Genomic DNA, 141,864 nt, shown 5'->3' on the forward strand with positions numbered 1-141,864 from the left:
GAGGCTTGCCCAGTGACTGAGCAAAACTAAAACTTATTATAAGCCACAGACAAAGAAGAAGTTCCTCTTCTTCCTCCCAGGGCAGCTCAAAACCCTGAACAAAGCACATAAGATAAATGTAAGGAGACCGGAAGGAAGAGACAGAAAAGAGGCCACGATGAGGGCCCTGGGAATCTGGGTTTTTGTTTTCTAAGTTTTTTTGAAAAAGGGTCTCAGTACATAGCCCTGACTGGCCAGAACTCGCTATGTAGACCAGGCTGGCCCCAGACTCAGAGATCCACCTGCCTCTGCCTCTGCCTCACAGATGCTGGGATTAAAGGCGTGTGTTATCATGCCCAGCTCTCTGGGCTTTTCTTTTTGCCGCATGTATTCCAGAACAGGTGTCTGAGGAGGCTACAGTCAGCAAACGCAAACAAACAGGTGCACTAAGAAGGGAGGGAGAAGGGAAGAAGAAGAGGAAGGGGAAGAAAGAAGACAGGGGAGAAGGGGAAGAAGGGGATGGGGACACGGTCCCTCTAGCCAAACGACTAGAGGAAAAGTCTCACAAGAACATTTGGGGAATAAAGTATACAAATCACCCAATCTGAAAAAGAAAGAAAATAGACCTTTAAAAAAAAAAAAAGGGAAAAAGACCAAGCTAAAAGTCTCAGGGACCCATGGGACTGTGATCAAAGAGCTGGCATCCACCCCACTGGAGTCCCAGGAAAGTATGAGAGGTTGAAACTGAAAAGCAGCTGAAAAAATATGGCTACATTTTTTTTCTCAGTATGGTTGAAAAAAAAAAAAGCTGAAAGCATACAGCTTACAGCTCTGTGTGCTGCAGTTAAGAGCATATAACTAACTGCTCTATCGGAAGACAAGAGTTCACCTCCTAGCATCCACACCCAGCTACACCAACTGCCTGTGACTCCGGCTCCGGGGGAATCCAACACCTCTAGCCTCAGATGGCACCAGAACTCGCAAGCAACACACACACACACACACACACACACACACACACACACACACACACACACACATGCGCTTAAAAATAAAATCTTTTTAAAAAAGAAACTCTGTGAACTGGATAAACCCAACGAAATCCATGAGACACAAGATAGTAAAACTTCTAAAAAACTAAGGATCAAAATACTAATAATAGTGACAATAGTAAGGTTGAAAGACAATCTGGAAGAGGGCACATTTCTTACCAGGAACTCAGGATGCCAAAAGGAAGTAGTCTTTGTCAAGCATTTAAAAGAACTATCAACCTAGAGTCCCGTGAGCATGAAACTTTCCTACAGAACTGAAGTCAGGGCGCTCACAGATGCAGGAAACAGCAATTTGTTACCAGCAGACCTGGACTGGAAGAGCGGTTAAAGGAAAAATTCTAAAGGAAAGAAATCGATCAAAGAAGGCGCCTTGGAGCGTCAGGAAGAGGTAAAAACACCTCAAGCAGAACGCATTTGAAGAAACACAATGGACCCTATTTCCTCTCCTAAATTATGTCTGACACTTGAGGACGTTTCCTGCTTAAAGACTACACTTGCCACGAAGACGCCAGAAGCCATTTCCGCCCCTGTAAGCTGTTGCATCCCATCTTCTTCTGTAGACATTTTGGGCATCCGTACACGTGGGTGACAAAAGTGCCCTCTTGCAATGAATAAACGTGGTCCAGCCTAAGGTCAGCCTGAGCCTCTGACCTTCCTTCTCTCTACAGCTGCTTGCAAATCATCTAACCGACAAACCCTGGCTCCTGTGTGTGGAGTAAGGTGTGCGAAGTACAGAAACTGCTGGAATGGCCGCTCTGTGGGTGGAAGAAAAAAGTTTATTTCAAATTGCCAAGGCTATCTCTCAAGGGAAAAGCCGAGAGAAGCGGGATAGGGAAACATCTTGAGGGCTGTAAAGAGAAGGGTATCCGGGAGGGGAGACGGTCAACGAGAAGAGCCTGGGAACCAGCATGGGGCTCTGATCTGTTGGAGACTTGTTGACAGGCAACTAGATGCCCTCTCCGGAGGTTGGGGGCTGTCGGAACAGATAAGAAAGTAATGGCTTTTCCTGACAAACAGAAACCCATTTTACAAGGTTTCTGACGAATGCTGAGTGTTTACTGGGTCAGAGTCTAGCCTGAGCCTTGTCATTTGGGGGTGGAGGACCTGACGGTAACTATTTAATACAACCATGGTACAGAGAAGGGGTAAGGGAACTAATTAGCCTTTAGTAACTTACATATCCACTGCAACTAGAGCAACATGGGAAAAGGCTTGCAAAGAGGTACATTCAAAACCAGAAACAGATCTCTTTAAATAAACAAATAATACCAAGGAAATATTATGTATCACTGGACATGTATGAATCTGATAACTTCGATGAGATGTGTGGCGTGTAATTCAGCCTTTCATCCCTGTAACGATTTCTCAGGCATTTTCTTTCCCCAGAATTTCAGAGGTTCCAGTCATGGTCAGCTGGACTGATGCTTTGAGCCTGAGGCTAAGCTAAAGATCGCAGCAACAGGATAGTATGACAGAAAACGCTCAGTCCATGGCAGCCAGGAAACACAATGCACCTGTGCTCCATGGCTTCTTCCAGCCTTTATTCCACATACTGCCTACCTTCAGGGTGATTGACTCGGGAAGTGACCTCACAGATACTCCCAAGGGTGTGATTTATTCATCTCCTAGGTTTCTCTCCATCCAGTCAAGAGACTACCAAGATCAGCTATCACAGAGTGGGGCACAGTGGTACACACCCACAGAGCCCACATTTGGGAGATGGAGGCAAGAGAATTGGGAGTTCAAGGCTAGTCTGACCTACATAGTGAAATCAGGTCTCAAAATAAAACGTTGGTACACATCTTTCATCCTGGCATTCTTCAGGCAGAGGCAGGTGGATCTCTGTGCACTGAGGCCAGCATGATCTACATACCCAGCCAGGGCTATACAATGAGAGCCTGTTAAAAGTGTTTTTCTTTTGATACAGAGTCTCATGAGTAGCTCAGATTAGCCTCAAACTCGTTAACTTCTTGCCTCAGCCTTTGGAGTGCTGGTTTTATAGTTGCTAACCAACAAACCTGGCTTTTAAATTTAAATTAAAAAGAACACCCATCATAGATGGAGTCCTCAAAAAACACAAAATATCATGTTCTATTTGTGATGATTAATCTTCAAAGTCAAAATTAAATGGACTTAGAATTATCACAGAGGGCTGGAGCGCTTGCTGTGAAATCATAAGGACCAGTTTGGATCTCAGCACCCACATATCAAGCTGAATGCCCTGCTCACACTTGTAACCCCAGCTCTAAGAGGTTTAGAGACAGGAGAATTGCTGTACTTGCAGGTTACAGCCCGAGAAAATTCAAGCCCTAGTTTCATGGAGAGACCCTACCTCACAGGAAAAGGTGGAAAGCATTTGAGGCAGACACCTAACATCCTCTCTGGTTTCAGCACATGCATAGGCATGCATATTCCCACACACAAATAAGTCTTGTTTAAACATTATGTTAATATACTCTGGTTTCTCTTCAGATCGTATAAATCTTTCGCCTTTTACAAAATGGATACTATAACTAGTAAGTAAAGACCCGAGCTTGACATCTGGGACCCACATGATACAAAAAGAACCAGCTCTATAGATTGTCCTCTGGCCTCCACATGTGTGCTGTAGTACATATGTGTGTACACACATAAATAATGCAACAAAAATTTTTTTCAAAGAAAGTTTCTAAAGAAATGGAGAGGCAGAATATGTTCACGGATCAGATAATCCCACACATGGTCAGTTCTCCACAAACTGACTGAGAGGTTAAAGCCATTGCTATCAGAATTCCAGCCAGGATTTTATTGATGTGAACAAGATTATTTTAAATTGTATATGCAATGAGAAAAGAAGAAGAGTAAATAATTCCAAGAAAGACAAAGTTGGAGACACTGACACAATGGACTGGTTTGAGGATCTACACCAGTGTTGGAGAGGGGACAGACAGACAGATCAGTGGACAGACAGATCAGCAGAGCACAGTAGAGAACCAGATGCTCATGATTCAGCCAGCTGCCTGTTCAGAGTGGCCCAGAAGTCACAGTGAGAAGACACTGGAGAAAAACGGGCACTCACAAGTCAAACCTGACACAAGACTCACCGTGGACTACTGCAGAGCCAGAGTGGCAGAACACAACAGTAATCACACTTGGGAGGATTTGGAGGAGGATCCTGACGTTCAGGGCTAGCCTGGCCTGCATAGTGAGACCCGTGTAAGAAATGAATTAAAAAATGGGTTACCAACTTACATGCAAAATGTAAAGCATAATCCTTCAGAGATGTTGCAGAACGGCTCTGGAGCTCCACACTTGAGCTTTATATGAAAGTTACAATCCACAGCGGCCAAACTGGACCTCATTGAAATTAACAGGGTTATCTCTGTGAAAGACCTTGTTAAAGGGATGGGACGACAAGCCACAGGGTGTGAGATAATGTTTCAAACCGCTTAGCCGTCAAAGAACAGAATTCACAAAGCTCTGTAGTATGACAACAAGTAATTCAATTAGAAAAATAGATTTAAAAAAAACAATAGACATTTCTCTGAAGAGGATATCCAGACAGAAAACAGGTACATCAAAACATGTTCTGCACTATCAGCCACCAGGGAAATGCAAATTGAAACCACTGAGACACCAGTGAATGCTGCTCCTCTGTATGACTGTAAAATGAACAGCCACCCTGGAGAACAGGTAGCAATCTCTAAAGAATTCGAGTGTCCCCACTCAACAAGAGGAAAATCGTGCCTAGTACTGGAAACCTAGTCAGCCACCCAGGGCTAGTGAAGTCATGAATTTGGAGGAGAGTCTACAGTTGACGCTTTGCTAAACCAGCATCACCCCTGACTAACGACATTCTAAACATGTGTCCTTAGACCCACAGATAACATAGTCCTCACCCCTCATCAAGGAAACCTCTCTTTGCAACAGACAGAGACCATTACAGAAAACCACAACCAATCAAAATGCAGAGTTATGGAGCTCAGTCCCAACGGATACATCTACAAAACACTCCCACTCCTAAGGCTCAGAGCACATTGCAGAAGTGGGGGGAGGAGGGGGGGGGCGGCGGCACAGAAAGATTGTAAGAGCCAGAGGAGCAGGGAGTTTGCTGTGAGACTGAGCTTCCTAGAAATGTCAGAAGCTCCACACATGAAGTCTCACCAACATGGCTGCCTACGCATGACCTGAACAAGGAAGACAGCAACAGACATGCCATGTGGATGGTGGAAAGCCCATGAGACCTCAGGCTTACACAAAGAACTGCTGGCAACTAAGGAATGCTGAGAGCAGAAGTCTTCTCCAGGCCAGAGCACACAATTAGTTATCCAGCACCAAGTGGTCAGACCTGAATATACGCTTAGAAGTAACATTATACAGACTGAGCAGGCTGTATTCATGTATTTAAGAATTTATATGTGCCGGGTGGTGGTGGCGCACGCCTTTAATCCCAGCACTCGGGAGGCAGAGGCAGGCGGATCTTTGTGAGTTCAAGGCCAGCCTGGTCTCCAAAGCGAGTTCCAGGAAAGGCGCAAAGCTACACAGAGAAACCCTGTCTCGAAAAACCAAAAAAAAACAACAAAAGAAAAGAATTTATATGTATATACACCTTTAATCTCAGCACTTGGGAGGAAGAGGCAGGTGGATCTTTGTGAGTTCAAGGCCAGCCTGGTTTACATAGTAAGTTTCAGGACAGCAAGAGCTACATAGAGATCCTGACTCAATAAATAAATAAATATTTTAAAAAATTTAAAAATTAGGCCGGGCGGTGGTGGCGCACGCCTTTAATCCCAGCACTCGGGAGGCAGAGCCAGGCGGATCTCTGTGAGTTTGAGGCCAGCCTGGGCTACCAAGTGAGTTCCAGGAAAGGCACAAAGCTACACAGAGAAACCCTGTCTCGAAAAACCAAAAAAAAAATTTTTACAGGAGTCCACAGTTGAGAGACTTTGAACTTTTTTTTTTTTTTCTTTTCGAGACAGGGTTTCTCTATCTGGGCCCTGGCTGTCCTGGAACTCGCTCTGTAGACCAGGCTAGTCTCGATCTGCCTGCCTCTGCCTCCTGAGTGCTGGAATTAAAGGCGTGTGCCACCACTGCCTGGCACCATTTCTTTAAAAAGAAAAAAGAAAATGTTACCACTTCAGGAAGGAATACATAGGTCCACTGTGTATTGTTTCTTAGAACTAAATGTAAATCAAGTTTATCTATGTCAAAATAAAAATGTCAATTGAAAAAAAATCAAATGGAAGCATTAGAAACTAAAGAATATTTTTCAAAAGTAGGTCTTCATGGAACTGGGGACCTGGCTCTAGGATTAAGCGCACATACTGCTCTTACAGAGGACCTGAGCTTGTTTCCCAGCACCCACTTGGGGCAGCTCACAGTTGTCTGTAACTCCAGCTCCAGGGAGATCTCATGTCGCTGGCCTCCATGAGCACTGCACTCATGTACACACATAATTAAAAATAAAATAAGTATTTTTCAAAAAGTTACTAATAAAATTAATTTTTTTAAGTAGAACATCAACAAAAACTATTTTTAAACAGCTCAGAAAGAAAATATAAGCAGCCACGATGTACTGGCACATGACTTTAATCCCAGCACTCAGGAGGCAGAGGCAGGTAGAGCACTGAGTTCAAGGCCAGCCTAATCTACAATTCCAGGACAGCCTGGGCTACACAGAGAGCCCCCGTCTCAAAAATAAAAATAAAAATAATTAAAAAAAAGCAAGATCCGACATTAACCTAGGTGTTCTGACCTCCTGAGAATCCTCATTACATGTCAGACTCACTGAGTGTGAACTGCCCAGACAGCTGCAGTCAGAACATAATTTCTTGGTGTTTCTGTATGTGATTAGCATTTACAAGTGGATTGGGGAAAGAGGTCACCTTCATCAATGCAGGTAGATGGACAAGGGATAAATTCACTGTCTATGTGTAAGGCAAGACATTCAGTATCTGACCTTGGACACAAGAGAGGGGCCAGGAGAAATAAAGGGTGCAAAGGAGACTATTTCAGAACTTGGCAGAGACCAAGAGTCATCTAACCCAATTTTTACCCAAATCCGTAGGTTTGAGAAAAGCTCCATCCTATTTCTAGATCGTGGGAGAAGTCTTTTAGCTTGTCAGCGCTTTACTTTCTTAGTTTGCAAAATGGGTGTGTCTGTAGTGGAACCATCAGTGCCTCCCAGCATGCTGCAGACCCTTCCCAGCCTGTGCACAACTTTGCCTTCATGCTCACAGGAAGGAAAGATTCAGCATGCTCCAGAGCAGCACCCACCAGGGACCAAGAGGAACTATGAAATAGACTCCTGGGGCTGGAGAGATGGCTCAATGGTTAAGAACAGTGGCTGCTCTTCTAGAGGACCCAGGTTCAATTCCCAGCACCCACATGGCAGCTCACAACTGTCTGTAACTCCAGTTCCAGGGGATCCAACACCCTTATACTGATACACATGCAGGCAAAACATCAATGCACATAAAATTTAAAAAATAAAAAAGAAATAAACTCCTGGACTCCCAAGGTCAGGCAGGTCAGAAGCGCTGTCCACATGTCTCCCAGAGTTGGACAGTGAGCTTTAACTCCCATTGCCCATAGTGATAATGCATTTGATCACACATTCTCATCAGCTGCCCTCTGTCATGTTTCAATTCCCCATGAACCCCTTCCCCTTCCATATTAAGTACTTGTGCATGTATTCTTGTCACAGGGTCAACTTCTGGGATATCCCAAACCAAGAGACTTCCCTATGTTCTCAGAGTTTGGTTGAAATCTTGGCACTGTTCTGTATGCAGGCAGAAGGAGCCACTGTTCTATTTGAGTGGGTATTCGGGAGCTTTTCCATCTATGATGCTTATGTAGAGACTTAGTAAGAGGGACATACGCAATAAAACATGGAGACTGGGCACGTAACTCAGAGGTGGAGCCCTGGCTCCTGACTAGTTTAATGGCTCCCAACAGATCCATAAATTCAGCCTCTGACTTTCAAAGGCCCAGCCCAGTATACCAAAGCAGCAAACGGATGTGCTGAGCAGCACTGAGGCAGAGCACCACATTCCCTGTCAAGTGAGTGATATGATCTGTAGCCTGGAGAGAATTATCTAAAAATGAACTAAGCAACATTGTAGCAAATCCTGGGGCATTGCGTGGAATCAGGAAAAGATGGAGTTTCTTGAAAGGATGCAGAAGCTCCAGGAGAAGGTTCCCCATGGCTGGGGCTGAAGGAATATGAACAAGAAGATAAATGACAGCATCACACTGTGACCCATAGGATAAAATACATATCCATGAGTTCACACTGAGATACATTAATATTTGGTTAAATAAATTGCTGGTGAAGTGACAGCTCTTCTTTGGGACGGAAATTCAATCAGTCAATATGGAAGGATGGAGGGGAAGGGAAAATCGACATTAGGCAAATCACAGTGACTGGAAACAGGAAGGCTCGAGAAGAAAAGTGATTTGCAAAGCCTCAGGTTACCTCTTCTAGGAGATTGCTGACAACAGCGGCCAGGGCAAAGGGGAAGTAGAAACCCCAGCACAGAAGAAGCCCCTAAGAGACTCCCTTGGCCAGGAAACAAGGCTGTCCTTACAGAAGTGTGACCCCAATGCCTTGTGGCACAGCGCACATCTGCAGTGCATGACCAGGATGCACGACCTAATGAGAGACCCCAGCAGAGGGTATTTAGCAAAGCAGCCTGTCACTTCTCTCCAGGGTCAGGTCCTAAAGGTACCAAACGACAAAGGAAAGGCTGCAGGTGTTGGACACTAAAGACAAAAAAAGTAACTGTATTGCAAAGGTCGACTCTTGCATGGACTCTGGCGAAGGAAAAGGACAGTAGCGAGGAAACTGGTCCAAGCTTGACTAAGGGTGCTGTGCCACGCGTCATTTCCCGGATCTGACCATATTCCTGTGGTTTTGTGAGGTTAGGGGCAAAAGAAGGAATGTGGTGAAACATTGTACTGTTCTTGTAACTTTTATTTTCTTTTGGTTTTTCAAGACAGGTTTTCTCTATGTTAACAGCCCTGGATGTCTCGATTTGTAGACTAGGCTAGTCTTGAATTCCACCTGCCTCTGCCTCCCGAGTGCTGGGACTAAAGGTGTGCACCGCCACACCTGGTTATTTTCTTTCTTTAAAAAAAAAAGATTTGGGGTTGGGGATTTAGCTCAGTGGTAGAGTGCTTGCCTAGCAAGCACAAGGCCCTGGGTTCGGTCCTCAGCTCCGGGAAAAAAAAAAAAAAAAAAAAAGATTTGTGTGTGTGTGTGTGTGTGTGTGTGTGTGTGTGTGTGTGTGTGTGTGTACAATTTATGTTCCAGTGCCTCGGAGGCCAGAAGAAGGCATCTGATCCCTGAGCTAGAGTTACAGGCAGTTGTGAACCACCATGTAGGTGCTGGAAATAGACCCCAGGTTCCTGCAAGGACGGTAAGCACTCCCAACCTCAGAACCATCCTCTAGCACCAAATTCTTGCAACTTTTCATTTCTTGTTTTGTTTTCTGTGTACCAGGGTTAGACCCTAGGGTATTGTGCATGTCAGGCCAGGGTTCTACAACTGAGCTCATTCTCCAGCCTTCCTGTTACTTCTTCTACTACTATTTTTTTTTTACCCCGAAGTACAAATTTAATAGAATGAAAAGGGAGAACAACCCAGCATCAGTGGCCCAGCTTTCCAGCAGCGTCCCACTGTTTGTGTTGAACAGCGCTTGACACCAGGGCAACAGAGCTCAAAATATTTTGATGTGGGAGAGACGAGGTCGGCTCAAGCATTTTCTCTTTAAACTCACTCCCTGAGCTTTGGAAGAGACAAACTCACAAAATCCCCACTGACTAGCTGGGGCAGGAAAGACGCTGGGGTTTAGTCTGGGACCTGTCACTCACTCCTCAACAGCATCCAGTGATGCCACATTCCGGGGTCAGGCTGTGACTCCCCGGAAGGTGATGTGCCCATCTGCTGTAAAGTGCAGGTCCCTCCCTGGCCGCAGCCTCTTTGCAGCTTGTTCAAATTTGGATCCAGATCTTGTGCCGAAGCCAGCGGCGTCTCTGGGGCTGTGAGGCATATTCTGAGAACCTCTATTCTAGACCGTATGACTGGAGCTGAGCTTCTCAAGCTTTTTCCACTCACAACCCCTTTGGCTTGGGAAAAAAAAAATTTATATGACCCTGGGTATATAAATATATATATTTTATATGTGTTTATAAAATAGGTATAAGTGGGGGTAGAGAGATGGCTCAGAGGTTAAGAGGGAGTACTGCTTTTTTAGAGGACCCGAGTTTAGTTCCCAGCACCCACATCAGGTAGCTCACAACCACTTGTAACTCCAGCTCCAGGGGAATCTGACGCCCTCTTTTGGCCTCCACGGACACTGCACTCATGTACATAAATCATGTACCAACACACACATACATATAAAATTAAAAAAAATAAAATCTTTAAAATAGGTTTGCAAATCAAACATTTGCCGATAGGCATGGTGGTACACACCTTTAATCTTGGCTCTGAGGAGACACACACAAGTGGATCTGGGAGTTCAAGGCCAGCATAGCTTATATAATAAGACCCTGTCTCAAAATAAAAAGGCAGGGGTTGGGGTGGGGCTGGAGAGCTGGCTCAGCAGTTAAGATGCTTTCTGTGACCTCCAGAATTCTCGAATGCCTATGGTACACAGACACACACACACTCGGGCACCCACATAAAATTAATAAATATTTTAAAAACAATTTTATTTAAGAATTTTATTTTATTTTTTTTTTAAATCCAGTAGCAGGTAAGCTCTATGAGTTTGACGCTAACCTGGTGCCAGTCAAGACTACATGGTGAGACCCTGCACAAAAAAATAAAATAAAATAAGCTCTCCCAAGGCATCCAGTCCTAGTGGAAAGACAGGCTTGTTTGAAGCCTCCCTGCAGAGGATAGATAGCTCCTGCCCCACCCTAAAATGCCCAGCAGAAAGGAGTTGCAAGATAAGAAGGAAGGGCAGCCATGTCTGCCCCTGCCCTTTACACAAATATCATGCTGTTTGAGGCCAGAAGAGAAATAAATATTGACAAAAGGAGAAATAGCCTGCCGGGAGGGACTGGATCCTGTAAAGGACATCCCAGGAGAGCCCAGGAGAAACTGGAGGCCCGAGCTGTCTTCCCCAGGGACCTCTCTCTTAACTGAGGCCTTCAGTGCCTTTGGATGAGTCTATAGTCCCTGAGGATTTTGAGTCAGGCCTCCAGGTGCTTGGCTGCTACTGCTGGGCAAGGCTGTGGGCTCCAGAATCTCTGGGGAGTGCCGTGGTGAGAAGGCCCTGGACTAAACGTGTCCTGCAACACAGCAGCGAGTGTGCCCCTCTATCCACAGACCCTGGCTCTCGAGGATGCCTGGGCTCAGTGCTCTCATCAGAGGCTCTGAGTTGCTGGGTTAGAAGGTCCCCACCCAATCCCTATGCTCAACCTTGGGATGCACTCCAGAAGCAGTTTTTCAAACACCTTCTTAAATTGGAAGCTTCGAGGCCTAGAAAAGGAAGCCAGGGTACAGAGAGAGGACAGAACTTTCTATAGTTCCCCAAGCTCTGGGAGGCTCAGGTCTAATGTCCCAACTTCCATGTGGCCTCACACAACCAGGACTACGGGAAGCAGGCAGGGCTGGGGAGCAAGCATGGGTACCCCAATCACGTGGGAGAAGTCTCCTTCCAGAGCAGGGAATGTGTCTTATCCATCCACAGGGTCTGAAGCCCCAGCTTCCTGCTCACCTAAGTGTGACTATCCACCAAGTCTGTCCCACCCTAGCACAGTGGCCAGCACACAGTGGCCACCACATGACACAGAAGATTGAGGCAGGCCTACAGGTTCTCTCTGGGATGTCAGGCCTGCCTTCCCCACTCTGGCCCACCCTGCTCTGCAGCCCTGACAGCAGGAACACATGCCCACAGTCCCAGCACAGGCTGCCTCTTCACCGCCTGACGGGTGACATACCTTTCCAAGGAAAAATGCTTTGGGTCAGGCCAAGTGCTCTGACCACAGCTGTGTGCAGAGGATGAAATCAGAACCAGAAAGACAGGGACTGGGAATAGAGGAGAGATAGCCTGTGGGAGAATCGGGGCGGGGGGGGGGGGGTTATCCCCTCATACAGGACCACGCCTGAGTCAGCTAACCCAGCCTTCAGGCCTCACACCTCTGCCCACCTCATAAGCCGGCCACTCTCATAACCAGAAAACTCTCTGGAACCCATTCAAAGCTCGCCCTCTGCCCCATCTGCTGGGTTGTTGTAACTCTGCCTCATTGCTCACCAGCTAACACTGAAGGTTTGCTGGCTGGTCTCACGCCCCCCATCCTGTTGGTGTGTAACTGGTCCTGCACTCTCCTTTCTTCATAGATAACGTATTTACACCATAGGTTCCACAGAAACTCGTACCCCACGCCAGCTGCCTACCCAGCTGCAGGCACCTGGCCTTCCCCACATATGGAACATTCTCTACTTGATTCCCCAATACATCACCATTACCTATCATTCAAAACAATAGGCTGGGCTTGGTGGTGCCCGCCTTTAATCCCAGCACTCAGGAGGTACAGGCAAGTGGATCTTTGTGAGTTTGAAGCCAGCCTGGTCTATATCGCAAGATCCAGGACACCCAGGGAGGGCTACACAGAGAACAAGACAGCAAATGAAAGAAACTGTGATACACCTCCCCAAGCACTGATTCACAGAAGGCAAGCTGCAGGTCAGGTCTCTGTCTTCCTCCGTGACCTTCAAGGGAGGAGAGGTTTATTTTGGCTCTCGCTTTTGGAGGGCTCAGTCCCACCTCCTAGTCCCTCCCCTTCCCCATCTACAGACAGGGATTTTACAGTGTATCTTACAGTACCTTTCCAACTCCCCAGGAGGGTCCACTCTGAGGTTTTTCTTCTGAAACTTTGCAATGAGGCCTGACATGTCCCTAAGGTGAGGAGACACAAAGCCCTCCCCAGAATCAGAAGCCTCCGATGATCCTAGCTCCTGAGCACACTGACTTTTATGTTGTTTTATGTACAGCAGCCACAAGGAAAGAAAAGAAAGGACGAGGCCTTGGGCCTTAGCCTCAGGCTGCCTCCACTCAGACACGTGAGACCAAGGATGAGGCACAAGGAAGAGGATCTGGCCGGGCGGTGGTGGTGCACGCCTTTAATCCCAGCACTTGGGAGGCAGAGCCAGGCAGATCTCTGTGAGTTCGAGGCCAGCCTGGGCTACCAAGTGAGTTCCAGGAAAGGCGCAAAACTACACAGAGAAACCCTGTCTCAAACGCCCCCCCCCAAAAAAAAAAGAGGCTCTGGATGTGAGGAAGACCGGAGTTAAGCTAATCTCACTCCCTTCCAGTGACCTCTCATCACAGCGTCAGTGGTTGCCTGGTTGGCAGTATACGCCGTCAGCCATCACTCTTGCTAACACCTCAGCTGTATGGCCGCCCTGGAAACCACCGCTGACACTGTCATCTGGAATTGGGAGGTAGCCTTGTACAGCCAACACAGTTGGAACCACCTACCTTTAGGGGTGTGCACAAGTCTAGCAAGTGAGATTTTGACCTCAGAGGCCCCAAACTCCACCCCAAAAGACTTCTCCAGCCTCTTATTTTCTGAACACACTCGCTATGAAGAGTCGTGACGTCTGCCTTTACACACACACACACACACACACACACACACAAGCACAGCCACTTTGCTTCCGCCTTCCTTGCCTTCAGGCACTTTCGCCGGCCTCAGACCACCCTACTTTGTGTGTCACCAGAGGCTGAGCCTAGGCCTCTGCAAGCTAAGCAAGCGCTCTACCACCACTTTATCCTCCACCCTCAGATCCACATCATCAGATATTAATTATACAAGATACTGCATTTTAATGCATTATGGGGTTTTCATACATACATTTAAAAAACAAAAAAAAACATACTTTGACCAGATTCTCCCTCCATTACCGTTTCTTGAGAGAAAACATGTAGTATTTGTCTTTCTGAGTCTGGTTTATTTTGCTTAATGCAATGATCTCCAGTTCTTAGCTTATTTATTTGGGTTCTGGGGACCGAACTCGGGTCCTCTTGTTACAAGGCACTTTACAAACTAAAGTATCTTCCTAGTCCCCCATCTTAACCTTTTAAAATTATGCTCCATAACCCTGAGTCACACACATTTTCTCTCTCTCACACATACACACAAAGGTTAAGATGGTCAGCTTGTCTAAAAATGTTTTATTATCCATCCTTCTGAAATTATGTCCTTAAATGGAGCATGTTCATAAATGGGCCCAACGTCACATGACTATATAGAGGCTCCCTGAAGAAAACCTCCACTTCCTCTATTGGAGGGCACTACATTGAACTAACTCCTCCACTTTCACATCTTGGCTGTACATGTTCTGGCTTTGTACTCACCAAGATGCAGTCCAGCGCATTCAATAATGACCTAATACTAAAATCTCCATCACTAAGCGTTGCTGGGGTGGCAGCCACAGCTGCTGCTTGTGCACTAGTGTTCTGCCTGCGTGTGTGTCTGTGCTCCATGTGTGCTTGGTGCCTGGTGTCCACAGGGGCCAGAAAAGGGTGTTGGGTCCCCTGGATCTGTAGGTGCTGGGACTCCAAACCCAAGTCCTCTGGAAGAATAGACAGTGCTCTTAACGACTGAGCCATCTCTCCAGCCCCTGCTGGGGCTTCTTATGGATTACTCTCCTTTGAAGTTCACAGCTCCTTCAGTGAGACAGAGATACCTATCCTCTCACCTGAGACAGGACCAATGGCCCAAGTGCCTCTCAGCAAGTAGAGACCAGACCCTTCACATCCTGACACTCTTTATACTTAGAACATGGAAAGGGACAAATTCCACATGGCTCACTGGTGTCAGAGAGAGAGGCAGTGAGTGACAGGACCATAGGAAGTCTGGATGGTATGAACACTGAGTACTTCCTGGAACCCTATTCTGCAGGAGCTACCACACAGGCACAGGGAACACCTTGAGGAAAAGAAGTTAGTGTTAAACCCCAATGTGAAGGCAGCAAGACAAGAAAGGGCAAAACCTAGGGCCAGCAATTCCACACACAACTGGGGAGGCCATTTCCTTCTGCTCCCTTCTAGAAAGACCCTGCTGTCCATTCCTTTTATGTCTCTGTAGTTCAAGGAGTAACTAAAAAAATGTACTTAAAGGGGCTGGGGATATGGCTTGGTGGCAGAGTACTTGCCAAGCGTTGTGTGAGGGCTTGGGTTTCATGTCCAACATGGGGTGGAGGTACTTAAAACAGCATTTCGTGGGAACAGACAGTTGTCTCCTGCTCTTACCAATCTTACTTACTTTTTTGGGCAGCCAGCAGCAGGAAAGCTGGCCCTTCCTCGAGCCAGAGAGCAGCTTCCCAGGGATAAGAGACAGCCGAGGAGGCAATGAAATTAGAGACTAGCACTGAGTAGATTACAGAAATGAAGCTGCAGGCCAGAGAGCCTGTCATTACCTCAACGTGCTGGAAAGAGGCCTGGCTGGGGAAGAAAACCAAGGAAAAGGTTGTTATATACATGGGATAGAGCGGAGGTTACTGGGAGTCCCTCCAAAGCCTAGGGGGTCCATAACCTTCAGGTCAGCTCCTGTCCCTTCACTGTTGGAACTGGAGTCCCAGATACATCTGGGGTCTTGGGTACCTGGCCTAGTCCCCACACCTCATCTTCCTCAGCTGTAAAATGGAGCTGACAAATCCCAACGCACAGCAGATGATGACATCGAACGTGCCAAGTGGTCCCAGCCCTGGCCTTGGCTCACAAGAGCATGCATACCAATCCATTAGCCATACTGGTGTCTATCTGTAATCCCAGCACTCAGACGAGGAGGTGAAAGCCTGCGTGGGCTGCAAAGTGAAACTGTCTCAAAAACACCAAATTAAACAACAAACTACAGTCGGGCGGTGGTGGTGCACGCCTTTAATCCCAGCACTCGGGAGGCAGAGTTAGGCGGATCTCTGTGAGTTCGAGGCCAGCCTGGGCTACCAAGTGAGTTCCAGGAAAGGCGCAAAGCTACACAGAGAAATCCTGTCTCGAAAAACCAAAAAAAAAAAACAAAACAACAACAACAACAACAACAACAACAAAACTACAGTGGTAGAGGCGGTCTCCTCTACCACTGAAATCTAGATCTTTAAGGGTCGGAAGGATTGGAGTGGGGGCTCTGATGTATGAGGGGTCTTAGGAACCTGAGACTGTGGCTAAATGGGAGTGTGGGTGGAGCAAACAGAGTGTTGAGCACTTCCAATTATACTTGCTAAGAAGCCCTGAGCACCAGGTGCATGAAACCAGCACCGTTTCATTATGACAAGACCTTCTGGATGGAGGCCAGACAGGGCTGAGCAGAATGGTTTGTCCATGTTACTCAATGTTGGGGGCTTCAGTTAGGAAAATATGAGCATCACAGGATTTAAGTGTGCCTGGATCTGGGGCTGGCAATCTATCTCAATGGTGGGGCATATGCTCCACAAGCATGAGGTCCTGGGTTTCTAATCCCTGATACACACATGTGAATATATGTGTGCATGCTCATCAATGTGCATGTGCACACAATGCTTGAGCAATGTACGTGCCCCTAAATTAAAATGCAAGTAAATTTAAAATGAAATTTAAGCTTTTGCTCATTTGCACTAGCTATAATTCCTTAGTATAGAATTGCCACTCATCAAATAAAAAAAAATACATATTTCCCAGTAAAAATTTACATCTCAGAACAAAAAATGTCAAATACTACATGCGATATATTACACTAAATACTTTGTGTATTACCTGAAATTCAAATCTGACAGGGTGTTCTGTATTTTACCTAAAGCCCAGCATTCCCTCTCACAGCAAGAGACTCTTGCTATGGAGACCTCATCACTCACTCAGGATGACCTGAAAGCCAGGACTCAGCAGGAGACAGGCCTTACCCACATGTGGTTGGCTCCTCGCTGGGTTCTAAGAGGAAATAGCCCCAAACGATTTTCTCTGCTCTGGACTTGGGAGTTGCCCCCCAGCATCCCTTCATGGCTTGCATTCATGTCCCCAGAGCAGACTCAGATTCTAGAGTAGGCAACAGTGGGGTCTGGAAGGTTACTTAGACTGAACCCAGCCCTAGGCTAGGCTGAAGTAAGACTCCAGTCAAGTTGTTGGTGATGGAGAAGTTGGTATGATCCCACTTCCCCTTGAGCTCACCCTAACAAGGACCCTTCCAAGTAGCAAAGTGTCCTCAGCCCTCACCCCTAACTCTGAGACAAGTGGCTGGCAGTTTCAATCCTCCTGCTGCCTCTGACATTTTTCAGACTATGTGCAAGGAGCCAAAGACACCACGCACTTTGGACAGATACAGAGGCCTTCTGGAATTCACTGCAAACTTGCATTCTTCTCCAGCATTCAAGGAACAGGCCAAACTCTGCTTCACCTGACCATGTGGTCTTTTCACACAGCCTGTGCACACTCTCATTGGCCTCCTCCCCATCTCTATGGGGTACTTTGCAGACACCCTTTCCATTCTCGCCAGATTTTCTGTCAGTCTCCCACTTCCCAGCCTGGTATCATCAAATCCAAGAAGCCTGGAGACCTGTGGTGGCTGTAGCTGGATCCAGCTGGACTTGCAAAAGCTGGCTCTAGCTTGGTGTCCCCACTCTCCAGTAAAGCACTAAACCACTTTGCATGACCTCCCTGAGCTAATAAGCAGGGCAAGGCAGATATGAAGTAGGTCTTATAAGAACTATGCCGGCGGCCGGGCGGTGGTGGCGCACGCCTTTAATCCCAGCACTCGGGAGGCAGAGCCAGGCGGATCTCTGTGAGTTCGAGGCCAGCCTGGTCTCCAAAGCGAGTTCCAGGAAAGGCGCAAAGCTACACAGAGAAACCCTGTCTCGAAAAACCAAAAAAAAAAAAAAAAAAAAAAAAGAACTATGCCGGCGAGAATTACCATGAGCTTTGGGCCTGGGTCACTGACACGCAACCTGACCAGGAAGCAGTTCGCATTTGCTGCTTTGGACTTTGTTTTCGGGTTATCCATTAAGAGGGCAAATTGTTTCCTCTTATGGTTTTGCCAACATGAAGGACCCAGGCCAACCAGAAAACACACAGCCCTAGGCCATTTCTAATCCCACCTAAATTATAGGAAAGACCTGAGACAAGTTGAGGTCAACAGTCCCAACAAGCAGCCATGCACTCACATTACCTTCACAGCATGTTAGGCGGAAGCCTGAACTCTCTAACCCGCCCCCCCCCACTATAAACCCCTCAAAAAGGTGCTTTGTTCTATTCACCAGATGAATTACTGCACGTGGGCAGGAACTGGAAACCCAACACCAGGACTACATAGGGACCTTTTCGCAAAAACTAAAATTATCCGATAAACTAACAAACTTTTCCTTTGTAAATCAGGCTGGTCTCAAACTTAAGAGATCCACCTGCTTCTTAAAGGTGTGTGCTACCACTGCCCAGGAAACAAACTTTAAAGGAGGGTTGAGTAAGGGGAGTAGAGGAGCTGCTAAGAGTGCTTTTGGGACAAGCCTGGCAACTTCCCTTCAGTTTCCCAGAAAGGAAGGACATCTGACATCCTAAGAGTTGTCTTTTGACTTGTGACATGTGCCCAGGTCCAAACAATAACTTTCAAATAGTTTCCTAGGCCTTTGGAGACATTCTGGGGATTACTCTAAGGCGAGAGGGGCTGGGACAGAGCTCAGTGGTAGACCTAGTTTATATAACACCCTGGGTTTGATCCCCACCCTTCTCCCCAAAATGCCCTCAATTCCATACTGAGAATAGCTGGAAACATCCAGAAACTATGCTGGTATCATGGACCATTTCTGCCCATGGTGTGTATATGGACAGAAAAGAAATCTGGAAATAGTTGACTGCAGTCCAACAGGTCTTTTTCATTGTTTTGTACTGTCCCAATCAAATATGTACTTTTGCGGTTGACCTTTGGTCAACCAAATCTGCAGTAAACACTGGACAACCCACCCATACACAACTCAATACAAGTGCATTGAGGTATACTGGGTAAGAGGTGAGAATGTCCCTGGACCTATCATTTCCAGCTGTGCTTCTCCCAGACAGGTCACATGGCCTGGCTTTGAATCCCTATTACCTCACAGCTGCTTGATGAGTTCCAGAACATAAGGGCCTTAGCCAGGAAGGCTCTTGACTAGGAACCTCAGGCTCACTAGCCTAGTTAGACAGTATACCCTGTACTAGTGGAGGTGTCAGGTGATTGGGCATTTCCTTTCCTGTTATGATTGACATTTTAGTTACATGAGCTGAAAAGCTTTGGAGACCAAGACCACCCAGCCCTGAACTGGTGGCTGAACTAGGCTTTGCCTGCCGCCTATAGGCAGAAAATTGAACATGGAAGGCTTGCTTAACTCTGCTGGAAATACTCCAATGAATATCACCCTTTACAGAAGAGTGGGACAGGTAACTCAAATTAATCTCCAATGCACAGCAAGATAAGAAAGACTAATATAGAACTCAAGCTCAATTGAGTGCAGCAAGGCAAAACTCACCCTTTTAAAGGTGTGTGTATAAAAGCTTCATGTATCACAAGCAGGCAGTTGCCAGTCTAATTCAGAACTGGGATACAGGCAGTGTTCAAGCTGCCTGATGCACTGTACTTTTTTCCCTTTGGTTTTTTGAGACAGGGTTTCTCTGTGTAGTTGGTACTTTTCCTGGAACTCACTCTAGACCAGGCTGGCAACGAACTCAGAGATCAAAGGTGTGCGCCACCACTGCCCTGCTTCACTCCCTCAACTTCCTGATGGCATTTGAGCCCTGTAATGTTTGTACAACTTGAGCATTCTGGGAATTTCCACAACATTCTAGATTGGACTCCCAAGTGGCCAACCTCCAAAATCACTTCCCGTCACTACTTTGGGAGGAGTTTTAGTTAGTCTATAATCCCAGCACTCAGCGGGTAGAAAGGATTAAGACCACCACCTTACTCTAATTAAAAAAAAAAAAAAGACCCCTCACATGTATGCCCATGAGGGAGCAGTTCTCAAGGTATGCCCAAAGCCCACCTGTACTCTTGGCTTGCTTCAGGATACTAAATCTTTTCTGCTTCTTCACTTAGTTCCCAAGCACCTTGAGAACCCACCCAATGGTAGCCTTAGTGGCATACATGTCTCAGGTCTACTTAAGGTTTCCATTCAATCTATTCCTGCCAGGATCAACCAAAAGGGCACTGAATAAGTACACAAGGCTTCAACTGACTTACAACAACTCTAGTTTATCTAACATCCAGGTAGCTTGGCAGTGGCTGCATACCAGGCAGGAAGCAGAACTAGGACTATCATACATGCATCTTAGTCGTCATGTCTGAGGAAAATATATGATCACATAGCTACTACTCATGTAGCTGTGGTCTAGTACCCACTACCACCCACAATAGAGAATTCCTTAGTAAAGCTCTGAAGTTATCAGTTACAGCAAACAGCCAAGCTGCACAGTACTCAAAACTGAGACTAAGCCAGGCTTGCTTGGTACACCATAATGGCAGAACTCTGGAACAAAAACCTGGAGGCTGAAACATTGCTCATGGTAAGGCAGCACACAGCTTGCTTGAAGCCCTGGGCTCAGTCCGCAGAGAAGACAGGTAAAGATTACAGGATTGAGCAGACAATAAAGCCTTCCCACCTGTGGAAATGCCAACAGCATGCTCGAGACGCACTCTAGTCTTGTGTTTTGCAAAAACACTCCATATGGCAACATGATTATTTTATTATACTTTATATAAAAACATCCAAAGTCCAAACACACATGCCCCACCAGAGAGTGTCAGAACCCTAGATTCTCCTTTTCCCTCAACCATTTATATCCCAGTCACAAAAATGGTGCTGTAAAGGGTGTATAAAGACAAATGAGATCTTGCTTGTTACTGTACAAGCATCTGAAGTGACCTTGACAGGAGAAGCAAAATCTACCTAGTTAAAGAACAAACAGTGCCTGCAACCTGCCCACAAGCAGTTACCATTTCTTGTAATTGGCACCTGACATGTCTGTAGGGCACAGGAAATGTTGAGACAGACATGAGCCAGGCTATTGCTTCTCAGAAGGCACACATCTCCATACCATTTATTAGTAATTCCTGACAATCTATAGGAGAATCTGTGAGATTCTACCTACTTTGAGGTATTAAATGCATAAGAAAGGATTAATTATGTCCAAGTAACATGCAATGAAATTTTTAAACCAACATGGTTAAATGTTAAGATTTTTAGAAATCAAAATATTTATTCACATGATTTTTAGACTAGTCAAAGCTATTCTTCTGCAGTAATGGTTTAAGTGCAAGTGATGCTGGCTTTCACATTGGCGTTCTTCAGAGTAGAGACACGTCAGTTGTTCTTGAATAAGTCAATGCAGCTCTGCAAGAGGGAGACATTGTTCTAGGGGGAAAAAAAGTGTGTGTAAGTGAATGAAATAAACCCAGACAGTTTTCCTCCTGAATTCTGAATCTGAAGTAGCCAAAACAGCTGACCCTTTCCTCCAGGACAGGTTGCCCCAGGCTAACCACAGTATCCTGAAAAGTCCAGTAAGGATTGCTGTTGTTAGTGGAGACCAAATCTATGCCCTTCATTAATGCTAGGGCACTGATCTGCCTGCCACTGAGCCCAAGCCAAACCCAATTGTTTATTAAATACAGGTGTCAAAATTCTTTAACCCATAATTCAAGTAGGACCCCAGGATTAAAAACATGCCATTCTTTGTTTCTCTGCTGAGTTACCAAGTACACGACAGGCCAATGACTTTTTAGTGAATCTCTGTGAGCTCCACACCAGCTGCCAAGGCTACAAACAAAGCAAGTTCCAAACCATAGCTATAGTTCAAAGTCTCAAACAGAAAAAGAAACTCAAGATACTAAAATGCCCCTTTTTGGTATGTGTGATTGTGTGGCATTATTTCACTACATAGTCCAAGTTGTCCTCAAACTTGAAATTCTCTTGCTGTTATCACCTCTTAACTACTCAATAGACTTTAAGGTCTGTGCTACCACACATGGTTCAGAAAGAGCTTACTAATAAAAATCATGGCGAGAACCGACAAAGTGGCCTGTCAGGTATGTGAGAGGGAGGCAAGAAAGAATACTCTAAACCTCAATTCAACCCATCTCCACAGCAGTGGGACCATCAGCTGGCAAATGAGCAAGTCCCTAAAATGTTGGGTTAACAAAGGAACTCACTCTGGCATGCTTTATTTCCAGTTCAGACATTTCAATTAGGTTCTTTCTAAATGCTGCCACTCTCTTCCGTTTGAAGTTTATCAGTTCTGTGGGAATAAAGAGTTAAAATTACCAAACTATAAGAAAGCTCAATTTCCCCACTCATTATAGCTCCCAAATAGCCCCTTTCACAAATGACCTCCAGCACTTCCTTACACAGCCATTCAAGATACACTAAACACCACATAGCACATTGCCTGCATGTGGGCCAGCACTTGATCACTAAGCACGCCTTGGTTAAATAACTGGTAGCCCAGGATTGCCCAAATTTGGGATAATCCTTTCCTCCACCTCCTGTGCATCCTTGGTAGGATTCTAGATATGGATCACCATGCTTACCTACCTTACGAAAACTTGAGGGATAAGGATGAATCAAATCAGTGTCCTATCATAGCTACAAGTATGCATGTGAGGAGGTAGATACATTCTAGTACTTAACACTGGCTTTGTTTCATGCCCATCAAGGCAAGATACATACATGAGAGCCTCCCAGAAAAAGACCATACCTTGTATTCAAGCCTCTTTCTCAGACATTGCCAGTGAGCTCCAGGCTAATACATATCTTTAGACCAATCTCATCTGGGAGTGTGCTAACAAAGGAGATAGACCCCACCCTCTGCCTCACTGACTGATTTCTCCTTTCATATAACCCACTATTATTGTCTCTAGTGTTGAGGTATGAACTCTCCTCAACCCCTACCATGTTGTTGCTTCTTATTCCATGGTGGTAATTCTAACACATCCCTATAATAACTAATACACTCCCCATTCCCCAATAATCTCAATGTCCTGCTGTGGAACAATCTTTTGTACACTGTAAATATATATTACTATCACTGGTTAATAAAAAAACTGACTGGCCAATAGCTAGGCAGCAAAAGGCTAGGTGAGACTTGTGGACAAAGAGTGCAGGGAAGAAGGGTGCAGTCACGGAGAGTCACCAGGAAGCAGAGAAGCAAGATGAACATGCTGTGCTAAAATAGGTAACGCAACATGGCAGATCGTAGATAAGAAATATGGGTTAATTAGATGTTAAAAGCTAGTTAGTAACAAGCCTAAGCTATCAGCCGATCATTTATAGTTAATAGTAAGTCTCTGTGTGATTATTTGGGGAGCTGGCCAGGACAGAAAAACTACTCCATCTACAATGTCCTCTTATAATTATTTACTTAGTTATTTTCTGAGTTTTGTCTGCATGTAGGTGTGTTCATCACATTCATGCCTGGTGCGCACTGAGATTGGAAGTGGGTAATCAGTTCCCGATGGAGTTGCAGATGGCTGTCAGCCACCATGTGGGTGCTGAGAATTGAACCCTGATACTCTACAAGAGCAGCAAGTACTCTTAGCTACTGAGCCAACTCTCTTGCACCTCCACAACCTAACAGGAACAGCTGAGTTTTCTTTAGTATTAACTCATCTTTCTTGTGTTACTGGGGACAAGCCCATAGCCTCAAAAATGCAAGGGAGGCTGTCTACCAGAACTGTACACCAGTCCTGTGGGGATGGGGGTTACTTCTGCATAATTTGTAATATTTGTTTCCAAATAAAAATTGAGTACAGAAGAAAATGCTCAACCTTCTTTTGCAGATTCAGAAAGTTGTTCAAACTTCTGGCAGCATTCCTGCTGGTGAGTCTCAGCCAACTTGACATCTTTGCTTTTTAACCGGGCCTTGTCCAAAGCTTTGTTTGAATTCTCATAGTCAATTAGGGCTTTTGTGCGTCTGTATAGGAGATCCTGGGAAGCAAATTAATAGCCATGATGTAATCTCCAGAGAACAAAAGAAACATGTATTGAAAATGAGTGTCTAGACATGCACACAAAGTCTAAAAAGTAGACTAAAAGCACCAACACTTTAAAATGGCAAAAGGTAAGGCTGTAGCCCATTTCTCTATCCAACACTAAGGCTTTATTTTTGTAGCTATAAGTGTCTGCACACACGAGTCTGAAGGCACCAGATCCCTAGAGTTAGAGGTACAGGCAGTTGGTTCTAAATCCCCTGACATGGGTGTAGGATATCAAACTGCTAGACCACCACTCTAGCCCTTTACCCAGCATAATCTTAAACCTTCACAAGGGATTGAGGATGTAGCTTATTGGTAAAGTGCTTACCTAGCATACTCTAAGTTTGATCCTTAGCAGCACCAGAAGGGAAGGGGGAGTGGAGACAAACTCCACCTCTAAAATGAGGATGCCCAATTCCCAACATTTTTTGAAAATCTTTGATGAAAGCTTCCTTCTTGTTAAATCAATAACTGAGGTTATATCAGAAAATGGAGCACAGCATATCAAACATGTCTATTTACTGCTGAGTGAGTCAAAGAGAATGCCACTGTGCCACAACCATCCTGCCCCTCAAATCCAATTTCTGAAAATCAGCACCAGGAACCCACTTAACTTGAAATAAAAGCATGGGTCTAATACCATGAAGCCTATTGTTTGAGTTCTAGGCCAGTAAGAGGCCCTGTTTAAAAGAGGGTAAAATGTATCACACTGCAGGAAAAATTCCACGTTTATTCTCAGGACTTCACATACATGCATGAACACACACACAAAATAGACATCTTAAGCATTAAATTTCTGGTTGGGCAAGATAAATGAAGGGCTGCTAATGGGCCACCTTACCTTTGCAGCCTCTATGTTGAGCATGTAGTATCGGAGGAGCTCTGTCAGTTTTAAATCTTCATCTGATGAGACTCGACCTTCCACTTTCTGATTTAAACAAGTAAAGGTCACCAGTCAGGTAGAAATAAAATCTAGGGACCTTAACTAAATATTACCAAGACCAACACAAAACTTCTTACCCTCAGTTTTTCAAATAGCTCTGCAACCTTCAATAGGTACCTGAAAGTATATAGAAGGTCACAGTTCTCTATGACATATAGAAAGTTATCAATACTTAAAACTACCAGTCAAGAATCCTACACAAGGTTAGCAGAATGGTGGTGGTACACATTCTTAGTATGGGCATTTGGGAGAGACGCAGGCAGAACTTCGGAGTTTGAGGGCCAGCCTGGTCTACAGTGTGAGTTCCAATGAACAAGGGAAAGGCATTTAAAAATTGGATGCTGGCAGTGGAGACCCTAGCAGCAAAAGTAGCTACCACAGTTAGTTAATCTTTCATTTTATTGGACATGATAAATTTAATTCAATAGTTATATATATTTCGATTGGCTATGAAAATTATAAATTTATAAACTCAAGTTCCATTTGCTTTTGGGATACCATCTTACAAGGACTCTAATTTGCAGTAAGGCTCGTTAAGAAAGGGAATGGCTCAGTTGCCTTTAGCCTACTGGCTATGGGTGGGATAGGACCTCTGTTGGTCTTTTCTGTGTCGAACACACAGATTGCAAGCCCAGTGCCACTTTGAGATCTTTGGCAGCAGTTAACTCTGCAGCTCACACAAGATTGAGCCTGTATGATAATGAGTACTCAGAGACGGGTAATGCCTGGGGGGGGGGGGGCGCTCACCAACCTAGGACAGAGTGCCTGTGTGGCCTGGGCAGGTGTCTCCATGACCAGTAAGGTGACCTGCTGATGTCCCACCTAAGTCAGAAGCTCATTTTTTAGTAAAGGGGGGACCTGTAGGGTCCTGGCCCCTGTTTTGGGTAACTTGCTTGCTGACCTTGATCTTGATTTCCCCCTATGCTAATTCCCTGCCGGGTTCCACCCTCCTGAATGCTTAAGGGAAGTTCCTTGTCTGTGTATCCTGCATAATGGGCGCTAACAGCTTAGATGCAAAATTGTAAAACATCTGTAGCGAACTTCTGCTCTCCGGGGTTCTCCCATTGTGCTGTAAGCCTGTATTCAAGAATTCCTCCCTCCTTCAATAAACAGCATTTGATTAGACTGTGTTCCAGGACAGAACTGAAACCAGCATTAATTAATACTTGAGAGTTTTTTTTGTTGTTGTAGTTCTGTTTTGTTTTGTCAAAGACAGGGGGGGGGTCTCACATAGCTCAGACTTGCCTCAAGATCACTATAACTGAGGATTACTGATCCTCCTGACTCCTGAGTGGTGGAAGTACAGGCATGTGGCACCAAGCAGGGATTTGTGAATGCTAGACCTGCCCTTGTCTCCTTTCCATAGTACCTCACTGTAACATTTAATGAGGTCTATGGATTGAACTAAGTAAGGCCCTTGCATAAGCTAGGGAATCACTTTGCTTACTTTTTGATGACTGTGGGTTCTTCTAAGGCAAGGCTATGCAAGCAGGCTGCAGTGTGGATGTAGTCATCAGCAACACCTGGGGAAAGAAGCACAGACCTTGTTATCTGAGAAGACCATAGACAGCAGAGCTATAAGTGGCCAAGCAGAGAGGTAAAGGTATTTACTTTTGTGACATCTGGTCATCTTGTCGGCTTTAGCACAGGAATCCTTGATCCTGTTGTAATAGTTAATAAGGAAGTTCTTCTCTTGTTCAAAGAAGTCATCCACCTCCTAAAAAGGAGGAAAAAGGAACTTAAGCAAAACTGTTAAGAAGAGGAATGTTTTGTATTAGAGAAAATATGGGCAATCCAGCACATTGGTGGCTGAGGTCCAACCACCGGTGAAATGAGTCTAGCTTGGATTGCACAGTGAGAACCTGCCTCCAAAGCAAACAAAGTGGTTATTAACAATCATAATTTTAACCAGTACACACTAGATTATCATGAGACTTAACATATATATTTACAATTCCCAAGACTGGCAAAAATAATCAAGTACTAACAGGTTGCATTAGCAGAAAATCATTTTGAAGAGCAACTTTGTGAATGGCCAATAAATACTGATATCCTCCACAACCCAATTCTTCTGCTGCAGCTCTTGGGTGGGACACTGCCACCTAGCCTTGAATATCATTTGTATTTGTGTAGGTTTGTATCCATGTTTTTGCTTTTGATTTGGCTGATTTCAGACTAACAATTTGGGGGTGCCTGACAGCCCTTGCCAGGAATAGCAACCGACCCACAATGCATATGCATAAAACCCACACCATGTTGTCTAAGAAACCCCATTTCCAATCTTCCCCTTCTCTTAGTACCTGTGTCCTATGCTCCCTTCTCAAGTCCTGGAGAGGCAAAGCCAGATACCAGATAATAACTGTCAAAATCATTATTTACAAAGAACAGGAAGGCACTAAGTGTGAAGAAATAAGGCACCCATGAACAAGAATAGGAATTTGCCATTATCTTCTAAAGCAGCCCTGCTGGTTCCACAAACAAAAAGCCAAGCAGACAATGTTAACTGTAATCTTGACACAATCTAAAAACAGTCATTTCAACATATAGCAATGTTAGTAAACACATCTTCCTCTTGTACTAAGTACATAAAATTTAGTATCTGTAAGATTTAAAATCTAGTCTCCACAAGGTCTGGTGGCAAACACCTTTTCTCTCAGCAGTGGTGAGGAAAGGGCAGGTGGAGCCAGGCCATTCAAGGCTGCAAAGTTGAGTCCCTGTCTCAAGGGAGAGAGAGAAAACACTAGTTCCTTGTGTCCAGCGAAGCTACAGGTTTTCACTATCACCCATGGCTGGCACCAACGCACTCTGCGGTCCTTGAATACTGGCTTCCACGCACACTAGGAAGTGTTGCAGCACCACAGAGCAGCCATCCTTGTTCTCAGACAGGGTCATGCTATGTTACACAGGCTGCTGGTCTACCTCGATACTAGGTTCATAACCGTATCATATCATGTTCACAGCTTACTTTCTTTTTACAACTGAGGAACTGACATCCTTCCCCAGAAGACTCAAGAATGGAAAAGTTAATGTTGGAGAAAGTGTATTCTGAGGAAATAAATGAAAGTTAAGTTGCCAGACATGGTGGCCCATCTTTAACCCAGCACCCAGGAGGCCAGGCTGGTCCAGGACAGCCAGGGCAACACAGAGAAACCCCGTCTTGAAAAATCTGAAAAAGTAAAGAAATCATTTCCTAAGAAAGGTTTAACACCTGATTTATAAACAAACACTCCCCTTCTCCAAAGAAAACTCATCTACTCCCATGAAACCAAGAATTTTCTGAAACGGCCTAAGCTTCTTACCTTCACTCCAGAAAAAAGGACTTCATCAGCACTCTTCACCACACTTTTAAAAAAGCCACCAAACATCTCTTTGGTATTTTTCCGCCTAACACTTAGCTAAAGGAAGGAAATTCCAAAAGGACAGTTTAGGATATAGCAATTGTTTCTGTTAGTATCTTAGTAATCACACAAGTAACACGTTTTACTAGCACAGACACACCCAAGGTACTTTAATCCTTTCTCAAACAAAATCTAAAACATAAATTCAGATTATCATATTCTAAAAGGGGGCTAATCTAACATTTCTGAACCATGTAGCCCCCGAGTCCTAGAGGCTTTTCAATTCTTGGTAGAACTACTATTTGATACTATTGATATCAGGCTTCAAGAATTTAAAGATTATTTTTTTCCCTTTGAGATAGTGTCTCATTATGTAGTCCCAGCTCTCCTAGAACTCACTATATATATATATAGACTCACTGGTCTCCAACTCACAGAAATCTGCTGGGTTTAAAGGCTGCATAACTTAGGCTTGCTTAATATAAGTACAGAAACACGCTTTAAAAAATAACAAAATAGCCGGGCAGTGGTGGCGCACGCCTTTAATCCCAGCACTCGGGAGGCAGAGCCAGGTGGATTTCTGTGAGTTCGAAGCCAGCCTGGGCTACCAAGTGAGTTCCAAGAGAGGCGCAAAGCTACACAGAGAAACCCTGTCTCGAAAAACCAAAATAAATAAATAAATAAATAAAATAAAGGTATAATCAATTTCAATTCTTCCAATACTAAAAAGAGGAAAATTAGTCTAAGGGAGAAGTCGTTCTCTTTCAGTATTTTTTTACCTCCCCCACTCCCCCAGCTGAGGACCAAACCCAGGGCCTTGCGCTTGCTGCAAGCGCTCTACCACTGAGCTAAATCTCCAACCCCCATCAGTGGTTTTTTAAAAGTGACCTCTATAATGGATAAGCAGGAAGAGAGAAAACATTTGTTTCTCCACCCTTTTTCTGTATTGATAAATTGAAACTCAAGAAGCTCCTATTTTAGAAGTGTTTCACAACTAAGGAAATGGAAAAATTGCCTTACATCCTGATCATATTCCAGGAAAACATGAAAGTTTCGGTCTTTACTGAGAACAGGGTGAGAAGAAAGCCGCTGAAGAAAGACTTCATGGGAAGACACAGTCTTCTTAAAGACAGCAAGATACTCACTGAAAAAACATGTGCACAAAAAATTCAGTTGGCATTGCTCAATTCCTGCCCAATACAGCTCACTCCTTACCTCCACTCTTTTGCTCATGATCCCTAAGGAAAATAATGCAACTAGACTTGACCTAAACACTATGATTCAATTCAGTAGCTAATTAAATAAGGCAGCTGCCATTCTGGAATTCGTAGACTGAACTAAAGAAGGTAAAAAGTGCTGCAGTGGTAGCTGAATTTGTTGCATCCAGTCTGAGACTCCAAGCTTACATGCAATTACTGCTGTAATCAGCAAGAACAAGATATTCCTGCCTTTAAAAGATTGAAACCTCTTTCATTTCATTCTGCAGGGACATGAGCACCACTGTTAGTGCAGGCCTGATAATAAAGAGTTGTTGAAATAGGCTGATGGTGGAAGGGATGAGTGCTTCTGAGTCAAGATAAAGAAATCCAAGGCACGCACGCAGAGATTTAAGGGAAAAAAAGCACACAGTACTTCTAACTTTTCAGGCACATTTGCTGGCTCATAACTAGCTGGTTTGTGTGCAAACTTTAAGGTGTTATAATCTGTGAACCTGGCCTCCTCTTTCAAGGCATCTATGTGGTCATTCAGAAGATTCTACAACAGCGTTTGCTACAATTTAGCAAAGTTCCAGAAGTACATCATATAACCTGTCAAAATCTACAAAATGTAGTTTAGAAAATGGCACTAGGCAACACATAGATCTATTTTTAACATCAGTCCTTCTCATTCGGTTCCCGTGCACTTCTTACAAGAGAGAGCAAGAAAATTCACTTACGCTTCCAGTTCTTGCTTCATCTTGGCAAATTCTTCTTTTGTCATAGATCCTTCCCCTTCTCCCAGTTTCTGCATCTTCTCTCGAGGGCCATCAAAATCTGGCTTTGTAGGAGCAGGAGGGATCTGTAGCAGAGGCAGGTAATCTTATCCCAGTGGCCATACATGGGGTACTGTCATCTCATTAGCTCTGCCAATACAGATGGCCACCCCAATCAAGCTAGCTAAAAATCAGCTCCCATTTCATGCAAACTTTATTCTTTCTAACCCTTTAAAAAAGAATTATCCTAGCTGGGCATGATGGCAGACCTTTAATCCCAGCATTCACAGGGCAGAGGCAGGTGGATCTTTGTGAGTTCGAGACCAACCTGGTCAACAGAGATAGTTCTAGGATAGCCAGGATATATAGAAAAACTGTCTAAAAAACAGAAACAAAACTCCTCCTCACAGTAGAGCATTGATTGCTATCTTTTCAGTTTTAGACAGCTGGCAAAACACCACAACACACATACGCTGCTCCACTGTCAGCTTACAACAGGCACAATTAATGCTAACGATGACTAATCATTCAGAATGAGGCTTCCACACACCAAAAGGAATTCCCCCTATTCCCAAAATTCTCATTTTGGTGCTGGAGAGCTAACTCAGGGGTACTACCTAGTGTATTTAATACTCCATATCACAAAACCAAGTTTATTATGTTTTAATTAACAGAACATTCTGAGCAAATATCAAATATCAACCTAATTCAATGTAAAAAGTTTCAGCCAGCTATGGTATAAAGCACCTCAGAGCAGAGACAGGACTCAAGAGTTCCAGGTCCTCTTAGGCTATGAGATCCAGTGTCAAAGAATTAGAGAGAAATCACTACTGGGCAGATTCTTCATTCTGCCTAGTTGGACAGGACGCCTATTTCAATTCATTTAAAAACTACCCATAAGCTCTGCCAACTGTCTCCATCACTGTAAGTACCACTAAGGAATTTTACTGTATGCTAATACTCAGGTTTCTTGGAAATAATTTCTACTGGTACTTGGTGTGGCTGTGGAGAGGAGACAGAGGGCTGGAGAGATGGCTCAGTGGTTATGTTCAATTCACAGCACTCATGTACTTACAACCACTGTGAACTCCCAGCTCTAGGGGAAAAGACACTTTCTGACCTGTGGGCATCCACACTCATACTCACGCAGACACATTTACACATAATTAAAATAAAGTTAGGCAAGACTTTGCTTTCCAATATATAAGCACAGGCCTATCTGAGCTCTTATCTCACCACTCCTGTACTAGTCACATTTTACATGTTGCCAACAACAGTTAATAGACAAAAAAATAAAAATAAAAAAATAAATTAAAAATAGGCAAAAGAAACGAGACTTTTTACAAACTACTGCAAAACATAGAACTTACAATAAGTCCGGCATAATCTGTGGTTTCAGTAAGAGTGTCATGCAGCCACACGAAGTCTTCATGTTGCCTTGTAACAGAAAACTCTGGGCTCTGAAATGTGGGCAGTGTGGTCTGTAAAGAGAGGGAGTAAGTGGTAACCCACCATCTGATTAAAAAAAAAAATGGCTTTAGATTTCCTAGGCTGCACTATGGGAGTATCACAATCAATATTACAAACCTAGGTAGCTCAAGTCTCATCTCTAGGAAATTCTTTTCACAAACAAGCCCTTTTGAAGCTCGCTGTGTACGAAACAGCAAAGATTAGTAAAAGTTTAGTTCTAGGAAGTTAACAATTTCCTCAATGACCCTTCCCCCAGTCATAAAAACAAAACAGCAAGCGTATTAATGTTAAATGTCTTCACTATAGTTTACTATGGCTCTGGAAATTGTCCTTGGCTTCCTTTTCCAGTGATTTACCTCATATGCAAATGAAAACCAAAAGGGAGTCAAAGCTGTGGAAGCGGCTGTGGCTACACATTTGCTTGTTAAGGGCTCCACCCCAGCAGAAAGGAAATAACAGCACAACACAGGAGCCCTCAACAGGCAAGACAGAAGCTCAGGTTCTCAGGAGTTTGCCACACTGCCCCTAAAAACAATCATTTCAACTCAAGAAATCTCTTTCCACTCTTCTGAAAATGCAACCCAGTTCTAGTAGTTACTGCTAAGGTTATTCTGTCACTTACCTTGGTGTGCACTGTAAATTTGACCTTATCTCTCTCACTGAGTGCATCAGGTATGTCGATTTGAAGCGAAGGGTCAACATTCAGGTCCACAGACACAGATCTCAGCTGAAATACATTTTAATTATTAGACTATTTCCTACCGGTAGAGGGAGCCAGCAAGCATTCTTTTTAATGATGTGACCTATGGTAGGCTGCCCACAGGCCAGACCATCCAAAGATCTAAAAGGTCTACACTAGTAGGACATAGTGGTGCATGCCTTTACTCCCAGCACTCACAGATCTCTGAGTTCAAAGCCTGGTCTACGTGGTGAGACTCTGTCCCCACCCTCCATTACCCAGTAAAATGGTCCACACTAGCTCAGACTGGCATAGTCAGAGATGGCACTCTCAGGTGTGAGGATCCTGAGTAGAAAGGCAACTAGACCTCTACTTAAATCTGGGAACTGAACCTCCCTCCAGTACCACCATAACACAAAATAATAAACATAACACAAAACCTAATAAAACAAAGCAAACTCTTTCAAGAAATAGATTCACTAGATCCAGCTGTTTTTCTTCTTTGCATAGCAGAAGAGAGTCTGGCAGGCCCCACTCCCAAGATCAGCCAGGCAACACAAACTGGACTTGATGCAAGAAGAGAAAAAAATCTCAAAAGTTGGGTGTGGGAAGAGATGGGAGGGTTATAGAAGGATCTGGTATGTATGAATATGTTCAAAATATACTGTACGAAACATAGATTTATAAAGCACTTTCAAAAACCAGGCGTTTACAAATGCATTTAACTACCCAGCGGTGGTGGTCCATGCCTTTAATCCCATCACTAAGGAGGCAGAGGTAGGTACATCTCTGGTGAGTTCAAGGCCAGTATGCTCTACAGAGTGAGTTCCAGGACAGCCAGGGCTATAGAGAAACTGTGTCTTGGAAAAAAGCAACAACAACAACAAAAAACTTTATACAAATGCTACCATAACATCATACCCAAACAATCCTGACATCTTAGCAAAAGCACTTTTTTTCCTCAAATACTCTGTTCAGTTTCTTACATGCCCATTTGAGATCCCTGTAGACAGTCTGTAGCTAAGCAACATGCATACTTATGACGTAATATAGAATAAGCATACTTACAGAACATGAGTTTTATTCTATAACCAGAGTATGTCAAGAGGTTAGACACATTTGAAAGCCTGAAAGCCAAGGGACTTTTTAATCACAATTTTGCTTAGTTCTGACATTTCTGACAAGCAACCTTCCTTCTGTAAGTTACTATTAAGTAGACACAGCCTCCAAAAATTATCAACATATAAACATGGTCAGGTGGGATCTTAGGATAGGAATAAAACCAAAAGCCAGGCCTTAGGAATGGCAGCACTAGTAGGTACACAAGGGCAGCCAATCTCTGGGACACTTCTCTAAAGAGTGCATTTTCTGGAACTCAGCAACAATGTCCATACTTGTGAATAATTTCCTTATTCTCTCTTCCCCCCTTTTTTTGAGATATGGCTTCATGTGGGGTCCTGGTTGGCCTGGCCTTGAACTCAGAGATCTGCCTGCCTCTGCTTCCCAAATGCTGGGATTAAAGGCATGAGCCACCACCACACCAGGCTCATTTCCTTATTCTTAAAAAAAGGTCAGAAACTCCGGTTACTAGAGAGTTAACATGCTTTTCAGTGGTTGTCAACTTAGTTTCTCATGCTGCGTGACCCAAAACATAAAATTATTGTTGCTACTTCATAACTGTAATTTTGCTTCTGTTATGAATTGTAATGTAAAAATCTGATATGCAACCCCCAAAAGCTGAGAACAGCTGTAAATGTTGACAAATCCTTAACCTTTGCTCATGAGCCTAGCAAACTCAGAAGCCTATAAAAAACTCATTGGACTACCTTTGGCATTATGGTAGAAGGACCCAGGGGGGAAGTGATCAAGTAAATAGAGTTTCTCTTAAGTACTATAGGCAAAGTGACAATGGAGTCCACCATGGAGTAACTATCATCTGGTTTTATCTTCTTACACATCACAAAGGGGTATATTAGCTCCTACCACTTACATCCACACGCAGCAGTAAAAAGTTGTGCAATGCTCAGAACTAAGTCAGCACTTGTATCCTCATTCCAGAACCACCAAGCTGATTTAAAAAATTAGCATTCCTGTTTATGCTTAGCTAGCAAAACCAACACCCAGTAGTCCAAAACCAGACAGCATTTGCTAAATAAACCAGGCCCAAGGGTAGAAGGGTGGTAAGCTTCTTGTCACCTACTTCATCCCATCAATCTTTTAAAACTATAATGCAGTTAATTATACCACACCCCTCCACTTCCTTCCTTCAACCAAACACTCCCATATACTCCTCCTTATTCAAATCCATGGCCTCCTCTTTCAATAGTTACTTACAAACACACACACACACACACACACACACACACACACACACACACACACACACACACTTCTAAATACACAGGCACACCTCACTCTATGTTACATATGTGTTTTCCTAGGAGACACAATCCCACAGTAAACTTCCTGTTGCTTAGGCTCTTAGAATCTTCCTGTCTCCTCTTCTGCAATGATCCCTGAGCCTTACAGATAACAGCAGTTGGGACTGGCCTCCATAACTACATTTTGATTGGTTATGATTGTTCTATAATGGTCTGTCTATTGCAAAGATTAGTTCCTTAATGAGGGATGAGAGCTACACATCCCTGTAGTTACAAGGAGAAATATCTAGAATGTAGTTAGGAATTACGCTGGTTTAGTTAACTGTCAGCTGTAGGTTTTCCTCCAAATTCATGACTTCATTAGCCTTGGGTAGCTGGCTTGGTCTCCAATATCAGGTATTAGGATCCCTAGAGGAGGGGATCCTAAGTTTAACTACAGAGCTGTTGGTGAGAAACGCACACCAATACACTGCACTCTTAGGGTTATAGCGCCATGCTGGTCACTGTTTGCTGGTCATAGTCGTTTGTAGTTCACAGACACCAGTTAGGTAGGAATGTTGATTGCTTCCCTCCTTAAAACTTACAGAGCACCTCCTGGTACCAGGAAAGCTAGTCCTCAAAGAAGTCTTTTCCTATCAGGTTAATTTTCCAGCTCATGGGGCCTCTGTCTGAAGTGTATGGTGTCTTCAGCAATAGTATGGACTTTCCACCCCTGGAAGAACCAAGGGCAATACCAATAGCCTATATTTTGGGGAGTCTCTTAGACTGCCACTGACTCTTGGGGGTACTGTCAGCCCAGATCCCATGAATCTTCTAAAGAAAAATTAATTTTAGTGTGTGTGTGTGTGTGTGCGCGCGCCTGTCCCCTTGTTGCTGAGGCCGTATCAGATCCCCTGGAGCTAATGTCACAGGCATGAGCTGTTGACATGTGTACTGGGAGCTTAACTGCTAGACTCTGAAAGCAAGCCCCATTCAAGGCTGAGATAGCGCCTTTCCCTGAATCTTGAAGCATGAAGGTACTGGTTATTCACAGTATTGGCCAATTGTCTAATGTGGGCCAAGTGCTTTGGGGATAGAGGGGAAAATTCATTTACATCAGAAGAGAGAAGGTAACCATGTGGTAACCATGTTTCAGAACCAAATCCAACCTTGGGCAATCCAGATTTTTAATCATAGTTACCTCTTGCTGAGACCCCTTAAACTATTTGTAAATCAAATCTAAAACAATATCCACCCTCACATAAATTTTGTACTTCCCTATATTTACCCACTTCACAGAGGTAAAGAAGCACTGTTAATTATTGCTGAAGGCCTGGTACTCACTATGTAGACCAGGCTGGCCTTGAATTCAGTATCTGCCTGCCTCGGCTGGGATTAAAGATTAAAGCACTGCTAAGTATTGCTTATTGGTAAAGCAGCTTTAAGTGTTGCAAGTAAAAGTCACATACGGTAACTGCTTAGGTTGTCACAGCACTTTCAAGTTCTCCTTTAGACCAGTGTCACACACTCAAAATGCTTTGTTAATCCAGCCCCATTTTTGTATAGTGTTAAGTCATACAGAGCCAAGCAGTGCATGTGGACGTGTTAGAGGCCAGCCTAGTCTGAGCAAGTTCCAGGACATCTGCGGCTACACAAAGTAATCCTGGGGTGAGGGTGGGGGAGTCACATACAGTGTCATTCCCTATTATTTCCATTTTCTTTGATCATTATGAAGAAATTTACTACAAAAACTACTTGTTTATATTTAAACTATTTTTCTATTTCCCATTTCTAATGCAGAAAAATATACATACCGTAGGAAGAACAGTCCTAAATTCCAATGTTGATATTAAGTGAATCAATTATCAGTCCTACTGTTTACTCCTACCCTGAAGCTAACTAACTTTACGTAATTCATCTGTATGTATTCTATCAATACTGTGGTACTAGAGCACAAAAAGCAACTGAAGTATCCACAAGCACTATACCAACTCTCTCTTTAAATGGCTCAGCCAGTCAGGCCACTATCCTCTCACCTCCACAAGTGGAGATGCATACTCACACAATCAATGTAATAACTTATAAACATGAACTAGAAGGGCTGCAGGAAGTGATCAGATTTGCACCACTCATCTTAGTGAGATGGAACCCAGAGAGACCCATCCCTGCTGACACTAGCCATTCTTACCAGTGTAGTCTACCAACACACAAGCAATCCACAGTAGAACACTGCAGACAGCAGGGCATTTGGAGGCTACTCAGCCCTAAGTTCCCAGAACAGGAACTAAGGCTGGGAAGGTGGTCAGTGCAGCGTACTCAGCGAATGGATAAACAGAATCATCATTTCACAAGGCTGCAAGCCCAGTACTAGTCAGAATATGCCAAATTGCTGCCTTAGGTAATTCCCGTCAAGAGATCTTAGCTATCTGGACTATTTTCAAATAATCACAAAAGATTCCATTTTCCTCTTTTAGAAGAATCTTCAATGGCTTACTGGAAAACAGGTGCCAGGGCCAGCAAGAAGTCACTTGTGGCCAAGCCTGATTATCCAAGCTAGATGCCCAGGACCCACACAGGGGGAGAACAAACTCCCACAAGTGTCCTCTGACTTGTGTCCACAAACGTAAAAAATAAAAAGGGGAGGGTACGTGTTGGCAATGAAGTCACTTTTGGAAAGTTAGATCATACAGAAAAATTTTCCAATTTAGGTATTACTTAAGTAAGCTTACCACAAGATGTCTGCCCTGTAGTTCCCTTCTGATTACAAAGAATGAAACTGTTTCCTCAAAAAAAAAAAAAAAAAAAGGTATCCCAGCACTTCGGAAACAGAAACAAACTCTGAGTTTGAGGCCAGCTTGGTCTACAAAGTTCCAGGACAGCCAGGGCACAGAGAAACCCCCTCTCAAAAAATAACAAAATTGAGATATCACAAGATTGTAACCACACTACATTTTTGAACTCTTGATAATTGAAGACATTCAGGTTTCTACCTACAAAACTGTTCTCACTTAACTACTCAACATAACGTCCAAACAGCATGATTTTAAAGTGTGTGTGCTTGCTACTATTCTACTAGGCAGTCTATGCTGACCAATATCCTGGATCCTCTAGCTTAAGCTTCCTGAGTAGTATGCTAGGGTTGCAGGTATGGTCAGCCACATTTAGCAACAGCAAGACCAATCAGCAATCCATTTCTAGGTGAAGTGAAATTCTGGCCCACAATGTTTTGTGAGGGCCGTAGCAAAAGAACCTCAGGTTCCCCAAATACAAACCTAGCATATACATCACTCACAAATACAGTAAACACAGTTGTACTGTTGACATGCTAAATTAAATGCAAAGAACTTGAACTTGTTAAAGTTCCTCATAATATCTGGAAAAGGTCTCAAATGCTCAACAATCCAAGTTTAATGTAGCATTAAACTTTCACAACCCATCAACCATACATTTAAACCCTTGCAATAAACTGGCAAACTTAACCCCTCTCATCACATCATTTTAGAAAGCTAGTTTGGTCCTCATGATTGATTCTCAACTAAGGGTAAATTTGCTTGCTCAGTGCCAAAGGATATCTGACAATGCTGACAGACAGGTGGCTACTGTCATCTCTAGCCATTTACTATGGAAAAGACAGGTTCCCAAAACACAATTTCACTAGGGCTTAGGTTTGATAGAAAGCCTGACTTATAAGCACTAGATCACAGTAAGTCAAACCCAGAAAAATCCTCTAAAAGCTGGCAGGCTTCTTTCTGCAGCCAAAACCTGAATACCATAACCGGCTGAAGTTTACACAAATGGGACACTAAGACACCATGTGCAAGTTGCTGATCCAGAACTAAGGCGTGGGCAGCTTTGAGAAGCCACACTTCCTGAGTCATATGACTACAGTGCGAAACTTCACTGCACAAAATTGATAAATTTAGACTTGCTACGGTACTGATCAAAGTTCAAGATTGTCTATAACTAACAATCACAGTTAATTGAAGTATCTATAGAGAAACGGCAGCAGCAGTTAAACTTATAAATTTGTCACTACGTACATCTGAGCAATTCATTAAGTACATTAGTGAAAGTTCCAGTCAAAGTTGCTATAGGCACTAAGAATTGGCTTCAGGGCATTGCTCATGTTAAGACAAACAAGTTACCACTGTTACATTCCAAGCCCTCTAACAAGGAGAATCTCTAGTAAAAATGGCAGTAGAATAGAAAGTGCTAAAATAGGCGCAACTTTCAATCTCATTTCAGAATTTTCTTTTTTTGAGACAGGGTCTCCATACAGCCCCACTATCTACCAGGCTGGTCTCCAGAGATCCTCCTGCCTCTGTCTCCCAAATGCTGGAATTAAAGGCACGGGATCCCACACCCTTGCAGAGTTTTCTTCTTCGGAGACAATAGGTCACTATCTAGTCCAGGCTGGCCTTAAGGGAGCCTTCTGCCTTAGCAAGATGGAATTACAGGCATCTAGTCAAAATTGAATACCCAGGGACAATCACAACACCCCAACACAAACAATGCTGTTTCACTTGATTTACCCTAATTTAGACGGACCCCACCAAGACACACAATGAATCTATGATGTCAAATACTTAATGACTTTCTGTAACTGGACGCCTGACAAGAAAGGTGTGCCAGGTGATGGTGGTGCACACCTTTAATCCCAGCACTCAGGTGGTAGAGGCAGGTGGACCTGAGTTCGAGGCCACCCTGGTCCACAGAGTGAGTTCCAGGACAGGCTCCAAAGCTACACAGAGAAACTCTGTCTCGAAAACAAAAAAGCTAAGTAATTAGAGTACTTAAATAAAATTGTAAAATATATTAGTTGACAAAATTTGCCCAACTTGGACTCCAGTTCCATTTTGACACTTGCCAAATTTCCTTCAGATAACTCCTGCCATCTAGACCAGATCTGCCACTGCCTAGTACAGATCAGGTGACAAAAATGAAACCACGTGCTAAAAGTAGTAATTTATCTCAGTATTTCTCTAACTCAAACCAGAAGGAAGCAAAAGCTGTGTAATGTCCTCCACTGTAGGTATGTGTTTGCACTCACTAAACCCTTAATCTGCAGTTTTGCTGGATCAGGGTGATGGTGAACTCACTTTTAAAATCTATTAGCAATTAATATAGGTCATTTTACACAGCTGATTCTGCTCCAAGCTACAAGGAAACAGGTGTCAGAAAACGAGAAAAAACAGCCATCAAAATCCCACCCAGCACCTACCATAAATGCTAGGAGAAAGAAAAGTTGCTAATTCTTCTAATGTAAAAGAAATAAAACATCATCTACAAAGCTCTATCTCAATACAGTACCCTTGTTCCAACAATACCGTTGTTGGAACAATCCAACTGGTGCTCCAGACTGGTCCTTACTGACTAGATGAAAGTTTGTCCATTCAAAGATACTTTTTAAAAACCTAATACAACTCTTCTTTAAACGTAAGAGCTCCTAATATTTTTCTAGGATTTCTTTTAAGCTCATTTGTTGGGAGAACTATACTGACGATTCTGCACACAAAATCTTGACCCATAACCTATTTGTGCAATGAAAAATTCAAATTTAAAGAACCAATAAAAGTGGGATCGTTAATTGTCTATATAGTAATCTCCGTTTATGGCATCAAACCTCAGGATATTTGCAGCCCGGGGCTTACATCAACACACAGGATTTACTAAAAATTACAACTCCCACAAAGACACAAATAGCTTTTTTAGCTTGCAAGAAAGATGCCACAGATTCTTGATGGAATTTTCCCACTTGCTTAAAGGAAAAGGCCCCGTTTTCTTAAAAGGGGGTAGGAATCGCCAGCGAACCTCCGATTCACTTTCCAATTACCAAGGAGTTAAGTTTTAGGAGCCTTTAAACACGCTCCTAAGGTCTTCGGGCAACAGCCGCACTCGAATGACTGGCAGAGCATCTGTCGGCTCAACACCATGAGCTGAAGAATCAGGGTCCTGTCTGGCTGGTTCTCCTTGGTCAGAGAATGAGGGTGCACTGAGACCCCACAGGAAAGCATTTATAAAGGGGCCGTTGGGAATGGGGTGGAGGGGGAGCTCCGGGTCTTGCAAGTGCGAACCCGGGAGAAGGAACAGCCAGCCCAGGGAGGCCGGAGGGACCTCCGACTTTAGGTAGCGAAGCAGGGAGGGTCTCACCTTGCTGCGGTCCTCATCCTGCTGCTCCAGCAACTCGGGAACCGCGGCCATGGCGACGCGGGCCTCGAGCGAGGGCTGTCTGGCTGTGCGAGGAAAGAAGAGGCTGGGCCGCCGCCGGGGCGCCTTTCAGGGGCGGCCGCGGCCCCGCCTCCGCCGGCCTCCCTGCCGGACGGCGGCTGGAGGCCGCTGGACTCCGCCACCATCCCAGCAGCCCCGGGCGCAGGCCAGCGGCACGCCACGTGCTCCCCCAGAGAGGCCTCCCCCGTCCCCGCTGCCGTCCATCTTGGAGCCGGGCAAAGAAGCAACGCGGGGCCTACCCTCGCTCCGCGCCACGCGGACACCAGCACCGCAAGGCCGGGACGGGGACGCGAGATCCGAGCCCTCTCCCAGCGAGGCGCGCCTCGAGAAAGAGCGCGCACAACCGCGGGGGGAATTTATGGCTCAGCCAGAGTCCAAGATGGCGACAGACGGTGACGTACGCCAGATCTCGCGAGAGCGGAAACGCGGGGCTTGGAGGCGCCCACGCTTCAGCTTCAGGGGAGGAGGAACGCCTCCCGGGTGAGGCGTGAACGGCGCGGTGCATGCTGGGGACGCCTCTCTTTCGGGGAAAAGCGCGGGACGCATAAAAGTACGGGTCCCGAGAGGTTGGTCGCGCCCTGGGCTCCAAAACGTGGTGGTGTCTCAGGTACAGACGGAACCCTGCAGTAGGCCGAGCGTCTATTTACGTAGTCCCTTCCCTGAGCACGAGGGGCCACAGTTGCCCTGTCCCCGCCGTTACGTTGTTGGGCCCTGCAGACCTACCTGCGACACGTGACCTGCAGGGGTTCCTGTCCCAAGTCTTGTACCACGGGGTCATAATAGCACCCACTTTAAAGGGTGTGAGGAATTAACGAGAAATGCCCGTACAGAGTGTTTAATAAAGAGTTTGGGCCGGGAGGTGGGGGTGCACACCTGTAATCCCAGCTCTCGGGAGGGAGGCAGAGGCAGGCGCAACTCTGTGAGTTCGAGGCCAGCCTGGTCTACAGAGTGAGTTCCAGGACTACACAGAGAAACCCTGTCTCGAAAAACCAAAAAAAAAAAAAACAAAACCAAAAACAAAAAGTTTTGTATATAGGTGCCGGTGTTTAACTGTTGAGTAGGATTCGTGAGTTTGGTTTTGGGGGTGGGTGTGTGGTGGGCGGGGGTGTTTTGTTTTTGTTTTTTGAGACGAAGCTAAGCTGACCTCAAACTCACAATCATCCTATCTCGATCTCACAGGTACTAAATTTCCTGGCCAGTGCCACCAGGCCCTGTCACATTACTTCAGATTAATGGTTTAGGGTGTCTTGTCCCCAGCAGCCAACACAGTGACGGTTAACGAATGCCGGTTCTTGCAATTTTGGTGAATCTTTCTTGGAAACGATTTTTCTCCAAATGTCGGAAGTTTAGTGTATGCACTTTTGATGTTTGTTCTTGTGTGATTCTTCACGTTCATGGTTTGAATATGTAAAACATCTCAAATCTAACACCACTGTCTTTTTCTTTTTAGATAAGAATACAGCATGCTTTTAAACATTACAGACTAGAGAAAAGTGAGGGGGGAAAAGTCTAAACATGAAGCCATTTCTGACCACGTGCAGGTTACTTAGAAGTTTAAACGGAGTTTCCGTAAAACCAAGCCCTCTTGTGAGTCTCTCCACTTCCTCTTATTTGTGTGGCCAGAAGAAAAAGAACTCTTACGAAGCAGTAGACCAGGCCAAGTATTCTCGTTTAGTACGGTCCGTCTTGTCCAGAGCCCCGGTCCAGACCCCGGAGTCATTGTTCAAGGAAGACGCTGTACTCTATGGTCCTGTGAGTAAGCGTAAGGCTCCAGGGCAAGAGCAGCAGGCAAGAGTTCCACAGAACTGGTTTCCTATCTTCAATGAAGAGAGAAATGTGAAACCACACACAAGTGTTTCTTCAGGTCCTTTGAAGATCCCTTTGCAAAGAAATGTGATCCCCAGTGTGACACACATCCTTCAGCAGACCATGACGCCAGAGCAGAGTTTCTTTTTGGAGAGATGGAAACAACGGATGGTTCTGGAGCTGGGAGAAGATGGATTTGCAGAATATACTTCAAGTAATTCTTTTATTTCTGGTTATGTGTGGTCACTGGTTTCTAGGATATAGCGCATTCCTGTCTAAAAAATATGAGGCTTAAAAAACAACTGAAGAACTATTTTCAAATAGCATTAAATAGCATTTCATGTCTGAAAGGAAGAGTATCGGCTCAGGACTCCTAAGGCCAAGTTCTAAGCACAGAGGAGATTTATTTGCCCCAGAGGGATAAAGGACAGAGAATGAGAGACAAACACAGGAGGAGGGAAAGGGGGCAGGAATATTTATCCAGGAAGGACAAAGGACTGCCTCTGAATAGAGAGGAGACAGATGTGGCCCATAGGAAAATGGCAGTTTATAAAGGTACAAGGGGAAACCCTGTGTTTAATTTTAATTGGGCATGTTAATTAGGCAAGCCAAAGGGGGCTTTTGATTGCTAGACTTCCCATACTTTGATAGCTGGACCTTGGTAGTCAGCCTCAGGAAAAAGGAAGTGTCCAAATAAGAGAATAGACCTTGGTGGTAGCTTTAGGAATGTAATCTAGTGGGAGAGACAAGCAAGGCCTGCCAGAACCATGCCCACCATATCTTCTAAATCACTTAATCCCTCTGTTAGCTGCTATTAACTGTATTTACAGAAAAGGAAAAAAAAAATGGAAGTATAGAGGTCAAGTTACCTGACAAACTTGCATAAAAATGCATTTGATTTGTAAACAAACTATCATTTTTTTCCATCTCTTGACAAAAGTCTACTTTTTTAGTAATTTTTTTTCTCAGAATCTAATTATTGCCTATTGTTCTACTTATCAGTGTCAATTGACCAGTTAAGTTTAAAGACCGGCTACAATCCAGAACACATGATCCCCACTTATATTTTGACTAATTGGACTGATCAAATGTTCTTGACTTGAAACTGGTTAAATAAACTTTAGCCTTCAGCTTTCTTATTTTTAAATTTTTTACTAGTTCTTAGAGACGTTTGTGCAATGTGTTTTGGTCATATTCAGCAGCCTTCGACTCTTAACTTATTAGACAAGTGAGGGTAGCTTCCTTAAAGCAGATCCTTTTAAGCCAGACATAGTAGCACATACCTTTAATCCCAGCACTAGGGTGGTAGAGGCAGACAGATAGACCTCTGTGAATCAGCCTGGTCTACTGAGTGAGTTCCAAAGCAGAGTAGTGAGACCCTGTCTGGAAACAAAGAAAGCAGATTCTTTTTAAAAATAGAATTTGAGTCAGACATGGTGGTGCAAACCTGTAGTCTCTTTCCTCAGGAGACTGAAGTAAAATCACATGTTCAGGCCAGGCTGGACTGCATAAGGAGACCCTGCTGCTGGTGGAGCTGGGAGTTGTGAGCAAGCCATTGGCATGGGAGGATGAACTGGTCTCATAAGGATTATATAGATGTCTTTGGTTAATACTGGTGCTTACATAAACATTCCTTAGCCTTTGTCTCCCCAAGAATATTATATGTACCGTTGTAACGACATTCTAAGTTTTTTATTTGTGTCACTAGAATTTAGAGTTGATATTTTCCTCATGATAAATTGTTTTGGTTTTCTTAAACTAAGAATGGCTTAGTTGTCAGGAATCCTAAAATTATTAGTAAGAAATGCAAAGGCAGCGTTAGCAAGATGGCTCCACACGTGAGAAGGCACTTGCTGCCAAGCCTGAGGACTTGAACTGGATCCCCAGAATTCTCACTGTAGAGAGAACCATTTCCAGCAGGTTATCCTCTGAGCTCCACACGGGAGTGCATACATACACACACACACACACACACACACACACACACACACACACACACACACAAAAACCAAAAACCACTAAGTTAATTAGTTAATGTTTTTAAAAAATGAAAGACAAAGCTCCTGGGTCATATAGATAGGCCTTGACAGAGTAAAGAAACACACTGGTGACCTGCTTGATGAGGGAGAAGGCTTCTATTTGGAACTGGCTGAACTTACTGTCCAGTCAGACAGTTTCCTAGTCAGCGGTAGACTAAGGCTCTGCTGTGTTTCTCTGTTAACTTAGTACGGACTTTAAGCAATGAGCAAATTCACTTTCAAGTAAGGGGGTAGTCATATGGGTTCCTGCAATGGTAGGAGAAAGGAAGTTGACCTTAATCTTGGGATCCTCCTCCCTCCTCCCAACTGCGGGGATCACAGGCACACACCATGCCCAGCTAACCTATTTTTAAATGTTTTTAAATTTTATAAGTTGAGTCTTGTTAATGTTTTCTGAGCCTAAAATTCATGGGATCCTCAGATCTAGATGTTCATGGCTACATATATGTGAAGAATCTAGCCAGGATAGGTCTGTAGCTGGGAATGACCTATTTGCATGGCAATGGATGAAGTAATTTTGTATTATTTGATAGTGCTGATGGTTAAACTCATGGCCTTGTTCTCTGCTACTTAACTACCCGCTCCTGTTTTAACAAGGTTGTCTTCTGATTCATTAAGTAGTGTGCAGGCTAACACTACATCTTTTTAAATTTTAATTCCATCAGGGTTACATTTCTTGTAGGCCTTTCACATGCAGATAATTTCAACAGGGCCAAGGATATGTGGAGTTAGAATAGTTTACCTCCTAAACTGAGTTCCATTTACCTCTCCGGTAATTTCCCAGGAGCAATTTTAATTTTTGCTTTTGTAGAACTAGCCTTTCAAAGTCTGTAAACTTGACAAACATAGTATGGTTTACTATGACCCGTTTGAATGAGATTGTTTCCTCTTTCTGTGGGTCTGTCTGCAAGCTTGTGCCTCTGTGCGTATCTAAATAATACTCCCTGAACTTACTTAGCTCCTTGCTCTGCTAGGAAGAGTCTTGTGCCAGGGTCCTCTTGCTTTGGGTAAACAGGACAGCCTAGGCTAGTGGAGGAGCACATTTCATTATCTTGCTGAGTTGTATGCGAATTAAGTAATGCCTGAAAGCACCAAGCCACTACCTAGCCTAACAGTGCACCCTCTTTTTCCTTCTCCTTTTCCAACGATCAAGTGACAACATAGCATTTCTTGTGTTTATTAAATATGTTTGTGTTTCCTTTTTTTTTTAACTTAAAAGAATATAAAGAAGGCTAGGGAGATGGCTTAGCTGTGCCTGCTAGGCAAACATTGTAACTGTAGCCTTAGTCAGGGCTCCATTAAGGTCTACTAAGTGAAAGCTATTTCCTTCTGCTCAAGAGTATGAAATCTCCCTCCCGCCTGGGTGGAAACCTAGTATTACAACCTACACAAAACAGAAGAATTTATTCAGCTGGACTGGTCAGTCAGCTTGACTAAGGGACCACTCCTCAGGAAGGTATAGTCACCCAATACTATGCTAAGAAATGGAAGGAATAATTATCCCCTTAATGAAGTAATGTATTTTTCCTTCCCAGAAGCCCATGGTCTCCATGCAGTCTCCACTGAGCTACTATGAGGCTCTGTGAGATCTGCCACCTTCATGAATTCTGACTCAAAATTTAAAATTTCCCCCGTGTGTGTGTGTGTGTGTGTGTGTGTGTGTGTGTGTGTGTGTGTGTGTGTGTTTTGGACACTGACCAGAGACTATGTATGCTTTTTTTCTGGTACTTTTGGCTTTTTCACTCTTTCATGGCTGCTTGCCAAACCTCCCTGGCTATCTCAGAAAGGAATGGCTGTCCCTCTTCCTCTTCCTCTCCCTCCCTTCTCTGGGCAGCTGCCAAGATTTACAACTTGGGTACTGGAGAGATGCTTAGTGTTTTAGAGGACTTGTTGCTCTTCCAGGGGACCCAGGATGGATTCTCAACACCCATGTGATGGCTCACAACCACCTGTAACTCCAGTCCCAGGAGTTCCAATGCCCTTTTCTGGCCTCCATGGGCAACAGGCACACATATGTGGTACACAGATATTAAGGCAAAATATTTTTTTTTTTTTTTGGTTTTTCGAGACAGGGTTTCCCTGTGTAGCTTTGAGCCTTTCCTGGAACTCACTTGGTAGCCCAGACTGGCCTCGAACTCACAGAGATCTACCTGGCTCTGCCTCCTGAGTGCTGGGATTAAAGGCGTATCCACCCAGCCTTTTGTTTTGTTTTGTTTTTTTTGTATATTTTTGCCTTTTTTTTGTATATTTTTGTCTTTTTTTTTCTCAAAACATTCTTACACATTAAAAAAGGGAAGAAAGAAATTTACAGCTTGCCTGCCCTGTGGTTTTTCTTTTACACTCTTTCAAAGAAATTTTTTTAAAGATAAAGATAAGCCAGACATAGTGGCGCATGCCTTTAATCCCAGCACTTTCTCTGTGAGTTCAAGGCTAGCCTGGGCTACAGAGTGAGTTCTAGGACAGCCAGAGCTATATAGTGAGACGCTGTCTTGTGGGGGGAGGGAGGAGGGAGAGTGCATTCTTGGGTTTCACAGGAAACTGAATTTTGCAGGGTATAGTTACATATACCAGTGCATGATGCTTAAGTAAGGATCGCACGTTGAAGGCTAGCCTATAGTACAAACAAGACCCTGCCTACAAAAACCAAAGAGGTTGAAATTTTGTGTCTAAAGGGTTGCCCATTTAAAGATAACTTGTGTATAATATATATATTTATTATATGTATATATTTTAATCTTGCTTTGGTTTGGTTTTGGTTGGTTCAGTTTTTATTTTTCCTTGACTTTCTTTTTAGATACCTTTTTACAAGGCAAACAGTTCCATGAAGCTTTGGAAAGCATACTTTCACCCCAGGAGAACTTAAAAGGGAGAGAAGAGCACCTCCAGTGTGGCTATATCAAAAGTGTCCAGCATATTTTGAAAGAAATCAGTGGTGTGCAAGCTCTGGAGAGTGCTGTCAAGCACGAGGCCTTGAAGTATGTAGGGCTGCTGGACTGTGTGGCTGAGTACCAGTAAGTACAAGAGTGTCTCCATCAATGGGCAGTGTAGTGAAGTCCACCGGAAGATGTGTGGAGGAATTGTGGCCTCCACCTTTTTAAAGTAAGAAAGAAGTGAGAATAGGGCAGGAGGTGGGAGGATACAGCAGGGAAAGCCACATACTCTGTGCCATCTGAAAATCAAAGTGGTGAGGGAAAGGTGTGTTTTTCAATAGCCCCAGCATGGCTTATCTTCCAGCCTGTCCCTTCTCCCTTCTCCCCAAGAAAGATGCCAGCTGCAAGACCCGATTGGTTCTTGCATGCTCTTTTCTGGTTTCCCTTTTAATCAGTGTTGTTTTCTTTTGGTTTCCCTACCCCTCCCCACCTTTTTTTCCTGTTTTCCCAAAGATTGGACAGTGATCTGTTGGCCCTGAACATGTACTCTCTTCCTGGCTTCCAGGCAGTGGCTGATATGATAAGGATTCTGAACTGGCTACAGTTTCTAAGTTGCTGCTGTTAATGTTTTCCCCCCAGTCATTCCAGATTCCAAGGGTGGCTATCTTCTACAGATACCCCATTCCAAATAAAGCATGTGAGCAATAACAGGATGTGGGGGAAAGAGTGTAGAATCTGTGTGTGTGGCATTTGAACCTCTGATTACATAGTTTCTTGAGGCAAGGTTCTCATTATGTAACTCTGCCTGTCCTGGAACTCACTATTTAGACCAGGATGGCCTTGAACTCACAGAGATCCACCTGCTTCTGCCTCCTGAGTGCTGGGATTAAAGGCATGCACCATTACCCCCTGGCTTCAGGGGATTTTTAAATTACATTTTTTTTATTTATTTATTTATCGTGTGTGTGTGTGTGTGTGTGTGTGTGTGTGTGTGTGTGTGTGTGTGTGTGTGTACACGCGTGTGCACTCCCACACCATGGTGTGCATGTGGAGATCTGAGAACAACCTTGGGAGTTTGCTCTCCTACTATGCCTCTCCCAGGCATTGAACTTGGGTTGTCAGACTTGGCAGCAAGGCGCGGTTTTCAATTTGAATTGTTACTTACAAAGACTTCCTCTGGATTCTCCTTAGAGGCAAGCTGTGTGTGATCGATTGGAAGACATCAGAAAAACCAAAACCTTTTATTCGAAATACATATGACAACCCACTACAAATTGTGGCGTATATGGGTGCTGTAAAACCATGATGCCCACTACAGTTTTCAGGTCAGAACCTTGAGCTCCTGCTTGATAAGCTTTTTGTGTGTGTTTTTGGGGGTTTTACTGTACTCACCTGTAGAGCACTTCTTCCCTTCCTGGACTGTTCCCCACCCCCATTCTTGCTTAATGAGCACAGTCCATTCTTCAGTGTCTTATCTACCATCTTTGTGTTCTCTGTGTCCTGGTGAAATCTTTAACTAGCCCATATTAGAAACTGATGTGGAGATACTACTTAGCACTGGATAGTTTGCCCTGAAACAAGAGGAAATACTGAAGCTGTGCTGTGTTTCTTTCTAGGTTCAGTGTGGCTTAATTGTGGTAGCCTATAAAGACGGGTCCCCTGCCCACCCTCACTTCATGGATGAAGAGCTCTGTTCCAAGTATTGGGCCAAGTGGCTTCTTCGACTAGAAGAATATGCAGAAAAACAAAAGAATCAGAGTATTCCAAAGCCAGACTAGAGGCCAGGATATTACTTGGGAACATTCAGTGAATCTGAGAGTTACGTTAACACAAACTGAAGATGTAATTTGTTGGGACTTATTGCTGCTGAGAAGCCAGAAAGTCTAGAAGTCAGCACTGGACCAGCTGTCGTACCTCTGACTGCTACCTACCTGAGAAGAGGGCACACAGGATTGGCAGTCACCTTGGTGACTTCTGGACTCTCTTGCAAATCTTTTTGTTTCCCTGGCAGAATGCCTAGTCTTTGAATTGAGATCAGAAGGCAGTGAAGCTTCATGTGCCAAGCATGTCCCTAGGGTTCTCAGGGAGGGGAGGGGTCACACACTGCCAGGGTGTGTAGAGGGAGAGCACATCAACCATCACCACTGTAACAGGTTCCTGCAAGGTGCTTTATACAGTAGGACTCCTGTGTCATTAGGGGAAAGCTGCTTCTTAACATTGAATTCATTCACATGTGACTGTTTGACCCAGAGTAAACCTGGCTGCGTAGAAAGCTGGAACACTCAGCACATCATTGGCCAGATCCTTTTCCATACAGATAAGCCCCAGCAATGGTCACCATTGTTAGGGTTTTAGTACCCTGTTTCTAATGTCAGTCAGCAGGCCATGTACTAGAAAGAAAAAAAAATACTATTGTGGGGTTTTTCAACTAAGAGCAACACTGATAATCCATTTTTCCCCCTGTGTTTGTAGGTAATCATTGATTGTCTTTGAATTTGGGAAAGTTAAATAAATGCCATTATTTCCCTGGGAGAGGGTTTTCTATTTTATAAAGTAAACCTCGTAGAGTTTAAGTTACACTACTAATTTAAAATTATAGGTTCTGTAATCACATTTACTTTTCATTAGTCATAAAAAAAAAAAAATAAAAGGTATTTAGCTGACTCAGCAGTTAAATGCTTCCTAGTCTCTCAGAGGACCAGAGTTTGGTTCCCAGTGCCCATGTCTGGCAGCTCACAACTGCCTGTAACTCCAGTTCCAGGGGATCTAGCACCCTCTCCTAGACTCTGAGGACACCCGTACTCATATGCATAGACACACACATACACATAAATAATGAGCTTTTTGTTTTGTTTTCTGAGACGGGGTTTCTATGTGTACCTCTGGCTGTCCTGGAATTCACTCTGTAGACCAGGCTAGTCTTGAGTAATAAGCTTTTTTTAAAGAAAAAAATAATAGTAAGAGTAATAAAAAGTTTTGTTTGTTTTTATTTAAAGGTGTCTTTATGGGATAATTTCATGGGCCTGAAAATTGTTTGAACTTTACTTTCATTTGTTTATCTATTTTTTGTGGTGCTGAGGAGCAAACTCTTGGCATGTGCCCCACTATTGTGTCTAATCCTTGCACTTGGTTTTTAAGTCCACAACTTTGCCATCAGCCCAGTAGCCTACTGAGTTCTATATAAATGCATGAAAGAAGGTATTCTAAGTGAGCTCTCAACCATAGTTACCTGACAAAGTCAGTAAGATGTAGATAGAAAAATGTGTTAGGTTTACTAGAGGAAGTGAACCAAGAAAATATAAGATTTATTGGGGCTGGAGAGATGGCTCAGAGGCTAAGAGCACTGCCTGTTCTTTCAGAGGTCTGAGTTCAATTCCCAGCAACCACATGGTGGCTCACAACCATCTATAATGAGATCTGGTGCCCTCTTCTGGTGTGCAGGCATGCATGCAGATAGAACACTCTACATAAATCTTAAAAAAAAAAAAAAAGATTATTGGTTTGACTTAAACTATAGGGCTCTGTATTCCAACAGTGGTCCATGCCAGAGGCCCAGAGAGCACAGTAGCTGCTCCCTGGAGAGTTACTGGTGTTGAGTTCTATTTGAAGGCTGACTTGGAAAATGCTAATGTCGGTATAAGTACTGCGAAAGCACAGCTCCAAGGCAGAATTCCTTCCTTAAGGGCTCACAGCTTGTTCCCATCGTCCACACGGGAGGACCCAGGCTTGGTTCCCATCGTCCACACGGAGCTCACAATAGTCTAACTGCAGAGTCAGGGAGTCTGATGCACTCTTCTGGCCTCTGAGGACACCTGTGCTCACATCTACATACTCACATGGGCATTTTTTAAAAAACTTAATTGGACATGGTATCACATATAAAAGTCCTGCTGCTCTGAAGGCTGAGGCAGGAAGATGTCTTGAACCCAAAAGGTGAGGGCCAGCGTGGGAAAATAGACTCAAGAAGAAATAAATGATCACTGTTAAAGGCATAGAGCAATAAAGCCAAACTTGAGTGACAATATTACTCATTTTGGGATGCCTCCTTTTCCTCTAAATGATATATATTAAAATCCAGTGGAGAGAGTTTTCTGAGTATAAAATGTTTTATATATTAAAGTTCTTATTTTGAGACAGGGTCTGGTCTCACTGCGTAGCCAGCCCAGTCTTGCTTTGGATATTCTATATAGTTGTACCTAGTTGAGCTTCCTGGGGGCTGGGAGTACAGGTGTGCACTACTATAGCACACTTATTGAAGGTTTTAAAACAGTTTACCCTTTGAAAACATTTGTCATGCTGTGTATGTGTGGTGCACACTTAGAAGTAAAGGACGTGTATGTACAGGTGCACACTTAGAAGTAAAGGATGTGTATGTGCAGGTGCACACTTAGAAGTAAAGGGCATGTGTATGTGCGGGTGCACACTTAGAAGTAAAAGACTGTGTATGTGTGGGTGCACACTTAGAAGTAAAGGACGTGTATGTGCGGGTGCACACTTAGAAGTAAAGGACGTGTATGTGCAGTGCACACTTAGAAGTAAAGGACGTGTGTATGTGCGGGTGCACACTTACAAGTAAAGGACAGCTTCCTGGCGTTAGTTCTCTTGCCACCACGTGGGGCCTGGGAAGTTTGTTCTTTCTGAAAAGTTGATTTCACAGAGCTGAAGAGATGGCACAGTGGTTAAGGGCACTTGCTATTCTTCCAGAGACGCAGGTTTTGTTTCCTGGAACCCACATGATGGTTCACAACCATCTGTAACTCCAGTTCCAGGGGATCTAATGCCCTCTTCTGACCTCCACAGGCACCAGACACACATGTGGTACACATACATACATGCAGGCCAAACACATAGAAAAGAGTCTAATAAGAATATTTGTAAAGTGTGTGTGTGTGTGTGTGTGTGTGTGTGTGTGTGTGTGTGTGTGTGCGCGCGCGCACTAAGTCTAGAAAAGGACGTTAGAAGCCTGGATCTGAAGTTACAGGTGGTTGTAAACCCATGTGGGTTCTAGAAACTGAACCTGGGTCCTCCACAAGAACAGTAAGTGCTCTGAACTGCTGAGCTGTCTATCTCTCCAGCCCCAGTTCTGGGAATCTTAGGTTGTCTGGCTTGATAGCAAGTGTCTTTACTCACTGAGCCATTCCAGCTTCCTTACAGGAATATAAGATATGATTTGGTAGTTCTTAGTTTTTGAGACATAGCTCACTATATTCTCTTTTCCAATATAATTCAGGGCTGCTGATATAGTTCCAAAGTGGAGCATGTACAAGGGCATAGGGTTAGCCCCAGTACTACAGCAACAACCTGATGTAACTCTACTCATTCGCTGCTTTAGAATGGGGGAGGCACTGACAATAAAGAACAATTTCAATTTAACGCAAAATTACCCTCCCTTCAGACCTGACCCCTTCATTGCAGCCATTAGCCTGTGACGGTCTGAGAACATTAACCTCTAAGAACCTATTTTTAAGTTATAGGGAAACTTGTCAGCATGTGACCCTGTGGTTTTATGTGTTGACCTTGGCAAATACAGGAAGAAGGTTGGTTAGTGAGACTGTGTTTCTAGGTAACCAATTTGCCTACCAAATACAGGAAGAAGGTTGGTTAGTGAGACTGTGTTTCTAGGTAACCAATTTGGCGCTAGAAGGGGGTAATTTGTTCTAATCACTCCAGCTTTCCACCTGAGCAATTAACATTTGATTACAACTTACCCTGCCCTCCCCCAGATGCAGAAAAGTGAAGCAGGGGAATAGCCAAACATCTATTTTTAAAGAAACGCTTAACGTGTTTTGCACTGGTACCTAAAGGAAACCTTTCCAAAGCAATCAGCCCTAAGTATCTCCTTCTGCCCCCTCTCCCCCCCCCCCCACAAGCCCGATAAATATAAAGGGACGTTCTGAGTTGGGCTTTGAGGTCCTCCCATTTTGCTTAAGAGCTATAGACAGATGGGAAATATGAAGTAAGAACACTAACAGATGAGTCCACTCTGTTTGTTTTCCTGACCCCACTCCCCTCCTCAGTGAGACAAACATCGGTATGTTTGGATCTTTCTAATGTATACTTTTATAGATTTAGGACATGGACTGGTCTCCATAAGGAAGTTTTACTTTATGTTTTTAGTACTTAGATTTTTTTTTTTTAATCTTTTCTCAGTACTGGGAATTAAACAAGGGCCTTTATGTTCTGTACAAGTGCTGTGCCCTGCCCCTCAGCAATTTGTTTTCGAGACCTATCCAGGTTGACCACATGTGGATATGGTGCATTTTTTATTATTATTATTGCTATTATTTTGAGAAAGTGTCTCTACATATCCCTGCCTGTTTTGGAACTCACTACATAGACCAGGCCAGCCTTAAACTCACAGAGATTTTCCTGCCTCTGCCTGTCAAGGGCTGGGGTTAAAGATGCATGCCACAGCCAACATTGGCATTAGTTTTAACTACTCTGTGGCATTCCCTCACGATTTACTGCCATGCTAATGAGTTATAAAGTTAACTTTTGAGAGCCGACAGCCCCTCAGTGAACACTTCTCTACATGCTTTCCAGTATGTGCAAAGCACATGCAATACAGTGTAAAGTAGAACATAGTCGTGACTCTCATTTACTAGGGCTGTGACCTTGGATAAGTTACCCAGGAACTTATTTAGGAACATATATAAATAAATATATATTATATGTAAATATAACATGTTATATGTAACATATTTATATGTACATTAACAAAAATTAATGAAAAAAGTTCATGAATTTGAAAGAGATCAAGGACAGGTATACGGAAGGGTTTGGAGGGAGGAAAGGGAAGGGGGAAATGATGTAAATATATTCTAAAAAATAAAAGAAATAATTAAAATATTTCTCTTCAAAATGACATTATCAACTTAAACACCTACAAACAGTGTCTAGTTTTCTGATTTTTCCATATCCTCATCAACAGAAAAGTTGCAAGACTTTCCCCCAGTCTGATAGGTTGAAAATAATCCATTTAAAGTACTAGCTAGTCCTAATCGCTTGCATGAAACCCACTTTAGAACGGGATTGCCATCTAGTGGTATCAAGTTGCACTGCAATTATGATGCAGGAGCCAGAAATGTGTAGACCTTCCGTTATCTCTGGGTAATTGGGTGGACAATATAGGTCTGGCTTGATTTTATTTACCGTTTTGTTTGGGTCTCAGAGTTTTTCAAGCTAGCCTCATACTACTGATCTTCCCGCCTCAAACTCCTGTGTCTACCACAAGGACCAGTTCTCTGATTGGAGTAGATGGACTAAATGAGTTTTCCATCATCTAGTCTCTATATTTTTAAGCAGCTCTACTTCTCATTTTTCTACCATGGTGGCAGGAAGCCTTTCCTCTAAGTCCCAGACGAGAGAAGTCCTGTCTTCAAACCCAGTCAGGCCTCTTTCAAATGAATGCATCTGGGTCACAGCTCAGACCAAGGATAAATTAGGAATGAGGCTATTTACCAAGTCAGCAGGAGACTGCAGCTCCCACCAGGGTGGGCTGTCACTGAGCACCACTAACCTGCAAATGGGGGGTTGCCAGTAGGGTACAACTCAGTGCTGGCCCAGAGAGCCTCACAGAGGCCTGAGCTGTGTTCCCAGAGAATCCTGGGTCACATCCTTCCAAATCAGCCCTAGCCTATCTGCTGTGAACACTTCATGTCATAGTCTGAAAGGGTCTGGGAGTGCTTAAAATGCTAGGCAACAATCAGAGGCACAGTACGGTTTACATTATTCATGTATTCTGTGTATGCATGCACCTGCATGCCATGGCACATGTGAGGTCAGAGAACAACTTTCAGGAGTCAGTTCTCTCTCCTTCCACTGTGTGGGTCCTGGAGATCCAACTCATTTTTTCAGCCTTTCCTACAGGCACCTTTTCCCACTGAGCCATCTTGTTAGCCCATAGATACATTTTTTTAAAGATCTGTACAAAAATGTTCATGGAAAGTAAGGTGTCAAAAGTGATATTGCCAAAATTCATATAACATAGCTTTAAATTCTGTGACTAAATTAATGGGATGTTAATGAAGATTGAGAAGAGAAAGAGGATCCACAGCAATTTAGAGCCATTTATAATTAGAAACATCCAATCCCGCCAGTCTGAACATCTCACTGCCAGGCTTATGCACATTTTGAAGCTTTTGCTTGTACCAAAGCCTTTTTTTTTCTGTGTATGAGTGTTTGTATGTATTTACCTGCATGTCTGGTATCATTGGAGGCCAGAAGACATCAGATCCCCACACTGGAGTCATAAAGGTGGTTGTGAGTTGCCATGTGGGTTCTGGGAATCAAACCCAGGTCCTCTGCGAGAGCAGCCAGTGCTCTTAACCACTGAACCACCTCTCCAGCCCCTGGGCTGGTGCCTTAACCCAGAATAACTTCCCTTCTTACCTTTCTCCAGCCACATCTGGACTATGTAAGTATGGTGTGAGTGAGTCCAAACTCCAGTCTTTCTTCCCTGCTCCGCTGGAAACACGATGGTGGAGAACAGGAAGGGCAGAGACAGACAGAGGCTCAAATCCCAGCCCTGTAATGGCGGGTTGCTTCTCCTCTTAGTGCCTGCCTTCTCATTGGTGGGTTAGGTAGCTTCTGACCTCAGCATTGCTGGAAGTTTAACATGGGAAGATGAACACTGGGGAAAATATTTGTCCCTTTCTTCTTGGAACTGGCTCAAGCCCTCACTGAACTCCAGTGGCGCCGCTGTTTTCACACTGTTTTTGTGCCCTGCCCTCTGTCCCTGTACCGTCGCAGGTGTGTGGCCTCCCAGAGCATGGGAAATGCCTACAGGGCTGGATAAATGTACAGCTTTAGTACATATATACTGTTTGCAGTATGAACCACACATTATACAATCTGTGTGTGTGTGTGTGTGTGTGTGTGTGTGTGTGTGTGTGTGTGTGTGATCTAAAACTTGAATAATGAACAAGTGAGATGACTTGTTTCTGGACTTCAACCTCCAGAACCATTCACAAGGAGAAGGAGAGAGCTGACACCACAAAATTGTCCTCTGACCTCCACACGTGAACTGTGACACACGCACACGCCCTATACTAAATAAGTAGTAAATAAATGTAAAACATAAAATGAAACGTGACTAACTACAGAATGTGTTGCAGGAGACATGTAGTCATAAATTGAAAGACTTGGGTATATTTTGAGTTCAAAGTCAAGTAAATAATAGACATAGTCAAAGCCACATAGAACAGTGTCTTAAGAGAATGATAAAAAGGGCTGGAGAGGAGGCTCAGTGCTTGAGAGCACTGGTTTCTCTTCCAGAGGACCTAGCTTTGATTCCCATCACCCATTTGGAGCTCACAACCATCTATAACTCCAGTCCCTGGGGATCAGATACCCTCGGCTGGCCTCCGAGGGCACCAGGCATGCACATAGTGCACAGACATACATGCAGATAAAACGTAAGAGATAAGAAAGGGGACAAAGAGCACAGGAAACAGCCCTGCCCCCAGACATCAGGGAAAGGTCTGTAGGCCAGAATGTCACCAGAGATAATGTATTTGATGCTGGTTAGTACTTGGGAGAGGCTGTGAATGAATTCATTGCCAACACGGAGATTTATACGTTATGTGCAGCACTAGAGACATCAGACAGTGAGTAAGGACATGGTGCGGGAAGTCGTAGTACTGTGAGTTACATGGGGAATTAGTCATGCTTTGTCAGAGTGACAGAATCAATAGGACATGTAGACAGATTTGAAAGGATTTAGTAGGGGAAATTGCTCACATGACTTTGGAGGTTAAGAAATCTCATAGTATGCCAACTTGAGCTAGAGAACCAGAGAAGCAGAACTGTGGCTTAGCCCAAGTTCAGAGTCCTGAGAGCCAGGGAAGCTCGGCCTGAGGTTGAGGGTCTGAAACCCAGGGGCACAGGTATTAGTCCTACAGTCCCAAGGCCAGAGAGCCTAGAGTGCTGATGTGGGACAGAAACTGGTCTTCCAATTCCGGGATAGACAGTGAATTTACCTGTCCTCTGCCTTTTGTTCTGTGCTGACCATCCAGACATCTAGACAGTGCTTCCTACATCCAGCAGTCCCACCCCACCAAACACACACAATCTATGCCCTTATATATACATACACCCCACATCTATTCACCACACACATGCAGACACACAATGGGTAAAGGCAGAACATCCTTAGGTCACTGATTCAAATGCCATACCCTCAACACCCCTACACAAAGCATCAGTTTACTAGCAATCACCAATCCAAATATCATCCTCTTACCACAAACCCAAGAATTTCCACCTCTAGGCCTTTTTCTGGGTACAGGAAAGGCCAAGGTGCCAAGGAGTTAGCACACCTGGCCAGATCTTTATGTTGTTGTTTACTTATTTTGACACAGCCCTGGCTGGCCTAGAGCTTGCTAGGTAGACACAGTTGGCCCCAAATTCATAGAGATCTGTCTGCCTCAGCCTTTGAAGTGGCTTTTTAAAAAATCTTGTGTGTCTTACTTGTATGGGAGTTTTGTCCGCTTGTGTGTGCATGCCACATGTGTGTCTAGTGCCTTCAAGGGGCCAGAAGAGGGTGTTGGATTCTCTGGCACTGGAGTTACAGCTGTGAGCTCTCCTGTGGGTGCTGGGAATCAAACCTGGGTCCTCTGGAAGAGCAGTAAGTTCTCTTAACTACAGAGCCATCTTTCAAGCCCCATTTCCCCCCTTGTCTCTTTAATTTTTATTTTATTGTTTTACAAGTATGAGTGTTTTGCCTGTATTTATGTCTGTGTACCATATTCATGCAGTGTCCAAGGAGACTAGAAGGAATTGGAACCTCTGGAACTGAAGTTACAGACAGGTATGAGCCATTATGTGGTTACTGGGAGTCAAACCCAGGTCCTCTGGAGGAGCAATCAATGCTCTTAATTGCTGAGCCACCTCTCTTGCCCACCTCGGCAAATTTTTAACCGATGAAAATTGGGAACCAGTAACTCAGGCTAGACCAAACCAACTTTGGGCCATGTTCTTTCTATAGTCACCCAGAGGTGCCCACAGCAATGACCTGCTCATTAGCCATCTGCTGTGGCCTTGTCTTCTCTTGTGACAGTGCCTGGGACCAGACAAATGACTATATCAGGTCAGCTTTGGGGAACCTCAAATTAATACAATGGGTTGGTGATAGCATTGATGTGTGGATGAGTATGCCTCACAGTAAAAAACTAAGCCAACCCACCGGCTGTCCCCTACCACACATGGATGCTCCCACAGCGTGTCTAGACTCCGTAGGAGCACGTGCACAGCCAACAGTTCTAGCACAGGAAAAAGCACTTCTCAGCTGGCCCCGCCATCCTGCTATTTGTCATTCCATCCATCTGCTGTCCCCGAGAAACACTCACCCACGTCAGCTAAAATGGTACACTGGGCTTGGAACTGGCTAAGGAAATGTCAGGCTGGCAGAAGAGAGAAGAAAACCAAAATAGCAATTGTGTGGACAGTGGGGGCAACACAGATCTGCCCTTCTGGATAGGGCAGAGGGAGCACAGGAGGCCTCTCATGGGGCTGTGTGGAGGCCTTGGAGTGAGCTTTGGGAACCTAGCTGCTAGCTCAGGACCTTAACACCATCTCCTCCCGGGCACCTGGGCACTCTTTCCTTGAACCAGCCCTTTACATCAGTTACTGCTTCTTGTCCCTCCGCAAGAGCAGGGACTTTGACAGAGAGGAAGAAGTAGGTTTCTATTTTTGTTTTTTTAAGTTTTTTCAAGACAGGGTTTCTCTGTGCAGCCCTGGCTGTCCTGGAACTCACTTGGTAGACCAGGCTGGCCTCGATTTCAGAGATCGGCCTGCCTCTGCCTCCGGAGTGCTGGGATTAAAGGCATGTGCCACTACCATCTGGCTGAACTAGGTTTCTTTAAGGTTGATGTTGACTTGTTTATAATCCCAGCACCCAGAAGGCAGAGGCAGGAGGATGGTGGGTTCAAAACTAGACTGGGTTACATAGCAAGACCTTATCTCTCCAAAACTAAATAACTAGCTGCTGTCTGTTTACCTGTTGGTTTTCTGGTCAGCCTTCCTTGAGGAACAAAGGACGTTGTTGAACAAAAATTTGTGAATTCTCAACTTGAAGTGAGTTGTAGGAGGTGTCCCCAGGTCAGTGTGCGCCCACTCCGAGGGCTGGAAATCTGGTGTTTATCTCTCCAAGGGAAAGAGTCATTCTAAACACACAGCTGTTTGGATCTTAGGCTAGATAATTATGCATTCATTTCATTCAACAAATATTTACTGAGTTCATTTTGAGCTAGATATTATTCAGGGCCCCAGCAATAAGGCAGTGAGTAAAACACACTAAACTTCCTACCATCTGGGAGCTCCCAGTCCAGCAGGGAGACGGCAGTTGACGGGTACAGCTACAGATGTAAGGCCATTGAAAATGCTGTGAAGAAAGGCAAAGGGCCGGGGTGTGGCTCAGTCGGTAGAGCGCTTGACTTGCATGCACAAGGCCCTGGGTTCAACGCCCAGCATGACAAAATCAGATATCTTCAGCTCCATAGCAGCCTGGGCTACATGAGACCACGCCTTGCTTTAGAAAGAAGGGAAGAAAAGGAAAGTAGTTAGAGGAAAGGAGGAAGGAAGAGAATAGGGAGATGAGCCTGCTGTTTTGAGCTGGGGTGGTCAGAGACCTGACTTCCTGTTGTGCTGCATGACAAGCCATCTGAGTTTAACAGCTGTGTTACATCTCAGGATTCCACAGTAACTGGGCTCAGGTGGCTCTTTGGTTCCTTGAGGGCTCCCGTCACCTGGGTCTTAATTGGCAATCCACTCACCTCTGAGGTCTTGGCAGAGATGGCTGGAAAGTAGCTCGGCTGGGGTTGCAGACCACTGCCCTGCCTTCCATCTAGTCACTGGGCCTCCTTCCCTGTAGTCTCAGGGTGTTCCCCTTCCTTTGGAGCCAGTCCGTGTGGCTTTCTAGCAGGGTAGGCAGACTTCCATGTGAGTGAGTATGTGTGTGTGTGTGTGTGTGTGTAGGCAGGATCTCACTACATAGACCAAGCTGGCTTCACACTCACAATCTTCTTGCGTCAGCCTTCCAAGTGCCGGGATTGTAGGCATGGATAGCCGCATCTGGCTAGACTTCTTATCTAGTAGCTCAGAGTTCCCGAAAGTCAAAGCTCCCAAGACATCTGGAGACTTAGCCTGGCATGGCCTTTTGCAGTATTCTGTGGGTTAAACTGAGTTCCAGGACTACATTAGAATTTGTATGGAGAAACAACCACACAAGGCAGGGAATGCTGGCAGGCATGGCTCACTCTGTACCAGCCATCCAGAAAGCCTCACTGTGTGTACAGAGGTCAGAATGAGGAGGAAAGCCATTAAGAGGCTGTGAAGAGGGCCTGAGACGAGGGTGTGTGAGGAAAGTGTGGAGAGTGAGCAAAGGCTAGAGAAGCTGGAGATGAGGTCAGCAGGCAGCCAGGAGCTGGATCGCCTTGGCCCCACAAGCCATGGAAAGGGATACTGGAGTTACTGTTAGTGTGGCAGTGAGGGGGTGGGACTTAATCTGCGGTTGTCACCCTACAAACCATGGAAGGTTTACACACTACTCTTAGTGTGGCAGGAAGCGGGTAGGGAGCTTAATCCATTATCATCACCCTCACTGCTGGGTTGAGTTTGGGTTAGAGCCGCACATGGACCTCTCATCATAAAGACCTCCCGAGGCCACCCGCAGCCTACTCTTGGAATTTTCCGCACTTCTCTGCTTGAAGCGTTCACCCTGGCATGTGGTATGGACTTCATATGGTAAGGATTTGTCTTAATGACTGTCCTTCCCCTCTAAAATGTAAACTCCAAGTAGTCAAGGGTCTTTGCTTCAGCTGTGGGCCCACAACAAATGATGGACTGCTGAAGTGGTCAGTCCACCTCTGCAGGCCTAGCTGAGTCTATCACAATGTCTGGTGCATGCCAGGGCCTCAGCGAATCATGAATGTCTCACTTTGCTCAGCAGCACAGTGGCTTTTAGAGTTCTGCTCAGCTTGTACAGAAGTCACCTTCCAGTAAGCAATTATGCAGGGCGAAAGAAAAAGAAAGAAAAGGAAGGCCTTGGAAGCAGTCCACACAGTGACTAAAGGCCACGGGACAAACCCTCATTCACCTGATTCAGGTACACTTGATAAGCTGGCTACCTAACAATGTAGCCGGAAAGCCCTCGTTGAAGGAGGAGGGGCCAGGACAAGAAGGAAAACACCAGCTGCCAGCCAATGGAGAGCAGAGAACCAAAATGGGAACAGGAGGCACTGTTTCCAAGCAGACCAGTACCGAGTTGCACAGTGGGGCAAGCGGCAGGCCTGGGAACCTCAGCAGCTCCCGAGGCTGTGCCTGCAAACTAACAACAGTTAATATCTGTGACAACCATTACATCCATTTGTTCGTTTGCTTGTTGTTTGTTTGGTTTTTAGACTGGATTCAATATGTAGCCCAGGCTGGCCTTAAACTCACTATGTATTCCAGGCTAACCTCAAACTCAGAATCCTCCTGCCTCAGCCCCTATAGTGCTAGAGGTATGCACCACCACCTGGATTCATTACATTAAGTGCAATCACACATAAAATAATACATTTTTAAATTTTGCATTTTATGTGTATGAGTGCCTGCATGTATGTAGGTACACCATCTGTGTATCTGATGCCCAGAAGCGGGAACTGAACCCTAGTCTTCTTTGAGAGCAGCAAGTGCTCTTAACAGCTGAGCCATCTCTCTAGCCTCCATTACACCACATATAAAAGAGCAAATTATGTTCAGGGTTCTCTATTTAAAACGAGGACAGGCACATATTTAAGGGGAAAGAAGTATTTGAAACAAAGAGATAGTAGCTCTGTGAATAGGCACTTACTCTGTTGTAGACAACATCGTTGAACATCTGACATCCCTGTCCTGGTTGGTTTTTTGTGAACTTGACACAAACTAGAGTTATCTGGGAAGAAAATCTCTAATGAGAAAATGCCTCCATCTGATTGCCTTTAGGTAAATTGTAGGGCTTTTCTTTTCTTTTCTTTTTTTCCTTTTTCTTTTTCTTTTTTTTTTGTTTTTTAGTTTGTTTGTTTTTTTTTTTTTTTTTTTTTTTTTTTTTTTTTGAGACAGGGCTTCTCTGTGTAGTCCTGACTGTCCTGGAACTCACTCTGTAAACCAGGCTGGCCTCGAACTCAGAGATCCACTTGCCTCTTCCTCCCCAGTGCCGGGATTAAAGGTGTGCACCACCATGCCCAGATTGACTTTTTCTTAACTAAAGATTGGAATGAGAGGGCATGGCCCATTGTGGGTGGTACCACCATTGGGAAGATGCTCTTGAGCTGTTTAAGAAAGCTGGCTGAACAAGCCAGTAATTATGTTCCTTCATGGTCCCTGCTTCAGTTCCTGCTTACAGATTCCTGCCTCAAGAGCCTGCCTCGATTTCCACTGATGATGGACTCTAACCTGTAAACCAAAAAAAAAAAAAACAAACAAAAAACCCTTTCGCCCCCAAGCTGCTTTTAGTCATGGCCTTTATTACCGAAATAGGCAGCAGGCTAGGACAGTCCCCTCCCAAATCCTACCACAACCCCCCTCCTCTCCTGCAGCAGCTCCATCTTACTGTCACTGCGAGTCCAAAAAAATGTCCATTACGATTGGAGAATGGTCTCCAAGGCTGTTGCTTTGGGAAGTGGAACCTCTAAGACATGGGCCTTAGTAGAGGTCTTTAGGTCATGGAGACATGCCCTTGGAAGGGGATGTGGAGCCCCCAGATTCTACCTCTGACTTCCTATTTGGTGACATGACCCACATACACACTTCCTCCTGCTGATGTGACAGAGCTGAGAGAGGGCTCCCTCCAGGTGAAAGTAGATGCCAACATCATGATCTTGAGCCTCTCAAACTTTGAGCTAACGGGGCATGGTGGCGCATTCCTTTAACTCCAGTGCTCTGGAGGCAGAGGCAGGCAGATCTCTGTGAGTTCAAGGCCAGCCTGGTCTACAGAGTGAGTTCCAGGACAGCCAGGGCTGCTATACAGAGAAACCCTGTCTCAAAAAACCATAAATAAATAAGTCAGACTTCTAGCTAAATAACCCTCTTTAGCATAAGTAGCCTGTGATCATTAGCCTTGATTGTCTGAAATCAACAGAGTCAGGCATCTGGGTAGGTCTGTGAGGACATTTCCAGAAAGGTTAACTGAAAGAAGACCCTCCCTCAGTGGGGGAGGCACCTTCCCATGACCACCCCAGACACAGAGATCTGAGTGTAAGCAGCGATTGCTTTTCCTTGAGTGAGGGAATCCATCCCTGCTTGTTGCTCCTGCCTTCAGCAGAATCCAGCTTTGGCTTCCAGTGTGGACTGAAAACCAGTCTTCCTAGGTATCTTCCAGGCCTTCAGTGCCAAACTGGGACTACTAAGGCATCCAGCTTCACAGACAGAGCAGCTACTGTGTTCTATAGTGTGCAGCCATCGTTGGACTACCCAGCCCCTCTCATGTAAGTCACCTGAGTGATCCCCCTTTATAGTACATATATACTCAATGGCTCTGCTCCCATCAAGAACTCTATCTAGCCAGGCATGGTGGTGCACACCTTTTTTTTTTTTTTGGTTTTTCGAGACAGGGTCTCTCTGTATAGCTTTGCGCCTTTCCTGGAACTCACTTGGTAGTCCAGGCTGGCCTCGAACTCACAGAGATCCGCCTGCCTCTGCCTCCCGAGAGCTGGGATTAAAGGTGTGCGCCAAGCCGGGCGGTGGTGGCGCACGCCTTTAATCCCAGCACTCAGGAGGCAGAGCCAGGCGGATCTCTGTGAGTTCGAGGCCAGCCTGGTCTACAGAGTGAGTTCCAGAAAAGGTGCAAAACTGCACAGAGAAACCCTATCTCGAAAAACCAAAAAAGAACCCTATCTAATACATGATCTATGACAGATATTTTACTATAACAACAAAAAGCAGACATTGCCCTTAACTGAGTCCACATTAACCTTCAGCTTCTGCATAGTGTGCTGTGCGCTCTTCTCACCCTGGTGTGAGAGCACCCAGCTTCATGGCATCATGCTGTTTATGCAGCACCCAGAGTCCTCTCTCCCCTTAGACTCCTGCCCTGGACTCCACCACCTGCTCAATGTGCCTTGGTGCTTATGAGGCACATTAGCGACTTGAAAAGATCTGAGCCCGAGCTGATTCACGACCTCGGTTAACCCAGCTTCCCTCAGGGTCATCCCATCTCGGGTTGTGCTGCCTCGAGTCTTCGGGTAGCTTCCAGTGGAAGGCCAAAGCTTTGGAGTCGTTTTGGAGTTCTCTCTTCTTCTCATAACCAGGGTAGCCACACGATTACATAAACCAGAACTGCCCCCAGACAAATAAAGCTGTATGGTCTATCCATTAACCCACATTCAACCCATCAGCAGCAGACGCAGCTAGTTCTATTTTTAAAAACATAGCCAGCACCCGGCCATCTCTCACCAGCTCCTCCACCATCCTCCTAGTCCAAGCATTCATTGTGTCCTGCTTTATTTTTGCAAAGGCTCTTTAACTGGTCTCCCCACTTCCACCCTTGCCTCCCACCCCCAAATCTGTTCTCTCAGCATCCAGAGAAAGTCCCCTAAAACACAAACAAGAACACGTTGGCCCTCTGCTCAGAGCTCTCCATGGTTTTGGCTCTAGTTTGAATTAGTGTTCCCTGAAGGCTCATATAGAAGAAAAAAAAAAAAAAAAAAAGACTTGGTCCCCAAGGTGGTACTGTGGGCCTTTATGAGGTGGAGCATTGGGGAAAGTCCTTAGGCCCTTGGAGCTGTGCCCTGGAGAGGACTTGTAGGACGGACCCTGCTGGTCTTCTTTCTCTTTCAGCTTCTGGCTGTGAGGTGAGCTACTTGCCCTGTCATGTGTTTTCATACTTGCCACCCAGCACCCCCTCCAAGGCCCAGCTAAATGGGTCCACCTGATCTTGGACTATGTACTGCCTATCCCCACCATCACCTGCTCCCGACCCTGAAACCTATTAATGTAGCCCAGGCAAGCCTCGACTCCCTTGGCCTCCCAAGTGCTGAGATTGCAAGACTGACCTACCATGCCTGGCAAAGCTTTTCTCCTTTGTAGGTTAAGTATCTCGGGAATTTCCTTGTGGTAATGTGAAGATGATTAATAGTTTCCTGATTCATTCAGAAGGAAAGCTGAAGTCTGCCTATAGCGGTAATCTGCTCCCCACCCCACCCCCATCGCCCGTTCCCATCTGTCTGCATGCTCCCCGTTGCTTCTCACTCCACACACGCTACACTCATCCTCGACGGATGTGTCAAGCACATCCCCACTGTGTCTGTCTTCCCGGCCTGTGTCCTCTTTGTTCCCTCTGACCGGAGCTCTTTCTCAGGTAGCCACAAGGCTTCTTCCCTCCTTTCTCTCAGGTCAGATGTCCCTGTCCCCCAAACCTCCAGTTTATGCCAGGCCCTCTTTGCCTTAAGGTGACAAACCATATTTTACCAAAAAATGGCCATAAGCTCTTCAAGAACCATTCCCCGATTCAAAAGGGGATGTGGGCTTCCTCCCCTAGAACATGGGCTGGCTGCACGGTGACGTGGCAGCCTTGTCAGGCTTGGTGGCGCACGCCTTCACTCTCAGCACTCAAAGGCAGAGGCAGGCAGCTCTCTGTGAGTTCCAGGCCAGCCTGGGCTACAGAGTAAGATCCTGTCTAAAAAAAAAAAAAAAACCAGAGAGAGAAAGAAAGAAAGGAAAAAAAAGGCAGTGGAGATGGCAGTGCCACAGGACTGGCAAGCTATAGTAACCTGTAATCCAGCCTCTCCCTCGAGCAGCTTCTCCTTCAACACTTACCCTATCAAGCTGGGTGTGGTGGCACACCCTTGTCATCCCAGCACTAGGCTAAGGCCGGAGTATAAACTCGAGGCCAGCCTGGGTTGAGAGTAAGACCTTCCTGTCTCACGTTTGCCATGTCACCGATGCGATACAGATCACAGGGACCACAAGGGGTGGTGCATAAGGAAAGGAATGGGAGATGCCATCCAGCAACCAGCATGGCCCACCAGGTGGGTGACGAGAGCCTTCAGACAACTCCAGGGTCCAGCCTTGGAGTCTCCCAGCTGAGGCCCCAGACGTCTGCAGGACAGAGAAAAGCTGTGCCTTGTCCACACCCAGGCCCACAGAATCCATAAATTTTGGATTGGCTCATTGCACGGTCATAGGAACTGACCACCTCAATTAGTTTCTCTGCAGCATCCAGCGGGAGATGTACTGACCTACTTGTTCGTCCGTTGTCTGTCTCCACCTTAGAGAATCAGGGACTATCCTGGCATGGTGGCTCACGTCTACAGTTCCAGCCATTGGGAGGCTAAGACAGGAGGATTGGCACAAGTTCAAGGCTAGCCTCAGCTACATAGTGACTTCCGGACTAGCAGGAGGAAAAAAACTAAGACTGTATCTCCACACAAGTAAACAAAGCACAATAAATGAAAGGACACTGGTCTGTTTTGTCTAGCCTTAGTATCTAGAAAAGTCCCTAGCATGCCATGGGGACTTGAGAAATATTTGTTGAACAAGTGAATCCATGCTAATTAAAGAAAACTGCTCCTTACTATAATTCGCACACCTTCTGCTGAGGCATGTGACCTTTTCCCGAAGAAAGTGTTCTCTGGTGTGTTTTGGACTAGCTCCCTGTTAAAAAATATCTCTTGTCAGCCATCTGGAAAATGATAAAGTTGGATCCATACCTCCCACTATACCCCAGGAAATAGTCCAAACAGATCAAAGATTTATATGCGATAAAATGAAGCCGTTACAGTCCCAGAAAAATGCATGGCAGAATTCCGATGTAACCTTGGAGTCGAAAGGCCTTCCTCCCTATGACTTGACCCCCAGCAGCAGTCACAGAAGAAAAACATGGCTCAACTCACACTAAATAAAACTTCTGCAAGGGGGGGAAATTCATGAGTGAAAGTCAAAAGCTAAATGACAATCTAGGAGGAAAAGAATCAACTTAAACCACGAAGGACTGAACTTCCTGGTACAATCACACATGTGAGTAAACAAAACACTGTAAGAAATCAAACAGAAGAAGGACCAAGAAATTAGGCAGTAACTGGCCGTTAGACTGCTCCCTGAAACAGCTTCAAATGGCTCTTGATAAGACAAGAGAGTCAGCCTTCCTCTCACACACAGTGAGACAAATGTCAAATAAAATGACACTGAAAAACTATTTCTCTCCTATCAGATGGGCAGAGAGCCAAAACCACAGCAATACAATGTTGGCACAGTGGCAAGGACATGGGTACACTCACCAACTGCAGACTAGCACCATCACCTTGTAGGGTAATTGAGCCCTATCCACCAATGTTAGAACACCCAGCAACTTACCCCACCAAGGGCCAGCCTTCTTTATATAAACATACACACACATACACATACACACAGACACAGACATATACACACACACACATACATACATACACATTTTTTTTAAACAAGATCTGTACAATTCCTAGAAGTTCAGTGGAGAGGCTAAGGGTGTAGCATCGTGGTAGTGTTTGTCTATTGTAGGCAAGGTCCTGGGTTCCATCCACACAGCACAGGATATGGAAGTGGAGAAGGCAGAAAAAACAGACTAATAACCTGTGGAAAACAGACATTCAAGCAGTTCACAGAAAAGGGAACTACAAATTGCCCTTAATGTATGAAACTATGAACACTGACAATTGCATTTCTGGAATTTATCCCAAAGACAGGATTGCATTTATGTGAAATGACACATATATAAAGTTACTCACTGTCGTATTCTCTACATAGTAGCAAAACATTGGAAGCCTCATAAGTGTCTATCACTGGAAAACTGATAATCTAAAGTATGGTGCATCCACACAACAAAGACAGGGTTTAAATTTTATTATAGTCATTCATTCATTGGAGTGTGTGTGTGTGTGTGTGTGTGTGTGTGTGTGTGTGTGTGCACATGCCACGCCATGCCTGTGAGGGTCAGAGAACAACTTGAGGGAGTCAGTCCTCTTCTCTTACCACGTGGGTACCAGGGACCGAGCTCAGTTAACCAGATTTGGTGCGAGAGCCTTCACACGCTGAGCCATCTTGCTGGCCCAGGTATGCACTGTTGGAAGAAGAATTCTGAGGTTGGAGAGGTGGCACAGCCGTTAAGAATGTGTACTGCTTTTGCACAGGACCCAAGTTGGATTCCCAACACACATATCAGCTGGCTCACTCCAGCTCCAGGGGATCCAACACCCTCTTCTGGCCTCTTCAGGCACCTGCACACATGTGATACACACATACACACACACACATGAATAAAATTTTTTTTAAAAAAATATACACATTAATGTTTGCCAAAAAACAGAGAAAAGTTATACAAAAAGCCTATAGTATTTACATCCTATTAGAGTTCCATCTATCTTGTAAAATAAAATCCTCTGTCTTGTAGGGGAGAAAACATTGGCTAACTATGGAAGAGAGCCTGGGCAGATGAGGGACAAATTTGGAGGCACCACATTTCTCTACATATATTATTATAAATATTTTAAAAACAACTTCTTTGAATGCCACATAATTTGTAATAACTGATATCCTTTAATTCTAAAAGTAGGTCCTTTATCAGAATGTGTGCATTCTGAGTAGGGTCAGAACCTGTGGACTTCAGCCATGTTTTTTTTTTTTTTTTTTTTTTAAGCTCTGAGAATCCATCAGTCTGGTCCCATTGTCCCACCCTGGACACCTCTGTGTGAACCACATTGGTTACAAGAGCTCACAGCTGCTGTTACTGAAAAGGCCCAGAGGTCATGCCCTCTGTGTCGGTCACATGGATAACTGGCCCCTTGCTCCAGGTGGCACTTCTAGGTGTCGTTCACACTCCAGGACCCCTTCTATGGGACTGTAGCTGGATTTCTGAGGAACCCAGATCTTCATCTTTTGTTTCTGCCTCTTCAGGTCTTGTTACCCTCACTTCCTTATTGGTTCCTCCCATAGCATCCTTCAGTAAGTCACCTGTCCCAGAAGCCCTGTATTATCCTGTGCTTCTAGGAGCCAGTCTATGACATTCATAAAATGAGTCACACTGCTGGACCCAGGAGTTAGATTCCTTTCTCCAAAATGAACACCCAGGAGGACAGCTGCCTAAAATCAACATGAGCCAGCATTCCTTCCCTGTGCTGACCGCACACTAACCCAAAGCCAGCACTGCTCAACAGACTCAAAGCATGTCAGACACTCACGAGTCCAGTCCCCGCCACCAACAGACCCAAGGCTTCAGAGCCGTCACCACTTGGACTAGTCCCCAAATCAAGCCTGGACACACTGGCTGAATTGCCTGACAACTGGCTGAGGAGGCCAGGCCTGGCTAGCAGGGTTGGGATGAGGTTGGGGTCAGAAAGTTGAGAGTGGACATCCAAGTTGAACATGGTGGGTGCATGCTTGTAACCCCAGCAATTGGGAGCCCGAGGCTGGAGGAATAGGAATTCAAGGCCACCCTGGGCTACATGAGACCCTGCCTCAAAAGCACTCAGTGGTTAAAAGAACTTGTTCCTCTTGCAGAGGCCTGGAATAGCGTTCATACACATCAAATCAAAATAAATTACTGAAAATAAAGCTGAGGGGCTGGAGAGATGGCTTGGTGATTAAGAGCACTTGTTCCTCTTGCAGAGGACCTGGATTCCATTCTCAACACCCACATGGCGGCTCATAACTGCAACTCCAGTTCCAGGGGATTCAATGCCCTCTTCTGGTCTCTGTTGGTACCAGGCATGCAAGCAGTGCACAGACATACATGCAGACAAAACACCGTACACACGAGATTTTATATTTAAAAAAAAAATGAAAGGGGGTGGGTGGTTTGAATGAGAATGGCTACACAGGGTCAAATATTGAAATGCTTGGTCCCCAGTTGATGGAACAGTTTGACAAGGATTAGTGGTCCTGGCCTTGTTGGAAGAAGTGGGTCATTGGATATGGGTTTTGAGGGTTCAAAAGCCCATGATACTTTGTCATTTCCCTCTCTCTCTCTCTCTCTCTCTCTCTCTCTCTCTCTGCCTCTTACTTGTGTATAAGGATGTAAGTTCACAGCTACTGAACCAGCTTCATACTTGCCTGTCTGCCTGCCGCCAAGCTCCAGACCATGATTGTCATGGACTCGCTCTCTGAAACTGTAAGGCCCAATAAACTCTGTATTCTGTAAGTTGCCTTGTTCTTGGTGTCTTATCAGGGCAATAGAAAAGTAAGGAAGACACAGAGTTGGGGAGATAACCCAGTCAGTTACCTGTCTGTTGAACAAGCCTGAGGACCTGAGTTCAATCCCCAGCTCCCATGTGGCATGCTGGAATTTACTTGAAATCCTGTCACTGGGGAAATAGAGACAGGTGGATGATCACCAGAGCTTAAGGGCCAGCCTAGCATAATTAGAAAGCTCCAAGTCCCAATGAAAGACCGTATCTTTAAAAACAAGACACTTGAAAAACAATGCCTCTGGTTCACCTCTGGCCTAGACATACACACTTCCAAAAAAAAAAACTCAACTATGATTTAAAAAAACTATTTTTAATGATTTATTTTCATTTCATATACATCAGTGTTTTGCCTGCATGTGTGTCTGTCTGAGGGTATTGGATTCCCTGGAACTGGAGTTACAGACAGTTGTGAGCTGCCATGTGGGTGCTGAAACCAGGTCCTCTGGCAGAGCAGCTAGAGATTGTAACCACTGAGCCATCTCTCCAGTGGCCACCCCTCTTTGAGACGGGATCTCTCTATGTAATCTTGACTGTCCTAGAACTCATTATATAGACCAGGCTGGCCTAGAACTCACAGAGATCTGCCTGTCTCTGCTTTCCAAGGGCTGGAACTAGAAATATGTTCTACCATGTCAGGCTCAAAAAAGAAAAAGTCGAGAGATGATCTTGCCTGTCATATAAAGACCACAAGACGCCCATCATAATCCATTCTCTCACTTTGTCACATAGAAGCTTTGTTAAGAAAGCTATACATCCCACCCTTGGTTGATGTAGCTGCATCCTCCCCAAGGATCCCCCACAAAGGAGTGTAAAAGTCACATGCTTTGTACAGCAAGTACCCTCACACAATGAAAGACCTCCTCCAGACATGTACAGACACAGATATCTCTCTCCTGTGGTTCATCAGCGTCTGGTCTATGGTCTGAAAGCTGCAGCTCTCCTGCTGGGGGAGAGAGGGGCTCCTGGTACAGCAAGTATACTTGGCCAGTGCAAGCATGGACAAGTTGGAAGGGCCCAGAAACAAACACCTTCAATGGCAGAAGACCTCAACCAATGATGGATGGGGAGTTCATGGGGTTTCCTCTACCTACCCCATGAGAGGGCAGCCAGGCGTGCTTTCTGCCTCCTAGGTCTCCAGTTGCCCCTAGCAGTAACTTTTCAGCTTCTGTGTCCTTTACCAACACTGTCTTCCTTTCCTAGCACCCTTGCCCAGTGCACACACACCCCAGGTGCTTCCTGGAATTACCTCCCAATCCCTGTAATCTGAACACTGGCCTCTGCATCAGTTTCCTGTACAACCAAGTCCAAGATGGCCACCCACGGTTATATTGACGTCAGCTAGCATGTATTAGCAACACCCTAGGACATGACAGAGTGAAGCAAGGAGAGAAATTGGGGTCCCTGGTATGCCACACAATTAACTGGGCATCTTTGTAACACAGTTGTCTGATTTTTAGAAAGAATTTGATTATTTTTAAATTGTGTGTGTGTGTGTGTTTAAATAGGTAATGGTGGAGGATAGTTTTGTGGGTGCCAGGGACCAAACTCTAGGCTCCTGCAAGAGCAGCTAGTGTGCTTAACTGCTGAGCCATCTCTCCAACCCGAGCTGTCTGATCTTAGCCATTACACCTGCCCAACATCCGTTTTCCCTTTGGGTCCCATCACCCTGGTTTTCTGCTGGGGAGCCACTTTCTTAGGACTGTAGCTAATCCGCTCACTACACCTGATTTAGGTGCAGTGGGAGCACGTGCCTCAAGTCTAGGCCAAGAGAGTAACATGTCCCAGGGCACAGTGCTGATCCAAAATGGGTCCCAGAACCAAATTTACCATGATCTCAGGTAAAAAGAGACAGTGTCCACTACGCTGCTGTACCGGTGGGATCGAAGTCTGGAGCTGTGGATGGCTATCAGAGCTCCACCTTGGAGCTAGAGTTTTCCTGCCTGGCCCACAGTCAGGACAAATCTCTCTCACCTGCCAGTCCCACAGCCTCTCAGACCCGACCAAGTAAACACAGAGACCTATATTGGTTACAAACTGTATGGCCGTGGCAGGCTTCTTGCTAACTTTCCTTACAGCTTAATTTAATCCATTTTATAAATCTATACCTTGCCACGTGGCTCGTGGCTTACTGGCATCTTCACATGCTGTTTCTCATCGTGGCGGCTGGCAGTGTCTCTCTGACTCAGCCTTCCACTTCCCAGCTTTATTCTCCTCCTTGTCCCGCCTACACTTCCTGCCTGGCCACTGGCCAATCAGTGATTTATTTATTGACCAATCAGCAACACACTTGACATACAGACCATCCCACAGCACCACCTGACCTTCTACAGAGCCACAAAAGGAGGCAAAGAAGCTCAAAGACAGAGGGCAGTGGTGGTACATTACTACCTAGATGCTTGGGAGACTTAGGCAGGATTACAAATTCAAGACCAGCACAGGCCATATTTCTAAAAACACAGAAAAGATGGAAAGATGACAGTGCTGTTACTTGAGCATTATATCTGCCACCCTGAAACTTGAGCTCTTTAAAAATGTTGCTTGTAGAGGGGCAGGGTGTGTAGGTGCCATGGTGTACACATGGAGGTTCAAGGACAATTTGTTGGAGTCAATTCTCTACTATGTGGGTAATAGAGGGTAAACAGTGTGTCTGGCTCAGAGACCCAGAACCTTATGATTTTCAGCCCTGATTCCAGCAGGTCTTTCTGAGGACAGCTTCCTGTCAGCTCTTGGTCATGAAGAAGTATGCAAACTATTGCTAATGCCATTTTAAACTGGGTTTCCATCACTTGCAACTGAGCAAGCTGTCTAATAAAAAAAACTAGCCCTAACGGGAGCATTCCCTTATTCACAGTACCCGTGTGACACCAGAGGCAGTCAGCCACACGCTTGTAGCCAGAGCAGCTCATTTTGTCACATCACTACCTGCATAACTGGGGGAAAGCAAGTCAGCTGCCTTTCACACTCTGTGGCAACAGTTTGTCCTCTGAAGTCAGGGTGGAGCCCTGAGTGAGGGCTGCACCCTGGGCCACATGAAGTCCCAAGTTGAGCCTCTGCCACTGCTGATGCCTTGACCATAGCTGTTCAGCTGTAGCTCTGAAGCTGTAACCCACCCACCTGGTGCTTCAGGGAAGGCGGGACAGACACCCCGGGATCTGCAGATGGCTGATGATCTGAGCATCCTCAGGCATCAGGAGGAGCAATGACCTTCAAAGCCACTCTTCTGACCTTGTGCCTTTCTCTGCATGGTCCCAGTTGAACCTGAAACCTTTCCTCTGCTTTGAAGGAAGAATGAGAAAGAGGCGTTTTGACCAGATCTGAAGATCTGAAGGTCTCTACACTGACTCACAGAAACAGGGTTGCTGACCCATGGGGTGTTTTACAGATGTTCCAGATGACACCTGCATGGTGAGGGGCACCCAGGTTAGTGCCTGGCACATCACTAGTGCTCCACAGAGCTCTCTTCCAGAAGCAAAGCCGGAGTTGGAAGAGAAACGGTAATGTATCTCAAGTGTCCAGGCCTTGGCATGATACCTGCCTCAGAGTACAGAAGAGAAGAAGGGGGAGAAGGTGGAACTCAGGGAAAAGAAAGTGAAGAGAGAGGGCAAGAAGGGGAAGGATGGAGGTACAGAGAGAGGAAATAAGAAAATGGCCATGTCATTCAAAAGTTCCCCTAGACCAGGGAGCTCAGCCAGGGTCTGGGGACAGGACTAGCCAATGAAAGACAAGGAGGACATGCGTCTGATCATCATCTCGTCCCGGTCAATTCAGGGGAAGTAGGCTGTCACACCGGCTGGCAAGGCTTTCTTGGCTAAGGGGCTTCCCAAGGGAGGGTCTGGGCCCTTCCTGCTGCCCAGTGGCCATGGAAACCACCTCCTTACCCACTCAGCTTGCAGCTTCCCTTTTTCCTCTGGTGTCCAAAGGTCGACTCGACTGTTAACCTCTCCTACATTTAGGAATGGAGCTCCAAGGTGAGGAGAGAGGGAGGTATTGCTCAAGGTTGCTGCATTCCCAGTCTGGCACCCTGAAGGAGGCCTGTCCCCTGCCCAGCCTCCCAGCAAGTATGCCTCAACAGGTGTACTTCATGCTTGGGCTAGTTTCTCACGCTCCAGGGTTTGTCACATGCTTCTCCTAGGGTCAGTCTCCAGGGAGGAAGCAGGGCCCTTCACCCAGCAAGTCCTAGCTCGTGAAGCCAAAGACCACAGGACCCCAGACTCACCGAGAGCAGAGAACGATGTGTTGCACCTCAAGGCTCATCTATCCAAGAGCCAGCCTCTCAGTACTGGTTTTATCCCACCAACCAATGATGTGTCCTACCCAACTGACAAGATTTGCCTCCTTAAATCCTCTCCACCAAGACAGAACCATCAACCTCTCTCCGGGTAACGGAGTCCAGTGTCACATAAACCCTCAACAGGATAGCTGAAACTCAACACTATTTTGTTTTTTAAAGAGAAGTTTCACATGAACATTTCATTTATTAAAATAGTTTCTGTAAACTCTTTCAGAAGAATATACATTTTCCTTGCTTGAGAAGCATTTCAAGGCACCATAAGATGATGGTCTCTTTAAGAACACCCCTCTATTCATGTGTGAAAATTCCATCAGAAAAAAAAATACACATAACACACACACACACACACACACACACACACACACACACACACACACACACACACACACACAAGAACCCGTACGTGATTTCAGCCACCACGAAAACAGACCTATGGTACAGGGCCTGTTGTGGCAGAATGACCGACAACTTTGGAGTGCATCTTACTGTTGATGTCCCAAAAGAAGAGGTGAACTGAATACTTGTCACTGAAAAGAACCCATGGAGCAGAGGAGAGGTACACCTCAGAACCTAAAGTCCGGGTAAACGTGGCACCGAGCGTCTCTCCTCCACTTTCTCTCTCTCTCTCTTCACTTTTTTTCCTCCTCTTCACTCAGGGTGGAATTCTCCTGCAGTGGGGACGTCAGCTTGTTCTGCAGAAGGGCCGCCAACTTTTTGGAAGTCTTTTTGAGAAATGTGCTACCCGGATGGGCACTGTTCACATGCAGGTACAGGTCCTCCTGGGTGGGGCCCGTGTAACCACAATCCTCACACACATAAAGCTTGTCCCGGCGCTGCTTGTAGGCATACTGCTGCTGCACACCGTGGATCTTCTTCAGGTGGGACTCCAAGGAACATCGCTGTGTGAAGGCTTTGTAACACACATCACATTTGTAGGGGCGAATGCCTGTAAGAATGAGGGGCAGACACGTCACCAGCTGGTCACAGCCAAGCCCAAGCTTCCCTCCTAGTAAACCATTGAAGCTTCCCATGACCAAGATCCTTGACAATGTGAGTAAGGTAGGGCCAGAACCATCTACAAGGGTCCCGGCATCTACACAAACAACCCTAATACAGGTGGGCACCAATGAGGCAGAGCCCAACACTTGACTCTGGGAGAAAGACTTGTATTCTCCCCACTCATCTGCCTTAATGGTTTCATCTTTTAGTGGCAAGGTAAGCCATGTTTTCATTTTTGGACTGTGGGTTTTTCTGGAAAGAGACACGGAGACAAAGATCCTAGAGTAAGTTTACTGGAGAGGCCATCCCAGGAAGCACGGGTCAGGCAATGAAAGAGAAAGACGTGGAAGGGAGGAAGCCAAGCAGGGTGAATTGTGCTGGACATCACAGGAGGCGGTGCAGAACACACTTACACTGTGCTAAGCATTTCAGGGAACAGACGAAGTGAAGAACTAGCAGTAGGTAGCTGTAGCTCAGCTGGTAAAGGACTGGATCTGGGGCTCAATCCCCAGGACCTATATTTACAAAGCAAGAGATGGGTGTGGTAGCTGTCAGGTCCACAGGAAACTCCATTTGATTAACGTTAAAATTCTGACCTTTAGAAGTCTTAATGTAACAATAGCACAGCGGGAGGGAAAGAAATTTGAAACATTTCTCATTTGCTCAGAACTATGCTTGTAGCCATGCTAAGTGCGAATGTAACTCATTTGCAATGGCACACACCTTTAATCCCAGCACTCAGAGGCAGAGGCAAACAGATACCAGTGAGTTCAAGGCCAGTCTGGGCTACACCATGAAACCCTGTCTACAGTTTCTAGGAATCAATGACAGGTGGATCCCTGGCACTTACTGGCCTGCCAGCCTAGCCTAATTGGCAAGTTCCAAGCCAAGTGAGAGACCCTTTCTCAGAAAAGGGGGCTGTGGGAGGTCGGGGGCACAGTGAGAGGACTCAATGACTAAAGTCGTTAGCCACCAAGGCTGACCAGATGATGCCAGAGTTTGGATACCAGAAATGGTGGAAGGAAAGAACGAAGTGGCTCCCATAAGCTGTCCTCTGACCTCCAAAACTCACACATGGCAAGCACAGGCAGACACAGACAGACAGACAGACAGACAGACACACACACACACACACACACACACACACACACACACACACACACACACACACACGGGGGTGGGGGTAGGGAGAAGATAGAGATCAATAGAGAAGGACACCTGATGTCACTGGCCTACCTCTGGCCACCTCACGCTTGTGCTCACACATAAAGATAACTCAGTGTGTTGTTTTTTAAATGAAATGCTGTGTGCAGTGGTGCCTTATAATCCCAGTTAGAGTGTAGGGGCCACCTGCGCTACTCTATATAGAGAAATTTCATCAGACAGAAGTAGGAGGACATTTAAATCTAAAATCAACATCAGGTTCAGAAGCCCATGTCTGTAATCCCAGGACCTGGGAGGTGGAGACAGAAGGATCAAGAATTCAAGGCCAACCCGAGTCACATGGCTACGTGAGAGAGATCTCAATAATAAATAAACATTTAAAAAAAATCTAAAAAGGTCTCCCTCATCTCATACATGTCTCTTCCCCTAGCTCAGGCAAGAGTTTCTTGAGATTGTTCTGCTTTATACAAAATAAGGAATACATATGTATAGGTACATATTGTTAAATATATTTTTACATGTATTTAATTGCTCTGGACATGGTCTGAACAAGGACTGGGGTTGGTCTGGGGTAAGAGAGCTGCTTGGGGTATCACAGCAAAAATGCTCACCAGTCACCAGAAAGAGTATTGTTAGCCAGTGAGGCAATGCAAGCCTGTAATGCTAGCACGGGCCACACAGTGAGAGGCTGTCTCAAAACCAGACCAAAGAGCAAGCAGACCCCAGGTTCCGATGGGGCAGAGCTGAGAATTGGTCCCTTGTTGTTGCTGAGATAGGGTTTCACCTTGTCACCCTGGCTGGCCTGGAACTCAGAGAGGTCCATCTGCCTCTGCCTCCTGAGGGCTGGGACTAAAGGCGTGCACCAAACTTGGCCTTCATTATGATCTCTTCAAGTGCTGGAGAGATGGCTCGGCAGCTAAGAGAACTGGCTGCTCATCCAGAGGCCTCAGGTTCGGTTCCACCATCCACATACGCAAGAGACCTAAAACCCTCTCCTGGCCTCCATGAGCACCAGACCTGGGCTGTGTGCTACACAGACATACAAGTAGACAAAACACTCCCCACAAAAACAAAACAAACAAACAAAAAACCCAAATACACAAATAAATAAACAACTTTTCCATACACACCTAAAACCTGCTTTGATCCTATTCACACCCCAATGCTATTACCTACTTTTTAATCCTTCCCCATTGCCTTCCTCGTCTCAAATGGTCCACTTTCTACCTTAAAAAAAGCCAGTCGGTGGTGGCACACACCTTTGGTCCCAGCAATTGGGAGGCAGAGGCAGGTAGATCTCTGAGTTTGAGGCCAGCCTGGTTCAACAGAGTGAGTCCAGGACAGCCAGAAACCCTGTCTCAAAAAACAAACAAACAAAACAATAACAAAAAACAAAGCCAAACAAACAAAAACCAACCTAGATTCCACATAAGAGAGAAAACAAATATCTTCCTTTTGAATCACTTATTTCATTTCACAATTCCCAGTTCCATCTTCCCGCAGATGACATAATTTCGCTTTTTTTAACAGCTGTATGATACTCCATTGCATGTATATATGCAAGAAATGAATGCTCCTGGTCCTAGGCATGGAGCTTCCTACTCCAGGAGTGACCTAGACTACACTGGGCCTAGCATGTGCAGAACCATATCAACTTTCCTGTATGTGTTTAACACATAGTCTGCACATATTTTCTATGGGCAGAGCACCCAGCAAGGGCTGAGAAGCCAGGGCTAGGAGATTTTGGGAGCGCTGCACTACCTGGCCAGTAAAGAAAGGGGCTGAGTAGGAGGTTTCTTCCAAGAGGATATAGTGTAGGCGCTGACACGGTTTTTGTTGTTGTTGTTGTTGTTTGTTTGTTTGTTTTGTTTTTCCAGACAGGGTTTCTCTGTGTAGCTTTGCGCCTTTCCTGGATCTCGCTCTGTAGACCAGGCTGGCCTTGAACTCACAAAGATCTGCCTGCCTCTGCCTGCCTCTGCCTTCCGAGTGCTGGGATTAAAGGCGTGGGCCACCACCGCCCGGCTTGACCCTGGTTTTGAGCCTGGGTGCCTCATGATGCAGACACAGGAGACAGACCATAAAAGCTCTAGTTACGACACGTCTAACTTATAAACCTGACCCCTGCCCCAACATTCCTGCTTCCTCTTCTGACTCTGTAATCTCATTCTTGCAGACAGACGTCTTGTCAAAAAAGCTCCTTCCTGGGCTTGGGAATTAGCGCCTCGATCCCGGGGCATGGCTGTTTTCCACTCCTTCAAGGGAGTGAAGGTAGATTGGTGTAAGGGGGATCGATACTAAGTTCCCCTCCCCCACACTGAGACCTCGCCCTTCATCTCACTCTGTAGCAGAAGCCAATCTTGTCCTAGTCAAAAGAACAGGTTGGGAACTGAAAGCACCATCTGTTGCCAGACATAATTAACCTACTGACACCTACCTGAGTAGTTCCAAAGTCCAAGGCCATTGAAAAGCCAGGCACTGCACATCTGCCACTCATTAACGGAGTCCACGGTCAATCTGTTAACCCCTCCGCAGCCCAGTCTCCTCACCCACAAAACGCAGATAGTACTCACACCCAGGGATGGCTGGTCCGAGGATTAACTGGATAGCACAGGCACAGGATCTGACCGGGCAAACACTAAGTATTCAGGAAGCTAGGACCTCAGTGTTTAGAATCCAGCTCAACACAACAGAGACACGCCACACAGGCAGGAATCAGCTGCCATATCCCTAAGTAGTATTTGTCTTTCAACTACACCTTTCTTATGCATTATGTATTTCACAACAACAAAAAAGGATTTTAAAAAAAAACGTGGCTCCTAGGTGACTATTAGAGATGTCCCTCACCGACTGATCTTTTGAATTCTCTATCCTAGGCCTTTATTACCTAGTTCAAAAAAAAAGAAGTTTTTTGGGGGGGCTTAACAAAGAGCTTTGAGTTGTTTATTCCTAACCCTAAGCTGAGTTCATATCCCACATCTCCAGGTAAATCCCTCACTGCTGGAACTTTCTGCCTGCTTCCCTGCCTCAGGTCAAGTGCTCCTTTCCTGACTCTGATCCAACTGTGAACTATAGCAAGAAACTTTGACACTGGCCTCCTTGTGGGAGTAGACAGAGGGCAGGCAGCCTCCCAGGAAGGGAAGCAGGCAATACCTACCCATAAACCCAGGCTGTTCCGGCCCTTTGGCCTAGTAAGCTCACTCATGGGAAGTTACATTAGAGACAGACTCACATTGGTGGGGAAAGGATATACAAGAAAATTCATGGTGGCATTGTCAGAATTAAATAAAACAGAAGGGGATGGGGGCGGAGACAACCTGAAAAAGGAAGCAAGCAGTTCTATTGGGGAGCTAGAAAAGGTCTGTGCCTCTGTGATGGAAATTTTGTCGTGATTTCGTTTAAATGGACAGTGATGAAAAGGAGTAAGGTACATCCACTAGGTAGATACCAAGCGAGGCCCAAGGTCTAGTTCCCATGACAGCAGCTGCATGCCTTAAAAACTTCTAGGAGAAAAACAAAACAAAAAAAACAAAAACAAAAAACAAATGGCAAATCGCTTTCAGAAAGGAACTAGGGTTGTATGGAGGCTTGCTTTTTTAAAATCTTATTTTCAATTTCCCCCACACAAATATATTATCTTTTGGCTGAAAAAAATATAAGTCAAACTAAAAAGGAAACCATCAAGGAGGCAATTCCGCAGGCGCGCTGGGGAGTGGATTCCACGCTTCTTCAGCTAACAACCCTGCCTTAAACTTCTGATCTGCATTTTTCCCAATCCAGTCAATCCTTCTCCTTAGGCTCCAAACAAAGACACCATTGTCTTCTCTGCTTTAGTCAGGCTGCGGTTTGTTTGCCTTCTGGCCTCTCTCAATGTAGCCCCTGATGGCAGATAAGGCAAGAGGGCCCCTGTCTGGTGGGCAGCCCCTCCCCAGCCCTGACCTCAAATTGGAATTCCTCAGGTTCTCTCTATGGAACTCAGTCCACAGGAAAGGCATGAGCCTCTTACTTCATCTGGAGCTCCAAGGTTCTTCTTAGTTTTTTCCCTCTAGCCCAGGTTGGCCTCAAACTCACTGTGTTTGGGGATAACCGTGAAGACCTTGATCCTCCTGCCTCCACTTAGGAGTTTGAGGCCTGCCTGGTCTACATAGTGAGTTCTAGGTCAGCTGGAATTACATGGTGAGAACCTGTCTCAAAAACAAAACAAAATAACAACCACAAAATGTATTTATTTTTATGTGTATGAGCCTACATGTATGTACATGTACCACATGAGTGCAGTGCCTGCAGAAGCCAGAAGGCATCAGATCCCCTAGAGCTGGAGTTACAGATGGTGGTAAGCTACCATGTGGGTGCTGGTAACTGAACCCAGGTCCTCTGCAAGAAAAACAAATGCTCAGTCTGACATTAAATTTCAGTAATCCTCCTGCCTCAGCCTCTGAGTGCTAGGATTATAGGCACGAGCCACCACCCTCTCTCCAAGACTTAGCAGAACCCCACTGATGTGCTTGACCTTGCCAACCAACCATTTATGATAGTGGACACTTGCTACAGCTTTTTACGCCATCTGACGTCTCCAACAGCATAAACATTCATTTTACTGAACAGGAAAATAAAATACTTTCAACAAATACTGTATCTGAACAATGAGGTCGGCACCTCGGGGCATCAAAACGTGTGGCTGTACATGCCCACCAACTCCCAGGTGCTGCGGGTCCTCAAACCCCACTGAGAAGTGTAGGTGTGGGCACTCGGGGCTGTGGAGTCCAGCACGTGTAAGGGTTGGTCAATATTTTTTCACTCACACACACAGCTCTCTCTCCCCCAAACAAATCATTTTTGCCAACAAACAGGCAGCCCCTCTTCGGAAGTAACCTAGCTGGCCTAACTGTAGAACATTCGAAAGAACGAGCTATAAAAACAGATCTGTGGTATTCTTCTCAGGCTGTGAACCGAACAAGCATGGTTTGTTCCTTTAATTGCTCAGGGCTCCTCTGTCTGTTCTGATGTAGGTGAGTCTGGCTTCTGTGATCCTGTCCCTGACACCAGACAAAAGCGGTCATCTCTGTCAAGTACACAGAAGACAGTGTTGGCTTCCCACCCAGACTTACTTCTTGGCTGACAAGTAGCCCCAGTGGCTGTGTGAGCTGGGGGCTAACAGCTCCTGGGTGTCCCCTTCTCCAAGGATTGAGCACTAACTAGCAACTAACTTTCCCAATGCCCAGGAGTGAAAAAGTCTTCAGCTTTGTCTAATTGAAGTGGGTACAGAAAGGCCAGCCCTCCACAAGCCTGTGGACAGGACAGCACTGAGGCATCCTTCAAACCCCAGAGCCGTCTGGGATAGGGCTGAGGCTAGCACATTTTTCTCTTTCCCACTTGCCTTCACTGCTTGACAAGTTCCTCCCAGGAGCCCTCCTTCATAAATCGTTTTAATACAGAGCTGCTTCCAGGGCGCAGGATCCAAGACTGTTTAGAACGACAACTGCCACTCATTTTTTTGTTGTTGTTAATTCTGGTGTTTGTTTGTTTGTTTGTTTTTGGGGGGATTGTTTGTTGCTTATCTAGAACTCACGATGTAGCCCAGGCTGGCCTACAGCTCACAACCCTCCTCTCTTCACCTCCCTAGTGATTACAGGCATGTATCACCACGGCCAGCTACTGACACATTTTTTTAAAAAAAATGTGATGGAGGCTTTCCTCTGCATCACCGGGTTTATTCCAGTGAGCCATCATCTGGACCGTACCCTCACTCTCTAGCCCGGTCACACACACAAACCATGGAGAGACCGAGACACGGTCACGGAAAGAGAACCCTGTAGTTACTTTTTTCTTGGTGAAGCCATACTCCGCCCCCCTCCCCCAATTAAAAAAAAAAAAAGAATTCCTAATCTTTTCTTTCATCTGCTTGGATATTAATGTAAGACATTTTCAGGTTCTGGTTTCCCTGAACCTTTTTCAGAAAGTTTCCTTTGTATTCTGAGTCTTTCCTTAGATTGCCCTCCCCAGTTTCCAGAATGAAAAGAGATGCAGTTGGTGGTGGGTGAGAGGCAAGGTTAGCGCCGATTGTCCGTTCCTGTCTTTGCCAAACTTACCAACATTGCTAACCATTCTCTAATGGAGGTTCCTAGCATTCCAGCTAGGTTTTTAAAACGCTAAGGCTTGGTCCTTTTGGACTCCATGCAAACATATCCCTCACTTAGCCGCCCGTCTGCTGTATTTGTTTTTTTTTTTTTTTTTTTTTTTTTTTTTTTTTTGGTTTTTCGAGACAGGGTTTCTCTGTGTAGCTTTGCGCCTTTCCTGGAACTCGCTTTGGAGACCAGGCTGGCCTCGAACTCACAGAGATCCGCCTGGCTCTGCCTCCCGAGTGCTGGGATTAAAGGCGTGCGCCACCACCGCCCGGCTGTCTGCTGTATTTGTGTTGAGTGTCTGTATCTTTGTTTCTGACCTAAATATACTTAGAATAGTCAATAGCTGAACTGTGATGTTCACAGCTCAACCAGAGGCAAAGAACAAATTCCCGCTAAATTCTAGGATGATCTTTTGGAGTCGGTGAGATTGGATCACATGAACTAACACATCTGAGAACTTTCAAATGTGGTTTTTGTAGTGAAATCACGCCTATGGCAAAGCCCAGGAGACAATCATAGATAGCCTGGCCTCCTCCTCCTCTAGCCCCTAGCATCCATCGCTGCCTGCCGAGGTCAACGATGACTCATGCTTATCACCAGCTAAGACCAATGTAAGCCCCCAGCTTTATGGTCTTTTGAGGCATACCTCCAACCAGAAAGGAAGGCTGGCCATGGAAATGGGTTCAAGTCATTTTCACAGTGCTACTCACTGATTACTTTGAAGGCAAAAGTTATAATTAAAATTCTAGAAATGTCTACCCATCAATTTCAATTATTATAGTGCTGTCCAATAAAAATTAAGAGGCACACCACTTTAAAATTTAGAAATTTCTAGAAGGAGCCAGGTACAGTGACATGCACTTTGAACTCCAGTACTCAGCAGGCTAAAGCAGGAGAATGTAGAGTTCAAGGCCAGCCTACGCTACAGGAGACGCTGTCTCAAAACATAAATAAGCAAACAAACAAATAAATAGAAAGAAACAGGTAAGATTCTTTCTTTCTTTCTTTCTTTCTTTCTTTCTTTTCTTTTCTTTTTCTTTTTGAAACAGGGTCTCACTGTATTTCCCTGACTAGCTTAGGACTCCATATGTTGACCAGGTTGTCCTAGAACTCACTGAGATCCTCCTGCCTCTGCCCCCTGAGTACTGGGACTAAAGAGATTATCTTCAATGAATCATTTTAAACTTTAAAATTTGAGACTGTTTTTCTTACTAAGTCTTCCAAATCCAGTGTCTTAAACCACATCTAGTTGTTACTCGTCCCAAGGCACGGAGGGGCTCAGCAGCCACGGCCAGTGGCTGTGGTCCGGACTGGTGTGGCCCCAGATTTCCACCTCTGGAGGTGCCTGTCAATCACTAGAACTGCTGGTTCACAACTGCCCAGGGCTCAAGTGAGTTCAAGGCCAGTCTGGCCAACTTAGTGAGACCCTTCTCGAAATAAAAAGTTAACAGTGCTAGGATTACAGGCTCGGTGTTAGAGAACTTGCCCAGCGTGTTCAAGGCCCTAGATTCAATTTCCAGTATATATAAATAAATTAATGAATTAGTCTTTAGAGACTGAAAAAAGCCTGCAGCCAGATTCGAAGGGGGTACAGATCCCATTTATATCATATATTAAAGTTAAAAAACGGTCATATATTAATTAGAAGTCCTGAACCCCCTTGGAAAGCAGATTACTGGGAGAGGGTAATGACTTCTAGGTCTAGAAATAGTCTGATTTTTTTTTTTAAACTTGATTTTAATTGCATGCATCTAGGCCTAAGGACTTGTAATTTATGCATTTTCTAGATATGTAATTTGGGGGTGTGTGTGTGTGTGTGTGTGTGTGTTTGGTTTTTTTTCTGAGACAGAGTTTCTCTGTGTAGCCCTGCACCCTAGAACTTGCTCTGCAGACCAGGCTGGCCTCGAATTCACACAGATCCACCTGCCTCTGCCTCCCAAGTGCTGGGACTGAAGGCCTGCACCACCACCACGACTTGGTTATGTCATTTCAATGAAAAGTTCAGTTTAGGCCGGGCAGTGGTGGCACATGCCTTTAATCCCAGCACTCAGGTGGCAGAGGCAGGCGGATCTCTATGAGTTCAAGGCCAGCCTGGGAGCCTGTTCCAGGACAGGTACCAAAACTACACAGAGAAACCCTGTCTCAAAAAAACAAAAAAAGAAAGAAAGAAAGAAAAAAGAAAAGAAAAGTTTAGAAAAAAATAATTTTTTCTAGAGGGAAGGTATAGCCAGGCTTGGTGGCAAATGACTTTAATCCCAACACTCCAGAGGCAGAGGCAGGTGGATCTCTGAGTTCGAGGCCAGTCTTGTCTATAGAGTGAATTCCAGGACAGCCAGAGATACACAGAGAAACCCTGTCCCACCCCCCACCCCCGCCACACACACACACACACACACACACACACACACACACACACAAAAACAAACCCCCAAAAGAAAAGTATCTTTTGTAGACCACCTCACTTTGTAAAGAGGGGGACACTCTTGCCAGGCCAGGGAGGCAGCTCATGTCACCACTCTAAGAAAAATAAAGCATAAGAATTAGGAAAGAAAATGGAATAGACAGGATCTAAGAAGGTCCCTGGGTGAGACTGAAGAGCTGAAATCTGTCTAGTGGGAGAACCCTAAATTCTGAAAGAATTTGAGGGATGGGGGCTATGTACACAGTGTGAGAGGCTATTGGGAAGGTGGCTGGTGGGTCAGGACAGTACTTAATACTTTAAGATGGATTGTGTTTGCCTGGCAGTGGTGGTGCACACTTTTAGTCCCAGCACTCAAGAGGCAGAGGGAAGCGGATCTGTGTGAGTTCAAGGCCAGCCTGGTCTATAGACCAAGTTCCAGGACAGCCAGGGATACACACAGAGAAACCCTGTTTCAGGAGGAAAAAAAAAATGATGGGTCATGTTTAAATGGGATGAGATGGGATGGCATTGATGGAAATTTGATGACAAGACCCACATAGCAAGAGGCCTCACATGAAATGGAGGTGTCTGTATCTACTCTACCTGGAGTTGCAGAATTTTGAGCAGAGAAGTGGCATCCTGACAATTTTCCTTCAGGACTTACTGGGCCAAAGGTATAAACTGGGCCTCAAGTGGAGAAGCCTAGAGGCCAGATGTGCCTAAGGTAAAACTAATGAAGCTTGTGACCAATGAGCAGGTTTTGGACTGAGGCAAAAGGTCATCCCCCAGACTCTCTGAAACACACAAGAGGAGGTCTCCGATCCAGACTGCCGGAGTTGGAAAATGGGCTCAGGGTAGTTCAGTGGTGGAGTGCTTGTTTAGCATGTGCAAGGCCTTAGGTTCCATCCCTTGCATTTAAAAAAAAAGAGAGAGGAGGAAGAAGAAAAGTTGGGAGGCCAAGGAAGAGGCCCCGAGGAAGCTCAGGGCAGCTGTTCTGCTGCCTCAGGAGGATCAGGAGCCCTGAGTCAGGCTTACTTTAGGAGGTTAGCCAGGCACAGCGGTGCACATCTGTGATCCCTGCACTTGGGAAGCACAGGAAGGAGGACAGAGAGTTCATGACCAGGCCTTATCTTAAAAAACCAAAACCAAAACCAAACCAATGACAGCAAGAGTCAAATAAGAGGCCCAAAAGGTTTGAAGCTGGTCCTAAGCATCCCATTCTGCAGCCAGACTACGGGGGCTGCGTTACAGTAGAGACTTCCTGCGTTAGCCTCCCTCGAACCTGTACATCATGTCCATCTTACAGGAGCAAGATCAGACCATGAGAGGTGGCCTGCATGTCCCGGGTGACAAGGCTGGCAGGTGGCAGAGTCAGGGGGTGAACTCAGCTGGGATAGCCCCAAATGCCTCATCCTGGGTCCATCCTGCTCCACACTGCAAACTTATTTCTTGCGTCGGGGTGGGGTTGGGGGTGGGGGTGGGAGTGGACAGACCAGAAGTGAGCAAGTCACGTGTGCAGCCTCACCTGTATGTGTGCGTACATGCCTCTTTAGGTCGAAGGTGTCGTTGAAGCCCTTGCCGCAGAAGGTGCACAGGTGCCTCTTTACCTGGTTGTGGCACTTGAGGTGACGGTTGAGCATGCGCTGCAGGCGGAAGCTCTTGCCACACAGTTCACAGTTGTGAATCACGGAGTCATTGCACGTGCCTGTGGTAAACTGGGAGCAGAGAGAGAGAGTGTGTGTGTGAGATCACAGGGGCTCCCTTGGGAACCCGGCCATGAGTTCTCTCAAGGCTGAGCCTGACTATGGCTTCTGTTCCCTCTAAGCAGGCTCAGCTTTGGGAAAGGTATGAAGACACTGGTCCTGGGAAATGTTTTTGCACAGCATCCTGCCTTTCTCCCTCCAGCAGATCTCTGATTCCTATCTCTGCACGGTCTTACAGCAGCTTTTTTGTTGTTTTTCAAGACAATAAAAGTCCCGGGTGTCCTGAAACTCTCTGTGTAGACCAGGCTGCCCTCAAACTCACAGAGATCCGACTGCCTATGCCTCCTGAGTGCTGGAATTAAAGGCATTTTACAGCAGCCTTTTAACAAGGCACGGACATGTGATCACCTGACTGATGAAAAAGACATCCCCTTAAGGGAGAAGAGAGGATCCCAGTAGCTAGAGCCCCAGCAGCCACCTGGACCATGAGGAAGAAGCAAATGCTGAGGACGGAGGAACAGAAGAAGGAAGGGGTCTGGGTCCTGCTGTCAATGGTTTCCAAAGACAGCACAGTCAACTCTTTTTTCTGTGCCCCTGAGTACTGTTCCAGACACCAAGAAATAGAAACAGGGCTGGAGAGATGGTTCAGCGAATAAAGGCACTTGCTGCCAACCTTGATGACAAAGATTGGTGACCCAAATTCAATCCCTGGGACCAACATGGTGGAAGTAAAGAGCCAATTCCCGAAAGCTGTCACACACTGTAGCATAACCACGCACAATAAATAAACGTAATTCAAAATTTTAAAAAGAAGTAGGGGAAAGATGGAGATGATTTCTCTTCCTCTGAACCTGGGCAGGGCTCATGACTAATGGAGAGCAGAAATAATGTGTTAATTCTGGGATACGGGACACCTGGAAGCTTCATTGCCTCATTCTCAGAAGCCATGTCTGAAGCCAAGGAAGCGCAAGCTAGTCATGTGGAGAGCCAGAACCCCATGCAGGGGCACCACGGGGCTAGCTCTGCATAGGTGGATCTTCCAACCTAACCCAGGGTCACCACCACCTAGCCGACTGGCCCCGGACAATGCCATTCAGGTGAGAACTGCCTAGCTGGGCCACGCCCCAGGTCCAGACACCCAAATTGTGCACAAATAAAATCATCACTTGGGAAAAGTGACTCGGCCAGGATTCCAGAGCTTTATTATCAGTGAGAGCACGACAGAATTCCAGCCTCCGGACTGTCCCCATCCCCAGTGCAGGATTCTCTCAGCGACATTTGTTGTCTCCCTGGACAAACACTGGATTGACCCTCTGTGGGATGTGAAACACCACACCTGATATGCTCAAAGGTCAGATGTGCCACCAGGTCAGGTCCTGTAGGTGGTTCATTTGCTCTGCCAGAACTATCTATAAGAAGCCCAAGGACTGGAGCATCAGGGCACTCACCTCCACGTGCAGGTCCTGTGGGTATCCTTGGTACTACCAAAATTAAATAAATAGCTGGGTGGTGGGGGATATACCTTTAATCCCAGTACTTGGGAGCCAGAGGCAGGCAGATCTCTGAGTTCTAGGCCAGCCTGGTCTACAGAGTGAATTCTAGGACAGCCAGGGCTACACAGAGACACCCTGCCTCAACTAACTAACTAACTAACTAAATGGATGAATGAATAAATGAATAAATGGGGGGGGGTAGTGGAGCGGAAGGCAGGAAGAGGAAAAAGAAATGAGGCTAGGCACTAATCCTTGGAGTTCAGTCATCCTTGGCACACAGAGATTGGTAATAGGATCCTCTGCAGATACTAAATGCTTCAGGTGTTCAGGCCCCTGATCTGAAACACTGTGGCTTTGGACCCAGTATGCATATCATATACAGCTGCATGACCTAAACAGATGTCTATAGAACCTTGTACCGATGTAAACTCTATGTGACTAGTGTCAGGCTGTACTATTTAAGGAATAAGGACAAGAGACAAGAAAAAGATCTGGACATGTTTAGCATAGACACTGTGTTCTTTTCAAATGGTTGAATCCACAGGATGTGGAAGCCATGGGTATAGAGGGCTGCCTGTATGTACTTCACTGCCCTTTATTCCAGAGAGCATATTGCATTTATGCTTCTAAGAGTTCATGTGGACTCCTCCATTCAAGGCCTTAAGGACAGTCAGCACATGTCCACTCACACCGCTGCCTCCCATTCCTCCATGCCTGAGGGCAGCACACAGTGTGCCGGGCAGCCGGGAGCAAGTAGTAGGATGCCAAAGAGGCTGTAGGATTGCAGGACAGGGTTTCCTAGGCAGTTTCCTCTTTTATTCATTCTCACTGGTTCAGAGCTTAATTTGTCTGAATTAGCACTGAAGTGACTGATGGGCCCTATGGTCAAAGCACCACTACCAAAGTGGCTTTTTCCCAAAAAGACGCCATAGTGGCTGGGATGTGGAACACCAAAGGAGAGGGCTGCAGAGACACTGTCAAGCAGAAATGAGAGGGGATAAGAAAATGGTGGGGGGGGTGGGGTGAGGATTTAGTTCAGAGGTAAAGTGCTTGCCTAGTAAGCGCAAGGCCCTGGGTTCGGTCCTCAGCTCCAGAAAAAAAAAAAAAGAAAGAAAGAAAGAAAAAGAAAATGGTGGGAAATAACAATCTGTGTCTGGTTCAGTGTGAGCTGCCAGGCCTGGGAAAGCAGTTACTAGACTGTGGAAAAGGGCAGTGTCTACCTTGGGGACCAAATGGGTGGGATCTATTCCAAAGGCAAGAGAGAGCCCTGGAAGACAAAGGAGGAAAGACTAAGTGAGGCCCACTGAGAACTCTAGGCTTCTGAATGACAAGTCTACAGAGGGCAAAGGTCACCTGACTACGTAAGGAACTCTCAATCAAGACAGAGACAACTGAAGTGTGGTAGTATACTCCTTATTCTCAGCTCTCGGGAGGCAGAGGCAGGCAGGTCTCTGAGTCTGAGGGCAGCCTAGTCTACATAGTGAGTTCCAGGAGTCTCAAAAAAAATATAAAAATAAATAAAAAAAGAGTTGGCTGGAGAGATGCCTCAGGGATGTTAAGAGCACCTGTTGCTCTTCCAGAGAAAGGTCTCAGCACCCACGTGGTAGCTTACAACTGCCTGTAACACCAGTTCCAAGGGATCTAATACCTTCTTCTGACCTCCTTGAGCACCAGGCACACACATGATATATGTACATACATGCAGCAAAACATTCATAAAACAAATAAATCCTAATTTTTTTAAAAGAGAGACAACTGGCTAAGGATCACTGCCAATAACTAGTTCCTGCTGTATTATATCACTCCTCATAAGGGAAGGGGTATTTGGTTTGTGGGGGTATTTCATGTGTGGTGCTTTAAAAATTCGTTCTAAGCCAGGCAGTGGTGGCGCAGGCCTTTAATCCCAGCAGGCCTTTAATCAAGAGGCAGAGGCAGGCAGATCTCTGTGTGAGTTCAAGGCCAGCCTGGTCTACAGAGAAAGTTCCAGGACAGCCAGGACTGCTTCACAGATAAAATCTGTCTTGAAAAAGCAAAATAAAATAAATAAAAATTTGGTCTATAATAGCAAGAGATTGGACACTAGCTGACTGTCTATTAGCACAGGCGTCAAAGGAAATGATGGGAGTACCAAGCGGTCCAGTGGGGACATCTGGCTGCAACCTCCAGAGAAAGCCGGCAAGAACTATCCAGCCAGTCCACAGACATAGAAAATATGATATACATTATTTTAGCTACTAAATTTGGGGTTGCTTGCACCGAAGAAACGGAATAACAAAAACAGTAACCGTGGGCTGGAGAGATGGCTCAGCAGTTAAGAACATTTACTGCTTTTGCAGAAGACCTGAGTTCAGTTCCCAGCACCCATGCATGACAGGTGACTCCAGCTCCAGGGTATCCGACACTGTCTTCTGGCCTGAGGGCACCTGCACTCATGTGCACACCACCCTCAGCTGCACATAATTGGAAATAAATTGACCAGAGAGATAGCTTGGTGGTTAAGAGCATTGGTTGCTCTTCCAGAGGACTTGGGTTTAATTTCCAGTACTCACATAGTAGCTCACAACTGTCTGTAACTCCAGTTTCAGGGGATCCAGGACCCTTTGCTGGTCTATATGAGTACCAGGCACTTACATGGTACACAGACAGCCATGCAGCATAAATTCCTCTACACATAAAATACATTTAAAAAAATAAATAAATCAAAATAAAATCCTAAAAATCAGTAACAAACAGATTTTTTTCCAGAATATATCAGCTTTGTCATACTGCTTGCATTATTTTCCTTGTTAATTTTGGAACTGGAGATGGAACCCAGAGCTTTTGTACATTAAGAACATAGTCTTATCACACAGTTGCATCCCCAGCCCCAAGGTGCCATTTCTCAGTCCCTCTCCCATGACACAGACCACATGATTCCTGGACCAGTTCTCCCTCCCCAGGTCCTGTGTCTGCTGTCTGGGCTATCTTCATTATGCTCACACAGGTAGACAACTAACATCCTCTCTCTTCAGTGTTCAAAGCAGAGGTATCCAGTCTGATTTCTTTACTCAGTTCTACAAGTAATAAGTTACATCATGAACCAAAACTTAGACCAAAATTACATCTTACCCACGTTAATTATAAAATGACTGTGGCAGACCGGGGAGCTAGCTCTCACTAAGCGAAGTGCTGACAAGCATGAAGACTTACTTAGATGCTCAGAACACCTAAAAAGACAGATGGAGTGGTGTACGGTTGAATCCCAGAGCTGAGGAGACACAGAGGAGGATTCCTCGGGTAGGCAGTCTAGCCTCACTGGTGACCTCCAGAACAGGGAGAGACCCTATATATCAGAGAAGGTAGATGGTATCTCTGAAGATGACACCTGGGGTTTCCTCTGACCTCCACAGGCTGCACCAACACTTACATGAACACGCTTGTACCACCCCCACATATTCCCAATAAACAATCATAGAAGATAGAGAGGCAAGAAATGCCAAGAAATTGAATAAATATTTAGCTCTGATCATCTGTATGATATGAAATGCCATTTGATATCCTGGGTCATGCCAGGCGTGGTGGCACATGCTTTTAATCCCACCACTTGGAAGGCAGAGTCAGGGGGATTTCTGAGTTCAAGGCCAGCCTGATCTGTATATACAATGAGTTCCAGGACAACAAGGGCTACACAGAAAACTCTGTCTTGAAAAACCAAAATCAAAACCCCGGATCACAGTTCCTCTACGTGTAAACATACTAAGTGGTACCACACAGTCCCCTCAGGAGTGTGAGAAACTAAGACCAGAGCCGGTTTTCCAGCTCCCCAAATTCAACACGTGCTCCACTTCCCACAATCCGAGAATGTAAGCAAGTAATTTAACTCCTCTAAGCCTTAATTTCATCACCCATAGAATATGAATAATGGTATTTGCCTCTTGGGAGTAAATTAAAGAATTAAAGAAAAGAAAGCTACTTATTTAAAAAAAAAAAAAAAACACAACAAAAGTAAGTCTTATGACACTTAGAGCAGTTCCAAATTTCTATAATGCTAAAACAAAAGTAACCGAGGGCGGGCGAGAGAGATGGCTCAAAGGATAGTGATGCTTGTAGCCAAGGCTGGTGACTTCTGAGTTTGATCTATGGAATCAATATGGTGAACGGCAGAAGAAGAACCAACTCCCGCAAGACATTTCCTGACATACACACACACACACACACACCCAACACACACACACTTTAACCACGGCAAGAAAACATACACACACAAAGATAATTGGTCAAAATTCCCTGTTCCTTAATCTGCTTTTCAATTTTGCTCTCTCTGATGGGAGAGAGAAATCACCTTTAGTGTGAGCCATAAGCCCCGTGTCCTTCACCCAAAATTCTGTAATCCAAAAAGCTGTGTCCACTGACCTTCTTTCCTGCCTTCCGGTAGAATCTGACCCCAGCAATGTGGAAGTAAACATAGACTCTGTTCCCCTCAGGGTCAGTATCATTCCTTCTTAAAAAGGATTTGATTATTAAAAAACCTTTTTAGCCGGGCGTGGTGGTGCATGCCTGCCTTTAATCCCAGCACTCCAGGAGGCAGAGGCAGGTGGATCTCTGTGAGTTCCAGGCCAGCCTGGTCTACAAAGTGAGTTCTAGGACAGTCAGGGTTACACAGAGAAACCCTGTCTCAAAAAAACAAAACAACAACAACAAAAAAAAACTTTTTAGATTTAATTTTTAGTCTACGTTTATGGATGTTTTGCCCGCATATATGTATGTGCACCACATGAGCATCTGGTACTCTTGAAGAGAAGAAGAGTACAGAAGAGGGCATCACATCCCCTGGAAGTGGAGTCATCGAAGGTTAGAAGTCACTTTGTGGATGCTGGGAGCTGAACCTGGGTCCTCTGCAAGGGAAATGAGTGCTCTCAACGATCGACCGAGCCATCTCTCCAGCCCCCCTACAGAAGTTACTCATGTGTTTAACTACCGGGTGCTGTTTCAGGTCTTCCAGGGGGAGATCTTATGGAAATGCTCCCTGGTCTCACCTTATCTGAAGTCAACACTTTGCCAGGGCTTATTAGTGAAGGAGAGAAACTACCACAGAGGCTGGGAAATGACATCAGCCTGGAAATTAATTCAGAGCAAGATAAAGAGAGGATGAGCGATTCGCCAAGCCTGGGACTTGGCTTGTCTCTGCTCACAGCCCTGTTCTCTGTTGGATCTCAGCTTTCATTTAATAAAAGAAGCCAAATTCCAACTAAGTTCTGAAAAGCAGGCCTCTGTGGCCAAAAACAAAACAAAATACAACAACAACAAAAAAAACCAACCCACAACAAACCAATCATTGTGTGAGGACTTCTGGAAGTGTCCGCAGCATCCAGGGAGGCAAGGACCCAAGCTGGATCTGACACCGACTTCCCAGGTGTCTAAGATCATTGCCTGCCAAACTGCTAAGGGAAAACCCACTCAGAAGGGACAGCCCTTTATGTTCTTGTGATGCTTCCACAGACCTGGCCACTAAATGAATGCCCCTCTATCCGCAGGAGAATCCTGAGTCCACAGATACTCTCTGGTGACCATTTGGGGGCCACTGTCATATGTGTTAGCTACACCCACCTGCTCAAAACATGCTAAATACATTTCTCCAACTCCTTTGGTCCTCCTGGGTCCATGTACCATTCATTACCTAAGGCTCCTCAACTTCTGCACATGACAGAATGGAGCACCTCCTCAAAGGAAGAGATGATAAAGAGAATGTCTCATTAGCCAGAAGTGGAGCTAGAGAGATGAGATGGTTCACCAGTTAAGAGCACTTACTGTTCTTGCAGAAACTCAAGATTCAGTTCCTAGCACCTACAACTAACTGCCTGTAACTCCAATCCCAGATGATACAATGTCCTCTTCTGACCTTGGTGGGCACCTGCACACACATCGTGCACATAAACTCACACAGGCACACACACATACACATAAATAAAAATAAGCAAATAAATAAGCCAGCCTTGTAGATAACAAGTAAGTAAGAAACCAAAACATGCCCAGCGGTGGTGGCGCACACCTTTAATCCTAGTACTTGGGAGGCAGAAGCAGGCAGATCTCTGTGAGTTCAAGGCCAGCTGAGTGAGCTCCAGGACACCCAGGGCTACACAGAGAAACCCTGTCTAGAAAAAACAAACAAACAAAAATAAGACTCAAGGAAATGGGACTGACCTGTGGAGATATGGCTTATAGACGCCAAGTTGAGATTTTGAATGTCTATTCCCCCAAATTTCTGTGCCTACATTTTCCTCAAGACAAGGATATAGATCTGGCCATTTCTTATCTCATATCATGGTAAGGAATACTCTCCATAGTCCTTAATCTAAGACTCAATAAAGGCTCAAGTGTCAGAGCTTCATGTTGACTATGGCAAGGCACTACTGTAACACTGAAATGATGCTTGTATTGAGCATAGCCACTAGCAACTATCAGGAACTTAGCGAAAACTCTCTGGTTCCACAGTTCTTCCCCTGAAAGGGAGTCTGGGCCATAGAAAATCCCCATAGTTTATCCTCCAAATCTTCATTCATAAAGGAAACCAAGTCTTCATGTTGGGTTTTTTGTTTTTTGTTTTTTTGTTTGTTTGTTTGTTTTTGATTTTGTTACCTTTTTTTTTCCAAGACAGGGTCTCACTGTGTAGCTCTAGTTGTCCTGGAACTTACTATGTATATCAGGTTGGCCTCAAACACACACACACACAGATCCGCCTGCCTATGTCTGCCTCTCAAGTGCCTGGATTAAAGGTGTGTACCACTGCGCCCAGCTGTGGGTTTTTCTTTCTTGTTTTTCGAGACAGGGTTTCTCTGTGTAGCTTTGCGCCTTTCCTGGAACTCACTTGGTAGCCCAGGCTGGCCTCGAACTCACAGAGATCCGCCTGGCTCTGCCTCCCGAGTGCTGGGATTAAAGGCGTGTGCCACCACCGCCCGGCCTCTTTCTTTTTTTTTTTTTTTTGAAACGTAGTTGTGTGGTTCCACAGTTTGGCTTGCCAGAAACTACTGTCCTCGGCTCCCCAGTTGCTGGGACTATCGGTGTGCATAACCACACCAAGCAGGCATCAAGCATCCTTCTCCCCTTCCTAACAAACTATCCCTATGAAACCAAACAGAATGTGAGGGAAAATCTGTCTCTACCAAAATATGCCATCTTGCCAGGTGGTGGTGGGATCCTAGCACTCGGGAGGCAGAGGCAGGTCAATCTCTGTGAGTTCGAGGCCAGCCTGGTTTACATGTTAATTCCACGGTAGCCAAGGCTACACAGAGAAACCCTATCTCAAAAAACCTAAAAACAAAAAAAACAACAAAGAAATATGTCTTCTGAAAGTCTCCTAGGGTATGGCTTAGTGGGAAAGCATGTGATTAGCATGAGCAAGGCCTCAAGGTCAATACTGGCCACAGCTAACTGATGAACAGAACTGGAATATCACTATTTTGCAATACCAAAATATTTATGCCCTAAGCACCAACAGCTCCTATCACCACAGAAAGGTAACAAGCATGCACTGCCTCTTTAGAGAACCCAACCCTTCACCCTCTCACACACACTGTGACATAGTCAAGCCAAAACCAAATAACTGATCAAGGATACAGAGCAGTGCTGTCCCATATAGCTTTCTATGATGGGAAATCTTCATCCGGAACTGGCCAATTCAGCAGCACTATGGACTTTCGCTTTTAATCCTATGTGACTTAAGCTACATGTGACAAGGACTACCCTAACCTGTTGGATGATGTACCCTTATCCCTAAAATCCACTTGGAGTTAATAGAGACTGAGAAACACCCAAGGTGACTGACTGAGCAAAATCCAGATTGTTGGGACCTCTACAAAGCGAATGACCCACTGCTCCAACAATTAGCTTGCAAGTACATAAAAAAGGGGAGGAAAAAATATGTAAATTAAAAGCAACTAAAGGCCATGCCAAATGTCAATCACAGTGTGTGGACATTACGTGGACCTGATTAAACAAACTGGAGGAGGAGAGTAGGCATTTACAAGCCATTTAACAATGTGAACACATAATTCAAGTGGGTGTGATTGGGGCACATTTGGAACCACTTATAATTGAAATACAGTCAGTCATTGCTTAATGATGGATCCATTCCGAGAAAGCTGGGTTAGGCAATTTTACCATTGCACGGACATTACAGAGTGTATTTACACAAGCTGAGCCGGCTAAGACGTCACCCAGCATTATAATTTTACAGGATCACAGATCTATGTGTGGCCCGTAGTTATGTAGAACATGACTAGTATATCTGGAAACTGCTTCAGAGTCTTGTATGGGAAGGTGGGGGATAGAAGCCAGTAAGGATGGACTGAGACCAAGTGACAGATGCTTATTCTTTTGTCTTTGAAACTCTTCATAATTAAAATTGTAGGGAAAAAGGACACATATTTGACACATACGGTCACCACCCACTAGAGAGCCAAGTGAAAGGTGGACCACTTTTCTTTTTTATTGAGACAAGGTCTCACTGTGTATCCCTGGCTGACCTGAAACTGCATATGTAGACCAGGGTGCCTTTGAACCCACAAAGATCTGCCTGCCTCTGCCTCCAGTGCTGAGATCAAAGGCGGTCGCCACCAAGCCTGGCTGTACTTCTTCAGAACTCACAAGGGAGGGGAAGGCCAAAGGAAAAGAGAACACATTAGGATGGGGTAAGAACAGAAATTCGCCTGCTAGTTCCTACTTGCACCAGGGACCTGCCAGCCATAGTGAGTCAACTCACAGAGTTCACTTTAGATTACTTAGACTTAGAAGACTTAGAGACAGAAGGCACCTGCATTTCCAGGGTTTGTCCAGCCCACAGTTAGAGATCTGCAAATGAGGTCCTTGATTGGACCCAGATGTATGTATCTCCCCACCACAACCTGTTTTTTAAATTACAGAAGTCTTAGTCTTAAAGAGATCACGTCACAACCTGCCCCAAAGCCCACAATGGAAGGTCAGACAAGCAGGGATGAACTACATCTTCCCAACCTGGTTCCAATCCTTCTTCCCAGACGCACTCACCACAGCCAACCAGGCTGTCAAACCCCAGGTTCCTGCTGCAGGGCAGGGCATTAACAAAACCTTCACCAAGGGGCTGTCGGCTGACTTCCTGTTGGGCAGTTTGTGATGGCACAAGAGTGCTAATGGTTCCCCACTCATTTTTTTTTTCATGTAACTCACACAGTTCTTCACAGTGAGGCTTTGAGGAGCAAGATGTTCCCAGTCAAGTCTTCCCTTCTCAGAAGCCTTCCAAAGCTGCTCCTCTGCCCTTGGAGGAACACTCTTCTTGGGTTGGCCATTCTCATCTTGTCCTAAGCTTCATTTCCCACTCCATGCTGCCAACTCCGCCCCTGATCCTAACGGGTACATTTCCTATCCTTTGCTCACCAGAACATTGACTCCTTACTCAAGCACAAGGCTCAGCCCACATCACCCTAACACCAGTCACTCTCATTCCCACAGCCCTCCTATCCATATCAACAACCCTTCCCAACTTAGCGAGCACATCTTGGCTGGTGCTTCCGGTTGGGTCCTCATTCTCCTCTACGGAGATGCTGCAGGTGTTTCCCCCACCAGACCAGAGAGCATCCATGGTTAATGAGCATACACCATGCTGCACCCTTTGCTCATTCCACCTCACACTGAAGTAGGTAGAGATCATGAACACATGAATACGTTTTACAAATAAGGAAACCGAAGCCCAGAACAATGAAGAACTGCTCAAGCTCGCACAGTTCTGAAGAACTTACAAATGCAGGTCTTCGATACTTAATCTCTACTGCCAGAGTGTTCTGGAAGGAACACACTGAGTCGGAGTGTTTTATCTCTTGGCTGTCTTGTACACAGCAGACATAATGTATGCTGCTGGATGTTTTGTGTCGTGTGTCATCCGTCCGTGTCCCGCCCCCCCCCCCCCCAGGCTCACACTTGCCCTTTCTTTGGTCCTACAAGCACACTGACCAATGTGTGTCTTCAAGTTTTAAAACTAAGTCATTAAAGCAGTACACATGGCTGGGGCTGCAACTCAGTTATATAGTGCTTGTCTAACATGGAAGGTGGGGATGATCAGCTCTATGGGGGCAAAAATATGCCATGCCATGAGTGGACCTCATCCTTGAATGGCTTTCTTCCTCTTCCACTCAAAAAAATCAAACCTGTTTGCTTGTTTGTTTGTTTGTTGAAATAGGGTCACCCTATGTTGCCCTCTCTGGCTCGGAACTCCATTATGTAAACCAGGTTGGGCTGTAACTCACAGAGATCCATTTGCCTCTGCCTCCTGAGTGTTGGAACTAAGGGCATGGGCCACCCCACCAGGCTAAGAAACTAATTCTTAGAGGAAATTCTTTGAGTTCTGTATGCCTTATGAAATAGTCACACAAGGTGCTAAGAGATGGGCAATTTGATCAGCCATTTGAAAACTGCTAATACCGGGGCAGATATTTCCAGAGGCTTTGGTGATTCTCATACCAAAATGTCTCCATTGCTGGCCTAGAAAGGCCTTCAGACACCTTCAGTGAATACTCCCTAGGAAATGGAAATGGAAAAGTGTGGGGAGCAGGTTGCTTGTTAACGGTCTGCAAATATGCCCGAGCCCCTCCCCCACCACAGAGGCAATTTATCTTGGAAATGGCTGGTTTATTGACTCCCTTAATCCAAAATTCCAACACTTGTGTCTGCCTAAGGCAGAAAATAGATCTTCCAGAATCTCATGAGACTGGCTTTCTCTCTTTACCAAGATGGGGATGGAGGAGGGCAAACTAACGAACTACTGTCCCTCCCCAAACAACCTGACAATTGTCTTTCTAGCCAGGTGATAAATATGCAAGTGGGGCACTTTGTAGAATCTCCCAAAGGGCAAGAGCTATTCACTTCAGGAAAAACGTTTCCCTCCCACTTAACCCCACCTGGCCCAGAAGCCTCCAGACTACTCACGCCAAACCTCAGCGCACTCTGTGAAGTATAGTCCCCCAGCTTGCAACATCCTAGAGTCTTGCGGGTGCTCTGGCTTCAAATCCTAATTCAGAACCAAATGCGCCCCGGCCCACCCCCGGGGGGGGGCGGGGGGAGGAAAAGCTGCTTTCTTTATCCCCATCTAACCCCTGGATTCACCCTTCCCTCCCCGCATCGGCCTGGGGGCCTAGGTAGCCGATACTCTGGGGCGCCCTAGAATTATGGCCCACTTTATACAAGGTGGCACTACAGCCGGCCAGGCTAGGACCTGGGGTTTATGCATAAAACAAGCCGCCTCCCCTCCCCCTCTAGCTATCTGTGAGTCAGCGGGGCAGGATTCCTTAATCCTAGGGGTAGCGGATACCTTTGAACAGGTGGTCATGGAAGTTCCACCCAACAAAGCGCTGATGGCCATCCAGATAAGATGTTGCCTTCTATAGCTTTTGAGGGGCACAGACATTCCAATCCACTAGGGGAGGAACGCTAAAGAAAAAAAATCTGCTGGTGAGCCCTTTTATCTTTTACCCACTAATTTAATTCTTGAAGATTTGAGAGAAAAGGCAAATCTAAAGTGCCCCGCACAAGCTTCCCGTCTAACAGGCTCCACCAGGGCACTGGAAATAGCGGTGACTGCGAGGCCCATTGTGTCACAAAAAACAAGGAGGGAAACAAAACTCTCAGGACTTCAAGGTGCCAAGGACTGCGTCCCAGAGCGCATCACGTCTAAGACCGCGGGTCGCGCTTTTTCTCCACCCGAAATCTCGGACCATCTTAATAGTCTGGCCTTGGACACGGGGTGGGCAGCTGAACCGGGTAGTTGGGCTCGATCTTAAGTGGTTCCCGAAGCCACTGCCAGCGTCAGACAGGGCCACCACCCTGGGGGTTGGGTCCGCTTAAGATGTTGGCAGCCCGGGCACCGTGGTGCAGGGGACAGGTCGCGCGGAGCCTGGCTGCCGCCCAGGGGGCAGGTGCAGGAGTGACGGGCCGGCGTGCGGCGCCTGGGCCCCGGTGCGCGGGCGGGCGCGGCAGGGAGGGGCGCCGGGGCTCCGGAGCCGGACGCCAGGGCGTGGTGCAGGTGGCGGCGGGGGCAGAGTCGACACCCTACCTTGATTTTTGACCTGGCAACCGGCCGCTGCATCGCTGCCAGGTGTCCATCGGGGCCTTCGGCGTCGTGGAGCTCTGGAGTTTCAGGCTCCGGCGCGCGCGGGGACGAGCTGCTCTCGGTGCCTACGGGCTCCCCGGCGCTGCTGCTACTGCTGCTGCTGCTGCTGCTGCAACCGCTGCTACTGCCGCCGTCGCTGCGGCAGTCCTCGGGGGGGTCGGAGAGCAGACAGCCCAGGCTCACTGTGGAGGAGGGGGCCGCACCCCAACACTCAACCACACGCGGCGTCACGCCCGGGCGCCCACGGCAGTTTGACCTGCGGGCGGTGCCGCCGCCCCGCCCCGGACCTGGGCACCACGCCAAGTGGGCGACGTCCCGAGGGTAGACGAGTCAACCGGGCGATCAGCCCCTCGAACTAACTTAAGGTGCCAGGAGACCGGTCCTCAGGCCACCCCGGCGCCCACGAAGCACCAGGGGCCATGCGCCGCGGAGAACCCCGCGCGCCAAGTTTCCTCTCGCGCCCGCGGAGGCGGGTGTGCCCTCGCCTTGCCTCGTTCCAGAGAGGTTAGCGGACCTTCACGTGCGGCTTAGAGGACGTAGGGTGCAAGGGAACCCCCAATGCCTTCCACCCCCTTCCAGGGCCAGCTCGGCCCGCGCTGCAGCCAACGGTCCCGCCGCCCCGCAATTAGCCCTGTCTAGGGAGAAAGCACCAGGCGTCCCAGGTTTCCCAGCCTGGTCCCCGATTCCCCCTCCCTCAAGACCCCCCACGACCCCAGCCGAGAGGGGGAAGGGCTGGGAACGTCAGCCCTGGTAGCGATCAGGAGGGCCGCAGTCACCCTGCCCCCACCCGGGAGCCCCGCGCCCAGGCCGGGCCCCCCGCGCTCCTCACCTGGGATGTAGGTGTCTGCCCTTTTGTCATCCGGGAGCTCATCCCAGCTGCGGACCGAGACTCCCGGGCTCCTCCTCTTCACCAGAAAGACTTTGGGCATGGTGGGATCCCCTCTTCCGACTGCGGCCCCCTCCTCCCCGCTGCTCCCCGCTAGTGGCGGTGGAGGCGCCTGAATCCCCTGGCTCCCGGAGTCCGGAGCCCACCTTCCCGCCTTGTCTGCCCTCTTCCTGCACCTCCCGCCGCGCTGCCCCGGCCTTTCCCCTCACTCCGGGTGACTCGCAGCCTCCGGGCACGGCGACACCTATGCCTTAAATCGCGCGTGAGACCACGCCGGGGAAAAAGTTTCATAAGGTGGAATAGAAAAGGCACCAGGAAACTTGGGAGTGAGCATGCGCCCTGCAACATAACGGTGTCAACAAGCTCGCTACCTGTCCGACCGGTTCCGGCGGCCGGGGCTGCCTGATCCAGCCCTTCCTTAGGCATGAATGTTTGCAAAAGAATTTAACGTCTGATTCTTCCCCCCTCCTCTTTTTAAAAAAGGAAGAACATTTTTAAAATAAACCCTCTGCCTCATACCTCCATCACACGCACTTTACAGGATAAACTCTTTAAAACAAGCCCCAGGTGCACTGCCCCGGGCACCCTCCTACGAGTTGGGGTCTCCCATGAATTGGCCCCCACCTCCGAAGTGGATTTGTCTCTGTCAAGCAAGCCAGAAATTGGCTCTGGACCTTGTGGGACTGTTTCCAGGCTTTCTGGAACCTCGGTGGTCGGATGTGGGAGGGTCCTCAGGACGCTTGTCAAGTAAAGGGAGGGAGGGGGGCTGAGAGCTTCGGTTTCCTATCATCTGGAACATCCCTCAATAATAAGTCTAAAAATCTTGCATCTTTGGAGCACGTCGCTTTACTGATCTGTGCCACTCAATCTAAGAAAATAAGGCTTATTCTACCAAAGCAGCTTCCACCCCGAAACCTTGCACCCCAGGAGTCCCTTCACCCAAGATAAACGCACAATCAAGACAAAAGCCAAGTGCACGTCATGAGAACGCTTACTTAAAGCGAATCTCTAGTCCTCAGCCTGTCCCATTACTTCCTACCCTAACCACTGGATTCTCAAATTCGGAGGCAGGAAAGGATCCATCCAGGAAACCAAGGATTGAAAAATGATACACTCTCTCTCCTCCTCCATCAGCAAAGACGGCTAGTAAGCTTTGAGGTCTTTTATTTTTTTCCTATTTACCTTCCTTCCTGGAGGGAAGTGTTGGGGGGGAGGGGTCTGGTAGATACTAATTTTATAGGGTTGGTCTGTTCACTTTGGGGGACCCCGACCCCTCTATCCCAAGGCCCTGTTGCGCTGCGCCCAGAACAACCCGCGCAGCTGATGTCGTGGGCTCCCGGCTCCAGGGAGTGGGCAGACGAGTGCCAGCTGCTGGAGGCTGCCGGGGCGCGTCTGGCCAGGGGTGTTCCGGCGTCTGAGGTTTACGGAACCGCCAGGCTCACCTGCCCATAACACGACCCGATGCGCTCTCAGCCCACATGGCCCGGGGAATCAATATAGGGGCTGTCCCCGTCTTCTTCCGCCTTTGGAATGGCCTTTAGGGATACAGCAGCCTGGTAACGGATTTTCTGGACTTGGCTGGCGTATTCCCAGGGAGCACAGAGAGGGGGCGCAACTCCGGCGAGGCTGTGCAGGGGAATAAGGCGTACGCACCATGACTACCCGTCCGCCTTCAAGGATTGACCCCACCTGAGATCAACTCTGAATTCAGGTTTCCTCCGAGAAAACTCGTCTAAGAATGAAAAGGACTTTGATCCTGGTAAACTAGAGGAGGGAGACATGTCTATAGCGGCATAAGAAAATGAGGCTTGTTGGCTACAGAGTTGATGGCGCAGCTTCTGGGCAACTCTGCAGATGTATTTTTATCTGCCAACAAACTGGAGACTTGCTAGAAAGAAGGAGCGTGGTGAATGAAAGAGTAAAAATAAAACCACGAAGCCACAGAATTATCCTCCATCTTCAAGAATCTTCAAAACTTCATTCAAAATTCCTTATTTTTATTCAAGAACCGGTCAATTCTATTGATAACGCAAGCCTTTTCTGCCTTCCTCCCTCCCTCCCTTCTTCCGGGTTTCAAATCACTGAACACCTGGGTCATTATTTTTGTTCTTTAAAAAGATCACATAGACTTGTGGTTTATATGCTTAGACACCTCAAAAGGCTCTGCAAACTCCAGGGCACTGAGAATGAGGAAAACATAATTGCTTTTAGTCTGCGATTGGGGGGGGGGGTATACATCTATGATATTTGCTAGATGTTTCTTTTTATTGAAAATAATTATTTTTCATATATTCTGATCATAGTTCCCCTCCCCCAACTTTGCCAGATCCTAAGAAGTATTTTATGGGAAAAGAATCCTAATGTGTTTTTATTCTTTTATTTTTAAAACTCAGTCTTGATATGTGTTTATCAATATCATTAACATACAAAGGACCAGTCTTGCCTTTAATGCAGCCTCAAAAGCAGTACACAAACCCTAATTAAAAAACAAAACAAGCCGGGCGGTGGTGGCGCACGCCTTTAATCCCAGCACTCGGGAGGCAGAGCCAGGCGGATCTCTGTGAGTTCGAGGCCAGCCTGGGCTACCAAGGCGCAAAGCTACACAGAGAAACCCTGTCTCGAAAAACCAAAAAAAAAAAAAAAACAAAAAACAAAACAAGCCAGGCGGTGGTGGTGCACGCCTTTAATCCCAGCACTCGGGAGGCAGAGGCTCTGTGAGTTCGTGGCCAGCCTGGTCTACAGAGTGAGTTCCAGGACAGCCAGGACTGTTGTTACACAGAGAAACTCTGTCTTGAAAAACCAAAACAACAACAAAACAAAACAAAACAAAAACCAAAATCTCAGGCTTGAAAGTCTTGTATGGGATCCTTAGATTGGATATCCAGCTCAGTAGAATGCTTCCAGCGGTAGGTACTCACCATCCCCAGCAATTCTGTGGTCTGTAGCTAGACATATCTCCTTCAGCTTGTGTTTCCATCTCAACTCTTACTCTGTCCTGGAGGTGGCACACTATTCTTTTTTCTTTCTTTTTTTTAAGATTTATTTATTTATTTTGTATACAGCATGTATGACTGCAGGTCAAAAGAGGGCACCAGATCTCATTACAGATGGTTGTGAGCCACCATGTGGTTGCTGGGAATTGAACTCAGGACCTCTGGAAGAACAGTCAGTGCTCTTAACCTCTGAGCCATCTCTCCAGCCCGGCACACTATTCTTGAAGTCCCCTTCCCTGTCTCCTCTTCCCATGGTTCAAGTTCTGGTCAGCAGATTTACATAGTCTTAGTTAAGGCTTCTTTTCTCTAGAAACTACTCTCAGGTTGGAAATAGACAGGTACAGACCTGCTCAGTGGTACTCGTAGAACCCACAGCCGCAGGAAATAGGATGCTGCTGGAGGAATAGTCCAATGTTTAACAGACAAGTCAGAAGTATCCCCCCCACATTTGTCTGTCAGTCTGATCTGAATTTCAGATCAGCTGGGATTGCAGAGACTCTGAAAGAGTGTGCTTGTGTGTGTGCATGTGTGTGTGTGTGTGCGTGTGTGTGTGTGTGTGTGTGTGTGTGTGTGTGTGTGTGTGTGAAAGAAGACTCAACATTCCCGAAGGACTAGTGTGTGGACTCAATGTAGGCAGAGTTTTTCCGTCGGGACTGCTGGCTCCCAAATAACCACACAGAGACTTCTTATTAATTATAAAATATCAGCCAATAACTTAGGCGTGCTTTTAGCTAGCTCTTACAACTTAAATTAACCCATTTCTATTCATCTATGTGCTGTCCTGAGACTCATTTACCTCATCTACATACTTTTCATGCTGCTTCTTCTGCCTCTGGCTGGCAACTCCCCCAGCTCCACCCTTCTTCTCCCCAGCATTCTCTCTGCCCCCAAAATCCTGCCTAGCTACTGGCCAGTTAGTTTTTTTATTAAACCAGTCACAGTGATATATATTTACACAGTGTAAAGGAATATTCCACAACCCAATGGACCAGATGCCAATAGAAATGTAAAAGAAGTGGCATGAATGCTCCCAGGCTCTCATCTAGGATTCTCTAACTTGTGCAAAGCTCCCAGTAGGAACCAGCAGGGACTTTCCCACTTGAGCCAAGAGTCCCAAGGGAAACCTCACTGCTGTCTACTCGGTCTGCAAACAGTGGAAGTTTCCTGAGAAGGTCTCAGTGTCTCCTCCTCTGAGGCATGCCACAGTCTGGAAAAGGCAGGAGAGTTTTCTCACCTGCTCTAGGGCATGCCTGCCCTGTAGTCTTTCTCCGTGGCAAATTGCTTCTTCCAGCTCTAAGCCTATGTGGTTCTAGACAGGCTGGCTCCACCCCTCCTGTGGGAGGTGGACATCTCACCCAGCTAATTAGAGCCTCTGTCAACTTGGCCATAGCGACTACCTCGGTGTCAAACATGAGAGCCAAACAGAACCAGCTCTGAAGATGAGCAAGGGATGAGACCCCTATAAGAGCACATTTCTGGGTTTATTTATTTACTTTGTGTTTATGTGTGCCTGTGTGATGTGGGGATGAGTGGGGGTGAGAGTATGCACCTATGCTCTTCAGAGGTCAGAGGAGGGCTGCAGGTGTCCTCTTCTCTTTCTCTTTGTTCCTTTGAGGGTCTCTCACCAAACTTGGAGCTTGCAAACCTCAGAGACCCTTCTGTCTCCATTTCGTCAGTGCTGGGGTTACAGGTGTTCGTAGGACCATTCCCAGCCTTTCACATGGGTGCTGGGATCCGAACTCCAGTCCTCTAACTGCTGAGTCATCTCTCTGGCCCAAGTTTCTGCTGTTTTAAGCCACCAAGGTTGTGGCAGTTACAGCAGCCACAGGGAAGCATTGCTCCCATAACCCCCTACTGCTCCCTCACCTTCCTTTTGGGCCTCCTCTTCTTTCTCTGTTCCCTATTTTCCCCCTAGGACTCCTTACTAACTCTGCAAAAGAAGAGTTAACTTGATAATGTCCCTTCCATACCTCTTTGTTAGGAAAGTTTCTGTCCTTGAATGTCCTCTGTGTTATTAGTCTCATTCGTTTTTCTTTTCTTCAAGATCTGATGCCAGGCCGGGTGATGGTGGTATACACCTTTGATCCCATTGCTTGGGAAGCAGAGGCAGATCTCTGTGATTTTGAGGCCAACCTGGTCTACATAGTGAGTTCCGAAACAGTCAGGACTATGTAGAGAAACCCTGTCTAAAAAAAAAAAAAAAAAGATTTGATTTTTATTTATAGAGGATGGGGATGAGGGTGGGATATGCACATGTATGCAGCTTCCTCCTGGAGGCCAGAAGAGGGCGTCAGATTCCCATTAGTCATGCCATGTGACATTGTTTCATCCAGTGATTCACATAAAAAACTCTGCCAGGTACAATGTATGGATGTTCGGCAGCCACCTTGTAGCAAGGAGGATGTTAACATGATACTGAAAACCCCAAAGCAATAGTTGGCAAAGCAAGAGAGTGAGCCTTCGAGGGCTTGAGCGGCTGAAAGCAGGCTGCGACTATCGAGTTCAGAAAGGGCGTGGAAGAAAGTGTTCTCTGTTGTGTAAGCCAGTTCCAGTTGTGCAGCAATGCGTACCCAGCACACTCAACACGTAAATCCTGATGAAGCCTGATTTAGACGACACTGGAGAGAGAACTTCCTTCTTTCCAGCAAACTCCTAATTTTCATTAGCCATCTGACACGTGTAATTTATTTTATACAGATATCGAGAAAGTTCGTTATCTCAGTCTTTTCCTTAATGATACCGGGTTTCGTGGTACATCAGCTGTGCAATGCGTCAAAATGGAATTCATCTGGGAACGGGAACGCATACCTCTAATTTTAGTGAGATCCAAGAGGGTCACAAGTTCGAGGCCAGCCTAGAGTACAAATAGTGAGACCTTGTCTCGATAATCCTACAGCCAGGAACTAGGGAGATGGCTCAGCGGTTAAAGCGCTGGCTCTTCTTTCGGGGGACCTGGGTTCAATTCCCAGAACCCACATGGCAGCTCACAACCGTCTATAACTTCAGTTCCAGGGGATCTGACACCCTCTTCTGGCCTCTGAGGGCACCAGGCACACACATGGTGCATAGACATACATGCAAACAAAACGCCCATACACATGAAAAATAATAAAAAGTTAAATCCTATGGCTCGGGAGATAACACGGTAGTCAGATGCTGGCCTAGCAGGCGTAAAGCTACAGGCTCAGGCCCTAACTCCTAGAGTTACCAAATCTCCTCCAATTATTATTATTATTATTATTATTGTTGTTGTTGTTGTTATTATTATTATTTTATTTTAGACAAGATCTCACTCTGTAGCCTGGGCTAGCCTCAAACTCATCTGCCTGTCTCTGCCTCCTGAGTGCTAGGATTAAAGTCGAACGCCACCACACCTGCCAGATTTAAAGACTTATTATTAGTAGTACATGTATATGATATATGTATGTTTTTGTATGTTTGTATTTGTTTGGCGCGCGTGCGTGTGTGTGTGTGTGTGTGTGTGTGTGTGTGTGTGTGTGTACATGAGTGGGCAAGAAGTAGCCTGCAGGTGGAAGTTAGAGAGAGGGTGGCTTCTGGGAGCTGGTTTCTCCTTGCACTGTGGGATGTAGGGATTGAACTCAGGCCATCAGGCTTGCGCAGCAAGCCTTTCACCAGCTGAGCCATGTGCCTGGTGCTGAGTCCTCACCAGCACTGCTGAGTAGCTGCTGTACTCAGATCAGTGCAGAGCCTCGGTTATTTGCTTCGTTATCCTGGGAAATATTTGTCATGTGAATGTCTGAAGCTCCTGTGTAGTGAGCAGGGCATCTTGATCAGTCTAGGCACAGCACAGTTTCCCATCTTCCTGGATCAGTCTATGCACAGAGCAGTTACCTGTCTCCCTGGATCAGTCTATGCACAGTACAGTTACCTGTCTTCCTGGATCAGTCTATGCACAGCACAGTTTCCCATCTTCCTGGATCAGCCTATGAACAGCACAGTTATCTGCCTTCCTGGATCAGTCTAGGCACAGCGCAGTTTCTCATCTTCCTGGATCAATCTATGCACAGTACAGTTACCCGTCTTCCCGGGTTCTTCATGTTCCTTCTGTATGCTACAGACACGTGCATGATCATTTCTCAACTCTGGACTTTGGAGGTGCTCTGCTGCTTCCTAACTACTGAAAATAAAGGTCAACTTAGAGGCAAGCAAAGCCATTCCTTCCATGGGTGACTCCAGGATTGAGGACACTGGTATTTGGTGGCTCTGCGCTTACTAGAATCTCAGAGTTCTTTCTTTCTAGCCAGTAGAACGACAAGATTTGGTGTTTTCCACTCACATTTTAAATTTTCCAACCTAAGGACTGGAGAAGTGGCTCAGCAGTCACGAGTGCTCAGTGTTGTTGCAGAAGACCTGGGTTTGGTTCCTGGTACCCACATGGTCACTCAAACATACCTGGAACTCCAGTTCCAGATCTGACATCCTCTTCCGACCTCCATGGGCTCCTCTCCACACTCCATGCCTATATTGCTCACGCAGGTTCACGCACATACATATTAAATAAATTAACAGTAAAAAAAAAAAAAAAAATCCCAGCCGGGCGGTGGTGGCGCACGCCTTTAATCCCAGCACTCGGGAGGCAGAGCCAGGCGGATCTCTGTGAGTTCGAGGCCAGCCTGGGCTACCAAGTGAGTTCCAGGAAAGGCACAAAGCTACACAGAGAAACCCTGTCTCGAAAAACCAAAAAAAAAAAAAAATCAAAAAAAAAAAAATCCCACCCAGAAGTGGATGGGAAGCCATCTTCAAGAGACAAAACCACACTATAGGATAGATAAGTAGTGCAAAGTTTCCAGGGTCATCTCTGCTGGGATAAGAAGAGGTCAAGAAGCACAAGTGGGAAGCCAGGCTAGGCAAGATTTGGGAGATCCTTAAAGATGAAAAAGGATTCCAGACTGGGTGTGCTGATGGCTCATGTCCATAATCTCTTGTTGAGTGACTTTTTCTGGGGAGACGTGAACACACGTCTGTTCACCCTAGGTAGGGCACCAACGACAAACCAAAAGTGATTCCACACAGGTCTAGTTTTGTGAATCAGGGAGTTAAGTGGGGTTATTTACAGGAGCAGGGGTGACTCAAAGGCAGCTTTGTCACAAAGAAGACCAGCCAGAATGCTGTTGTGGTGCTGAGTATCTTGTGGAGTCCTCCAGTGTCTTTGCTACTGTGGTGTTTTGAATGAAAATGGCCCCCATAGGCTCATATATTGAAAAGCTTAGTCCTCAGTTGATGAACTGTTTGAGAAGGATTAGGAAAATTAAGAGGTGTGGCCTTGTTGAAGGAAGTGTGTCACTGGGGATGGGTTTGAGCTTTCAAAAGCCCACACCAGACCCAGTCTCTCTCTCTCTCTCTCTCTCTCTCTCTCTCTCTCTCTCTCTCTCTCTCTCTCTCTTCCTGTTGCCTGTAGATCAGGATGTAAAACTCTCAGCTACTGCTCCAGCACCATGCCAGTCTGCTTCCTGCCATGATGATCATGAACTGACCCTCTGAAACTGTAAACAAGTCCCCAGCCAAATGCTTTATTTTATAACTTGCCTTGGTCATGGTGTCTCTTTATAGCAATAGGACAGTAACTAAAATGACCACATGGAGAAGCCGAGGTGAAGCTAAAAGGGTGATTATCTCTGCCCTTTGTGCTGAGTCCTTCATGTCAGAGATGGGCACAAACCAATGAAGTAACTCACTCTCAAGATTGCCGGCCCTGCCTCTTGTACCTCCAACCACTTGGCCTGCACCCACAGCCAAGGTCATCCACAACAACTTTGGCATCATGGAGGAACATATGGCTACACTCTATGCCACCACTGCCACCCAGAAAACCATAAACAACCTCTCTGAGAGAGGTGGTGAGATGGCCATGGGGGCTCCCTATTCTATCATACCTGTATGTTCTGGATTTGCTGAGCCATCCCAGAACTGAATGAGAAGCTTGCTAGCGTAGCCTTCCATGTTCCTACTCTTACTGTGCCTGTTATGGATCTGACCTGCTGCCTGGAGAAAGCTGTCAAATACAATGACGTCTAGAAGGTGGTGATTGCCGGGTGTGGTGGCACATGCCTTTAATCCCAGTATGGGAGAGGCAAAGACAGGCAGATCTTTCTGAGTTCTAGGTTAGCCAGGGCTGTATAGTGAGACCCTGACTCACAAAAACCAAAACCAACCAAACAAAAAACCCACACAAGTGACATGAGCATCTGAGGGTCCCCTGAAGTACATCCTGAGCTATACCAAGGGCCGTGTTGTCTCCTGCAACGTTAACAGACACACCCATCTTCCTTTGATGCTGGGGCCAGGATTGCCCTCAATGGCCACTCTGTCAAGCTCATCTCCTAGAATGACAATGAGTTTGGCTGAAGCAACTAAATGGGAGACCTTGCAGTCCACATGGCCGCCATGAGTAAGGAGCCCTGCAAGGACCACCACCCCAGCAAGAACACCAGAGGAGGGGGTGTCCCTTGACTGCTGGGGAGTTCCTGGCCCATCTCAGTCCCCAACACTGAGCATGTCCTGTAGATGTAACAGTCTTATGAAATAAGAAACACAGAGTCAAATGCAGAGTTAAAATCCCAAGAGGTCAGAGCAGTACCTAAGAGCTGAGACTTAAAACCACCTTCTTACCCTTCACTGCCACTGCCGTCCTTCCTCTGAGAAAGAGACCTACTTTCTGTGTGTCTGTCTTTTTATTGACTTTCTGTTCTGCCTTCTTATTGGTTGTAAGCCAAACCACATGACCTCCTTGTCACTGCCTGTCTATACAGACCTCCAGGTCTCTATGGTTGGTATTGAGATTAAAAGCGTGTGTCTCCATGCTGGCTGTATCCTTGAACACACAGAGATCTGCCTGTCATGTGATAGGGATTAAGGACGTGTGCAACCACTGCCAGACTTCTGTTATGGCTTGCTATTAGCTCTGACCCCCAGGCAACTTTATTTATTTATTTATTTTTGGTTTTTTGAGACAGGGTTTCTCTGTGTAGCTTTGTGCCTTTCCTGGAATTTGCATTGTAGACCAGGCTGGCCTCGAACTCACAAAGATCTGCCTGCCTCTGCCTCCCAAGTGCTGGGATTAAAGGTGTGCACCACCACCGCCTGGCTACAACTTTATTTATTAACATACAAATAAAATCCCATTTCAGCACAAATAAAATATCACCATAATCTCCCCTTATAGTTCCCATCCCAGACGCCCACAAGAAGGGGAGGGGAGTAGGAAGCACTACTTTCTTGCACACCATCAATAGTGCTCACTGCACCACCACACCCCCCAAATTCACACTTGATTCTATGGGCAGCAGAAAGGTGTCCAAGAGGCTTTGAGCTGGAGGGCAAATGGCTAGACCCTTTTTAGAATGAACTCTGCAAGTGTGAGAGAGGTGCTAGAGTTTGAATGTGGAGTTCCCCTTAAAATTCCTGTTGAAATATGATTCCAAATATAGGACTGAGAGGTAGGGTCTTTTTTTTTCTTTTTTAAAGATTTATTTATTTATTATGTATACAGTGTTCTGCCTACATGCATGCTTGCAGGCCAGAAGAGGGCACCAGATCTCATTACAGATGGTTGTGAGCCACCATGTGGTTGCTGGGAATTGAACTCAGGACCTCTGGAAGAACAGCCAGTGCTCTTAACCGCTGAGCCATCTCTCCAGTCCCCGAGGTAGGGTCTTTTGGAAAGTGATTAACTTCGATGGTTCCATTCATAAATGAATAGACGCCTCTAAAGAACAGACCTCAGAAAGAGATCACTTATGCTGTCCTCTGATGTGAGGATGAGCCAGCACACACCAGTGAGAACATCCTGCTCTCAGGCCTCTAGAACAGTAGGTGATTGACTTCTGTGCTTTATAAATCATGCAGTCTGTGGGATTTTGTTATAATAGAACAAATAGACTAAAACAATACTGTATTTGCTATATCCAGTACTGCCTCTTTAGATGGTGTTTCAACACAAACCCTGGCCTGGTGGCTTCAACTCAACTATCACCATTCCTCCCAAGTCCTCATTTATCTGTCTGTCTGTCTGTCTGTCTACACCATTTCTCTTTTGTAATATGAAGTTGCCTCCATTTATTTTGAATCAGGGTCTCATTGTGTAGCTATGGATGGCCTGAAACTCACTATGTAGACACCATTGGCCTTGAACTTGTGGCAATCCTCCTGCCTCTGCCTCCTGGGCACTGGCATTATAGGCATGTGCCACTATGCCTGGATTCCCTCTAAATACTTGTCCAGTTGTATTCCAAACACTGTATCAAGATGATATCTTCATTATATTCCAATTTTTGTTTCTTTCGGTAAAATTTATATATGTTTTCTGAATTTCCTAATATTTGTGTATTTTTAAAGCTCAAATACCTCACTTCTCTCTTTTCCTACACATCCACTGGCAAGAAATTCTGCTTTTGATTATAAGGAAACATCTTATTTTACCTGCATCTTTAAACAAGTGTTTCAATTGAAAGTGGAATAGTTGGTGGCCACTTCCTCTTAGCTCTTTAAAGAAATCCCAATGCATTCAGGCTCCCATTGTTTCGGTTGAGAAGTAAGCTGCAAGTCTTCTTGTTGTTTTCCCGAGGCTGTAGTGTCCTTTTGCCCTCTGGTTGGTTCCTAAGATCGTGTCCTGATATTTTCTTCCATTGCATAGCTGCATATAAGGTGTCCATGTATCTGTGAGCAACTCTTAAGAAAACTCATTGCACACCCAACACACACACACACACACACACACACACACACACACACACACACACACACACACAGCTAGTTGGGAAGAGGAAGGTGAGGGAGACAAGTGAGGGAAATGGGGAGGGGGATATGATAGAAACACATCCCATGCACGTGTGAAAATCTCATAATGGAACCCATCATTATGTTTAATCAATATATGCTAAGGAAACATTTTAAAATGTGTGTCTTTAGTTTTCAACAGCTAAATGAGAAAATACTACTATGTAGAATTTTTTTTTTTTTCAAGACAGGGTTTCTCTGTAGCCCTGGCTGTCCTGGAACTCATTCTGTAGATCAGGCTGGCTTCCTCAAACTCATAGAAATCCACCTGCCTCTGCTTCTCGAGTGCTGGGATTAAAGACAAGCACCACCACCACCACCACCTGACTGGACTTCTTTACATTTGAGGAGCTTCTTAAATTCTATGACATTTCTCTTCTATTTTGGAGAATCCTCAGCCATTATTGATTCAATATTGCTCCTGTCCTGTCTTAGTCACTGTTATATTGCTGTGAAGAGACACCATGACCAAGGCAACTATTATAAGAGAGAGCATTGAACTGGGGACTGGCTTACAGTTTCAGAGGTTTAGTCTACTGTCATCATGGCTGGAGGAGGAGCTGGAGCAGTAGCTAAGAGCTACATCCTGATCTGTAGGCAAGAGTGAAGGGCTCTAGCAGGCCCGAGCATGGCAAACACCCCATGGCAAACACATCCTGGCAGGTTTTGTCCTTCCCCTTGCTAAACTGTTAGATTACATTCCTAAAGCTAGCCACCAAGATCTATTCCCTTATTTGGCCACTTTGTTATGCCTGACTCATTCCTAAGGCAGGTCACCAAGGTCCACCTATCAAAGCATTCAAGGTCCAGCAATCAAAATTATTTTGACTAACCTAATTAAAATACCCAACCAGAACTTACCAACACACCCTAGCTCATTCTAACACAGACCTCCCCCTTTTCCCTCTCAAAATTAACACCAGTAAGCTGGGTGGTGGTGGCATACGCCTTTAATTCCAGCACTTGGGAGGTAGAGGCAGGTGAATGGATCTCTGTGAGTTCAAGGCCAGCCTGGTTTACAGAGTGAGTTCCAGGACAGTCAGAACTGTTACACAGAGAAACCTTGTCATGAAAATAAATAAATAACACCTGCAAAGCCGTTTACTGCTCTTTCTGCCTGATTCTGGTTCAGCCACCTCATCTCTTTGCCTTGCTTAATACAGGATCTCGTGTTTGGTTTGTATTTGAAAATTGGTGTTTGGGTGTGGTCTGTGCCTAATCCAGGGTCCAGAGGGGAGGATCCGAAGTATGTACAGGTCCCTTCAGAGAGACAGGGGACTTGGCATGGGCTTTTGAAACCTCAAAGGCCACCCCCAGTGACACACTTCCTCCAACAAGGCCACACTTTTTAATTCTTCTAAACCTATCAAAGCGTTCCGCTGGCTGGTGACTAAGCCTTCGAATCTATGAGCCTACGGGACCCATTTGATTCAAACCACCACAGACCCATTCCACCTTTCCAGCTTGTTTGTGGTATTCCACTTCAGGACTTTTCAAAATTTTTCAACGTGTGTCACATGTTCTATGCTTTAAAAATGATTTTTTAAAATGTCCCTGTTATTTTTGTCTCTGTATTAATTTTCTCTTCTTGAGTCTAATCCACATTTAAGACTATCCATTGGCTTTCACTTTCAGTTATTACATTTTCCAATTCTTATTAGACTCTTGATTTTCAAAGATTAATTTTAGGGGTGTGTGTGTGTGTGTGTGTGTGTGTGTGTGTGTGTGTGTGTGTGCCACATCACAGTGTAGAGGCCAAAGGACAACCTATGGGAATCAGTTTTTCCACCATGTGGGTCCGGGGATTGAGCTCAGGTCCTCAGGTTAGACAGCAAGTGCCTTTACCCATTGACCTACCTGGTCAGCCCCTTGACTCTTTTCCACAGATTTCAATTATTTCTTGAAATTCTCTGCCATTTGTTCTCTCTCTTTTTTCTTTTAGGTGGCAAAGCATGTTCTCCAGGAACAAAAGAGTTCAGGTCTGATACTACAGAAGAACACAGTGCTCACATTTGTTTTTTGAAACAGGGTCTTGTGTATCCCAGGCTAGACCTGAACTCCTAATTCTCCTGCCTCTACCTCCTAAGTGTGGTGTTGACGTTGCATCTCTTCCTCTACCTCCATCTCTTCCACTTCACTGATGACCACCATATCATCATATTATTCATATATTCTTAGCATTCAAGAGCCTGGGTTCTAGTATTAAATACACTAGTATCTAGATTATTCATTTGCTAGGCTACTTCCTTTTTTTTTTTTTTTTTTTGGTTTTTCGAGACAGGGTTTCTCTGTGTAGCTTTGTGCCTTTCCTGGAACTCGCTTTGTAGACCAGGCTGGCCTCAAACTCACAGAGATCCGCCTGCCTCTGCCTCCCAAGTGCTGGGATTAAAGGCGTGCGCCACCATTGCCTGGCCTGATTTTTTCTTGACTTTCAGTCATATTGAGTACATACTAAGATTTTGTTTGTTTGTTTCTGGAAAGGTTATCTGCCCTGGAATTCACTATGTAGATCATGTTGGCCTCAAACTCCCAGAGATCCACCTGCCTCTGCCTCCCAAGCAATGGGATTAAAGGTGTGCACCATCACACCATCACAGCCAGCCGACCTTGAACTTCTGATCCTCCTGCCTCCATCTCCCCAGTATTGGAATTACAGGTATGCAATTACATACATAAAAAAATTACAGTTTTATGTGGTACTGAGGATTGAACCCAGGGCTTCCTGTATGCTTAGCCTACCACTCTATCAACTGAGCTACGTCTCCACCCCTGAATGACAGGTATTGTGCATGGAGGATTTAGAGGCTTCGGGTGATGGGTGTATTTCTCCAGTGTCTCTCTAGTGACCTGTTTCAAAGGCATAGCCCTCTAACGCTTTCTTAAAGACCTTTTTTGGTTTATTGAGACAGGGTTTCTCTGTGTGGCCCTGACTGCCCTGGAACTTGCTTTGTAGACCAGGCTAGCCTTGAACTCACAGAGACCTGCCTGTCTCTGCCTCCCAAGTGCTGGGATTAATGCCACCACCATGCCTGGTGTATGTGTTGAGTAAATGTCAGTGTCTATGGTTGCCAGAGAAGACCAGAAGAGGGAGCTGGTAGTTGTGAGCTGCTCAAAGTGCGTGCTGGAAACTGAACCTGGATCCTCTGCAAGAGCAACAGGTGCCCGTAAGCCATCTTTCCAGCCTGCCTCCAGTACTTCAACTGTAACTGTTGTATGTTCTTCAAGCGCTGACCTCGGGAAGATCTTATACTCCCCCCCCCCTTTTTTTTAATGTTGATATTCTGGGGTTTTGCTGTTTGCTTTTGTTTTTGTTTTGAGGCTGGGTATCCCTACGTGGAGGTCTCCCCTTCAGGCTGGTCACAAACTTGTGGTATTCCTCTTACCTCAGCCTCCCAATTGCTGGGATCACAAGTGTGAGCCACTACATCATGGTTGTATGAGGCTCTGGCTGATTATCTGACAGCTCCGGAGGTCAGAAGTCTAACAGTTCTCTGCGGTTTTATGTGGATGCTCTTGGACAGAATCAATATCCTTTCCTGTTCTGGAATCTTCATCTTTTCAAATATTTATTTATTTATTACATATACAGTGTTCTGCATGTATGCCTGCATGACAGAAGAGGGGGCCAGATCTCATTACAGATGGTTGTGAGCCACCATGTGGTTGCTGGGAATTGAACTCAGGACCTCTGGAAGAGCAGCCTGTGCTCTTAACCTCTGAGTCATCTCTCCAGCCCCTGGAATCTTCATCTTTGGTTGGCTTGCTTTCAAAGCCATGATAGTTAGTTCATCTCTCTCATACTTATCAGTCTGGCCTCTTCTTCTACCCCCTCTTCTACTTCAAGGGCTCCCCAGGATCCCCTTTCTGTTTTATATACATTTGCCTAGCTCCATGCCAAGAGTGTGCTCTGTGAGATTCCACAGCAGCCAGCTAAGCCGGAGCAGATAGCCACAGAGCAGAGGGCCGGCTTGAGCTGTAGAACCGGAGTCGGCCACAAATTCCAAGCCACTAAGCACACGTCCTGATCCTTCTGGCATGGTTCATAGGCCATTAATATGCTTATAATTAATTCAAAGGCAAATAATTCAAGTTTGTATTTGAGAATTTGCCTTTATGCTGGTTAAAGGAACGTAGATTTATGAACCTTTCATTTTAGGGTTTCCTGACCTCGATTGCTCCTGAATCATTGTGGTTATTTCTTAGCTGATCTTTCCTCCTTCATTCTTAAATGCTTTTATTTCATGGTTGCTGGGAAGCAAGAGAAATAAGAAAGGACATGGGAGAAGGGGTTGGGTCTCAATGTCCACTTCAAGGGCACACACACCCTAATGATCACCCTTCTTTCCAGTAGGTCCTGCCTCCTAAACTTTCCAGCCAACAGTACACAGGCCGAGGCACATAGTCCCTTTGGAGAACAGTATAGATCCACACTACAGCAGACTGTAAGCACTTACTGTGAGTACCTGCTCTTCACCTCTGCAGCCGTCCACCCTCAAAGCCACAGCCCTGGTGTAAGGAAACTTCTACCAAAGACCTGCGTAGCGCTCCTCAAAGTGGCTTAGGTCATTGCAAAGCAAGCAAGTAAAACCTCAGAAACAGTAGCAGTGTAGACATACTTAAAGAAAAGCCAGAACTAACAGTGCTTGACTGGCCTGGTGGGATCACAGAACAGAGAAAAACTGATGAAAACGGAATGAAATATAGACTTTAGCTAACAACAGCATATATATATATATATATATATATACACACACACGCTGTTTCAAAGAACAAACAACAACAACAAAATTCTAAGTTTTCATTTTAAAAGACAAAGACTCTTGGTTGGTTTCAATGTCACTAATAACATTGATTTAAAAATGTGATAGAAATTGTTTAGAATTGGGGCTGGAGAGATGGCTCAGTGGTTAAGAGCACTGGTTGCTCTTCCAGAGGACCTGGGTTCATTTCCCGGCATCCACATGACAACTCACAACTGTCTGTAATTCCTGTTCCAGGGTATCTGACATCCTCACACAGACATACATGCAAGTAAAACACCAATGCACATAAAATAAATAATCTTTTAAAAAGAAAAAAGGGAAATTGTATAGAATAAAATTATGAGAATGAAAGTATAAACACGGGGGTTGGGGATTTAGCTCAGCTCAGTGGTAGAGCGCCTGCCTAGTAGGGGCAGGGCGGTGGAGCGGGCGGTGGGAAGAAAGTATAATCAGGGATAGAAAGATGTTCAATTGTCACATGCCACAGACTCACAGACTAATTCGTATGTTGTACATCTGCAGATATGAGTTGCATGGCTTCTTGGCCTTTGGTTATGACCCGGTGTGGTAAACACGAGCCCCTATTGCAGCCACGATTGGTGGGAATTGTGGATCCAGCAGCTTTCATGCATTCTGCCTTGGGAACCACTCTGATTTTTGTTTTTCCCACTCATCTTCCATGACTGTTTCATCTGCTACTCAACAGTAGAAAAGCAACAGGTTTTTAGCAGCTGCCATCAACTAACTAAACCATACATAGGACGTAGGACATTGAGGAAGGAGGATGGAGGAGAAATGGATGTTGCAAAGGCATCTTGAGTTAGGTCCTTCCTTCCTTCCTTCCTTCCTTTTCTTTACTTTGGTTTTTCAATACAGAGTTTCTCTGCATAACCCTGGCTGTCCTGGAACTCCCTCCATAGACCAGGCTGGCCTCGAACTCACAAAGACACCCCTGCCTCTGCCTCCTGAGTGCTGACATTGAAGGTGTGTGCCACCACCACCGGGTATGGGTCAGGAGAAGCAGAAAATACTGTATTGAGGAACGCTCACAGGGAAGCCTGGAAATGAGGGCAGGAGGAGGAAAGGCCAGAGCATCCGGCAAGTCCAGGTTCAGCCTGCAAAACTCTACCGGGTTTCAGTCAGCTTTTCACCCGATCATCTTGGGGAGTACGTGTGTGTGTGTGTGTGTGTGTGTGTGTGTGTGTGTGTGTGTGTGTGTAGTGTGTGTGTGGTTTCTTAGTGTCAAAGCTGTGTGGCAGTACCTGTTACCCAGTGGCAAGCTCTGGGTCAGTGGTTCTCAGCTTTCCTAATGCTCCAACCCTTTAATGCAGTTCCTCATGTTGTGGTGACCCCCAAGCATAAAATTATTTTGTTGCTACTTCATAACTGTAATTTTGCCACGGTTATGAATTGTAATGTAGATAGCTTATATACAGGATATCTGATATTCAACCCCTGTGAAAGGGTCATTTGCCTCCTAAGGAGTCGCGACTCACAACTCGAGAAAACGCTGCTCTGGGTGAAGGTGCAGGTGTGAGTCTTTAGCAGTTTCACCCGTAACAGCTGAGACTGTAAAAGGGATCCCAGGGGAAGTGGGCAGGGCAACGGTAGGTAGCTTCTGCTACAGAAGATGACTAGTTCTTCCCATGATTTATGACAATGATAAAATGTAATTTGCATGCGCACCTACAAGAATGGCTGAAGTGTTACACATGCATGTGGGTCCTAGTGCTTCCTAAATGTGGGTGGAGGCAGTGCCTGGAAGTATCTTACGTTTCTAGCTCAGCCACTTTGGAAAACCATTTGGCTGAACTCACTATAAACATACGGAGACCCCACGATAAAGTAGCTCTACCCTGTGAATTTGCCCAATAAAAATGACTGCTCAAATCCACACACATCAAAAGTGGGCCTGGTTCTGTCTGCCGAGAATCCCAGCGCTTGGGAGACTGCAGCTGGAGGACTGTGGATTCAAAGGAAGCTTGGGCAAATTGGTCAGACCCTATTTCAATATTCAAAGTATATTTTAAAGTGACGGCCATCTATCTCGGTAGTATAGTGCTTGGCTGGCATGCTCAGGGACCTAGATTTGATCCCTAACACTGTCCACCAAAGAGACAGAAGCCAGCATCTACTGGTTACATGTGATAAGTACATGATTCCATAATTATGTGATTATTTTTAATGTTTTAATTTATTATTTAATAATTTTAATTAAAATGTAATTACATAATTTCCCCTCTTCCCTTTTCTCCCTCCCATCCCTCCCATGCCCTCTTCCTCCATCCCCTCTTAACCTCCCCTCAAATTGATGGCCTTTTCTTTATTATTTTTACATATATATGTGCATAAATACATAAATACAACCTGCTGGGCCCATTTAGTGTAGCTTGGGTCTATATGATTGGATAACCAATTAGGGGCTTATCCTTGGGAGAGGCTAATTCTCTCTCTCAGCCGTTATTAATTGCCTGTGGTTATTTGTCTGAGTGTGGGACACTGAAATTTTCCCCTTCTACATTAGCATGCCTGTTGGTGTTATTGTTCAGGTCATGTTTAGGCAATCTTATTAATGAAGTACCATGGGTACAGCTGCCTTGTCATCTCCAGGAGATACAATCTCATGGACTTACAGTCTTATAGTTTCCCCTCCCCCAAGATGTCCCCTGAACTTTAGGTACAGCAGTTTTGTTGAAGCAGTTTTGTTGAAGATGTGTATCCATTGGGGACACTCTTTTTTTTTTTTTTTTTTTTTTTTTTTTTTTTTGAGACGGAGTTTCTCTGTGTAGCTTTGATGCCTTTCCTGGGACTCACTCTGTAGCTCAGGCTGGCCTTGAACTCACAGAGATCCGCCTGCCTCTGCCTCCCAAGTGCTGGGATTAAAGGCGTGCGCCACCACCGCCCAGCCACTTATTTATTTTTGAGACAGGGTCCCTTTATGTAGCCTTGGCTGTCCTGGAACGCACTATGTAGACCAAGCTGGCCTTGAAGTCACAAACACCTGGTTGGCTCTGCCTTTGGACTGCTGAGATTAAAAGCATGCGCTACCAGACCCAGCTTAATTTTACTTTTTAGTTATGTATATGTGTGTGCATCTGTGTGAGCATATGCCGCATATGTGTGGGTCACTATGGAGGCCAGAAGAGGGCACCAGCTCCCTTGGAGCTGAAGTTACAGGTAGTTATGAACGGCTCAAACAGAGATGCTGAGAAAGGAAGTCTGATTCTCTTTGAGAGCCAATGCTCTTAACTGATGAGCCATCTCTTCAGGCCCCATGTGCTCTTTTTAAAAAAATTTACTGAGTCCACTAGCATTACCAGCATGTGAATGGGGGTCAGGCTGCCTACTGTGCAACCTTGAAGGCTGCATCCCTGAAGAAAATGCACTCTCCCTCCATTTACAACATCCTCAAGATGATCAGAGTAGAGTGATGGAGAATATAAAGACTGGGGTGAAAGGGAGGGTGGGACCACACACGGATAGCCCTAAGGAGCTTTTGTGGAGGATGGAACTATAAGATTTTTTAATAGAGATTACATACATCTACACATGTTCAAGTCTGTAGAATTTTATAACAAAAAGATCAAAATAAAAACAAGGTTTTGTTTTGTTTTTAAGATATTATTAAGGCCGGGCAGCGGTGGCACATGCCTTTAATCCCAGCATTCGGGAGGCAGAGCCAGGCAGATTTCTGTGAGTTCGATGCCAGCCTGGTCTACAGAGCAAGATCCAGGACAGGCACCAAAACTACACAGAGAAACCCTATCTCAGGAAAAAAAAAAAAAGATATTTAAAAAAAAAGATATAGCTGGAGAGATGACTCAGTGGTTAAGAGAGGACCTGAGTTCTGGGCCTAGTACCCATATCGGGTAGTTCTAGCTCCAGATAGATGCCTTTGAGGAGAACCTACAATACCACTTTACTAAACCAGTACAATCCCTAACTACATTGTAAATATTTGTCCTTCTAACACAGGTAAGTACAGTCTTCACCCCTAATCAAGAAAACTTCTCTTTGCAACAGACAGAGACAGATACAGAAAACCACAACCAATCAAAATGCAGAATTGTGGGATCCAGTTGCAACTGATACATCTACAACACAATTCCTGTACCTAAGTCTTAGGGATCATTGCAAAAGACAGAAAGACTGTAAGAGCCAGGGGTACGGGGAATTTACTGTGAGACTGAGTCTCCTAGGAATGTCAGAAGCTACACCCACAAAGTCTCACCAACATCACTGCCTAAATAAGAGCTGATAAGAACACTAATAGACATGCTAATGTGTGTGCGTGGCGGGGAGGTGATCACAAGGCCTCAATGCTACACAAAGAGAAAAGAACTATGGGCAGTGGAAGAATGGAAGAACTAGTCTTACCCAGGGAAGAGCACACCAGTTGGTTTTCCAATATCAAATTGTCAGTCCTGAAAACATGTGCATTCAAGTTAACGTTATACCGACCGAATAGGTTGCATTTATGTATTTAGGAAAACACACACACACACAAACACACACACACACACACTTGTATCAACAATTAGGGAAAACAAGGAGGCCCTGAACTTATTTGAAAGAGAACAATTAGGTGAATCTGAGAGGATTTGAGGGGGACTAAGAGAGGAGGGAAATGATGCAATTATAATTTCAAAAATTAAAGAAATAATTTTAAAAAAGCCAACAATAAAAGGGCTGAAGATTTGGCTCAGCAGTTAAGATTATGAACTGCTTTCCCAGAATCTTAAGTTAAAAGAGTGTGCTGGGTGGTGGTGGCACATAAATTTCTTGCTTGTGACAGTCATTTCTATGTCTCAATATGTCACCAGATTAAAACAAACCCTTGGGAACACTTCCAAACAAACATTACCCACTTCACAAGGCTTCTGAGCACTCGCGAAAACCTTCCTCCTATTCCCCCAGTTCTTCCCCATGGCCCTTGAGTAGCTTCCGTCTTGGTTTTCTTTCTTCTTGTTTTCTAATTCAGTTCTTATTCATAATCATAGACTTAACTCTGCAATGCAGCTAGACTTGGAGGGGAATGAGGAAAATATGGATCACACAGGACTACAGGGAGAGCACCAAGATTGCCGGATACCGCCTGCGGATGGGGTGGAGGGTGTTCTCCTGAGCTGCAGGAGTGGGCTGGTGGTGAAGATGCACACGTGTTAGAAGCATTGGCGCTGTCCACAGTCCTCGGTGGAGACCTTCCTGCCGGCGTGTTATTCCTGGGCCTAAAGCTCCACCGCTCCACACTGAACATTTCAATTGTGTGCTATTTTTAAAACAATCGTTCAGTTTTAACAGTTTTGCACAGATTTTTGCATATTGGTCCTGTAGCAGATTTGTCTTTTTCAGTTTTCTGCTAACCCATGGCTAGTCATTTCATTCTCTTGATGGTATCTTTTACAGAGCAAAAAGTCTTTAATGAAATCCAGCTCACCGATGTATTCTTCCAGGGAATTGGTACTGTATCTAAAAACGCATTACCAAACCCAGAGTCCTACATTACCGTCTAGCAATTTTATAGTTCTGCACTTTTTGCTTATGCCCACAACCCATTTTGAGTCGATGTTGGTGAAAGGTGGAAGTCTGGATCCGTTTTTCCTGTGGGTCCACAATAGTTCTGCCGCCATGCCTCGGCCATGTTTGCCTTTGTCCACAGCGTTTTCTCTGCTCTTCTCTGCTCATATCTCTTGACTGTGCTTACATGAGTCTATTTCTGTGCTCACTCCTCTGGCCCATTGGTCTATTTGCCCATTCTTTGACCACCATCACACTGTTCTGATTACTGGGGCTTTTTTTTTTTCTTTTTTCTACTGCATATTGAACTTAGGGCCTCACACATGCTAGTGATGTAGTCTACCACTGAGCTCTGTTATCGCCAGCCCAAAGATTTTTTCTTGTTCTGTTTTTCTTGTTTTTATGTATGTACATGTTGTGCACCTTTGTTTTTTTTAATGATTTGTTATTATTACTATGTGTGTGTGTTTAAGTGCAACAGTGTGAAGAAGTAGACTCTTTTCTTTGCCTGCTTACATTACTGGGATGGAAGCTATTGGCTCACACAAGCTTGGCAAGCGCTCTGTGTAGATGTATCCAACCTTCCCATCAAACAATAAACACAGAACCAGTGCAAAGAAGAAAGCCAAGAGGTCAGAGCCAAGAGCCAAAACCTTACCCTTCCTCCTGCAGTGTCCTACCTCTCCGAACCAGAGCTACCCCTGTGTTAAAGTCTTTATATAGAGTTCCTGTCCTGCCTTCTCATTGGTTGTAAACCCAACCACATGACCGCCTCCTCACAGCCTGTCTGTATAGGCCTCCAGGTTTTCCATGATTGGTATTAAGATTAAAGGCATGTGTATCCAATAATGGCTGTATCCCTGAACACACAGAGACTTACCCAGCTCTGCCTACTAAGTGCTGGAATTACAAGCATACGCTACCACTGCCCTGCTTTCCTATGGCTTGCTAATAGCTCTGACCCCCGGGCAACTTTATTTATTAACATACAAATAACATTTTAATACAAATAAAATATCACCATATTTCCCCTTTTCTATTTTAATAAAAAGGAAAAAAAAAGAAAAAGCTTATAACTAATATAAGAAAAACTATATACAAAAGGACAATAACTATATACAATATATACAAGTAATAAATACCTAAACAATGTCTAGTCCATTTGTATTTGACAAATTCAGAGAAAATAATTTCATTATCTATCCTATTTTTGTAAGTCCAAAATGTATCCTAATTAATCTTCAACTATAACTAACTAACCTTCAACTATAACTAACTAATCTTCAACTCCCTCAGAGATCCAAGAAGGAAATAATATTAGCTAATAAAAACAGGAAGTGCACATAAGCAACCTCCAAAAAATTTGTGAGTTGACAGAAACAGACAGCTGTCTGGACAGTCACCTGAGGTTTCTCCGAAGTGCTGGGGCATCATCTTCAGCCTATAGGCCCAGCATATCCGACAGACTCATTTGTGAAGCAGGATGTACACAAGGTCAACAGTTCAACCTCACATTGAGTGAGAGTAGTCCATGTACCAGAAACACCTGAATTCCACCAGTGTCATGTCATGATTCAGGATTTCAAATTCTGGAAATTGCTGATGGTTTTCCAACTCAGCTGTCCATTCTTCCTGGCTGTGTATATATGGCTTCATCTCAGCATCCCATTCTTCTCCATATCCCTCCATCAAATGCCAGTCTACTATTGAGAGGCGTGAGCTTAGTTACTCTTCAAGAATAACTGTTTCAGCTGCTGTTCCATTGCACATCAGAGGCCATCGGCCCATTGCCTGTTCAGCTGCCTTCGAAGAAAAGGGCACTGTACCTTTTTCGAATTGCGAAGGCCACTTCAGAGATGGTGCCATATTGTCCTGGCCTCTGAAGATACCTTTTGATAAAGCCATAACCACACTTGTTTTGGCAAGAATCAGTAATCCTTTGTTTTATGTCCTGTTTGTCCATTTTGTCCTGTTGATTCGAGGATACTTTGTTGTCCAGTGGCTAACTTTTGCCACAATGAAAGTTAACTCCATATGCAGTTTCTTCAATGCCCATATTTTCTCTGAAGCAGATTGGTACTGCCAGGAGCCGACATGTCTCATAGTCATAACAAAAAAGAAAAATTTTCTAAGTTATTAAAACATTTTAAATGCCATATTCTGTAGATCTCTGAAGGGTTTGAAGATAACCTGTCTATCTAAAATATATCTACTCAATCTTGAAAACATACCTAATATAACTACAAGTTCTATTATAATATCTAACTACTAACTTTCATTTCTTTATATCCTAATAGTTGGTAATAACATTCAAGGATCAGAAAATTGCATTACATTGTTAGATGAACGGTACAATTAGAAAAATATATATAACATTTTCTAACAATATCAATTTCAATATATATAATTTGTATACAATATAAAACAATCCAATCCAATGTAAAGTATTTACAATTTTCTTTTCTTTCTTTCTTTTTTTTTTTTTAATAAGAACCTTAAATCTAATCTCCTTTGCTTAGCCTTTTTTCTAACCCTTGACAACAACTTGTAACCAACCCCCCAATCAATGAAAATTATCCCAGACCCAAAACCCATTAAAAGACCAAAAAAACCAACCACCCCACACCACCTCTTTGGGAATGTGGGCGTCGTATTCTTGAAATTGCTTCCTGCTGGGTATGGGCGAAGGTATCTTTATCCTGAAAGAAAATTTTAGGTTAATTGTCAAATTCTAGGAAAGGAAAATATATCCTTCGTTATCCAGTCTGTGTATAATGCCAAAATTCAGGGTTTATCTCAAATCTTTATTCAAGTAGTCTTTGAGACTGGATCATCTCAGCTAGCTCTTCTCAAAATTGCTCTGAGCACTTTGTAGTTCAAAGCTGATCTGTAGATGATGTTTGTCAGCTTAGTGATGTTATTATTGTCCACGTGGAATTGTTGTTGTTGTGGGGCCCCATCTTCTTCCTGGAGACTTCAGTTGATGTTAGGCCTAACCGTGATTTCCTGCAAAAAACTGATAAGAGACTCGAACACAAAGACTATATATGCGACTTTTTAGAATTAGTTAGTACTCTATATGACCATTTATATCTTAACAAAGTTTAAAATGTATATATATCTATATATATTGATCTTGTAAATTTTGATATAAAATTCATACTTTAAGAAAAGTTTAAAGAATCAGAATAGAATCAAAGAGTTGAGATTCGTAATAGAATAGTCCCTTAATTAATTTGGCTTTTCTCCTGTCCCATAGCAGAAGATGGCTCTTTTCCTCTGGCATGATACAGGGAGTTTGCATTTTCCTTTTAACAACATGCTTGAGTTTAAAGAAGGAGAGAGCCATTCTCCAACTCCAAAGTCAGCTTTAAATTTTAATTGAACTGGGACTATTAGAAGTTAAATAGTGTTAAATCTTTAAAGAAAAGCAGAAACAAACATTTAGGAAGACATAAAATTTTTTTAGATAACATACCCATACGCCATTTCACTCTGTTTCTTAGGATAGATGATTTGTTCCTTTTCTTCAGTTGTCTCATTTGTCCAGTGTTCTTCAAATTCGTTAACCTTCATTCTCCTAAAAGACAAAAACAAAAACCTTTCCCCAAGGTTTTTTTTTTTTTTTTTTTTTTTTTTTTTTTTTTTTGGGGATGTTCCTTTTTGACAAGTTATCTGATTAAATGAAAAGGCATGTGTTACTGGTGTAAGTTAGTTTAAATTGGATGTTTACGATAGTTGATGAACTATCACCTCCTCTAATTAAGAGGTCTCTCTTGTTCAAATCGAACCTTTATCAATTTTGATGGTACCCACAACTTATCTTCTCCTGTAGAAATAAAAGCAAAACCTCGTCCCCAATGTAACACATACCCTGGTTTCCATTCTGAGGTCAGCACATCCTTAAAGTATATAGGTTGATTTAATTCTGTAGTTTTTTCTATTATCCAATGTCTCTCTGCAGCTGTTGTTCCTTTCTCATTGGCATTGAGAAAATTCAAAGTTAATAGAGCATTATGTAGTCTATTTCTGGGGGTTTTTGTTACTCCTTTTTGTTTATTTAGCATATCCTTTAGAGTTCTGTTTGATCTTTCTATAACTGCTTGACCTGTAGGATTATGTGGTATACCTGTAACATGGTTTATATTATAATAAGCAAAAAACTGTTTCATTTTAACAGAGACATATGATGGAGCATTATCAGTTTTGATTTGTGCAGGTATACCCATAATGGCCATAACTTCTAGCAAATGAGTGATTACAGAATCAGCTTTTTCAGAACTCAAAGCAGTTGCCCATTGAAATCCTGAATAAGTATCGATAGTGTGGTGTACATATTTCAGTTTTCCAAATTCTGCAAAGTGAAACACGTCCATCTGCCAGATTTCATTCCTCTGAGTACCCTTTGGGTTACATCCTGCTGGTAATGGTGTTTGATTGTAGAAGGAACAAGTAGGACATTTCTTTACTATTTCTTTGGCTTGTTGCCAGGTTATGGAAAAATCCTTTTTTAAACCTTTACTATTTACATGATGTTTTTTATGAAATTCTGAGGCCTCCAGCACATTTCCTATCAATAATTTATCAATCTCATCATTGCCTTGTGCTAGAGGGCCTGGCAGACCAGTATGGGATCGGATGTGAGTTATATATAAAGGATGACTCCGTTTTCTGATTGTATCTTGTAATTGAATAAATAATGAAGTTAATTCTGAAGCATCGTGGATAAATTCTGCAGTCTCAATATGTAATACTACTCTTTCAGCATACTGAGAGTCAGTTACTATATTGAGAGGTTCTGAAAAATCCATTAATACCAACAGAATAGCATACAATTCTGATTTTTGAACTGAATTATAAGGACTTTGAACCACTTTACTTAAATTTTCTGATTTGTAACCTGCCTTTCCTTGTTTGTTGGCATCTGTATAAAATGTACGAACTCCAGATATGGGTTTTTTCCTCACAATTTGAGGCAAGATCCAATCAGCTCTCTTTATAAGATCAATTCTATTGCTTTTGGGATATTTGCTGTTAATTTCTCCCAAAAAATTACTACAAGCTTTTTGCCAAGCTTCATTTTCTATCCATAATTTTTCAATGTCCTCCTTAGTTAAAGGTACGACAATTTCTGCTGGGTCTATTCCTGCTAATTGACGAAGTCTCAATTTTCCTTTCCAAATCAAGTCAGAGATTTTTTCCACATAAGTTTTTAATTTTTTATTTGGTTTATTTGGTAAAAATATCCATTCCAATATAATATCTTCCCTTTGCATTAATATTCCTGTTGGGGAATGCCTAGAAGGTAAAATAACCAAAATGCAATCCAGCTTTGGATCAATACGATCTACGTGCCCTTCATGTACTTTCTTTTCTACCAAGGCCAATTCTTTCTCAGCTTCAGGTGATAATTCTCTTGGACTATTTAAGTCCTTATCACCTTCTAAGGTTTTAAACAAATTATTCAGTTCATCATTTTTTACCCCAACAATAGTTCTTAGATGAGAAATGTCTCCAAATAATCTTTGAAAGTCATTAAGAGTCTGTAGTCGATCTCTCCTAATTTGCACTTTTTGAGGTCTAATTTTTTGAAGTTCTATTTTATATCCTAAATAATTAATAGAATCTCCTCTTTGTACCTTTTCTAAAGCAATTTGTAATCCCCAGCAAGGCAAAATTTTCTTTACTTTTTCAAACATTCTTTCTAAAGTATCTGCATTTGAATCAGCTAATAAAATGTCATCCATATAATGATAAATTATAGATTTAGGAAATTTTTTACGTACCACTTCTAATGGCTGTTTTACAAAATATTGGCACAAAGTTGGGCTATTCAACATTCCCTGTGGGAGAACCCTCCATTGAAATCTTTTAACCGGTTGAGAATTATTATAAGTAGGCACTGTGAAAGCAAATCTTTCTCTGTCTTTTTCTTGTAAGGGTATTGAAAAGAAACAGTCTTTTAAATCAATAACTATGAGAGGCCAGCCTTTTGGTAACAGAGTAGGTAAAGGAATTCCAGATTGTAAAGAGCCCATTGGCTGAATTACTTTGTTAATTGCTCTAAGGTCTGTTACCATTCTCCATTTACCAGATTTTTTTTTTATAACAAATACAGGAGAATTCCAAGGGCTGGTTGATTCTTCAATATGATGAGCATTTAACTGTTCTTCCACCAGCTCTTGTAAAGCCTGGAGTTTCTCTGTTGTTAAAGGCCATTGCTGAACCCATACAGGCTTGTCTGTTGACCATTTTAAAGGTAGAGCTGTTAATGTTTTTGGAAGATTATCAGTTGTTGTGCCCTGTTCTTGTATGACATGGATGGCTGGTGAGCACTCATTAGAATAATATCTTTTAATATTTCTCTCAGAAACATGTACTAATTTATGATTTGTTTCTGAGATTGGAGGGATATTAATCTGAGTATTCCACTGTTGTAACAAGTCTCGACCCCACAGGTTCATAGCTATGTTAGCCATATATGGTTTTAATTTTCCTTTCTGTCCTTCTGGACCTATACATTCAAGCCATCTTACACTTTGTTTCACTCTAGATAATGTCCCAATTCCTAAGAGTTGAATGTTTACCTCCTGAAGAGGCCAAGTTGGATGCCAAAATTCTGGTGCAATTATGGTAATGTCAGCACCTGTGTCTACCAGACCAGACAACAAAACACCATTTATTTTTATTGTTAGTTTTGGTCTTTGTTCATTAATAGAAGTTTGCCAAAAAATTTTCTTTATGTTTTTTCCTGTATTTCCTATTTTCTCTGTTTCATCATCTCGACTAACATGATTTATTCCAATAGACATTTGGTTATTTAGTTGCTTTGAGTAGGGGTTTCCTCTACAACTGCAGGAAAGGTTTGAACTGGATTTACTGTGGGGGCCTGCCTGAGGCCCCTCTGGGAGTTTCCCGAAGCTCGAGGCAGAGGGTTACCCTGTCTGTCCCTTGTTGATCTACATTCGTTGGTCCAGTGTTTTCCCTTACCACACCTTCTGCATACTCCAGAAGGAAGGGGCATTCTGTTGCCAGTGTTCCTTGAATAAACATTATTTCTAGGAATGAACTGTTTACAATCCCTTTTCAAATGTCCTTGCTTTCCACATCCAAAACATCTAACATTGCTCAAACCTTTTGAAATTGCTTTTCCTACCCACATATCATCATGGTCATAAGCCTCTACATTAACTGTATCTCTAATCCAATCTTCCAAAGGTGCAGATCTTGCCTTTAACGGCCTAATTATTCTTTTGCACGCTGCATTTGCATTCTCAAAGGCTAAAGATTCAATTATTATCTGACTAGCCTGTGAATTCGGGACCATTTTTTGTACTGCTGAAGTCAATCTTTGTAAGAAGTCTGTGAAAGATTCTTTGGGGCCCTGTATAACCTTTGTAAATGACTCAGTTTTTTTTCCTGGTTCTTCAACTCTGTCCCATGCATTCAAAGCTGCTGTTTTACATAGAAGTAGGGTTTGGACATCATATGAACATTGTGTTTGTACTGAAGCATATTGGCCTTCGCCAATAAGCTGATCCTGGCAGACTTGTATTCCGCTATCCCTCCATTGTCTTTCTATATTTTTAGCCTCATTACTGAACCACATTTTCCACTGGAGATTTTGTCCGGGTTCAAGAACAGCCTGTGCCAATTCCCGCCAGTCCTTTGGTATAATCCTATTACAAGTTGACCAGGTGTTTAACATTTGCTTTACATATGGGGAGTGCATGCCATAAGATGCTATTGCCTCCTTAAATCTTCGTAAGTCTAACATTTCAACTGGAACCCAAGTATTTTGTTCATTCTCTTCATCAGGTAGCTGCTGTACGGCTACTGGATAAATTAAGGGTGATTGTGTGAAAACTGGCTTTCTTTCTGTAACCTTACGATCCAATTTTAAAACAACTTCACTATTTATTTCTTCTGTCTGAATTTGAATTTCTCTATAATTCATTTTTACCGGTTTAACAAGTTTTTCTAAGACTGTTATCCTGGCACTTAAGTTGACGATCTTTTTAAATAGTAAAATGAGGATAAGAAAAGTAATAAACTGAATAATTCGATCAATATTAATCTTTTCATATAGTTGTTCCATTGTCAGAGTGCCTAAAATTTCAAACAAAGCCCAATTTTCTTCCAATGTACACATAAAGCCCATTTTTTTTTTTAATGTAGAAAAAAATTCTCTTTTAAATAGATATGTTAATTGACTTACCAAGTCTGGGTAGAACAGTAGAATCCCAGGGAATTTCACAGCCACCTGGTGTTCGAGGTGTGAATCCAGCGAGAGAGAGAGAGAGAGAGAGAGAGAGAGAGAGAGAGAGAGAGAGAGAGAAAGTGTAGCCGCTTGAGCCGAGTCAAGCCTTGGCTTTACAGGCAGGGGCCCTGTTCAGCGGGGCAGGTCTGAGTTGTTTGTAGCAGTTCCAGCTGCGGGTCAGTCAGGCCTGGGCCCAAGCTAGGCAGCCGGGCTGCCCAGGCTGGAAACCGGACCTGCCGCCAAGCCAAGCCAATCGGTTTTTAATGAATTCTTGTCACGTTGGGCGCCAAATGTAGATGTATCCAACCTTCCCATCAAACAATAAACACAGAACCAGTGCAAAGAAGAAAGCCAAGAGGTCAGAGCCAAGAGCCAAAACCTTACCCTTCCTCCTGCAGTGTCCTACCTCTCCGAACCAGAGCTACCCCTGTGTTAAAGTCTTTATATAGAGTTCCTGTCCTGCCTTCTCATTGGTTGTAAACCCAACCACATGACCGCCTCCTCACAGCCTGTCTGTATAGGCCTCCAGGTTTTCCATGATTGGTATTAAGATTAAAGGCATGTGTATCCAATAATGGCTGTATCCCTGAACACACAGAGACTTACCCAGCTCTGCCTACTAAGTGCTGGAATTACAAGCATACGCTACCACTGCCCTGCTTTCCTATGGCTTGCTAATAGCTCTGACCCCCGAGGAACTTTATTTATTAACATACAAATAACATTTTAATACAAATAAAATATCACCATAGCTCTGTTACTGATCTATACCCACAGCCCTTTAGGGTTCTTTGTCTCTGCACATAAACATTAGGATAAGTTTGTCAATATGTGAAAACTGACTGGCTGGGATTTTTATTTCATTAAAATAAATATTTATCTATGTGCATTTGTTTATGTAGATCAAGTCTGGAGGAAGTGATGTCTTGACAGTACTGAGTCCCCTATCTATGAACATGGTAGCTATTGAGGTTCATTGCTGGCCCTCATCTCTACTTTAAAACCAGAAACAAGGGCTGGAAAGATGGCTCAGAGGTTAAGAGCATTGGCTGTTCTTCCAAAGGTCCTGAATTCAATTCCCAGCAACCACATGGTGACTCACAACCATCTATAATGAGGTCTGGTGCCCTCTTCTGGCATGCAGGCATACAGGCAAGCAGAACACTGTATACATTATAAATAAATAAATCGTAAAAAAATAAAAATAAAAAATAAAACCAGAAACAAGCCTGGCAGAGTGGCACATGCATTTAACCCCAGCACTGGGAGGCAGAGGCAGGAGGTTTTCTGAGTTAGAGGCCAGCTCTGGTCTACAGAGCCAGTTCAGAGCCAGTTCCAAGGCAGCCAGGGAGGACTACACAGAGAAACCTTGTCTCGAAAAAAGAAAGAAAGAAAGAAAGAAAGAGAGAGAGAGAGAGAGAGAGAGAGAGAGAGAGAGAGAGAGAGAGAGAGAGAAAGAAAGAAAGAAAGAAAGAAAGAAAGAAAGAAAGAAAGAAAGAAAAAAATTATATTATCCAATACATTGTTGCCATGATTTTGAATAAACTGTTTTCTCCTAGGTCAAGTACAAATAAGAAAAAAAATCATATCTTTTCTTTCAATTATTGTTTTCTTCAATAGGCTTTTTCAAATTTTGTATTTTACTTAGTGTGTATATGTGTGTTGGTTAGTTTTTGTCATCTTGACACACCCTGGAGTCATCTTGGAAGAGGGACTCTCAACTGAGAAAATGTCCCCACCAGATTTACCTGAGGGCAAGCCTATGGTGCATTTCCTTCACTGATAAATGATGCGGGAGGGCCCAGCTTACTGTGAGTGTTGCCACCCCTGGGCTGGTGATCCTGGTATAAGAAGGTATGGTAGACTGAGCACTCCAAGAGAAGCAAGCAAGCCACTAAGCGGCATTCCTCCACGACCTCTGCATCAACTCCTGCCTCCAGGTTCCTGACTTGGGTTCCTGCCCTGACTTCACTCAGTGATGGAATGTGACTGTGGGTTGTAAGATGAAATAAACTCTTTCCTCCCAGTGGTAGTTTGAAATGTAATTGGCCCCCATAAGCTCACAGGGAGTGGTACTATTAGGAGGTGTGGTCTTGTTGGAGTAGGTGTGGCCTTGTTGGAGGAAGTGTTACTGTGGGGGTGGGCTTTGAGGTCTCCTTTGCTCAAGCTATGCTCAATGTACAGAGTTGCTTCCCGTTGCCTGTGGATCAAGATATAGAACTCTCAGCTCCTTCTCCAGCACCATGTCTGCCTGCATGCCGCCATGCCCCGCCATGATGATAATGGACTGACTAAACCTCTGAAACTGTAAACCACCCCAATGAGATGTTCTCTTTTTAAGAGTTTCTGTGGTCATGGTATCTCTTCACAGCAATAGAAACCCTAACACAGACACTCCCTAAGTTACTTTTGGTCATGGTGTGCTTTATCACAGCAATAGAAACCTTAACTAAGACTGTGTGTGTGTGTGTGTGTGTGTGTGTGTGTGTGTGTGTGTGTGACATGTCTGTAGGAGTCAGAAGACAACTTTCAGAAGTCAGTTCTGTCCTTCCACCATGGGTTCTAGGGATTGGACTCTGGCCATCAGGCTTGCATGGCAAGTGTTTTTACCCACTGGGCCATCTGACCAACCCCACCTTTCTTTTTCTTCACGTAGTTGGAGTTTCTAGTTCACAGTAATCTCCTTCCGTGGGCTGTGGATGTATCAAAAGCCCCAGTCTATGCTGCAATCAAATGCAACCAAATATCTTATATGTGGTGTTCTCCCCATTCACATCTAAAGCCAATGCTCTTCCATCATAACTAAGCACTTACCAAGCACCTTGGCTGTGATTTTGGTGGCTTGGGATGCAAAATTAGCATAGCTTTCTTTTTACTTCCCAATTTCACAGACAGATTTGTTCTTCCTGTAGATCTTAGCAACCTCAGCATTCGTACGTTTCCTTCTTTTTAAGTTGAGAACGTTCCCCTTTTTACTTAAAGAAGTATTCTGTGATTTCTCTCTATTCATCTCAAGCATAGCATCGATGCTCTTCAGGCACCTTATGAAGTGAAGTAGGCTGGGCGAACACAGGATTGCAATGTAGGGACAGTCAGTTTGATACCAAAGACAGCTCCCAGTGAGTCCTGAGTGGACACACTGGATAAAAGGCTAATTCACATTCTACACAGGTGGAGCACGGTCCCGTACATGAGACTGCTTCACGCTACACAGAATGGCATGCAATTTAAAATATGAATTGGGGCTGGCGAGAAGGCACAGGGCCTAAGCGCACTTGCTGCCAAGCCTGACCACCTAAATTAGATCCCCAGGACCACATAAGGAGAGAATCATTTCAAGTAAAAAATAAAATTAAAAAAACCCCATGAATTGTTTATTTGTGGCATTTTCTACTTAATATTTTTAAGTTACCGTTGACCATGCATACCTGAAATTTCAAAAAGGGAAATGTGAATAAGGGGTGACTGAGCATGCCATGGCACACATGTGGAGGTCAGAGGGCAACTTGCAGGCATTGGTTCTCTCCTTCCACTGTGTCAGTTCTGGGGGCCAGACTCAGGACATCAGGCTTAGTAGCAAGAGTTCTTCCTCAGTGAGTCATCTTGTCAGCCCTGCCTTTGCTCTTCTACAGAGAGAAGATTATTATACTCTCAAATAATAATAATAATAATAATAATAATAATAATAATAATAATAATAGGCTGAATGTGGTGCACATGCCTGGGATCTCAGCACTCAGAACATAGAGGCAGGGAGATCAGAGGTTCAATGTCATTCTAAGCTACATAATGAGTTTAGGGTTAGCCTGGACTATATGAGACCCTGTCTAACAACAAAACAAAACATCAGTTATAATCTTAGTTTACACATCCCCTTTTAATTTTCCACAGGATTTAAAAACAAATACAGGGGCTAAAAAGATGCCTTATTGGTTAAAGAGCATCCATACAGTGGCTTACAATCATCCCTAATTCTGGTTTCAGGGGATCTTAAGCCCTCTTATTTTATTTTATTTTTATTTATTTATTTATTTTTTTTTTGGTTTTTCGAGACAGGGTTTCTCTGTGTAGCTTTGCGCCTCTCCTGAAACTCACTTGGTAGCCCAGGCTGGCCTCGAACTCACAGAGATCCGCCTGGCTCTGCCTCCCGAGTGCTGGGACTAAAGGCGTGCGCCACCACCGCCCGGCCTTAAGCCCTCTTATAACCTCCACAGACACCAGGCACACACATGATACACATACATACATGTAAGCAAAACACTCATATACATAAAATAAATAAATCTAAAAAAAATCACATACCTATAAATTGATGTTAATGAGAATAAAATTGCATAAAGCCATGATTTTTTTTGTTTGTTTGCTTGTTTGAGACAAGGTCTCACTATTTAGCTCTGGCTGTCCTGGAACTCTCTGTAGACCGGGCTGGCCTCAAACTCACAGAGATCCACCTGCCTCTGCCGCCAGGGTGCTGGGATTAAAGACGTGTATCACCATGCCTGGCTAAATTGCATGAAGTCATAATTCTTAATATCAATAACAAAGTGGAAAGTTTTATAAGAGTAGGATCTTTGTGACTCAAATTGTGTGTATCAATTCAGATGATATAACTTAGATAATTTATGTGATCTCCATGGTAACAACAGCGGCATTTACAGAATTTTCACAAAAGCAAATGTGATGGGAATAAAAATGCATCACTACACAAAATCAATTCAACAAAAAAAAAAAAAAAAAAGAGAGAGAGATAAGGCAAAATGTCTTCAGACCACTGGGAATGGCCACCAGATCCATTTAAAATAAAGGAGTAAGACAAAAGTAAACAGGAATTATGGTCATGGAGTGAAGCATAAATATCATAAACCGATGGCGAGGGAAGTCAACCTAGTTAGCTTTCTATGCTGTGATAAAACGTTCTGACCAAAACTAACTCAGGGAGGAAAGGGTTCATTTGGCTTACAAGTCCCAGTCCTAGAGAGAACTCAGGGAGAAGCAGAAACGGGAACCTGAACACGGGAACTGAAGCCAAGGCCCTGGAGGAACTGGCTTCTTATCGACTTGCTCAGCTTTTTTTTTTTTTTTTTTTTTTTAAATACAACCCAGGACTACCTGCCCAGGAGTGGTATCACCCACATCCGGCTGGGCCTTCTCCCATCAATCATTAATCAAGAAAACGCTCCCAGACTTACCTACAGCCCAGTCTTACGGTGTCACTTTCTCTGTTGAGGTTTCCTCTTTCCAGGTAACTCTAGCTCGTGTTAAGTTGCAAATAAATAAACAAACAAACAAACAAACTGAGCAGCACTGAATGACACAGCTAACAAGAGTTGAATAAGAAAGAGACACAGACAGTAAGGCGGCTATATCTGCTGACTTCTTTCAACTTTGGCCCTTGTGCTGGTAGTTTTATGTCAACTTGACATAAGCTCGAGTCATTAGAGAGGAGGGAGCCTTATTTTAAAAAATTCCTCCATAAGATCTGGCTTCAGGTAAGTCTGTTGGCATTTTCTTAATTAGTGATTGATGGGGGAGCGCCCAGCCTATTGTGAGTGGGGCCGCCCCTGGACATGTGGTCCTGGACTCTATAAGAAAGCAGGCTGAGCAAGCCAGTAAGCAGTACCCCTCCGTGGCCTCTGCATCAGCTCCTGCCTCCAGGTTCCTGCCCTGTTTGAGATCCTGTCCTGACTTCCTTCAATGATGAATAATGATGCAGAAGGGTAAGATAAATAACCCCTTTCCTCCCCAAGTTGTGTTTGGTCATATTGTTTCTTTTCTTTTCTTTTTTTTAAACTGGAGCTGAGTACTGAACCCAGGGCCTTGCCAAGCGCTCTACCACTGAGCTAAATCCCCAACCTGGTCATGTTGTTTCATCATAACAATAGTAACCCTAACTAAGACAGACCTGAAGACCAGAAAAAAAATCATTTCAAGCTGATAAATCCAGCAGAGAGGTGTAAATATATTTAAGAATATATTTAAGATACAAAATATATTTAATCCTTTAATCCCAGCACTCAGGGGGCAGAGGCAGGTGGATCTCTGAGTTCGAGGTGAGCCTGATCTACAGAACAAGTCCCAGGACAGCCAAGTATACACAGAGAAATCCTATCTCAAAAAAAAAAAAAAAAAAAAAAAAGGTGTACTGAGTAACAGAGAGGGTCATGCATGCTGTTTGCATCATGTTTGCAGGAAAAAGTTGCTAGCAGGAAGGCGTCCAAGCTACGACAAGATCTGTTTCACAAACAGAAGAAGAAACCTCAACGCAGGATGTAGGGAGACCATACTCATTCAGTAATTGTAGAATGAATATGGGTCACAAAACTTTAGAATGAATGGGATCACAAAATAATAGCAATGAAACCCCACACCAGCATGATAGTTAGTTGATAAAATTTTTACCATGGAGTGGAAGGTTAAAATCCTGAGACTCCTCCTCTCCACACATACTGACTTAACAGCTGTGTAGTAGATGGTGATGGGGAAAGCCAAGTTGTTTGATGTGCTGTTTGAAGGAGAATGGCCCCCACAGGCTCGTGTATTTGAATGCTTGGTCCCTAGTCAGTGGAACTGTTTGGGAAGGATTAGGAGGTGTGGTGTTGTTGGTGGAAGTGTGTCACTGGGCTTGGAATTTGATGTTTCAAAAGCCCATGCCATTTCCTGTTGGCTCTCTCTTCCTACTTCATGGCTGTTACCTGAAGATGTAAGCTCTCAGCACCATGACTGCCTGCTTACCCCCATGCTCCCTACCACGATGATCATGAACTCTACCTCTCTGAAACTGTGAGAAAGCCCCCTATAATAAATAAACTCTTTTTTTTATAAATTGCCTAAATTGCCTTATCAAAGTAATAAAAAAAGTGATTAAAACATTCACTTGCTGGAGCCAGAGTTTACAGATAAGTAAGTGGTAAGGGCCTAGAGATGGGGACATGAGAACAACTTTTGCTTTACTGTCTATAAATTCAGATGCTTGCATGGAGATATCATAGAAGAAACACTGGTATATACACAAGTTAGGTCTGTGAGGGGATGGGGATAAAAATTTCCTCTGAGATTAAAATTTTCAATTTTTGAGGGAAGCCTCTTAGGACACATGATATTGAAGGGGAGGTAAAACAACAGGATGTTGGGGAGGTGAAACAGACCATCCTGCAAGCAAGCTCCTTAAACTCAGGAAGTGAACAACTCAACAGCCACAGGATGTCCCTGATGCTGACCAGGTTTTTGGAAGGCCCCTTCTCATATGTAAGCAGTAAGGCCTGCGGAGAGATAGATACTCCCAGCTAAGCTGAGCTACCCAGAAGACTCTCGGACCAGCCAAGCCACCTGAAATAGGCAGAGACCATGCAGCTGCTTAGAAGAGGCTCAGACAGCCAGAGCTGTGTGAAAGAGACACTCTAACGTGTTGAGCTGTCTGCAAATTGGGCAGCGGGCTCCAGGGTTCCAGCTTTTTTTTTTTACTGTTGCTATTTATTTGTTTATTTTCCCTATTTATTTGTTTGTTTATTTATTTATTTATTATTAGCTTGATACAGTACAAATTCTTATCCTAATAGTGAAATGTTTCATTGAGGCTTGCCCAGTCATTGAATAAAACCAAAACTTACTATAAGCCACAGTCATCCTAGGGTCCCCCCTGCTATATAGCCTCCCTGGTTCTGTGGGTTGCAGCCTGATTGTTCTTTGCTTTATATCTAGTATCCACTTATGAGTAGGGTTCCAGCTTTTATCAGTTGTCACCCATGCTGGGGTGGGCTTTTGGTGTTCAGCAGTCTTTGAGTCATTTCTGCTCCTGTAAGTAAGTAGACGTTTTTGTTCACATCCCCGCATGAATAGTGTCACAGAACAGATTGGAAAAGAATGTATGTGACATGAAAACATAAGTGTGTGTGTCGGGGGAATTAGAAGGATAGAAAAGGAACCAGTAGAAAGGAGGGTAGGAAAGGAGGCAGCAGAGTCAGGGAAGATCAACAAGAACAAAAAATGGAGCTGGGTGGTGGTGGTGCACGCCTTTAATCTCAGCACTTGGGAGGCAGAGGCAGGTGGATCTCTGAGTTCAAGGCTAGTCTGGTCTGCATAGTGAGTTGCAGGCCAAACAGGGTTACATAGTTAAGACCCTATCTCAAGCAGTATGTTCGAAAAGCAATAATTACACATATTACTTTGTGTGCTGATTTTAAAAGCTAATAAAAATAAATAAAATGGCGGGGAGAGGGCTAGAGAGGTCGATCAGCAGTTAAGAGCAGTTATTGCTCTTGCAAAGGACCCAGGTTTGATTTCCAGCACCCACATGATGTCTCACAACCACCCATAACGCCAATTTAAGAGCATGTAACAGGCATACACATGGTGCACATATAGGCATGCAGGCAAAATGTTTATATACATCAAATAAATTGGTTAAAACCCCCCAAATCTGCTAGTCTATCATATTTTTGAATGTATTAAAAACTCATGCTAATGGGTTCTGTCAAAAGAGCGTGAGGGCCAAATGGCCAATTCTGGAGCCATCTGGACAATATTGGTTGAAACCCCAAGGAAAAAGGACTTATGGGTCCTTATATGTTTATGGCTACCTTCAAAGCTTCAGCCTGAAGATGGAACTCCATCGTTGGTACCTGTGTTGTCTACTTCAGAGCCATCCACTGATCATCCTTGCTTGCCTCATACACTTAAAATAGTGTCTTGGGGCTGCCCAAGATCGGATGTCTGCCATCATTTGGTGCTGATGCTGAAGTGTGAAATGTGCAGTAATGCTGGTCACTGATGCCAGCTCTCTTGACACCTCCACCTTCTTCCCAAACAAAGCTCCCCAGCCTGCCCCCACCACATTCTCAACCCCACTACCACACCATCTTCAAACTATTCCTTGTGCCTCTGCCTCTACCTGTCACATCGCTGCCCACCATAGATTCTACCTTAACCCTCTGCCTCCCACTGATAATCAGTATTCCCTATGACAAAATGACTTCAAACTTAACTCTTCCATAATTGCTGAGGGTACCTGGCCCTGACTCAAATCTTGAAGGACACAGCCAAGTTATATATTGCATTAAGGAGTCAGTTTAGGTCTCTGCCCTTGAGGGAGTGAAAGTGGCTGGAGTGTGGTTTGAGTGCATTGTTCCTTCAAGGGACAATAGCTGTGTTTCCTCAAAAGAACTCTCATTTCTTGATTCTTTTCCAGGCTCTCTTCTTCTTCTTCTTCTTCTTCTTCTTCTTCTTCTTCTTCTTCTTCTTCTTCTTCTTCTCCTTCTCCTTCTCCTTCTCCTCCTCCTCCTCCTCCTTCTCCTCCTTATTCTAATAGTGCTAGGTTGTAGTAGAGCTGGCATCATGTATAGTCATTGTTCAGAAGTTAAACTCTAAGTCTGTGTGCTCAGGAGGCAGAGCCAGGTGGATCTCTGTGAGTTCGAGGCCAGCCTGGACTACCAAGTGAGTTCCAGGAAAGGCGCAAAGCTACACAGAGAAACCCTGTCTCGAAAAACCAAAAAAAAAAAAAAA

The 141,864-nt window shown here is 44.9% G+C and overlaps 3 protein-coding genes and 1 non-coding gene across 9 annotated transcripts; 1 reads left to right on the plus strand and 3 right to left on the minus strand.

Annotated features, from left to right (window-relative positions):
• Nucleotides 1–20,683: 20,683 nt before the first annotated feature.
• Snx5 (sorting nexin 5) lies at nucleotides 20,684–41,321 on the minus strand. The gene is made up of 14 exons (XM_052723533.1): nucleotides 41,214–41,321; nucleotides 40,897–40,979; nucleotides 32,330–32,434; nucleotides 31,608–31,718; nucleotides 30,202–30,323; nucleotides 29,286–29,409; nucleotides 28,227–28,322; nucleotides 26,539–26,644; nucleotides 26,375–26,450; nucleotides 25,005–25,044; nucleotides 24,826–24,912; nucleotides 23,778–23,937; nucleotides 22,164–22,249; nucleotides 20,684–21,369 (listed from the first exon to the last, which is right to left on the minus strand). Exons 2-14 carry the CDS (start codon nucleotides 40,945–40,947, stop codon nucleotides 21,319–21,321), a joined length of 1,215 nt encoding a protein of 404 aa, XP_052579493.1. The 5' UTR covers nucleotides 40,948–40,979; nucleotides 41,214–41,321; the 3' UTR covers nucleotides 20,684–21,318.
• On the minus strand, nucleotides 36,857–37,095 carry LOC128102761 (small nucleolar RNA SNORD17). The gene has a single exon (XR_008215522.1). It is a non-coding gene; the product is annotated as a small nucleolar RNA SNORD17 (small nucleolar RNA).
• Nucleotides 41,322–41,428: 107 nt separating the features above from the next.
• Nucleotides 41,429–50,678, plus strand: Mgme1 (mitochondrial genome maintenance exonuclease 1). Its single transcript, XM_052723534.1, is given in 6 exon segments — nucleotides 41,429–41,581; nucleotides 42,425–42,994; nucleotides 47,614–47,830; nucleotides 48,881–48,986; nucleotides 48,988–49,014; nucleotides 49,306–50,678. Coding segments are annotated over 5 exon segments (1,017 nt in total). The 5' UTR covers nucleotides 41,429–41,581; nucleotides 42,425–42,489; the 3' UTR covers nucleotides 49,468–50,678.
• On the minus strand, nucleotides 42,856–103,883 carry Ovol2 (ovo like zinc finger 2). 6 transcript variants are annotated; one of them, XR_008214964.1, is made up of 7 exons: nucleotides 101,981–103,883; nucleotides 101,095–101,333; nucleotides 87,369–87,558; nucleotides 75,588–76,103; nucleotides 59,997–60,218; nucleotides 44,064–44,163; nucleotides 42,856–42,960 (listed from the first exon to the last, which is right to left on the minus strand). XR_008214964.1 is itself a non-coding variant. In XM_052723535.1 (4 exons), exons 1-4 carry the CDS (start codon nucleotides 102,078–102,080, stop codon nucleotides 75,787–75,789), a joined length of 846 nt encoding a protein of 281 aa, XP_052579495.1. In that variant the 5' UTR covers nucleotides 102,081–103,883; the 3' UTR covers nucleotides 72,890–75,786. The 6 variants fall into 6 exon arrangements, 1 of the variants encoding a protein (XP_052579495.1); XR_008214963.1 differs by having other exon boundaries at nucleotides 42,954–43,051; XR_008214965.1 differs by lacking the exon at nucleotides 42,856–42,960 and adding an exon at nucleotides 42,970–43,055.
• Nucleotides 103,884–141,864: the final 37,981 nt, after the last annotated feature.

The sequence above is a fragment of the Peromyscus californicus genome, unplaced genomic scaffold (assembly GCF_007827085.1).
Source record: "Peromyscus californicus insignis strain IS unplaced genomic scaffold, ASM782708v3 Scaffold_7__1_contigs__length_154581171, whole genome shotgun sequence".
NCBI lineage: Eukaryota > Metazoa > Chordata > Mammalia > Rodentia > Cricetidae > Peromyscus > Peromyscus californicus.

What these genes read in the sequence shown, in the direction of transcription:
- Ovol2 (XM_052723535.1), bottom strand. Translation starts at nt 102,080, where the DNA reads ATGCCCAAAGTCTTTCTGGTGAAGAGGAGGAGCCCGGGAGTCTCGGTC. An exon ending in TTGCCAGGTCAAAAATCAAG is followed by an intron (nt 87,559 to 101,094) that starts GTAGGGTGTCGA and finishes CTCTGCTCCCAG; the next exon opens with TTTACCACAGGCACGTGCAA. An exon ending in GCATGTACGCACACATACAG is followed by an intron (nt 76,104 to 87,368) that starts GTGAGGCTGCAC and finishes TCATTCTTACAG; the next exon opens with GCATTCGCCCCTACAAATGT.
- Snx5 (XM_052723533.1), bottom strand. Translation starts at nt 40,947, where the DNA reads ATGGCCGCGGTTCCCGAGTTGCTGGAGCAGCAGGATGAGGACCGCAGC. An exon ending in CAGATTATGCCGGACTTATT is followed by an intron (nt 30,324 to 31,607) that starts GTAAGTTCTATG and finishes CCTCTGCTACAG; the next exon opens with ATCCCTCCTGCTCCTACAAA. An exon ending in TCCTGGAATATGATCAGGAT is followed by an intron (nt 28,323 to 29,285) that starts GTAAGGCAATTT and finishes TCCTTCCTTTAG; the next exon opens with CTAAGTGTTAGGCGGAAAAA.